The sequence below is a fragment of the Pseudorca crassidens genome, chromosome 2 (assembly GCF_039906515.1).
Source record: "Pseudorca crassidens isolate mPseCra1 chromosome 2, mPseCra1.hap1, whole genome shotgun sequence".
In the NCBI taxonomy this organism is placed as follows: Eukaryota; Metazoa; Chordata; class Mammalia; order Artiodactyla; family Delphinidae; genus Pseudorca; species Pseudorca crassidens.
Window position 1 is genome coordinate 122472269 of NC_090297.1, and position 144179 is coordinate 122616447.

General features: G+C 39.6%; 1 long non-coding RNA gene across 2 annotated transcripts; it reads left to right on the top strand.

Moving 5' to 3' along the window:
* Positions 1–43094: 43094 nt before the first annotated feature.
* LOC137211654 (uncharacterized) lies at positions 43095–115889 on the top strand. Of its 2 annotated transcripts, none has more exons than XR_010937175.1 (3): positions 43095–43472; positions 110585–110929; positions 115574–115889. It is a non-coding gene; the product is annotated as an uncharacterized lncRNA (long non-coding RNA). The 2 variants fall into 2 exon arrangements; XR_010937174.1 differs by lacking the exon at positions 43095–43472 and adding an exon at positions 99530–99754.
* The last annotated feature ends 28290 nt before the right edge of the window (positions 115890–144179 follow it).

Below are 144179 nucleotides of genomic sequence, written 5' to 3' on the forward strand. Positions count from 1 at the left end.
GAACTTATTACAGGAGTTAGTCCTTAACACAACTGTGGGAAAGCCTGGGGAAGTAAAGGTCTGAAAAGGAGATTTAAAAGTTCAGAGAAAGGTTGTTTATCAGCCCTCCTGGAGTGCCGGTGTGGATGGACAAGTCAGAGCTTGCAGGAAAATCTGAATGTTAGGCATGTCCATCTAATGCACTGGGACCGTGAAAGGGGGCTCATGTCTCTGGAAGGCTGTCTCTTTGTAGCATCTGTATCTGGGAGTTCACAGCCTGACCGTAGGCCTGGGTTGCTGTTGGTGGGCAGGAATGGGAGTCAGGAGGAAGAGCAGGATGTGTGGCAGGGGGAAGCGCAAGGCAAACTGGGCTCCACCCATACGACTTCATCCCTCATCCCCTCCATCCACATAACCTTTGGAGCATAATGACTGCTGCTTCACTTATGCCTTCCAAATCTTGTCTAAATTCTCTTTTGGCCACCTGTAACCTGGAAGCATACAGAGATGAACTCTGGGAAAAATCATTCCAGCTTAGCCAACTTCACACCATATTAAACCACCACAGCCTATCAATGTTCTGAGCACTGTGTTAGTCACTGGTGGGGACCTAGAAGGTCCTGGGACATTAAAAAGCGCAAAGTTTCAGAATCTACCAACATGATGGTGCCTTTTGGGGATGTGTAAATAGCTGAGTGTGACTGGGCCATGGTGTGCAAAATGGTGAGAGTGATGAAGGGATGGGAGATGGGATGTTGGTTGGGGACAGATAATTTAGTGAATTAGACATCATATTATAAAGTTTAGGTTTATCTTATGGAAAAGGTACTACTTGGAAGAGTTTTAAGGAAGGGGAGAAAAATGAGCACGTGAGTATTTTAGAAAGATCACTCTAGTTGTAGTGTGAGAATGGGTTGGGGGGAGGACAGATGGCAGGGACTGAGCAGTGGCTCAATAACTGTGAGGGACATGACCTCATGTCTAAAAGATTGAGAGAAGCAGACCAATGGAAGAGATATTAAGAGGGGAGAAATGCTGGGGCCTGGAACTTGATTGGACATGAGGCTGTGAAAGAGAGAGGGGAACCTAAGTTGATGCTAAGGTTTCTTACTGGGACACCTGAGCTGATGACCGTGCTCTTCATAAGGGAAACCAAGAGAGGCTTGGTTAGGAAGAGGGTGAGTTCCATTTTGAGCATGCTGCATTAGAGATGTCTGTTGGATAAATGAGTCTGGAGCTCAGGGAGAAGAATGACCCAAAGATCTAGACTGTGGAACATCTAGAACACATGCCAGGGTTCTTAACTTTGTGTGATTGTAGACCCCTTAGAGAATATGAGGAAAACTATTTTCATCAGAAAAATGTGTATATATATATATATATATATATATATACACACACACACATATACTTATATATACAAATATTTACATAGATTTTCAAGAGATACACAGATTACCTGGAGCCCAGCTACAGATCCTTTAGGGATCAAGAATGTACCTGGAGTCTGGTGGAGTGAGAAAAGGAGATGAGAATAAAACCTTGGGGAGAGTAATGGATGGGGGAGGGAAAGAAACCTGCAAAGGATGCTGAGAAGGCATAGCTCCAAAAGAAAGAGATAAACCATCCATTCTGTAGGGTGTAGACAGGTAAAAATCAAGGGAAACAGTTCAAGAACATGGTAATATAAAACTGTAGAAAATGCAAGTAAGAGAACGACTGAACAATATCCATTTGATTTAGCTAAAAGGGAAACATTTAAATACCAAAGAGAAAGTGCAGCTCAGCCCAGTCTGCATCTCATGCTGGACTCTCCAAAAGGGGGTGCCTAGTTAAAACTCTCCAAAAGGGGGACAGAGCCCCAAACTAGTGTCGTAACACTTGTCTCATGCTGTCATGCCTCTCCAGGGTGTCAGCCTTGCTCTTTACCCATCTTTGCCTCCCCTCTCATCTTCTCAGGAATGACATTGACTTTCCCAAATCATCAGCTCGCTCGAGATAATCTCAGGGAATACTCCCGAGGGTGCAATCCAGCCCTAAGACCTTTCTACCAGGCATCATTGATCCTTTCATGGGTTCCTGTGGAATACAATTACAAACCTCAAGGAATTTGATTGTCTTGGATCAAATGAAAAAGAAACTACAGTTCGCACTTGTATTTAGTGAGAAGACTTCCAAAAAAGTAATCTTGTTGACATAAGTGCTTAAGAATTTTAAGTGCTATGTTGGTTAATATCTTTCTTAGTGATATAGAGAAGGGCAGGTTGAAGAGTATTTATACTTGGGCGCGTGGGGAGCACAGTGAACAAAAAGGCCAAAGGGACTCTTACCAAAAATCAATGGGGCAGAGCTCTCAGTTTTAATCAGGTTATCATGATCATAACACCTCTCTTTAACTTTTAATGATATGCAACAGGAGATTCTCCATGATATTTAACTAAGAAGTTCTGTTTTGAAACACAACTATAACAAGAATAAAGAATATTTCCCACCTGAACTGTTTGAAAGGAAATTGTTAATCTGTTACCTCATCACCTTCTAATACTCTAGTATTTCCTACAAATGAGCATATTCTCTAAAACCTCAATTCCATCATCAAAATAAGGAAATTCACATTAATATAGTACCATCTAACTCTCAGATCCCCAGTTGCTCAATAATGCCATTTACAGCAAAAGAATCCAGTCAGAATCACACATTTGCATTTGATCGTCATGTTTTCCAGTCTTCTGTTTAGAACAGTTCTTTAACCTTTTCTTGACTTTCAATTTCTTAAATTTTTGAAGGAACAGGACAGTTATTTTGTTACATGACCCTCATTTTAGTTTTGGTCATTCTTCATGCTTAGATACAGGTTATGCATCTTTGGCAGGAATAATATCATTGAAGTGATGATGCTGAGATTGCATCTTATTATCAGGTGGCTCATAATTTTTATTTTTTCTATTATAAAGGAGTTCCTTTGATCATTTGATTAAGGTAGTGTTTGCCAGACTTCTCTACTGAGGAGTTATTCTTTCTCCCTTTTTACTTATTACATATTTTATAGGGAGGTACTATGAAACTATGTAAATATCCCATTTCTCATCAAAATATCTTTTTTTAAATAAATGTATTATTTATTTATTTATGTTTGGCTGCGTTGGGTCTTTGTTGCTGCGCATGGGCTTTCTCTAGTTGCGGTAAGCAGGGGTTACTCTTCGTTGCGGTGCGCAGGCTTCTCGTTGCAGTGGCTTCTCTTGTTGCGGAACACGGGCTCTAGGCGCGCGGGCTTCAGTAATTGTGGCACTTGGACTCAGTAGTTGTGGCTCGCGGGCTTTAGGGTGCAGGCTCAGCAGTTGTGGTGCATGGGCTTAGTTGCTCCGCGGCATATGGGATCTTTCCGGACCAGGGCTCAAACCCGTGTCCCCTGCATTGGCAGGTGGATTCCCAACCACTCTGCCACCAGGGAAGTCCCTCATCAAACTTTCAATGTGCCTAATTATTTATTTATACTTGTATGTGCTCGTGGAAGTCTATGGTATTGTCAGTTATGACCCATTGTTATCATTATTTGTTTTTATGCACAAATTGTCCTCAATTTGACCAGTGAGAATTCCTTGAAGCACGCTTCTGTATCCTTCTGTTATGTTTCCTGTGTTTTTGCATGCTTTCTTATTTTCTGGTGCAATAATATGTTTTAGCTTTATCTTTTACTTTTGCTGTCCTAAATCTGGAATCAGCCATTTCTCCAAGGCGACCCTGGTTCCCTTTCGGTTGAGAATAGTATTCAGAAGTCAAGATCTGGGTACCAAGTGTGTTCATTGCAATTGGGTTGTCACTGTTCCCAGGCTCTTTCTGAGGACAGAACTAGGGGATTATATGTATGTTAATATATACATTCATGCATACATTTACTTTTGTATTTATTTCTTTATTTCTATATATTAAAATTTTCAAGTTCAAATGAATAACTCTAATTCCAATCCAAAACCAGTGAATTCATTGTATCTTTTCTCCATCTAGTACTTGTAACTCCCTTCTTCAACAATGAAATCCTGCCTCCCATGATCTTTAATATACCTACTTATTTCATCATCTCCCCTCCTTATATCAGTTTTTCATCTCTGCTGCCATGCCCTTTCCCATACAGATGTCCTCTTCCCCCCACTTGAATTCTGCAACACTGTGCCAGACTTCCCCCCACTTGGACACTCTTCTCACACTTTTTGGGCTATGATACCTTGTGCCAATTTACCACCCTACATGGATGTTGACCTCATCTTGCCTTTGCTGACTCCCAACACCAGGATTCCCCACCATTCTTACCCAGTTTGGTGTCTAACACCTCCTAGCAGCCTGCCTCTCTTTGAGGCTGACTTCCTTACCCACTTGGGTTCTGGACTTCCACCTAGACCATTCCCTTGCCCTCTGTGTTGATGGCCTTTCGCCTTGCTTGGTTGCTGATTCCCCAAGCCATGTGCCCTTATCTGGACACTTTTCTCAATGTTTTTGAACTCTTACTTTTTATACCAGGCTACCTCCTGTCAACCTACACCCAGCCTCCTCCAGACATGGGTGCCCTTGTCAAAATTTTCAGACTCTGTCATTTCATGCCAGGCTGCCCTTCTGCATGGACACTTTCTTCATTCTTCCTGGGCTCTGATACCTCATGCCAGGCTGTCCCCATACAAGAATGCCTTTCTCACATTGCTTGGGCTTCCATACCCCATATTGGTCCAAGTCCACACATGAACACCCTACTTGAGATCTGACACCCCACTCTAGACCACTGAAGCCCATTCCTTATGTCCCTTCAGCATGGACACCTACCTTTCTCTGCTCTACTTAGTGGCATCCAGAGCATTAGTACTGAATTTTGGGGGAAAGAGAAGGAGAGATGAAGAGAAAGAAGAAGAATTAGAGGAAAAGCAATCATGAAGTTTTATCCATGAAGTTTGTTAAAATCTTATAAAACATGTTTGTTATAAGAAATTGTATTTGTTCACTTAATCAATTATAGAATAAGTTGGATTGAATACTGAAATTGCTCCTTATAATTATATATGAACTCACTAGCTCTCTTTTAACTTATAACCCATCACTATTTAGACTATATAAGGTCTCCTGAGAGCCGGAAGCCCCTGACTCTATGTGTCCTTCTGGTATGTCCAGCAGATTCAGATCTAAAGACCATCATTTTTTTAAATTAATTTTTATTGGAGTATAGTTGATTTATCATGTTGTGTTAATTTCAGGTGTACAGCAAAGTGAATCAGTTAAGCATATACATATATCCACTGTTTTTTAGATTCTTTTCCCATGTAGGCCATTACAGAGTATTGAGTAGGTTCTTATTAGTTATCTGTTTTATATATAGTAGTGTGTATATGTCAATCCCAGTCTCCGAATTTATGCCTCCTCCCACTCCTTGGTAACCATAAGTTTGTTTTCTACATCTGTGACTCTATTTCTGTTTTGTAGCTAAAGACCTTCTTAAGCCTCATTCTGCATAGTCCAACCAGAGTTAATGATTCTTCCAGTATTAAATTATAAAATAAATTTCTCACTTTGGATTATACTTTTATGATTCTCCTGATACTGCTCCAGAGTTTGGGGAATGTGCTTTTAGGGACCTGGGGAGGATATCACATCTTCAAGCAGCTTTCTGGCTTTTTATCATTTTTATCCATTGGGATTCTCTATAAGATTCCCTTTGAGGAGAGGGTTTTATGCTGAATACCCCTTCCTAGCATCCTTCCCAAACACGTGTGCACACACACATGAAAAGAAAGTCACTGCTTTTAAGTCTTTGTTCTCAGATTAAACAAGGAGCCCTCCTGTGGGGTTATTTTTTAAGCTTTAACAAACATGTTTTAAACTTTAATTTGAATGCATTTCAGATTTTGTTTTCTGTAGAGCAGAATTTTTCTTAAGTAAAAGGGAGTGTTAGCTATTGCCACAAACGTGGTATGTTACTCATTGCCCTCAGATTTAGCTTGTATCCTCATTGATCTGCACATTCGCTGCCCTAGGCTGCCCTTGGCTGGGTGACCACGTCGATTTTCGTTGGTCTCTCTCCCATTGTGGATCTGCTGGGGCCAACTTTACTCTGTCATGCATCATTTTCCTGGGACCAGCAGACTTGTCTGGGACCAGTCTGAGCAGATTCTTCTCTTGGCTCGGGAGAAGGGAAGTCTTAGCTTGCAAGTGCTTTTCAAGTTGATGCTGACCTTACGTCTGATTGAGAGGGCACTGAAAACTGGCAGTGGATACAGGGAGGGGTAAAGAATGGGGCCACTAATTCAGTTTGCTGCAGAATGCCACATAGGGAACAGGAATGAAAGAGAGTACTGCCAGGGTTTAACAATGTTACCCAGAATGTTGGCTGGTTTTGAGTGTTCTTAATCTACATTTTCTCCTTTGTTTGAGCTGGAAGAGCTCCCTTGGTGGTTAGCCCCTCTTCTTTCTGAAGGGCTTTCACTTTTCAGGGGCAGCTCAGTTTATCAGACTGGCACTGGGAAGTACTCACTTGAACAAATGAATGAATGAATGAGTGAATGAATGAATGATACCATGACTTCAACATTCCTGGGCCCTCCTATCAAGTGTGGGTACAAAGGCTGTTACAGTAATGTACCTCCATAGGCTGAAATCAGGAACTAACCCTGCTCTAAGATCTCCATTTTCAATCCCTAAATTCTAGGTATCCTTGGATACTGCCAAATAATGATTCTTAAGTGTTCTAAGACAGCCATGATTTCTTTTAAATTTTGAGTCTATAAACCTTTGTGGGTGTGTGTAAATGTGTGCATAGGGCAATTATTCTTGTTTTAACCACTTGTTGTTTTTCAAGAAAAGTTTTACTAATTTTTTAAGTTAACTTTGATAGGCAGAGATACGATCATTATGATGTACTGTGTCATTGCCCATTCAAATGATGGGTACCATTTATTAAGTACCTCAATATGCTGGGCACTGTTAGCTATTTGATATATTTTGCTTTACTCTCCAAAACAATCATACAAAGTAGGTATTATTTTATTTTATTTATTTATTTTTTTGGCGGTACGCGGGCCTCTCACTGCTGTGGCCTCTCCCGTTGCGGAGCACAGGCTCCGGACGCGCAGGCTCAGCGGCCGTGGCTCACGGGCCCAGCCGCTCCGCGGCATGTGGGACCCTCCCAGACCGGGGCACGAACCCACGTCCCCTGCATCGGCAGGTGGAACCCCAAACACTGCGCCACCAGGGAAGCCCTAATATTCTTAATTAATAGTGGAGGACACAGAAGTTTAGAAAAGTTAAGTAAGTTACTTGAGGTCAGACAGCTAACAAAAGGGTTCATACAGGTCGTGCCAGATATCCAGGCAGGTTTCTTTCCAATACACTCTATTGCCTTGATTTCTTAATTGGGTTGGTCTCATGGGTACCTCCCACTCTGCATCCCTCCCATCATCTTCTCCCAGAGAAAACTGTCATGCCCATGACATACAACACATGCTTTGGTGAGTGGTGTTTGATAAAGACAAAACAACAACAAGAAACAGGTTTATAATTTGTCTCCAATAAGCAAATCATTACTGTGATGAATTCTCCTTCATCATACCAAGGGCAGGGGAAAGAAAAGGGGCTTATGCTACTGAATAAGATATTTAGGTCAGATACAAGAAAGGACTTTTGCACAGGTTTGTGAAAACGATCATGGGGTCACTGGAAAGCTAGCAAATATTTTCACTCAGAAGAGACATTACAAACCTTCTCCTTCTTTCTTCCTCTTCTTCTTCTTCTCCTTGCTTCTGTGGAATGACAAAGAAAGAAAACTACAGGCCAATATCACTGATGAACATAGATGCAAAAATCCTCAACAAAATACTAGCAAACAGAATCCAACAGCACATTAGAAGGATCATACACCATGATCAAGTGGGGTTTATTCCAGGAATGCAAGGCTTCTTCAATATACGCAAATCTATCAATGTGATACACCATATTAACAAATTGAAGGAGAAAAACCATATGATCATCTCAATAGATACAGAGAAAGCTTTTGACAAAATCCAACACCCATTTATGATAAAAACCCTGCAGAAAGTAGGCATAGAGGGAACTTTCCTCAACATAATAAAGGCCATATATGACAAGCCCACAGCAAACATCATCCTCAATAGTGAAAAACTGAAAGCATTTCCACTAAGATCAGGAACAAGACAAGGTTGCCCACTCTCACCACTCTTATTCAACATAGCTTTGGAAGTTTTAGCCACAGCAATCAGAGAAGAAAAGGAAATAAAAGGAATCCAAATCGGAAAAGAAGAAGTAAAGCTGTCACTGTTTGCAGATGACATGATACTATACATAGAGAATCCTAAAGATGCTACCAGAAAACTACTAGGGCTAATCAATGAATGTGGTAAAGTAGCAGGATACAAAATTAATGCACAGAAATCTCTGGCATTCCTATATACTAATGATGAAAAATCTGAAAGTGAAATCAAGAAAACACTCCCATTTACCACTGCAACAAAAAGAATAAAATATCTAGGAATAAACCTACCTAAGGAGACAAAAGACCTGTATGCAGAAAATTATAAGACACTGATGAAAGAAATTAAAGATGATACAAATAGATGGAGAGATATACCATGTTCTTGGATTGGAAGAATCAACATTGTGAAAATGACTCTACTACCCAAAGCAATTTACAGATTCAATGCAATCCCTATCAAACTACCACTGGCATTTTTCACAGAACTAGAACAAAAAATTTCGCAATTTGTATGGAAACACAAATGACCCCGAATAGCCAAAGCAATCTTGAGAACGAAAAAAGGAGCTGGAGGAATCAGGCTCCTTGACTTCAGACTATACTACAAAGCTACAGTAATCTGGACAGAATTGTACTGGCACAAAAACAGAAATATAGATCAATGGAACAGGATAGAAAGCCCAGAGATAAACCCACGCACATATAGACACCTTATCTTTGATGAAGGTGGCAGGAATGTACAGTGGAGAAAGGACAGCCTCTTCAATAAGTGGTGCTGGGAAAACTGGACAGCTACATGTAAAAGTATGAGATTAGATCACTCCCTAACACCATACACAAAAATAAGCTCAAAATGGATTAAAGACCTAAATGTAAGGCCAGAAACTATCAAACTCTTAGAGGAAAACATAGGCAGAACGCTGTATGACATAAATCACAGCAAGATCCTTTCTGACCCACCTCCTAGAGTAATGGAAATAAAAACAAAAATAAACAAATGGGACCTAATGAAACTTCAAAGCTTTTGCACAGCAAAGGAAACCATCAACAAGACCAAAAGACAACCCTCAGAATGGGAGAAAATATTTGCAAATGAAGCAACTAACAAAGGATTAATCTCCAAAATTTATAAGCAGCTCATGCAGCTCAATATCAAAATAACAAGCAACCCAATCCAAAAATGGGCAGAAGACCTAAATAGACATTTCTCCAAAGAAGATATACAGACTGCCAACTAACACATGAAAGAATGCTCAACATCACTAATCATTAGAGAAATGCAAATCAAAACTACAATGAGATATCATCTCACACCAGTCAGAATGGCCATCATCAAAAAATCTAGAAACAATAAATGCTGGAGAGGGTGTGGAGAAAAGGGAACACTCCTGCACTGCTGGTGGGAATGTGAATTGTTACAGCCACTGTGGAGAACAGTATGGAGGTGCCTTAAAAAACTACAAATAGAAATACCATATGACCCAGCAATCCCACTACTGGGCATATACCCTGAGAAAACCAAAATTCAAAAAGAGTCATGTACCAAAATGTTCATTGCAGCTCTATTTACAATAGCCCGGAGATGGAAACAACCTAAGTGCCCCTCATCGGATGAATGGATAAAGAAGATGTGGCACATATATACAATGGAATATTACTCAGCCATAAAAAGAAGCAAAATTGAATTATTTGTAATGAGGTGGATAGACCTAGAGTCTCATACAGAGTGAAGTAAGTCAGATAGAAAAAGACAAATACCGTATGCTAACACATATATATGGAATTTAAGAAAAAAAATATCATGAAGAACCTAGGGGTAAGACAGGAATAAAGACGCAGACCTACTGGAGAACGGACTTGAGGCTATGGGGAGGGGGAAGGGTGAGCTGTGACAGGGCGAGAGAGAGTCATGGACATATACACACTAACAAACGTAGTAAGGTAGATAGCTAGTGGGAAGCAGCCGCATGGCACAGGGATATTGGCTCCGTGCTTTGTGACAGCCTGGAGGGGTGGGATGGGGAGGGTGGGAGGGAGGGAGACGCAAGAGGGAAGACATATGGGAACATATGTATATGTATAACTGATTCACTTTGTTATAAAGCAGAAACTAACACACCATTGTAAAGCAATTATACCCCAATAAAGATGTTAAAAAAAAAACAAAAAAATAAAAAATAAAATAAAATCTCAGACATAATTCCACCCATCTGTTCACTGATTCAGGAAATATTAAGCACCTACAATGTGCCAGACACTGTGTTAGGTTGAAGACACAGTGGTAAACAAAAGAAACCCCAGTCCTCATGTTTGGTTACAGGCTGCCTCTCTGGTTGAAAGGTAGGCTTCTCAGAGCCTCCCGCACTTGCCCTTCTCTGTGGAGCGCCGGCACTCTGCAAAGCATTGTGAAAATCATTGTCCTATAGGCTCCTACAGCGGGGACAGAGATGCCAGCCCTAATCTCCACTGCCATCTCCAGCATATTTCCCTTGAGGACGTCAAGAGAAGAATGTTTATTTTACATATGCACACAAATGCTTGTGTTTGGAGGATTGTTCAGCACAGAGCTGCCTGGGAGAATGAGGTGGACTGTTTTCTTGTGGTCCTTCTCCCTTGCTTTCATCTCTCCTACCTCCAGTCTCCATCAGTCTGCTTTACCATCCCATCTTCCAGGCAGCTGCTAGAGTTGTCTTCATAAAACTTTCAATGGCTCCCTCTTGAATTCTTACTAAATTTCAATCTTTTAAACAGGCATTCAGGGGCCTCATGATCCACCCTAACCCGCTGCCCGTTTTCCGGCCTCATTGTCCATTATACCCGTTGGCGTATTCGGCAGTCTTTTTCTCTGATCACCAGCTTGATCCCCAAATATGCAGGACGTTCAGTCCTCCTCACCTTTGTTAGACCCAGAGTGCTCATTACTTTCTCCACTAATCAAAAATCCATGCAACCTTCAAAGTACAGCTCATTTGCAGGTTCTCCCAGAGACCTTCCCTTATCGCTTTATCAGAATTAATTGCTTCCTCCTTTGTGCTTCCACAGCCCTTTCTTTTACTTCTGTTTAACACATTTTTCTGTTCTGTTTCATCCAAATATGATATGTTTACATATCTGTTTCCTGCAACCCCCTCAGATACTCAGAATTAAAGTCACAGGTCCATGTCAGTTCATCATTGTATCTTCTGGTGCTTTAGACATAAAAGAGCCTCCACAAAATATCTTACATTACCATATTAAAAAAAAATTCTTATACTAGGGTTCTGGAAGGTCAGGTATGGTCATAGAGGTGCTATGACTTAATTTTAAATTTCATCTTTAAGAGGTATGCTAGAACTTGGTATAAGAGGGACCTGGGCTCGAATACCATATCTATACTCATTCTGTGAGCTACATTTAACTTCTCTGATCCTTGGTTTTCTCATCTGAAAACGGGGATCAGAACTTACCTCAGCGAATTGTTATGAAGATTAAATGACACGATGTGTGTTTAACACAATGCCTGTCACATAGAGTGAATAATAAATAATAGCCACTACTAATGTTTTTCTCCTAGAAGAAATCCTAGCCTACATGATTGAACTCCTACTAAGTGCCAGGGTCTTGTCTACGTCTGTATTTTCTCATTTAACCCTGATAACTACCCTTATGAGGAGGTGCTATTGTTTCCATACCCCTGTTCCAGCTGAAGAGACGGGGAGGTTAATAGCTTCCTTGAGGTCATGAAGTTAGTAAAGAGTACAGCTGGATGAGAACCCAGTCCTTGGACACTAAAGACCATGGTCTTAACTACTGATGCCATTTGGTGGATTGGAGAAGTCAAAAAAAATGTTCTGGTTTTAATGGAACAGGTGACACCACCCCTAACCAGGATCTTGAAGAAAATCTGTCATTATGTTGGCCACCCATAAAACCAGTGGGAACTTGCCAACAGGATGCATTCCTCTGGTTGTTCAGAGATAAGCATCAGAGTGTCATCATTGTGTTATACAATCTATTACAGATTCTCTGCAAAGTCTATACTTTCGAGAAGATTTTCTGTCCTTTAGATTTTCAAATGACTCCCTGCATTTTTTACAGTTGTAATATTTCGAGGCAAAGTTGGCTTATCAGTTTCCTCAAAACCTTTCCCCAAAAGAGGGCAAAGGGAAATCAGCTCTGATTACATGGTAACTTCCACATGTTAGATTGCACTAATCAGCTCTAAAATTTCATTTAGTTCCCTGGGAGTTAGTGTGTGATCTATTTCAAAATGAATAAAAAGGATGCTTCTTGAACCATTAATCTCTTTTATTTGCCAGCATAATCATTCCAATGGTTTTTTATCTGACTTGCACTGGGACTGGTTTAATCTGAATTATGCCTATTCTACTGTGTTGCTATAATTTAGCCAAACATAACTTTGTTTTTATATTGTATTTTAAATAAGTCCATCCCCTGGGGATCCAAACAAGAAAAACTCAAGCCTTTCTCCTCTCTAAAACCTTGGGATTTGTATATTTCACACTTTTTTCTTTCTGTTTAATTCTTTGTTTTCTCTCAAACCAGAGACATTAGATCCATGGTGACTTGCGGTTAGATTCTTGACTTTTCATAGTGTCATATCCAGGAGCTTTTCTCTTCCCTTCTCTCACCCCTACTTCCTTCTTTCCTTCCTTCCTTCCACAGCTTTATTGATATCTAATTTACATACCATAAAATTCATTTGTTTTATATTCACAATTCAATGATTTTTAAATAAATTTTCGGTGTCGTGCAAGTCTTTCAACAATCTAATTTTAAACATTTCCATCACCCTAAAAAGGAATAACATGTCCATGTGCAGTCACTTTCTATTCCCACTCCCAGACTCAGGCAAATATTAATCTATTTTTTGTCTCTGTAGATTTGACTTTTCTGAAAATTTCATATAAATGGAATCATATGTGGTTATTGTGTCTAGATTCTTTCACCTAGCATAGCATTTTTGAGGTTAGTCTATGTTGTAACATTTATCAGTATTTTGTTCCTTTTTATTTTAGAAGAGTATTCCATTGCATGGATATATCACATTTCGTTTATCCATTCACCAACTGATGGACCTTTTGTTTGTTCCCCCTTTTGACTATTACGAGTAATGCTTCTATAAACATTCATATATATGTTTGTGTAGATATATATTTTTATTTCTCTTGGGTAGTTTCCTGTGAGTAGAATTACTAGGTCGTATGGCAAATTTATGTTTAACATTTTAAGAAACTGCCAAAGTATTTCACAAAGTAACTGGAACATTTTACATTTCTATAGCAATGTATGAAGGTTCCAGTCAATTCACATCCTTGTCAATTGTTGCCATCTCTTATAATTGGTGAGATGTTTATAGTCATAAAATGATGAAAAAATGGTATCTAGGTATATTTTAAATTTCAGTGCTCCTTCTGTAAGTAGCATTGAGCATCTTTTCATGCTTAAGGGACAGTTGTAAACTTTATTTTATTTTATATATTTATTTTTTAAACATCTTTATTGGAGTATAATTGCTTTACAGTGGTGTGTTGTTTCTGCTGTATAACAGTGAATCAGCTATATATCTATATATATATCTATATATATATCTATCTATATATATATATATATATCCCCATATTCCCTCCCTCTTGTGTCTTCCTCCCACCCTCCCTATCCCACCCATCTAGGTGGACAAAAAGCAGCGAGCTGATCTCCCTGTGCTTTGTGGCTGCTTCCCACTAGCTATCTATTTTACATTTGGTAGTGTATATATGTCCATGCCACTCTCTCACTTTGTCCCAGCTTACCCTTCCCCCTCCCAATGTCCTCAAGTACATTTTCTAGGTCTGTGTCTTTATTCCTGTCCTGCCCCTAGGTTCCTCAGAACCACTTTTTTTTTAGATTCCATATATGTGTGTTAGCAAACAGTATTTGCTTTTCTCTTTGTGAATTACTTCACTCTGTATGACAGACTCTAGGTCCATCCACCTCACTACAGTAACTCAGCTTCCTTTCTTTTTATGTCTGCGTAATATTCCATTGTATATATGTGCCACATCTTCTTTATCCATTCATCTGTTGATGGACAATTAGGTTGCTTCCATGTCCTGGCTATTGTAAATAGTGCTGCAATGAACATTGTGGAACATGACTCTTTTTGAATTACGGCTTTCTCAGGGTATATGCCCAGTAGAGGAATTGCTGGGTCAATTGGTAGTCCTATTTTTAGTTTTTCAAAGAACTTCCATGCTGTTCTCCATAGTGGCTGTATCACCTTACATGCCCACCAACAGTGTAAGAGGGTTCCCTTTCCTCCACACCCTCTCCAGCACTTACTGTTTGTAGTTTTTTTGATGATGGCCATTCTGACTGGTGTGAGGTGATACTTCATTGTAGTTTTGATTTGCAAAAATCTGTATATCTTCTTTAGAGAAATGTCTATTTACGTCTTCTGCCCGTTTTTAGATTGGGTTGTTTGTTTTTTTGATATTGAGCTGCATGAGCTGCTTGTAAATTTTAGAGATTAATCCTTTGTCAGTTGCTTCATTGGCAAATATTTTCTCCCACTATGAGGGTTGGCCTTCCATCTTGTTTATGGTTTCCTTTGTTGTGCAAAAGCTTTTGAGTTTCATTAGGTCCCATTTGTTTATTTTTACTTTCATTTCTCTAGGAGGTGGGTTAAAAAGGATCTTGCTGTGATTTATGTCATAGAGTGTTCTGCCTATGTTTTCCTCTAAGAGTTTTATAGTGTCTGGCCTTACACTTAGGTCTTTAATCCATTTTGAGTTTATTTTTGTGTATGGTGTTAGGGAGTGTTCTAATTTCATTCTTTTACATGTAGCTGTCCAGTTTTCCCAGCACCACTTATTGAAGAGGCTGTCTTTTCACCATTGTATATTCTTGCCTCCTTTATCAAAAATAAAGTGACCATATGTGCGTGGGTTTATCTCTGGGCTTTCTATCCTGTTCCATTGATCTGTATTTCTGTTTTTGTGCCAGTGCCATACTGTCTTTTTTTTTTAACTTAATTTATTAATTTTTTAACATCTTTATGGGAGTATAATTGCTTTACAATGGTGTGTTAGTTTCTGCTTTATAACAAAGTGATTCAGCTATACATATACATCCTCATATTTCCTCCCTGTTGCGTCTTGCTCCCACCATCCTTATGCCCCGTCTCTAGCTGGTCACAAAGCCCTGAGCTGATCTCCCTGGCTATGGGGCTGCATCCCACTAGCTATCTATTTTACATTTGGTAGTGCATATATGTCCATGCCAATCTCTCACTTCGCCCCAGCTTACCCTTCCCAATCCCCGTGTTCTTAGTCCATTCCCCATGTCTGTGTCTTAATTCCTGTCCTGGCCCTAGGTTTTCAGAAACATTTTTTTTTTTTAGATTCCATATATATGTTTTAGCATAGTGTATTTGTTTTTCTCTTTCTGAATTACTTCACTCTGTATGACAGTCTCTAGGTCCATCTACCTCACTACAAATAACTCAATTTCATTTCTTTTTATGGCTGAGTAATATTCCATTGTATATATGTGCCACATATTCTTTACCCACTCATCTTTCAATGGACGCTTAGGTTGCTTCCATGTCCTGGCTATGGTAAATAGAGCTGCAATGAATATTGTGGAACATCACTCTTTTTGATTTATGCTTTTCTCAGGGTATATGCCCAGTAGTGGGATTGCTGGGTCATATGGTAGCTCTATTTTCAGTTTTTTAAGGAAACTCCATACTGCTCTCCATATTGGCTGTGTCAGTTTACATTCCCACCAACAGTACAAGAAGGTTTTCTTTTCTCCACATCCACTCCAGCATTTATTGTTTGTAGATATTTTGACAATGGCCATTCTGAGAGGTGTGAGGTGATACCTCATTGTAGTTTTGATTTGCATTTCTCTAATGATAAGTGATGTTGAGCATCCTTTCATATGTTTGTTGGAAATCTGTATATCTTTGAAGAAATGTGTATTTAGGTCTTCTGCCCATTTTTGGATTGAGTTGTTTGTTTTTTTGATATTGAGCTGCAAGAGCTGCTTGTAAATTTTGGGGATTAATCCTTTGCCAGTTGCTTCATTTGCAAATATTTTCTCTGATTCTGAGTGTTGTCTTTTTGTCTTGTTTATGGTGTCCTTTGCTGTGCAAAAGCTTTTGAGTTTGATTAGGTCCCATTTGTTTATTTTGTTTTTATTTCCATTTCTCTAGGAGGTGGGTCAAAAAGGATCTTTCTGTGACTTATGTCATAGAGTGTTCTGCCTATGTTTCCCTCTAAGAGTTTTATAGTGTCTGGTCTTACATTTAGGTCTTTAATTCATTTTGAGTTTATTTTTGTGTATGGTGTTAGGGAGTGTTCTAATTTCATCCTTTTACATGTAGCTGTCCAGTTTTCCCAGCACCACTTATTGAAGAGGCTGTCTTTTCTCCATTGTATATTCTTGCCTCCTTTATCAAAAAGGTGGTCACAAAGCACTGAGCTGATCTCCCTGTACTATGGGGCTGCATCCCACTACCTATCTATTTTACATTTGGTAGTGCATATATGTCCATGCCAATCTCTCACTTCGTCCCAGCTTACCCTTCCCACTCCCCGTGTCCTCAGGTCCATTCTCTATGTCTGCGTCTTTATTCCTGTCCTGCCCCTAGGTTTTCAGAACCTTTTTTTTTTTTTTTAGATTCCATATATATGTGTTAGCATATGTTATTTGTTTTTCTCTTTCTGACTTACTTCACTCTGTATGACAGACTCTAGGTCCATCAACCTCACTACACATAATTTCGTTTCTTTTTATGGTTGAGTAATATTCTATTGTATATATGTACCACATCTTCTTTATCCCCTCCTCTGTTGATGGACATTTTGGTTGCTTCCATGTCCTGGCTATTGTAAATAGAGCTGCAGTGAACATTGTGGTACACGACTCTCTTTAAATTATGGTTTTCTCAGGGTATATGCCCAGTAGTGGGATTGCTGGGTCGTATGGTAGTTCTATTTTTAGTTTTTTAAGGAACCTCCATACTGTTATCCATAGTGGCTGTATCAGTTTACATTCCCACCAATAGTGCAAGAGGGTTCCCTTTTCTCCACACCCTCTCTAGCATTTATTGTTTGTAGATTTTTTGATGATGGCCATTCTGACTGGTGTGAGGTGATATCTCATTGTACTTTTGATTTGCATTTCTCTAATGATTAATGATGTTGAGCATCCTTTCATATGTTTGCTGGAAATCTGTATATCTTCTTTGGAGAAATGTCTATTTGGGTCGTCTGCCCATTTTTGGATTGGGTTGTTTGTTTTTTTGATTTTGAGCTGCTTGTAAAGTTTTGAGATTAATCCTTTGTCAGTTGCTTCATTTGCAAATATTTTTTCCCATTCTGAGGGTTGTCTTTTTTTTTTTTAACATCTTTTTTGGATTATAATTGCTGTACATTGGTGTGTTAGTTTCTGCTTTATAACAAAGTGAATCAGTTATACATATAAATATATCCTCATATCTCTTGCCTCTTGCGTCTCCCTCCCTCCCACCCTCCCTATTCCACCCCTCCAGGTGGTCACAAAGCACCGAGTTGATCTCCCTGTGCTATGTGGCTGCTTCTTACTAGCTATTGGTTCTGGAGGGTTTTTATCATAAATGGGTGTTGAATTTTGTTGAAAGCTTTTTCTGCCAATTTTGTTGAAAGCTTTTTCTGCATCTATTGAGATTATCATATGGTTTTTATCCTTTAGTTTGTTAATATGGTGTATCATGTTGTTTGGTTTACCTGTATTGAAGAATCCTTGCATTCCTGGGATAAACCCCACTTGACCGTGGTGTATGATCCTTTTAAAGTGCTTTTGGATTCTGTTTGCTAGTATTTTGTTGAGGATTTTTGCATCTATGTTCATCAGTGATATTGGCCTGTAGTTTTCTTTCTTTGTGACATTTTTGTCTGGTTTTGGGATCAGGGTGATGATGGTCTCGTAGAATGAGTTTGGGAGTGTTCTGCTATATTTTGGAAGAGTTTGAGAAGGGTAGGTGTTAACTCTTCTCTAAATGTTTGATAGAATTCGCCTGTGAATCCATCTGGTCCTGGGCTTTTGTTTGTTGGAAGATTTTTAATCACAGTTTCAATTTCAGTGCTTCTGATTGGTCTGTTTACATTTTCTATTTCTTCCTGGTTTAGTCTCAGAAGGTTGTGCTTTTCTAAGTATTTGTCCATTTCTTCCAGGTTGTACATTTTATTGGTATATATTTGCTTGTAGTAATCTCTCATGATGCTTTGTATTACTGCAGTGTCAGTTGTTACTTCTTTTTCATTTCTAATTCTGTTGATTTGAGTCTTCTCCCCTTTTTTTCTTGATGAGTCTGACTAATGGTGTATGTTTTGTTTATCTTCTCAAAAACCAGCTTTTAGTTTTATTGATCTTTGCTATCATTTCCTTCATTTGTTTTTCATTTATTTCTTTATGATTTCTTTCCTTCTGCTAACTTTGGGATTTTTTTTCTTCTTTTTCCTTCTTAATTTTTTAGTTACCCACTTAAAAATTAAAGTGTGTGTCCTCCATTATAAACACAGAGTATGCTCACTTTAAAAAGTTGAAAACAAAGACAGGCAGTGAGACTTCAAATTAATCAGGTTAATTGACTGCATTTGTTTTTATCCTCTCCAGAAAGTACACCAAAGTGACTGTGAAATGATTTTTGAAAGGAATTAACCTAGTAGGAACAAAAGAACAGAAATCAGCAAGTTTTCAGAAATGGAAAGCAGATGGAGAACAGCTTACTGACCAAGCAGAGTGGAGAAGTTATATTCAAGTGCCTATAGAGAGGGAGTCTGATGAAAAGGAGACCCACTCACCTAACATACCCTAGAGAGATTCACTACAGAAAAAGGCTGAGATTTTGGAGTGCCTAAGAGAGGACGAATGGTTGAAAGGTGTCTTACGAGATTAGACCTCCCACCAGATTCTCTTACGGACCCTGTACAGCCAAGTGACTATATGTCTCCTCCAATCTGCCCCTACTCCCAGGGTGTGGGAGATCCTAAGGAGAGGGGTGGGGGGCTAAAAAGGGGAAGAGTAAGTCTATGTATTGAACAAAGGGCTCCTCAGCACCCTCACCAGAGCATGCAGAGCCTAATTATCCTCCTCTGCTCACTGTCCCTAGGCAGGACATTGAAGAATGTTTTCTCTGGAGAAAAGACCTCTACATACTGACTTTTGGAAGCCCCAAGTGAAAAGCCTCCGTAATTCCTTTTTCAGCCTATTCAGATGTTCAACAGCTGACAATCACCTCTATCCCCAAATTAAATAGGAACATAAAATAAAGAATCATCAGATATTTGAGGAAAGCTTTAAACATAAAAGAAGGAGCAGGAAACAACAACATAAACAAACAAGGAAAAAAACCTTCCTGGAGAAAACAAATAGCTCTCCAGGGAACAGAAAACTTTCAACAAACAAAATCACACAGTATCCTTATATACATAAGAAAAAATATTGTAATCTCAAGTCAAATACAGGATACTATGACAAAAAAACAGAAATGCAGTAAGAGCTTCTAGAAATTAAAAATATAATAATAAAAAATTAAGTCAGTAGAAGGGCCCTTAGAAATATCCCAGAAAGAATTATAAAACATGGAAGAAATGGGAAATAGCAGAAAAAAAAAAAAAAACTTGTATGATTGACTCAAAATGTCTCCTATCAACCTAAGATTTCCAGAGGAGACAGCAGAGAAAAATGGAAGAAAATATCTGAGAAATACAGAAATTTCTCAGAATTTAAGAGCATGCATCTTCAGTTTGAATGGTCCCAGTAAGTGACAACATAATTAATGGGGGGAGGAACATATAATTTTGAAATTTTAGAACATTAGAGATAAAGAGAAGCTTCTAAAGAGAGGAAAAATATGGGTTCTAAAGTCAAGAATGTCACTGGATTTTTCGATAGTAGTACTAGATTCTGGATATCACTGAGGGTAGCCCTTCAACAGCTTTCAATGTAGAATTCTATATCTGGTTAAACTCTTTATCAAGGGAGGAAGGTAGAAAGTATCTTGAGATATATAAATACAAAATTTTTACTCTCAAACATCTTTTAAGAAGCAACTTGAGGATATTTCAGAAGAAGAAGTGAGGAAAGCAAGAAAGAGGGACACTGCTTGGCCAAACAGCAAACTGTGTTTAACATCATCATCATATAATCTCTCTCTACTTAGATAATAATTTTTTTTGATTAAAAAACAACTTCACATTTTATTTTAAGGAATACGATCATTTGTTGAGTTGAAGGCATGAAGTACAACAGCTGCTCTGACACAGACTCTAAGCAGAAGCCCCTCCCATGTGCACTTTTAAAGACTCGCTCATCATTCTGTACACAAGACATTTCACCCATCAGAGCTGAAGATGCTTAATGACATTGGTAATTTTAAAAATTCTGCAGAAACAAAAAAGACATCCATGAGGCAGCCTGCCGCTGTTGACTACAAATCACTGCATGTTAGAAAGTTGCCTCCGAAGGAGAATGCACTTATTGTTAACTTATTGTTAAGTTAGGAGCACGCTTAACATGTAATCAACCTTGAGTTAGAAAAACCACTCTTTGGGGGACTTCCCTGGTGGCGCAGTGGTTAAGAATCCGCCTGCCAGTGCAGGGGGCATGGGTTCGAGCCCTGGTTCGGGAAGATCCCACATGCCGCAGAGCAACTAAGCCCGTGCGCCACAACTACTGAGCCTGTGCTCTAGAGCCTGCGAGCCACAACTACTGAGCCCATGCACCACAACTACTGAAGCCCGTGCACCTAGAGCCCGTGCTCCCCAACAAGAGAAGCCACAGCAAGGAGAAGCCCGCGCACCGCAACGAAGAGTAGCCCGCAGTAGCCGCAACTAGAGAAAGCCGGCACGCAGCAACGAAGACCCAACACAGCCAAAAATAAATAAATAAATTTATAAAAAAGAAAAAGAAAAAGAAAAGCCACTCTTTGGAAGGCATAGTTTGTTTCCAGGTCGACTATAAAAATCTAGATCTGTCTTCCAGACCCCATGTGGCACGAAGGACAACCCCGGCTGGGCATCCCCATGTCTCCTTGACACGTGTGTCCAGAGGACAGAGAGTTTTCCTCTGATTGCAGTCTTAGATAATAATTTTAATATAATCATTTAGGGACAACAGGGAGAAGAAAATGTTCATATATATCGTTAAATGACTTTAAATGGTTAAATCTTCAAATACTAGGAAAGGAAATGAAGAGATACAGTCTAAACTGAATAAACCAAGACATAGAAACATAAGCATATTATTAAATGTGCTATATATAGCATATTAAACTACTACTTAGAAGAGATAGCATGAGAGTCCAAAGGGGCAGATGTGGACAGTGGGACTGACAGGGTAATGGGTGTTGGTGGTGGGGGGTAAGAGACTCCTGCTTTTAGACACTAGGGCACTACCTTGATAAAAATAAAATAAATAATTTAAAAAGAAAAACGTTTTCAGGCCAGATATAAATTACTACCATAAAAGAAACAATAACAAAACAGAGACTATAGGTAGAAGAAAAATCACTAATTGTTACACAACCGAAAGATAAATAGTGTTCACATTTGGTGCAGGTTTTTTTTTTTTCCCTGTCTTTCCTCTATGAAAAGGTTTTTGTTTCTTGCTTTTACATGGCTGTGTTCATACAGTTGACTATTCTGGTTTTCGTAATCTATTATCATGGTGAAAACATTTTCCCATGATCATATTAAAATTTAAATCTACTTTGAAAGGGTTGCATAATAGTCCAATTGAGTAGATGTACTATAATTTGTTTTTTAAAACTGAAGTATAGTTGATTTACAATATTATATTAGCTGCAGGTATACAACATAGTGATTCAATATTTTTGTACATTATACTCCATTTAAAGTTAGTACAAAATAATGGCTATGTTTCCCTGTGCAGTACAATGTATCCTTTTTGCTTATTTATTTAACTTTTGTCATTGTCATTTGTTGTTCTCTCTGCCCAAAGCACCAACATTCTTGGGAACAGCTGGGCAATTGCTCTTCTTCCCCTTCAACCATGTGATTCTAGTGGACCCAGCCCTCTGGACCGTGGCATGAGAATGTGGCCCGAGCCTGGCCAACAAGACTCCTACGAGTTTTCTAACTGGAACCGGACTGAAGCGCTTGATGTGAGGATGTAAGCCTGGAGCAATGATGTGAGCTTGGACTCCTGGGACAACAAGACTGAAAGCATAAAGAACAGGGAAGCAGAGATGAGAAAAGGGGCAGGAAAGGGAGGCAACAACTAGGGCAAGAGAGGAGAAAGGGAGATAGAAGAAATCAATGTGACAGCATTAGAATCTCTAAACCTAGTGATCCCTGAGGCCACTCGTACTCTCACCCTTTCCATAATTGGTTACATTTACTAATAAATACTTCCTTTATACATATTATACTTAAGATCGGTTGAATTTGCTTCTATTATTTTTAAATGAATGAGCCTGCACCAGAGTGACCTCAGGAACAGAGCACAATATTCAAGTTGTTTGGAGCAAATACTTAATAAACACTTATTAAACTGAATTAAATGAACTCCCCCAGAATCATAGTGGAACAGTACAAAGAGCATGGGCTTTAGAAACTGACTGACCTGTGTTTGAATTATGGCTCTGTAAGAACTTTGACAAATTATTTCATATATCAGACCCTCAACTTCTCCTCCTCCTTTTTCATTCTCATCAGCATTATAATCTCTAACATTTGTTGAATTGTGTCCCTATGGCTCACACTATGCTAAATGCTTTGCATATGTTATCTCATGGATAAAATAATAATTATTATTGCACTTCATGATCTGTGAAATGATGATTCAAATAGATGGTCAGTATAAAGCATTAAGCCTGGGCTTCCCTGGTGGCGCAGTGGTTGAGAGTCCGCCTGCCTATGCAGGGGACACGGGTTCGTGCCCTGGTCCGCGAAGATCCCACGTACTGCGGAGCGGCTGCGCCCGTGAGCCATGGCCGCTGAGCTTGCGCGTCCGGAGCCTGTGCTCCGCAACGGGAGAGGCCACAACAGTGAGAGGCCCGCGTACCGCAAAAAAAAAAAAAAAAAAAAAAAGCATTAAGCCCAAATAGTAATGATATTTTTTCTCCCACTTTTTCCTTCCTGACTTAATCCTGCCTCTTACCACTTTGCCTGTATTCAGAGTTATGGCCCCTTCACGTTTGGACAGGTTATTATATTTGCTTTATGTGATCATAACTTGTTAGTCTTGCTCCTTTTGCCTTTTGACTTGTGAATTACTCAGTGTGAAATATGCTCAATAATGACACAAACAACATAAAAGCAGAACTCAACAAATGCAAAAGTAACTAGGTTCTTGCATGGAAAGACTAAGCATTGTAAAGAGGTCAGTTCTTAATTTATGAAATTAATTTAATTCAAATAAAAGCAATAACAAAGACCTCCCCCTCTCCTTCCCTGGAGTTGAGCAAGTTGACTCTAAAGTCCATTTGGAAAAATAAACAAGCAAGGATAATCATAAAAATTCTGAAAACAAAGCGCAATGAAGAGATAGATAATAATGCATATTATACAATCTCAATAATAAAAACAGGATGATAATGATACCTACTGGGAAAACAAAACATGACACAACCTATAAAGTTTAGAAATAGAGCTGATTAACAAAATAATTTAGCAGAGTAAGTGGTGAAGGTGGTATCAACATCCAAAGTTTGACAGCACAGTCTGTTGGCAAGACTGTGGGGACGTAAGCTGACGAGAGGGCCAAACAGTACAAACCCACATTCCATGGCTGGAAATTTGCCAATATTTATCAATATTACAAATGCATTTACCCACTTCTGGGAATTTAGCCTATAGAGTTAAAATGCACACATACAAAATGTATTCATTGTAGCATATTTATAAGAAGAACTCCAAATGTCCATCAATAGGGGACTGGATAAAAAAACTATGCTATGACGCTAAGAGAATAGATCTCATCACAAGAAAAAGAAATTTGTAAATATGTGTGTTAACTAAACTTACTTTGGTGATCAATTTGCTATAAATACAAATATCGAATCGTTCTGTTGTATACCTGAAACTAATGTTATATGTCAATTATGTCTCAATAAAAATAAACTACGGTACAACCACACAGAAGAATCATGTTCAGTTTTAAAAGATAGAGAAAAAGTTATCTAATTAGTTATATGGAAAGAGAAAAACCCAAGTGCAAAAAAGTGTATATCATACATTACATTTCACTTATGAAGGGTGGAATAAAAATGCAGATTTGGGGGCTTCCCCGGTGGGGCAGTGATTAAGAATCTGCCTGCCAATGCAGGGGACACGGGTTTGAGCTCTGTTCCGGGAAGATCCCACATGCTGCGGAGCAACTAAGCCAGTGCACCACAACTACTGAACCTGTGCTCTAGAGATCGTGGGCCGCAACTACTGAAGGCCGCGCCCCTAGAGCCTGTGCTCTGTAACAAGAGGAGCCACTGCAATGAGAAGCCCGTGCACCGCAACGAAGCGTAGCCCCCTCTTGCCGCAACTAGAGAAAGCCCGCGCGCAGCAACAAAAACCCAATGCAGCCAAAAATAAATAAAATAAAATAAAATTTTTTTTAAAAAAGAATGCAGAATTGTATTTGCTTATACCTGCATAAAGAAATACAAATTACTAACAGTAGTTACCTATGGGGAAAGGGAGCATCTGCTGGAAGGGAAGAGACATGAGAGCAAGGCTTGTCAATGTGTACTTTATTATATTGATTTAGTTTTTTAATCATGAGTTTATATTATTCTTTCAAATAAAAAAAACAGTAAGGGTTAAAAAAATCAAGCAGTGAGTACTTACTGTGTGTAAGACATTGTGCTAAGCTTATAAATACATCATCTCATTTAATCCCCATCAGAGCACTGTGAGGTTTTATTTTAATCTTCATTTTACAGATGAGAAAAAGAGTTAGATTGCTTAAGCAATTTGTTCATCTTTTCTATCAATCCACAGCCTTCATTTCTTTCCTGTCCTAGCTCAATACTAACTGTCTGCAAATCTCCCTGGATTATTTCCACCCAACTCCAATTAGCTGTTGGAATCTCTTTAGCAATTAAATAAATAGTTCTCACTATATTCTTTTAACATAACAATATTCTTACCTTCTACCTGTACATGCTCCGTCTCTTGGACTAGACTGTAAAAACCATATTATATACCATAGTTTCCATATTTGTCTTTTCAACTCTGGTGCTGCCAGGCACACTGAATCACCACTCAGTAAATCACAGAATATAAAATAGTATTTTTATTCTTGTAGTTCCATAGAGTTTACACTGTCTCTAACCTGAATCTCCCTGACACCCTGTCAGGAAGGTTTTATTATCCCCATTTTACAGAATAGGAAACTGAGCCTCAGAGAGACTCAGAAAGATTAACTGGGAGTCATAGCTAAGACCTTTGACTCCTAGATAAGTGCCCTTTTCATTACACCACAGTTATCTCTAGTTAGTCTTTCAGAAAATATCTGGTCGAACCATATTTATTGCAGGAGAATGTCGAAGTCAATTATTCTAGGAATGAGGGCACAGAAATAACTCAAGGATAATGAAATATTACACTTTCTGCCTCATACCAGACATCACTAATGGATCATACAACTTTTCTTCTGGGTCCTGAAGCTGCTCCACATACTTCTAAATCTTTCTTAAAACCAGATTCCAGTTCCACAATCAATTGATCTTAATCCAAGATGGACACTCAAGAAGAAACCTATTTATCATTTGAGGGCTAGATGATCTCCAGTACCTGGCTACCCAAAATGTGGTCCTCAGATCAGAAGCATCAACATCATCTGGAAGCTTGATAGAAACACAGAATCTCAGGTCTCATCTACAGAATCAGAATCTGCATTTTAGTATCTCCACGTGATTCCTATGAGCACGAAGTTCGAGAAGTTCTGCTCGAAGTCACTGTTCAGTGACAATTCTAAACAGTGATTTTATGACCTCTTATCTCTCCATCTCAGAGAACCCACTACAGAGTTACTTCATCAGCCTTCCCTCAGATCTGCTGGTTCTGAGGAGCATCCATTAAATTTCTCTAAAACATCTTCCAGGACCTTTTGGTTTGAATGAGATGTTGGTTCTATCTGAAAATATCCTTCTGAGACCAGACACACTCAGCTGCAAATTGAGAGTAATGAGGGAAGTTGAAACTCTCTTGTTTGGCTGTCGATGTATCTCGCCTTGCCTGCAGAGTTATTCTCTTCTTTAGGTTGACAGTATAGAGGTGGAACATTTCTGCCCTGGAATTCCCAGTACCATAGTAAAATGGAATCCTAGACTGCTTTCTTGGGTGTTCCAGTGTTCTAGCTAGCCTGGCTCAAATTCCTTGGGGGAGGAAGAACTTTTGTCTGACACATTATCTCTGTGATTACTAGTGTACTTACTGCCTGTTTCTGTACTGCAAAGGCTACTGCTGTGTTAGTCAACTTTACAAGCTTGTATACTTTGTTGACATTTAAAAGCAATTCTTTATATGTTTGTTTGTAGCTATCATTTATTTTTAATTTTTAAAATTTTAATTTTATGTCTGTTTGTGGTTATAATTTATGGCATGGGAGAAAGATGTTTCTGATCCCAAGAACGGGATTAAATTATGAAGATTATTCACCAGTGGGGAGCACTAGAAAAGGTTATAATTGAACAGAAGTAATCATTGTCTGTATTTTCCTAAAAGTCTCTCGTGGGTAATTTCCTTATGTCTAAATATGTGTATTATTTTTCCATTTTTATTTTAAATGTGTGTAATATTTTGTCTAGTTATGAAAGAAGAGCAGTTTTATTTTGAAAATCTAGAAAATTCAAAGAAATATAAGGGGAAGTAAAAAAACAACTCTATGTCCAATACTTAACATTTTGTTCTATTTGTTGTAACAGGAATCTTTTCTTGCTTATTTTCCTCTGCAACTTATCGTGGGGAAGCTTGTTTCAAGATCTCTTATTTCATTATGACAAGGGCAGTGATTGAGCTCCTTCACAGAGAACAGCAGGAGGAGTCAGCCAAAGGGACATAAATAGAGATGGAATTGGACCATCTCCAGAGCAGCTGGGCCTTGCACCTTCCTCTGACTCTAGGACTTCAGACAGTTATCCAAGCACCAGCTGCTGTGGGTCTGTCTGCACTGGACCCCATGTGCCCACATCTCAACCTCTACAGTTGTGAGGCTGGGCTCTCCATGACCATCCTCCTAGCCAGAAAGATATTACTCCCACAAGGCCCAGGATCCTCTTGCTGTGTTAAGTGCTGTTTCTCTGTCCCACCAGAGATAGGATACACATGTTCTCCATCCTTTGGATGATATATGGGCCTATGGAAAGGACTTGGAATTCAGGGCCAGGCAGCCCTGCATTCTAATTCTAACTCAGTCACTTAGTAGTTTTATGATTGTAAGCAGTGTCATTTAAGTGCTCTGAATCTTAATTTTCTTAGCTATGAGACAGGGCTACTAAAACCTACCGTGCTGGGTCATTGTAAGGATTAGATATGATTGATGTTCAATGCCTATGGCTTAACAGGCACTCAATAAACAACAGCTACTAGAGTCACTCTCTGTCTCTTCAGTCATCTCTTCTGTAGGCTTATGTTAAGGCAACTCTTTTAATTTTGGCTTCATGCTCCATTTTTCTACATCCATGTCTTTTAAACAAATTCCTTCTGGAATTATAGAATCCCAGAATTCCACCAGCGCTCTGCTAAGGTTCTAAATTCTCTTTCTCAACATATATTTTCTTGCTAGTGGGAAAAAGATACAAGGGAAGAATCAAGTCCTTCGGGAGCCTTTAATCTCATTGGGGAGACAAGACTTAGACACAAGATACGATTAGAGAATAATAAAAGAGAGCGAGAGCCCTCAAATGTGCTGAGTTTAATGTTCTATGCCTCTGTCTGCTTCCGAATTCCATTCTTGCTTTATTAAACAATATTGCTGTGCTGCTGACTCATGTTGATTTTCTAGACCCCTAAGGCTATAATATTTCTCTGCTGTATGTGCATATAACGAGTCAGAATATTCTATTGTGTATAATATTTCTGCAGCATATTATATTTGGGCAGTTTTCCCTGAACATTCTCCATGGCACTTGTCCCCATCAGAGTTTACCATTTGCATCTGATAATTTTCTTTTCTTTTTTGTTTTGTTTTTAGTATCTTTATCGGAGTATAACTGCTTTACAGTGTTGTGTTAGTTTCTGTTGTACAACAAAGTGAATCAGCTATAAGTATAAAAATATCCCCATGTTCCCTCCCTCTTGAGCCTCCCTCCCACCCTCCCTATCCCATCCCTATAGGTGGTCACAAAGCATCGAGCTGTCAGCCTTGTAACACAATGCACCAGCTTTCTAGCAGAGATTATCTTGGACTAAAGCTCATCAAACAGCTGTCCTTGCCTGCAGTCTCTGGTATTTCCACATTTTCTCTCTCTGCTTGTAATTCAAACTCCTAGAGTACTGGGAGTGGAAGGGAGGGATGGATAGATCCTAATTGCCATGTCCCTAACAAGATAGATGAACTTAGGGATATCTCTTCTTATCTTAAGGCTTTGGTTTTCTTACAAGGGGAAGGAGGCTACTTGAGAACTTCTGAGACAGACATGTTGTGATTCCACATAGGGGCACTGGTTTTGACGTGAGTGATATCTCCAACGATCAGCTCTGTCAACGAGCAGTGAGCACCTTTTCTGAGACAGGGCTCAGCACAGCCTTTTCTCCTATTTTCTTTCCCACCGAAGGACAGGTCTGTCTGTGGAACTGTAGGTTTTCTCTGAAAATGGTGGCAGGACAATTCTGTCTTTCTCACCTCATGATGGGTCGATAACACAGATCCATTAGACTAGTGGGATTAGCCATAAAGCAAAACAGAGAAGATGCTTGTAGGAGCAAATGTTGGTTTCTTGAGTTTGTTAAAAATGAAAAGAAACAGTTTGCCAGGTGCCAGCTATGTAAAGTGAGTGCTTCCTGAGGATGTCCTGGGGAGGATGTTTCAAAAGCAGCATTGGCTGTACCGTCTACCTTAAAGATGTTTACATCTAGTATAAGTGATGGGAGAAGGAGAGAGTGTAAGCAAGTACACAGAAAAGTGACATAGGAGCAATGCATAGCTACGTTCACCTGGGGCATGTATATGAGCACCAAAGAGAATGTTAGAAATGGAGGAGACTTATAAGGTCATTTCAAAATTCACACATTGCAAAAAATTGAAATGAAGCTTAGAGGGCAAATGGCAGTGGGGAGGTCATGGAGCTGGTTAACAGCAGAACCAAGATGAGAACCCAGGTCTTCTGTTGATTGATTCAAGGTTGTATCCACCACCATATTCTGCCTGTGCTGGGACTGGTAGATTTGGGCTGGTTAGTTAAGCTCACCTGGGATGGCTATATTTGAAAATTCTCAAATGTGAGTGGTCTGGGGGGCACATGTTTGGATCTGTATAGGCAATTTTATGGCAACAGGAGGGTATACAGAAAGTTTTGGCTATATACTATATCTTGAACTTAATAGACATTCAGTAATAGTTATTAATTTTTTTTGGATTTGCTGAACATACACATGAAAATAAAACTCCTATCGTCCTTCTCAATATTTCTTGATTGAGGTGGGAGTGACTGAGTCATATTCATAAGTAGGTTTGCCTAATTATAGACAATACCAGCTGGTGAGTGTACTGGCAGAGCCAGATAAAAAGCTTCACATCCAGTGTGGATGGAAGGGCCAGATGTTAAGGTAAGAATGGCTGCTTCAGCCAACTTCGGGTGCCTCAGCAAATTCCCAGCTGTGCAACAGAGTTTAAAAGGTGGGGAAATAGTCACATAAAAGGTATTTGTGTCCTGGAAAAAATGGGCCATTTTACCTGGGTGGTGGTTTTCTTCATTGATCTATTAATAGTGCTAAAATAAAATAACCTAGCTCTTCATTAAGCGATCATGATCAGACACCCACTTCCGATGGAAAAAGTTTACAGCTAGTAAGGAAACTTGGATTGCATATCTAATAACAAAAGACTTTTTGTAAAGAAACAGTCTGGGCTTTCCAAAAGTATGTTAGTTACATACATCATAATTCACAGCATCATTTAATTATTCATTAAATATATTTCGACCTCTTGATAATTATGTATTATGTGCTCATTTCCAAATGTTTTTACATTATCTTATTAGAGTCAAAACAACTTTCTGAGCAGAGTACGTGTAATTTGTCCCATTTTACAGAAGCAGTAGAGAAGCAGTGGATTTGGGAGTCCAAGGAGGTGAAATACTGCCTAGTTTTGGTCTTGGGTTTTTCCCAGTCACATTCTGGGCTTAGAAGACTGAACTATTTAGGGGTTTCAGTGCTAAGCTAAGAGAGATTTAGTGACTTTTCCAAGGGCACACGCTGTTAAATGGCAAATCCCGAATGCAATCCCAGACTTTGACTCTGGTCAGTTTCTCCCTCCTCCATGCCAGTGGCTCTCCAATATTAGTGAGTGTCAACATCCCCAGAGGGCTTATTCAAACATAGACTGCTTGTCCCATCCCAGAGTGTTTGATACAGAGGTCTGGGGAAGGCAGGTCAAAAATGTGCATTTCAGTAATTTTTCAGGAAACACTGATGCAAAGGAAACCATGCACTGAGAACTACTTGCTGTTCAAGGTGTGGTCTCAGCAGGCATCAGCCAGGAGCTCCTCAGAAACACAGAATCTCACAGAATCTCAGGTCCCATTTTGGCGCTGCAGAATTAGAATCTGCATTTTAACAAGACCTCCAGATCTCCCATTAAAATTTGAGGAATGCTGGTCTACTCCACAGCTGTCCGTTTGCAGGCCCTGGACTAGGTGTTAAAGGGAGATGACAGGATAATAATAATAATGGTTTTTTCAGGCACTTTCGGTATGTCAGACACTCCTCTAAGCCCTTCAGGTATTTTATCTCCTTTTAATTCTAACAATAACACTACGAGGGTGATACCAATATTATTCCCATTTTAAAGTTGAGGGAATGCCAGGGTACAGAGAGGTTGGTATCCCGCCTCAGGCCACTTACTCAATAAAAGGTGGATCCAGGTTTTGAAGCTGGGCAGTTTACTCCCAAAGTAAACGATGCTGCATTTTTGTAAGTCCAGTTGCCACTCATACACATGGGGAGATAAGAAGGAAAGGCATGTAAATAAGTTTAGAGCAGGAAAGAAGTTCCAGTTTGAACAGATTTCCTGGGTCAAGGTAATCTAATTACGTGTCCCTTTTAAAGTCAGGAGACCTGGGTTTGGCTGGGCCTCTGCAGAGCTTCCTGGTGATGTAGACTTTGGTGCATCCTGCTTCTTCGTAACTTCACTTGTAAAACTGAAATAATATTAATAACAATTGATAAAGAGAAAAAGGATCCCACTGGCTAGACTATGGAGGGAGTGTGCTGAGAATTGAAAAAGAAGCCACAATTTTTCAAAATGGACTACACTATATTTGGCCAAAGAGATACACTGTACCAAATCAAAGCCATGATGCTCATCACAAACTAGCTAAGCTCCAGCTCTCTCAACACCAGTCTGTTCCAATCCCTGAGTCCAAGATAAGACCACAGACAAACTGATTTAACAGTGACTCTGAACGGACCCATGTGTTCTGCATACAAGGCCATGGACTGTTCCAGCAACAGTCTAGTTGATTCCAGCCAAGCCTAATAACGTGGCTAACTCAAGATCCCACAGCCCTAAAAGGACGTGTTTCTTGTCTCCTTCCTTTTGGGACACCCCACAGATAGCCATGGTATATAGTTTCCTTGCTGTAGCAAATAATAACCCAACTTTATTCACTACAAGTGTTTTCCCAGAGGTCTTTGTCTGGTGGGCTCCGACACAATAATATTTTCCTACCTACCTTGTATACTTCCTATGAACATCAAATGAAATAGAGCATAGAGAGCTCCACACACATGTGAGCTTCTAAATTTGTTATTGTAATTATTTATGTGTGGCTCAATCTTCTTCCCCCAAACAGTGATGCTCACATTAAAAGAGGAGATATAGTCTTATTTTCTTTGTGTTCACAATGTCTAGAATGGTTCTTAATACTCAATAACTATTGATTGAATGAAAAAACAAACAAATGGGCAAATGAAAAAAATCTTGTTCCAGTGCTTCTTTCCCCAGGTCCAGCCCAGTGAGTCACCAAGACTTCCTCCAATCGGATAAAGGAGTCCTTAAGTGTTTAGAAATGATTGTTACCACCTGGACAGACTGACACTAGCACTTTGTAACAGTTACAGATAACCTTGTTTGCCTCTTAAAAGTTTCTCTTCTTGCAAGCTGCTTGGAATTGCTAGTGGGAATACTACTCCCCTTGCCCACAGCATCGATCCTGGAGCAGTAACTGTGGAGCTAAACAGCAGTACATTTTATAGGCTGTGGAGCTGGTGTGTATCAGCATATTAGCTGAGTGCCCCTTGCAGTTTCACCCCACGTTTAGCAGAATGATATTCTTAGGTGCTTTTGTAATAGACTTGCACCAAGCAGAAATCATGGTGCGTGAAACACGGTGACTCCATTGAACACCCGAAAATCGTTTTGGCACAGTGAGTTCCAGCTGTGGCTAGAATCTTTGGGGATACCTCTGATCAATCAGAAGCTGTCAGAGATTCTTTGTACTCAGAGAGCATAGAGGCTGTCCAGTGCTCTACATCTTCCTTTCCCTCCTCTGGAGCTGGCTCTGTCCCCCTAAGCCCACTTCCGGTTGTCATGACTTCTGAGAGATGCACCCAGAGAAGTAGGCAGGCATTTGCCCTGTTGTGGGAGGCAAGTCAGTGGGCATCCTTTAGGGGACAAGCGAAACAGTGTCTTAGGGGGCACAGGCCCTACAAGTTGGAGTTCAGACCAGTGCTCTCTGAGACCATATTCTCCGTTAAGACTACCCTGTGGGGCATTTCCCAAAGGAAACACCTCCAGTAGTAATGTGTTCCCTTTCCAATGCCCTATTCCTGGGACAGGAGTGAAGACAAAGAAAACACTGTATTTGTTTCCCTTCTCACTTCCAGCCATCAAAGGGATGCTGCACCTGAAACAAAAATGAAATGCATCCTTCAGCAGATCCCAGAGCTCCCCTCTCCAGTCAAAGAGGATGAGGTTTGGCCCAGCCAGGCCTTCCTGAGTCCGGGACTCCAGCCAGGAATTTAGTGGCTCCTATGTAACTCCCAGTTTCTTCTCCTTGCCCAGACCTCCTCTCAGTCTGGAGAAGTGAGAGGGTAGGGTTTCTTTTTAAGCAGTTTTCTTCACCCCTCAACACGGATGTCTGATTGACCTTGAGTTTGGCCAGTTACTCACACCCCCATTTCCATTTCTTTTTCTGTTCATTTTTCCCTTATATTATGTGTGCACATGCCCCATCTTCTCCATTAGAACATAAGAGTCATCTCTTTCCCTTTTCTCTACCTTAGAGCTTACCATAATATTAGCTTCATTTGTAACATGTGCAAGTAAAAATACACGTGTTTAAAGAACCGCACATGTGGCCAAAGACTGTAAGACTGTGGGATTGTGGCAATTCCAATAGATTTAAGATTTTTTTTTCTGAAGGTAACTTTAATAAGACATGGTCTGACTCTTGCTTCTTGGAATTAAAGGTCAAAGAGGAAGGGCATCATACCTGACTGACTCATGCACTGTGGATACTTTCCAGCCAAGGGGAGGCAAGGCGTGGGCCTCCTCTGCAGAGTGGCTGTGTCCTTACGCTGTCAACTTTCAGAGCAGGATCAAGGCCACGCTCCAGCCCCACCCTGCATGCTGACCTTCTCAAAGCTGTCTCAGAAACAGACATGGTGACACGTGGTGTTCTTCCAGCCTTCTGGAGCCGGCCTGAGAGACGGAAATGTTGTTGAAGGAGACTATAGCTCTGTTGCATGTTGAGGCCACAGGTGAACTTAAGTCCAATAGATTAAAGACGGATTTTCACTCAGTATGATAATCTCTAGGCCCATCCACGTTGCTGCAAATGGCATTACTTCATTCTTTTTTATGGCTGAGTAATGTTCCATTGTATATATGTACCACATCTTCTTTATCCATCCCTCTGGTTTTTTTTTTTTTCATTTTAACATCTTTATTGGAGTATAATTGCTTTACAATGGTATGTTAGTTTCAGCTTCACAACAAAATGAATCAGTTATATATATACATATGTTCCCATATCTCTTCCCACTTGCGTCTCCCTCCCTCCCACCCTCCCTATCCCACCCCTCCAGGCGGTCACAAAGCACCGAGCTGATCTCCCTGTGCTATGCGGCTGCTTCCCACTACCTATCTACCTTACGTTTGGTAGTGTATATATGTCCATGCCTCTCTCTCGCTTTGTCACCGTTCACCCTTCCCCCTCCCCATAGCCTCAAGTCCATTCTCTAGTAAGTCTGTGTCTTTATTCCTGTTTCACCCCTAGGTTTTTCATGACATTTTTTCCCCTTAAATTCCATATATATGTGTTAGCATATGGTATTTGTCTCTCTCTTTCTGACTTACTTCACTCTGTATGACAGACTCTAGGTCTATCCACCTCATTACAAATAGCTCAATTTCGTTTCTTTTTATGGCTGAGTAACATTCCATAGTATATATGTGCCACATCTTCTTTATCCATTCATCTGATGATGGACACTTAGGTTGTTTCCATCTCTGGGCTATTGTAAATAGAGCTGCAATGAATATTTTGGTACATGACTCTTTTTGAATTTTGGTTTTCTCAGGGTATATGCCCAGTAGTGGGATTGCTGGGTCATATGATAGTTCTATTTGTAGTTTTTTAAGGAACCTCCATACTGTTCTCCACAGTGGCTGTATCAATTTACATTCCCACCAACAGTGTAAGATGGTTCCCTTTTCTCCACACCCTCTCCACCATTTATTGTTTCTAGATTTTTTGATGATGGCCATTCTGACTGGTGTGAGATGATATCTCATTGTAGTTTTGATTTGCATTTCTCTAATGATTAGTGATGTTGAGCATTCTTTCATGTGTTTGTTGGCACTCTGTATATCTTCTTTGGAGAAATGTCTGTTTAGGTGTTCTGCCCATTCTTGGATTGGGTTGTTTGTTTCTTTGTTATTAAGCTGCATGAGCTGCTTATAAATTTTGGAGATTAATCCTTTGTCAGTTGCTTCATTTGCAAATATTTTCTCCCATTCTGAGGGTTGTCTTTTGGTCTTCTTTATGGTTTCCTTTGCTGCGCAAAAGCTTTTAAGTTTCATTAGGTCCCATTTGTTTACTTTTGTTTTTATTTCCATTTCTCTAGGAGGTGGGTCAAAAAGGATCTTGCTGTGATTTATGTCATAGAGTGTCCTGCCTATGTTTTCCTCTAAGAGTTTGATAGTTTCTGGCCTTACATTTAGGTCTTTAATCCATTTTGAGCTTATTTTTTGTATGGTGTTAGGGAGTGATCTAATCTCATACTTTTACATGTAGCTGTCCAGATTTCCCAGCACCACTTATTGAATAGGCTGTCCTTTCTCCACTGTACATTCCTGCCTCCTTTGTCAAATATAAGGTGACCATATGTGCGTGGGTTTATTTCTGGGCTTTCTATCCTGTTCCATTGATCTATATTTCTGTTTTTGTGCCAGTACCATACTGTCTTGATTACTGTAGCTTTGTAGTATAGTCTGAAGTCAGGAAGCCTGATTCCTCCAGCTCCGTTATTCGTTCTCAAGATTGCTTTGGCTATTCGGGGTCTTTTGTGTTTCCATACAAATTGTGAAATTTTTTGTTCTAGTTCTGTGAAAAATGCCAGTGGTAGTTTGATAGGGATTGCATTGAATCTGTAAATTGCTTTGGGTAGTAGAGTCATTTTCACAATGTTGATTCTTCCAATCCAAGAACATGGTATATCTCTCCATCTATTTGTATCATCTTTAATTTCTTTCATCAGTGTCTTATTATTTTCTGCATACAGGTCTTTTGTCTCCTTAGGTAGGTTTATTCCTAGATACTTTATTCTTTTTGTTTAAATGGTAAATGGGAGTGTTTTCTTGATTTCACTTTCAGATTTTTCATCCTTAGTGTATAGGAATGCAAGAGATTTCTGTGCATTAATTTTGTATCCTGCTACTTTACCAAATTCATTGATTAGCTCTAGTAGTTTTCTGGTAGCATCTTTAGGATTCTCTATGTATAGTATCATGTCATCTGCAAACAGTGACAGATTTACTTCTTCTTTTCCGTTTTGGATTCCTTTTATTTCCTTTTCTTCTCTGATTGCTGTGGCTAAAACTTCCAAAACTATGTTGAATAAGAGTGGTGAGAGTGGGCAACCTTGTCTTGTTCCTGATCTTAGTGGAAATGCTTTCAGTTTTTCACCATTGAGGACGATGTTGGCTGTGGGTTTGTCATATATGGCCTTTATTATGTTGAGGAAAGTTCCCTCTATGCCTACTTTCTGCAGGGTTTTTATCATAAATGGGTGTTGAATTTTGTCAAAAGCTTTCTCTGCATCTATTGAGATGATCATATGGTTTTTCTCCTTCAATTTGTTAATATGGTGTATCACGTTGATTGATTTGCATATATTGAAGAAGCCTTGCATTCCTGGAATAAACCCCACTTGATCATGGTGTATGATCCGTTTAATGTGCTGTTGGATTCTGTTTGCTAGTCTTTTGTTGAGGATTTTTGCATCTATGTTCATCAGTGATATTGGCCTGTAGTTTTCTTTCTTTGTGACATCCTAGTCTGGTTTTGGTATCAGGGTGATGGTGGCCTCGTAGAATGAGTTGGGGAGTGTTCCTCCCTCTGCTATATTTTGGAAGAGTTTGAGAAGGATAGGTGTTAGCTCTTTTCTAAATGTTTGATAGAATTCGCCTGTGAAGCCATCTGGTCCTGGGCTTTTGCTTGTTGGAAGATTTTTAATCACAGTTTCAATTTCAGTGCTTGTGATTGGTCTGTTCATATTTTCTACTTCTTCCTGATTCAGTCTTGGCAGGTTGTGCCTAAGAATTTGTCCATTTCTTCCAGGTTGTCCATTTTATTGGCATAGAGTTGCTTGTAGTAATCTCTCATGATCTTTTGTATTTCTGCAGTGTCAGTTGTTACTTCTCCTTTTTCATTTCTAATTCTATTGATTTGAGTCTTCTCCCTTTTTTCTTGATGAGTCTGGCTAATGGTTTATCAATTTTGTTTATCCTTTCAAAGAACCAGCTTTTAGTTTTATTGATCTTTGCTATCGTTTCCTTCATTTCTTTTTCATTTATTTCTGATCTGATTTTTATGATTTCTTTCCTTCTGCTAACTTTGGGGTTTTTTTGTTCTTCTTTCTCTAATTGCTTTTGGTGCAAGGTTAGGTTGTTTATTCGAGATGTTTCCTGTTTCTTAAGGTAGGATTGTATTGCTATAAACTTCCCTCTTAGAACTGCTTTTGCTGCATCCCATAGATTTTGGGTCGTCGTGTCTCCATTGTCATTTGTTTCTAGGTATTTTTTGATTTCCTCTTTGATTGCTTCAGTGATCACTTCGTTATTAAGTAGTTTATTAGTTAGTTTAGTAGTTATTAGCCTCCATGTGTTTGTATTTTTTACAGATCTTTTCCTGTAATTGATATCTAGTCTCATAGCATTGTGGTCGGAAAAGATACTTGATACAATTTCAATTTTCTTAAATTTACCAAGGCTTGATTTGTGACCCAAGATATGATCTATCCTGCAGAATGTCCCATGAGCACTTGAGAAAAATGTGTATTCTGTTGTTTTTGGATGGAGTGTCCTATAAATATCAATTAAGTCCATCTCGTTTAATGTATCATTTAAAGCTTGTGTTTCCTTATTTATTTTCATTTTGGATGATCTGTCCATTGGTGAAAGTGGGGTGTTAAAGTCCCCTACTATGAATGTGTTACTGTCGATTTCCCCTTTTATGGCTGTCAGTATTTGCCTTATGTATTGAGGTGCTCCTATGTTGGGTGCATAAATATTTACAATTGTTATATCTTCTTCTTGGATCGATCCCTTGATCATTATGTAGTGTCCTTCTTTGTCTCTTCTAATAGTCTTTATTTTAAAGTCTATTTTGTCTGATATGAGAATTGCTACTCCAGCTTTCTTTTGGTTTCCATTTGCATGAAATAACTTTTTCCATCCCCTTACTTTCAGTCTGTATGTGTCTCTAGGTCTGAAATGGGTCTCTTGTAGACAGCAAATATATGCATCTTGTTTTCGTATCCATTCAGCCAATCTGTGTCTTTTGGTGGGAGCATTTAGTCCATTTACATTTAAGGTAATTATCGATATGTGTGTTCCCATTCCCATTTTCTTGATTGTTTTGGGTTCGTTATTGTAGGTCATTTCCTTCTTTTGTGTTTCTTGCCTAGAGAAGTTCCTTTAGCAGTTGTTGTAGAGCTGGTTTGGTGGTGCTGAACTCTCTCAGCTTTTGCTTGTCTGTAAAGGTTTTAATTTATCCATCAAATCTGAATGAGATCCTTGCTGGGTAGAGTAATCTTGGTTGCAGGTTTTTCTCCTTCAACACTTTCAATATGTCCTGCCACTCCCTTCTGGCTTGCAGAGTTTCTGCTGAAAGATCAGCTGTTAACCTTATGGGGATTCCCTTGTGTGTTATTTGTTGTTTTTCCATTGCTGCTTTTAATATGTTTTCTTTGTATTTAATTTTTGACAGTTTGATTAATATGTGTCTTGGCGTATTTCTCCTTGGATTTATCCTGTATGGGACTCTCTGTGCTTCCTGGACTTGATTAACTATTTCCTTTCCCATATTAGGAAAGTTTTCAACTATAATCTCTTCAAATATTTTCTCAGTCCCTTTCTTTTCTCTTCTTCTTCTGGAACCCCTATAATTCAAATGTTGGTGCATTTAATGTTGTCCCAGAGGTCTCTGAGACTGTCCTCAGTTCTTTTCATTCTTTTTTCTTTATTCTGCTCTGCAGTAGTTATTTCCACTATTTTATCTTCCAGGTCACTTATCCATTCTTCTGCCTCAGTTATTCTGCTATTGATCCCATCTAGAGTATTTTTCATTTCATTTATTGTGTTGTTCATCATTGTTTGTTTCATGTTTAGTTCTTCTAGGTCCTTGTTAACTGATTCTTGCATTTTGTCTATTGTATTTCCAAGATTTTGGATCATCTTTACTATCATTATTCTGAATTCTTTTTCAGGTAGACTGCCTATTTCCTCTTCATTTGTTAGGTCTGGTGAGTTTTTATCTTGCTCCTTCATCTGCGGTGTGTTTTTCTGTCTTTTCATTTTGCTTATCTTACTGTGTTTGGGGTCTCCTTTTTGCAGGCTGAAGGTTCGTAGTTCCTGTTGTTTTTGTGTCTGTCCCCAGTGGCTAAGGTTGGTTCAGTGGGTTGTGTAGGCTTCCTGGTGGAGGGTACTAGTGCCTGTGTTCTGGTGGATGAGGCTGGATCTTGTCTTTCTGGTGGGCAGGTCCACGTCTGGTGGTGTGTTTTGGGGTGTCTGTAGACTTATTATGATTTTGGGCAGCCGCTCTGCTAATGGGTGGGGTTGTGTTCCTGTCTTGCTAGTTGTTTGGCATAGGATGTCCAGCACTGTAGCTTGCTGGTCGTTGAGTGAAGCTGGGTGCTGGCGTTGAGATGGAGATCTCTGGGAGATTTTTGCTGTTTGATATTATGTGCAGCTGGGAGGCCTCTTGTGGACCAGTGTCCTGAAGTTGGCTCTCCCACCTCAGAGGCACAGCACTGACTCCTGGCTGCAGCACCGAGAGACTTTCATCCTCAGGGCTCCTTAATTTGGGATGATTCGTTGTCTATTCATGTATTCCACAGATGCAGGGTATATCAAGTTGATTGTGGAGCTTTAATCCGCTGCTTCTGAGGCTGCTGGGAGAGATTTCCCTTTCTCTTCTTTGTTCTCACAGCTCCCAGGGGCTCAGCTTTGGATTTGGCCCTGCCTGTGCGTGTAGGTCGCCGGAGGGCGTGTGTTCTTTGCTCAGACAGGACAGGGTTAAAGGAGCCGCTGATTCGGAGGCTCTGGCTCACTCAGGCCAGGGGGAGGGAGGGGCACGGAGTGTGGGGCGGGCCTGCGGCGGCAGACGCCGGCGTGACGTTGCTAGCCTGAGGCGCGCCGTGCGTTCTCCTGGGGGAGTTGTCCCTGGATCCCGGGACCCTGGCAGTGGCGGGCTGCACAGGCTCCCCGGAAGGGGGTGTGGATAGTGACCTGTGTTCGCACACAGGCTTCTTGGTGGTGGCAGCAGCGGCCTTAGCGTCTCATGTCTGTCTCTGGGCTCCGCACTTTTAGCCGCGGCTCGCGGCCGTCTCTGGAGCTCTCTTAAGCAGCGTTCTTAATCCCCTCTCCTCGCGCACCAGGAAACAAAGAGGGAAGAAAAAGTCTCTTGCCTCTTCGGCAGCTCCAGACTTTTCTCCGGACTCTGTCCCGGCTAGCCGCGGTGCACTAACGCCCTGCAGGCTGTGTTCACGCCGCCAACCTCAGACCTCTCCCGGCGCTCGGACAGAAGCCGGAGCCTCAGCTCCCAGCCCCGCCCACCCCGGCGGGTGAGCAGACAAGCCTCTTGGACTGGTGAGTGCCGGTAGGCCCTGATCCTCTGTGTGGGAATCTCTCCGCTTTGTCCCCCGCACCCCTGTTGCTGTGCTCTCCTCCGCGGCTCTGAAGCTTCCCCCCTCCACCACCCGCAGTCTCCGCCCGTGAAGGGGCTTCCTAGTGTGTGGAAACATTTCCTCCTTCACAGCTCCCTCCCACTGGTGCAGGTCCCGTCCCTATTCTTTTGTCTCTGTTGTTTCTTTTTTCTTTTGCCCTACCCAGGTACGTGGGGGGTTTCTTGCCTTTTGGGAGGTCTGAGGTCTTCTGCCAGCGTTCAGTAGGTGCTCCGTAGGAGTTGTTCCACGCGTAGATGTATTTCTGGTGTATCTGTGGGGAGGAAGGTGATCTCCGCATCTTACTCTTCCGCCATCTTCCTGGAAGTCTATCCATCCCTCTGTTGACGGACATTTAGGTTGCTTCCATGTCCTGGCTATTGTAAATAGTGCTACAAAGAACATTGGGGTGCATGTATCTTTTTGAATTATGGTTAGTCAGGCAGAGAAAGATAAATATCATATGATATCCATTATATGTTGTATCTAAAAAAAAGGGTACAAAACAACTTATCTGCAAAACAGAAATAGAGTCACAGATGTAGAAAACAAACTTATGGTTACCAGGGAGTAAGGTGGGGGAGGGATAAATTGGGAGTTTGGGATTGACATATACACACCACTATATATAAAATAGATAGCTGATAAGGACCTACTGTATAGCACAGGGAACTCTACTCAATACTCTGTAATGGGTAAAAGAATGGGAAAAGAATCTAAAAAAGAGTGGATATATGTATAACTGATTCACTTTGCTATATACCTGAAACTAACACAACATTGTAAATCAACTATACTCCAATAAAAATGTTTTTAAAAAGATAGATTATCAGCCTTACTTGGCATTTCAATGGATTTCCTCTCACACCCTGAGAATAATAATAAACTTTTTTCTCAAATGGAGATGGAGTCCTGTGCTGCTGGGAGAGACAAAGGGAAGGAGAGCAGTTCTGCGCTCAGTACTGGTGAAAGGTCTACAAACACATTCAGAAAGTGACTTCCTTGCTGTCCCTCCCCAAGGGGGAAGCCTCAGGGCTCCTGCAGAACTTTCAGTACCTGCCCACCTATTATCATGCCCCTTGCTTGGTGGACTCCTCAATAGCTTCACAGATTCAGTTTAGAGATTCCTGTGCTCCCGTCAGGGACACACTGCCAGTGGCTCTACCTCTCTCAGGGGATTCCTTTCTGCTACCCCTGGTGCTGGTATTTTGTTAGATTTTATAAATTATTTATCCCTCAAGGACTTACGGCTCACTTGGCTTTTGTCTATCGTTTCCTATGGTTCCTGCGGTGGATTAGGGAGGTGGTGCAACTCCTGGGTTTGATTTGCTGGCCCTACCTTAGCATCTGAATATCCCATGCAATGAAAGCATGGGTGGTAGGGAGGGAGTGAGTGCCTTAAGTAGTGACTGCCCCAGACTTACACACTAAGACTTTGATGCCCTTTCAAACAGATTAAGTTCATTTTTTAAAACTTTTATTGAAGTATAGTTGATTCACAATGTTGTGTTAGTTTCAAGTGTATAGCAAAGTGATTCAGTTATATATATATATGTGTATATATTATCTTTCCAATTCTTTTTCCTTATAGGTTATTACAAGATATTGAGTATACTTCCCTGTGCTATATAGTAGGTCCTTGTTGGTTATCTATTTTATATATGGTAGTGTGTATATGATAGTCCCAAACTCCTAATCAGATTGATCAGATTTAAGAATTTGTTTACCTGTGTTTAGTGGGGGTAGGAGGAAAATGCTACAGACCTTGGGGCCAGAATATCTGAGTTCTTATTTCACTTCTGTCACTTGCTAGTTGTGTAACCATGGACATATTAACCTCCTGCTATAAAATAAAGATAATAAGTACCTCAATTGTTCCTGTGAGAATTAAAGGAGTTAATATATTTAAGATGCTTCAAACAATGGCCCATGGTAAGTTCTTATTATCAGCTACTGCTTTTATTAAAATAAAAACTGCATAAATTTTCTTTGTGTTCAAAGTAGGTTATTTTTAAACTTTCTCTGAATATAACATAGCCTTTAAACTATTTTTATATTATGGCTTTTTGTTGCTTACGACTGAATTCATTAACAAACAGTATGCACTAAGGATAGTGTTAAATTACTGGATTTAAGGAGAAAGTCTTATTTTAAAAGAAGAAAATCTTATTCTAGAAATAAGATTCCTTCACCAGGGAACTTTTGGGTGGCATGTTAAATCATTTTGGTGGAGTTAATGAAGTAAATCAATCTTTCCTGGTAAGCATTAGTTCTCAAAGTTACAGCAGACTGTGGGACCTGGTCCAGGTTATACCAATGGCTGGCCTGGGAATGGGTGGATTGGCTTGTGGCGGTATCAGGTACCAATTTTCACATTTGTATAAGAAAATTCTAAGGGAACAGAAGATGTCAATGCCAAGAAGAATGCTTATTCTTTCTGCTGGAACGCACTGTCTCTTTTGGTGGAAGGAACCTGGCCACGTACCAACTCTTCTGGGAGGGGGCATTGTGTCTGGACTTACAGCTTTATTCTTCTGGTGTTTTAGGGCTTGCTGTGGATGATGCTCCAAGATACTGACTTTGGCCTCGACTGGACTCCGCCCTGAAATCATTTGTGCCCACTGCTGGGAAATTTGAAAGGATGAAAGGTGAAGTCTGGGAGATTGTTTGGAAAAGCTCAAGTTCACATGTGAATGTTGTCATTGTTAAAAGTTCAAATGCAAAGTGATATTATTACTACCAATTACAGTTAGCTTCCTTTTTTTGCAGAGAAGATGGAGGGTGAAAGCTATACATTTTATAAATCGTTCACTAATATTCGAAGTGTTAGAATGTAAGATCACACACCGTGTTCTTACTCTATGGAGCATAATTTAAATTTTCTTTGATTCAGAAAGCACTTCAGCATCTTACAGTCAATCTGCTAACAGGACACTATAAGAAATTTTGATTTTTATAAGTTACTGAGTTTTGGATAAACTCTAGCGTACCATATATTTAGTAGTATTATTAACATATATTTAATTATTGATTAAACAGACAGTTGTTGAGGACTTATCGTGTGCAGGATACTGTGACATATGATAACAACAAATAAAAGTCTAGACGGATAAAACAAAACTATGAGACAGAATGAAGGGCAGCTCAATTGAAGGGAACGTAAAGCAAAAGACCTGGGGATAGAAAGGTGCAAGGGGTGTTTAGGGAATTGTGAAATGATGAGTGTGGTTGAAAGTCTGGGTTCCTACAGATAGTAATAATATAGTAGTAATAGTTACAATGAGGTACACAACGTTTATTGAGCATTTGTCACTTGTCAGGCATTGTGTTAAGTGTTTTACATTAAGAAATCATTGAATCTCAACAGTAACTCTGTGAGGAAGATAATGTTTTGTTTCTCATTTCACAGATGAGGAAAGTGAGGCATGAAGGTTATTAACTGACTTGTTTAAGTGGTGAAGCTAAGATATGTGCCTGTGCTGTCTGACTCCAGAGCCTGTGCTTTTGGGAGGTATGATGGGAAAGGGTCAGGCAGCAGAGGTTCTGTGTGTCAAGTAAGGAAGGAGTGGGGGATACACCTGAGCAGAGAAACATGGGTGAAAATGTACAGAAAGGTCCCCGAGCCCATTATTAAGATTATTAAGGGTCCCTCCACCCAAGCTGTGCTCTTGGGCCCAGAACAACCTACGTTTCCCCCTCTGCCATTTTGCACCCTTCCAGGAATAGCATAATAGGAAGATAGGGATAGGACTGGGTTTAACTCTCTGTTTTGCTGCAAGCCAAACCTAGGATATGCTATTTAGCCTCCTCAAATCTCAGTTTCCTCAAGTCTAAAATAGGAATAGTGGGACTTCCCTGACAGTCCAGTGGTTAATACTCCTTGCTCCCAGTGCAGGGGTTATGGATTCAATCCCTGGTCGGGCAACTAAGATCCCACATGCTGTGTGGTGTAGCCATTAAATAATTAATTAAGTAAATAAAATAAGAATAATAATTCCAGGGTTGTTGTTCACCAGAACCTGAACTCATTAACAATAGCTAGTAAGAGTGGCTCCAAACATTCTCTTTCACGAAGCTTTATCCATCCCAAGTATATACAGTAAGAAGTTGTCCTTAAGTTTTGATTTACTCGTCTTTCTCCCCATCTGAAATGTGAGAGCCTCAAGGCTGGCCACTGTATCTACACTGTATGGCCACCATATTATGGTCCCACCACCAGTACAGCTCCTGCTGAAGACTGAATGACTCCAGAATCCCTTCCCACTAGGATGGGTCTTGGGACCACCAATTTCGTCAGCCTCCTGTGATGTCAGCCTTGTGCATGACCAGACTGAGAAGAAGGAAAAGGCTCACCTGTTAATAGTTGAGTAAAGTTGATAAAGTTGGGAAGAGTTAAGGGGAAATAATGTAAAACTCAGTGCTCTGTGGACCACTGGAAAGTCTATGCATCACAGAAGGAACTGCAGAGCAGATAGATGTTGGTTGGAGGGAGCACCAAAGGGGAATTATCCAAGGCTGCCCCATTTGGTCAAAAGTTGGCTGTACTAGCATCCCCCTCCCCACCTTCCCATTGCCCCCAGCCTCCCCTGCTATAGGGTACTGACGTCATTTATGAATTCTGTTTGATAAGTTTTTATTTACATCTCTCTGTACATGTCATTTCTGCTGCCAGAATATAGTTTTTTTGATAAGAAGGATCATATCTAGGGGTGATTTAGTATAAAATAAGGCATTCATTAGTCCTCTATTCTGAGCCAGGCATTATGCTAGATCCTTTAAGAAATTATCTCTAATTTTCATCAAAACTCCAAAAACAGTATTCTTATTACTGCCATTTACTGCCCAAACGATACAGCTAGTAAGTGATAGAAACAGAATTCTTAACTGATTCCAAATACTAAGGGCCATGATTTTATAGTTAGAAAACTTTGTTATGTTCTGAGCTGTGTAATGTTGAGAGCTTTGCAGCCCCTCGGTGTTTTCTCTATAGATTTGGAATAATTATACCTGTTCCACTTTACCACACCGAGCAGTTATGAGGACAAAGTGAGATAGTGTGATGGCATTTTGTCAACCAATCATAAAACAAATGTTTATTGAGCATCTACCACATGCTGGCCAATAGATATCATTTTTTTAAATCATTTTATTTTATTTCTTCAAGTCTGTTTTTTTTAACATCTTTATTGGAGTATAATTGCTTTACAATGTTGTATTACAATGTTGTATTCTGCTGTATAACAAAGTTAATGTAAACCTAGTGGCACATGACCCCATATGCTATGCCCTCTGTCCTGAGGTCATACTTCTGTTTTGCTTACGCCATAATTCTTGGGAAATTCCACCCCTTCTTGGTGTATTATTATCAGGCAAAACTATAACTTCCCTGCTTATCAATTTTCTCATCTAGTAAATGAGGATGAGGATACCAACTTCTCTGAGAAAGCTCTGGGAGAAAAGTGCTATCTGGATGCAAAGTATTATTCAGGAAAAAATCCGTCCAACACCGATGTGTGTGAAGTGTTTTTAACAAGTGCACTGTCAGGAGAGAAACACAAAGGGGGAAACAATCCACGCAGACATTTTGAATGGCCTGAGCTGTAGATACAGGACAAGATTTTAGCTGACGGTGGGAAAATGTGCTTGCTACAACTGCAGATGCTGAAAATATTAAGTCCAAGTGAAACTAGTACCCTGACCCTCACAGGGCTTTCCTGGGTTCAAGGGCTGTCATTATCCAAAGCCAGGAAGAAACAGATCTGGTGGGATGCCCTGAGGGAGCTATGCGACACTCTGTGTCCTGATGACACATGGGGATTTACAGCAGAACATGGGGCTGCAGATCAGATCAGGCAGGAAGAATGCAGTCTTCTATGCCAGGTGATATTACTAGAAGGAAAGGAACACAGCATTCATCTTCCATGATCCATAATGTGACTCTCTTCAAACACATGAACATGAGAGTATTTACATGACCTGGGTGCACCGAGCACTCTCTGGATTTGAAATCACGTTATTACCGATGGCCCCGGCTGCATGCCATACTGTAGACCTTAGACTTGCTCTTGCAGGTTCACAGTGCAGGGAGAAAGGAAGGGGCCCACAAAGTATAAGAAACATTACTCTTGTTTTGTGGTTCTCTCACTGAGAGGCAAGAAGGCATCAGAAATCCTGGGAAAACTTGTTGGAAATCAAGGAGGTGGGAGAGGGAGTAGAATAGAGACAAAGATGCTGTGGCTATAGAAGGAAGAAGCTATCACTTAAAGAGTAAAGGGTTAAATATTGGGGCTTGAGTTCTGGCTTCTGACATTATTAGCCATGGGACCTTGAACAAGTCAGTTAATTCCTGGGAGTGTCAGTTCCTACATCAGACTTTCCTGCCTCATAAGGTGAATGTACATTGGAGCACTTTGCTGTTTACACATATGGTACTAGATTGTGGGAAAGATGGTGTTAAAATGGCTCAAAGTAGCAGACACCCTGCCATCTTCGTGTTTGCAGCCCAGCACCTAGGTCACTGCCTGGCACAGGGTGGACACTTAATTATGTTTGAGGGACTAATCAGGTAAATCACTGAACTGCAGGGGATGAGAGTGCTAATGAGCTTGACTAACCTGGAAGATAGAATTACCAATGAGTCAAATCTGCCTCACATCTGGACAGATGAGAGGCTGAGGTCACTCTGATACAGGCAGCCCTAAAAGTCCAAATATGCTCTAGCTCAGTATTCAGTATTCTTCAGTATTTTTTCTGAACTTTATGGGTTTTTTATATTTTTTAACACCTTTCTGGAGTATTATTGCTTTACAATGGTGTCTTAGTTTCTGCTTTATAACAAAGTGAATCAGCTATACATATACTTATATCCCCATATCTCCTCCCTCTTGCGTCTCCCTCCCTCCCACCCTCTCTATCCCACCCGTCTAGGTGGTCACAAAGCACTGAAATGATCTCCCTGTGCTATGCAGCTGCTTCCCACTAGCTATCTATTTTACATTTGGTAGTGTATATAGGTCCATGCCACTCTCTCACTTCGTCTCAGCTTACCCTTCCCCCTCCCCATGTCCTCAAGTCCATTCTCTACGTGTGCATCTTTTTTTTTTTTTTTTGCTGTATGCGGGCCTCTCACTGTTGTGGCCTCTCCCGTTGCGGAGCACAGGCTCCGGACGCGCAGGCTCAGCGGCCATGGCTCGCGGGCCCAGCCGCTCTGCGGCATGTGGGATCTTCCCCGACCGGGGCACGAACCCATGTCCCCTGCATCGGCAGGCGGACTCTCAACCACTGCGCCACCAGGGAAGCCCCGAATTAATTTTTATATCTGTTTTCTTTTTCTTCTTCACACTAGCCTTTCATCATACTTCCTTTAAAAAAAAAAAACAGTGCAGGATTTTAAAGAATCTACTTCTGCTTCCATCGTTTTTCTTTTTAAATTTCTTTGCTCCTGCCTCATGTTAAGCCTATAGCTAAAACTCTCACCCCCAGTGGCCCTCCAGACTCAGGAAGCTGGGATAACCCCTCACCTCTGATCTCAAAATGACTCTCTTTCAAGGATCTCTTTCATGTGACCAATTTTCCTCGACTGGGAGCCACTTTCTCCATGAACGTGATGGGCCCATTTTTAATGGATTACCTTAGAACTCAGGATATGGGTCCCCTTGCTAATGAAGAATAGAAGCTTCAGAATGAAAAGGTGGAAGGGTTCTCCACATTCTTACTACCTAGAGGAGTGCTGTGTCTTGGCTGGAGATGTTCTGGGTTGAGCGACAAGAGGCCTGGGTTCTCTGGGTTTGTGTTAACCAATTTCCTTGGGACCTCCATCTCCCAATCCTCTAGTATGAAATTCAGAGCAATACATACCCCTGTGGCATCCCGGGGATTCTTTAAGAAATAATTTAAAAAATCAAAACTTATGAGATTTAGATTCAAATGGTTTGGAACTGAGATTTTCATTTACCTACTTACCAGCTATATATCCTTAGATAAATACCATAATCTCTTTGTGCCTCAGTTTGTTTGCCTATAAAAATGGGTTTTTACAAATAAAAATGGGTATTTACAAATGAACTTCACAGAATGTGGGAAATAACTGGGACAAGTGTGAAAAGCACAATTAAGCATTATACGAATGTTAGCTGTTATTGTTGCCGTTGCTATTATTAATTTTAATATATCGAGCAAACATTAGTAGATTCGTTGTGGCCAGAGATCGAGAAGCAGCTGGAGGAGCACAGAGGAGCAGAGTGCTAGGGCTTCTATTCTGTCATTATGGAAATGCTAACCTAATAGCCTGATTCTTTGAGTCAATACTTTCAATTTCTCTCTCTGCTGATAAATACAGGGATTTACTTTGTTCTCTGAGCTCAAGAAAAGCTCACTCTTCATTACGTCTATTGTTTCCTTCACCCTAAACCGGAACCTGGTTGACTTACCATTAGATAGTGCCTTTCTTTGGAAAACTCCAGTTATTTGTTTATTTACTCAACAGAGATTTGTAGAGGGATCATGGGGCACACAAAACCTAATCAGATTTGGAAACTCTCCTCATGTGGCAAAGACAAATAAAATTAGTCATTAAGGCAAAATGAAGCAAGTACCATAGCAATGGCTCCAATGATATGCCATGGGTGTGAGGGAAACAGTGGTATTTTGGCTGAAGGACTTCAGAAAAGTTTCATTGAGGAAATGATAGGGGCCATTACAGGAAACAGAGGGCAGAGGGATGGCATTTTAGGCTCAGGTGGGTAGGTTGAAATAAGACACTACAAGTCAGAAGTTCAGGGAAACAGAAAGCAGATGATTGCTGCTGCAGTACTCACGCACGCATGTGTGTGTGTGTGTGTGTGTGTGTGTGTGTGTGTGTGTATGAGAGAGAGAGAGAGAGAGGAGACAGGGATAGAGCAAGGAGAGAGGGCTGACTGGCAATGTGCATATTAAATAAATGAACAGCAGAGGCAAAAAATATCTGTCCCTTCCACAGGGTGGTTTCTCCTGATACTGACGATTCATCCACTTTTGCAAACCTCATTCTGGTGCTTCTGGCTATATGCCAAGCACTGTGCTGAATGCTAAGGTTAAAAACAAGATAAGACACTGACGATAACAAGATCATCCAAAATCTTGATTCCAAGCACAAAGTTCTACACTTTCAGCTAATTTACTCAAGTGTTACCTTCTACCCCATGAAGATCACCAACCATTGGGCCTACCAGTTTTTCTACTGTCCTTATCTTTATCATGTCATCATTTCTTCTTTACCTGGATTCCATATTCTAGTACTGCAGCCGCTCCTTTATAAAAAATTTTAACTTCTCTCCCCATCCCTTCTGGTAAACAGCTGGCAAAGTTCCAACTTGGTTAAAATCAAGCATCCATTTACTGTATGCCCACAGCAGAGAAGCTGAGAATTGCAGAGAGAGACAGAGAGACAGAGAGAAGGAAGGAGAGGGTGAAGAAAACACACACAGAACTCCGCTTACTGGACTTCTTCAAATATATGACCAAAAATCTCAAAAGAATACATTAGCCAAACAATCCAACTATATTTTCCTAAACGTAGAAATTCACCTTCGCACTCTCTGAGATGACTGTTTTACACCTTCTTTCCTTTCCCTCCAGTCTCTGCCACTCTCTCCTAGCTGGTGATCTTACTTCAAAGATACAGTTGGAAAAAAACAAGGTCCTTCTCATCCAGCCAGTTCTTCCAAACCACTGCACCTGTAGCCATATATCCTGCCTTCCAGCCTGTTGAAACGGAGGCGATGCCCCTGCTTCCATTTAAGGTCCATCTCTCCTTTTGTGCTTTGTTCCCATCCCATCTCTCACCTTCTCAAGAACTTTGAGAGAAAAGAGGATAGAGAATGATTTAAATTTCCTAGTCTCAGTGTGGATTGATGTGTTATTTTTCTAATAAGGTTTTCCCTCCTTGGGAGAGGCCTATGTGACTAGCCTCTGAGTCTCAGCTTTCTTATCTGACGGAGGGTAAGAAGTGGGGATAACATCCCACCCTGCCTAGGTCACAGAATCCCTGTGGGGCTGAGATGTGTTGGAATTGGAAATATTTTGCAAAATATGAAAACACCATAGAGGGACATGATATGAAAAAGAACAACAAGGGCCCACAATCTCTGACTTGAGACAGCAGGGTGTATAGGTGTTCATCTCAGATGGCTCAAAGTAAGAAATTTGAGTAAAAGTTCCGTTTAAGGAGGTGTGGGCAAGGTTAAAGCCACAGACAAGATAAATTGAGGCACCCAGAGATGACCCACAGTGGGAGGCTGTTACAGCCCCAAGGACTCAGGGGCAAGGGAAAGAGATTGTGTACTGGAGCTCAGTGAGAGCCAGCAGGGAGGAGCAGTGGCCCTAGAAGCAGGCAGTTCCTGCTGGGGAACTGGACGCCGCAGCAAGGTGGGACATGAGAGGACTCGGACTTCCCACCCACTGATCTTGTACTGCTGACTGGTGGCCAAATCCAGCAAAAGTCAGAGGGAAGGAAGCCAGCCTCTGGGTCCCAGAGTAGGGCCGAGGAGAGCGGAGAACGGGCCTGGGGAGGGAGGCAGTTAGCAAATAGGGAATAACCGGCACGGAAGCCATTTTCTGAGGGAAGCGCTCTGTTTCAATAAGCAGACTCCTATAGCAAAAACTCAACGTACAAATGGAAACATTGGTAAGGATGGACTGTTCAACCTTCAACCTTGCCTTTGCATTCAGAGTATATGTTTTCCTGCAGAGTGTGTGGCTGAGGGGTGAGCTAGTAGCCCAGTAGGTCCTGGCCTCAACCTGCAAGGCAGAGTTTATCAGTTTGGTTCATGGACCTCGCCAGAAGCTTAGAAAAGAAAGTACAAACAACTTTTTATTGCTCATCTTAAAGCCATTCCTTTCCCTTTATTCCCTTTCTTTTCTTTTCTCTTGAAAGAGAGCTTAGATATTGACTAATTGTTAACACATAGAATGTATTTGATGCTCTCCCTGGAGATTTTCATCTTTGCTTGGTAACAGTCAATCAGCATGCTTCCCTCTCAACTATATTAACATCCAAGATGGTGAGATAAACAAGCTCATTAAGAAGCAAGTTGTTACATGAAGGAAACACCTTAGATTAATAAAGACTGGCATCCTCTGTGGTACACCCAGGGAAACAATGTTAGCAGCCTTGATAGCAGTCTGCATTTCAGAGAAAACCCCAGAAGGCAGCCAGTTTATCCTGTAGAATTTTTCAGGCAGCCTCACCCATTTATGACACCATGGGGAAATGCTAGGCCTACGTGCTCAGAGGTACGATGTTTAGATGGCACGCTTACAGGAGGAATTTTTCATTCATTTAGGGGACTTATTTCATTCATTCAACAAATACTTATTGGGCACACATGACATGCACTGTGCTGGCTACTGGGCATATAAAGATGAACAAAACACCTTCCCAGCCATGAAGGAGTTCACGTTTTGCTGGGTGAGACTGGCTGATGGGTGAATGGACCTAGGCTCCACAGAGTTAAATGCAATGACTGAGATACCCAGAGCAAGCCAGTGGAAACATAGAAAAGGTGTAATTAGCCCAGTTAGGGTGGGAATAAATTTTGGGGACCTGTGGCTTTCTTATTTATATCAAGGAGCAGTTAATACAATATCACATGTGAGGTTATGTCTAAGAGCTTGATGGCCTAGTCTTTCCTTCTACTTGGAGACTAACTGAACTTGTAGGCAAAATATCAATATTTCACTAAGGACTCTATGGTTTGATGAAACTAGGAGGTGGTACCCATCCTGAGACTGGAGCCATCCAAGAAGTGGGTAGAGAGCCTCAGCATGCGTGTGGCACCCATGCTGGCCCAGGAAATCATATATTGAATGTGTGGCTGGAGATGTTAGGATCCCAGAGAGGACAGGGTGCTGCGGACTAACCTGGGCTGAAGAGGGGGGGTGGGTTGAAATGGTTAAGATGAGATTTGTAGGTTTCTATCTAAACTGGTCTGATTGAGGAGAAATTTTGGACATGCAAGCCTTACCTGGGCCTGCTTCAGGGGAGCCAAGGCCTCTCTAACTTTGGAGAACCCCAGAGTAACTTGTCCATATTGGAAGAGCAGAGGGATGTGAGGGAGAAATTGAATGTTTTCTCAAGTACATATTTACACGCTTTGCAACTCTGACTAATGTTTAGTTCATTTAAATTTTCTATTATCCCCATAAAGAAGATTTTTTTCTTTTATATCTCCATCGTAGAAAGGAATTTGAGGATCCAGTGAGCTTATAGAACTGGACCCAGCCACAGAGGAGATAAGAGATGGGAGGTTTTGAATCAAGATCTAACTGACCCTCCTTGCTCCATATTCCACAGATCCTGAGTTAGGGATGGGTGGTATTTTGGCTCAGAATTTACCTCCACGATGGCTGCATTCAGTGATGTCCTTGGAGTAAGATTTGGTTGGCTGGTCAAGAATGATAATGAGTCAGCATATTATTAAGCTGGCCTGGTGTGAGTACTCAGGGCACAGTTGAGACAGATAGATCAGGCCCTGGAACACCAACAGGAAGGAACAACAAACTCCCAGATCTCTGAATCAATTTAGAAGAAAATGAGTTGTGAAAACAGCCACATTTTTGTGTATTTTCACTAAATGTATTAGCCTCAGAAGAAAACTAAGATTTTGGTTAATTTTTCTAGAAAACACTCTTTTTCATTTGTACCTTCCTAAGCTGAGATTTATTCTATCGATCACTATAGAAGCTATGAGATTAGATCTTTTCCAGTAGGCACTGGATCTTTAAAAAAAATTTTTTTATCTTCTGTGAAAGGCATTGTGTCTGTTTTTCTGTACCCACAGCATTGAGTGCATTATTGGTGGGTGCCCAATAAGTATTTGTTGAATTAATGAGTTCTAGAAACATTAACTAGAAATGGCTACCAGTACCATTTGTGAGCTCACAAATGGTTTAGGTTTGGAAGAATGAGATCAGTGGAACCTAATGTAAATTGTCACAGATGGAAATAAAATCATGGCATAATGAGGTGCCCATGATGTCTCCCCCTGGTGCCCTCTTTACCTCTAATGCACCCCAACTGGCGGTGGACAGGTAAACACAGAAAAAACAAAACAAAACTCTGATAACAGGCAGGAAGCAATACCTGTATCTCTCCATTTATTTAGGTCTTTGATTTTTTTCCATCAGTGTTTTGTAATTTTTAGCACACAAATTGTGTACATGTTTTATTCAATTTAGACCTGAACATTTCATTTTCTTTGGAGTAATTGCAAATAGTATTGTGTTTTTATTTTAGTTTCTACATTTTTTGTTAGTATATAGAAACACAACTGATTTTTCTTTTTTTTTAACATCTTTATTGGAGTATAATTGATTTACAATGGTGTATTAGTTTCTGCTTTATAACAAAGTGAATCAGCTATACATATACATATGTTCCCATATCTCTTCCCTCCTGTGTCTCCCTCCCTCCCACCCTCCGTATCCCACCCCTCTAGGTGGTCACAAAGCACCGAGGTGATCTCCCTGTGCTGTATGGCTGCCTACCACTAGCTATGTATTTTACATTTGGTAGTGTATATATGTCCATGCCACTCTCTCACTTTGTCCAAGCTTACCCTTCCCCCTACTCTTATCCTCAAGTCCATTCTCTAATAGGAATGCATCTTTATTCCTGTCCTGCCCCTAGGTTCTTCATGACCTTTTTTTTTTTTTTTTTTTGATTTCATATATATGTGTTAGCATAGTGTATTTGGTTTTCACTTTCTGACTTACTTCACTCTGTATGACAGACTCTAGGTCCATCCACCTCACTACAAATAACTCAATTTTGTTTCTTTTTATGGCTGAGTAATATTCCATTGCATATATGTGCCACATCTTCTTTATCCATTCATCTGTTGATGGACAATTAGGTTGCTTCCATGTCCTGGCTATTGTAAATAGAGCTGCAATGAACATTGTGGTACATGACTCTTTTTGAATTATGGTTTTCTCAGGGTATATGCCAAGTAGTGGGATTGCTGGGTCGTATGGTAGTTCTATTTTTAGTTTTTTAAGGAACCTCCATACTGTTCTCCATAGTGGCTGTATCAGTTTACATTCCCACCAACAGTGCAGGAGGGTTCCCTTTTCTCCACACCCTCTCTAGCATTTATTGTTTGCAGATTTTTTGATGATGGCTATTCTGACTGGTGTGAGGTGATACCTCATTGTAGTTTTGATTTGCATTTCTCTAATGATTGGTGACGTTGAGCATCCTTCCATATGTTTGTTGGCAATCTGTATATCTTCTTTGGAGAAATGACTATTTGGGTCTTCTGCCCATTTTTGGATTTGGTTATTTTTTTTTTTTTGATATTGAGCTGCTTGTAAATTTTGGAGATTAATCCCTTGTGAGTTGCTTCATTTGCAAATATTTTCTCCATTTCTGAGGGTTGTCTATATTTTTTAAACATCTTTATTGGACTATAATTGCTTTACAATGGTATGTTAGTTTCTGCTTTATAACAAAGTGAATCAGCTATACATATACATATATCCCAATATCTCTTCCCTCTTGCATCTCTCTCCCACACACCCTATCCCACCCCTCTATGTGGTCACAAAGCACCGAGCTGATCTCCCTGTGCTATGCAGCTGCTTCCCACTAGCTATAGATTTTACATTTTGTAGTGTATATATGTCCATGTCATTCTCTCACCTTGCCCCAGCTTACCCTTCCCCCTCCCTGTGTCCTCAACTCCATTCTCTAGTAGGTCTGCATCTTTATTCCCGTCCTGTCCCTAGGTTCTTCATAACCATTTTTTTTGTTTTTTTTTTAGATTCCATATATATATGTTAGCATACTGTATGGACGTAGAGTATGTCATACAGAGTGAAGTAAGTCAGAAAAAGAAAAACAAGTACCGTATGAGGGCTGTCTTTTCGTCTTGTTTATGATTTCCTTTGTGGTGCAAAAGCTTTTAAGTTTAATTAGGTCCCATTTGTTTATTTTTATTTCCATTTCTCTAGGAGGTGGGTCAAAAAGGATCTTGCTGTGATTTATGTAATAGAGTGTTCTGCCTATGTTTTTCTCTAAGAGTTTTATAGGGTCTAGCCTTACGTTTAGGTCTTTAATCCATTTTGAGTTTATTTTTGTGTATGATGTTAGGGAGTGTTCTAATTTCATTCTTTTACATGTAACTCTCCAGTGTTCCAGCACCACTTATTTAAGAGGCTGTCTTTTCTACATTGTATATTCTTGCCTCCTTTATCAAAGATAAGGTGACCACATGTGTGTGGGTCTCTCTCTGGGCTTTCTATCCTGTTCCATTGATCTATATTTCGTTTCTGTGCCATTTCCATACTGTCTTGATTATAGTAGCTTTGTAGTATAGTCTGAAGTCAAGGAGCCTGATTCCTCCAGCTCCATTTTTCTTTCCCAAGATTGCTTTGGCTATTCAGGGACTTTTGTGTCTCATACAAATTGTGAAATTTTTTGTTCTAGTTCTGTGAAAAATGCCATTGGTAGTTTGATAGGGATTGCACTGAATCTGTAGATTGCTTTGGGTAGTATAGTCACTTTCAAAATATTGATTCTTCTAATCCAAGAGCATGGTATATCTCTCCATCTGTTTGTATCATCTTTAATTTCTGTCACAAGTGTGTTATAGTTTTCTGCATACAGGTCTTTTGTCTCCTTAGGTAGGTTTACTCCTAGGTATTTTATTCTTTTTGTTGCAGTGGTAAATGGGAGTGTTTCCTTAATTTCTCTTTTCAGATTTTCCATCATTAGTGTATAGGAATGCAAGAGGTTTCTCTGCTTTAATTTTGTATCCTGCTACTTTACCAAATTCATTGATTAGCTCTTGTAGTTTTCTGGTTGCATCTTTAGGATTCTCTCTATATAGTATCATGTCATCTGCACACAGTGACAGTTTTACTTCTTCTTCTCCTATTTGGATTTCTTTTTCTTCTCTGATATCTGTGGCTAAAACTTCCAAAACTATGTTGAATAATAGTAGTGAAAGTGGGCAACCTTGTCTTGTTCCTGATCTTAGTGGAAATGGCTTCAGGTTTTCAACGCTGAGAACGATGTTGGTTGTGGCTTTGTCATATATGGCCTTTGTTATGTTGAGGTAAGTTCCCTCTATGCCTACTGTCTGGAGAGTTTTTATCATAAAGGGGTATTGAATATTGTTGAAAGTTTCTATGAGATGATCATATGGTTTTTCTCTTTCAATTTGTTAATATGGTGTATCACATTGATTTATTTGCATATATTGAAGAATCCTTGAAATTCCTGGGATAAACCTCACTTGATCATTGTGTATGATCCTTTTAATGTGCTGCTGGATTTTCTTTGCTAGTATTTTGTTGAGGATTTTTGCATCTATGTTTATCAGTGATATTGGCCTATAGTTTTCTTATTTTGTGACATCTTTGTCTGGTTTGGTATCAGGGTGATGGTGGCCTAGTAGAATGAATTTGAGAGTGTTCCTCTGTCTGCTATATTTTGGAAGAGTTTGAGAAGGATAGGTGTTAGCTCTTCTCTAAATGTTTTGGTAGAATTCACCAGCCATCTGGCCCTGGGCTTTTGTTTGTTGGAAGATTTTTAATCACATTCTCAATTTCAATGCATGTGATTAGTCTGTTTATATTTTCTATTTCTTCCTGGTTCAGCCTCAGAAGGTTGTGCTTTTCTAAGTATTTGTGCATTTCTTCCACATTGTCAGTTTTATTGGCATATAGTTGCTTGTAGTAATCTCTCACGATCCTTTGTATTTCTGTAGTGTCAGTTGTTACTTCTCCTTTTTCATTTCTAATTCTATTGATTTGAGTCTCCTCCCTTTTTTTCTTGATGAGTCTGACTAATGGTTTATCAATTTTGTTTATCTTCTCAAAGAACCAGCTTTTATTTTTATTGATCTTTGCTATCGTTTCCTTCATTTCTTTTTCATTTATTTCTGATCTGATCTTTTTGATTTCTTTCCTTCTGCTAACTTTGGGGTTTTTCTGTTCTTCTTTCTCTAATTGCTTTAGGAGTAAGGTTAGGTTGTTTATTTGAGATGTTTCTTGTTTCTTGAGGTAGGATTGAATTGCTATAAACGTCCCTCTTAGAATGGTTTTTGCTGCATCCCATAGTCTTTGCGTCGTTGTGCTTTCAGTGTCATTTGTTTCTAGGTATTTTCTGATTTCCTCTTTGATTTCATCAGTGATCTCTTGACTATTAAGTAGCTTATTGTTTAGCCGCCATGTGCTGGTATTTTTTACAGATTTTTTTCCTGTAATTGATATCTAGTCTCACAGCGTTGTTGTCGGAAAAGATACTTGATACGATTTCAATTTTCTTAAATTTACCAAGGCTTGATTTGTGACCCAGGGTATGATCTATCCTGGAGAATGTTCCATGAGCACTTGGGAATAAAGTGTATTCTGTTGTTTTGGGATGGAATGTCTTATAATTATCAATTAAGTCCATCTTGTTTAATGTATCATTTAAACCTTGTGTTTCCTTATTTATTTTCATGTTGGATGATCTGGCCATTGGTGAAAGTAGGGTGTTAAAGTCCCCTCCTATGACTGTGTTAGTATCAATTTCCCCTTTTACGGCTGTTAGCATTTGCCTTATGTAGTGATGTGCTCCTTTGTTGGGTGCCTAAATATTTACAATTGTTATACCTTCTTCTTGGATTGATCCCTTAATCATTTTGTAGTGTCCTTCTTTGTTTCTTGTAATAGTCTTTATCTTACAGTTTGTCTTCTCTGATATGAGAATTGCTACTCCAGCTTTCTTTTGGTTTCCATTTGCATGGAATATCTTTTTCCATCCCTTCACTTTCAGTCTGTATGTGTCCCTAGGTCTGAAGTGAGTCTCTTATAGACAGCATATATATGTGTCTTGTTTTTGTATCCATTCAGCCAGTCTGTGTCTTTTGGTTGGAGCATTTAATCCATTTATAATTAAGGTAGTTATTGATATGTATATTCCTATTACCATTTTCTTAATTGTTTTGGGTTTGTTTTTGTAGGTCTTTTCCTTCTCTTGTGTTTCCTGCCTAGAGAAGTTCCTTTAGTATTTGTTGTAGAGCTGGTTTGGTTGTGCTGAATTCTGTTAGCTTTTATTTGTCTGTAAAGGTTTTACTTTCTCTATTGAATCTGAGTGAGATCCTTGCTGGGTAGAGTAATCTTGGTTGTAGGTTTTTCTCTTTCATCACTTTAAATATGTCCTGCCATTCTGTTCTGGCTTGCAGAGTTTCTGCTGAAAGATCAGCTGTTAACCTTACGAAGATTCACTTGTATGTTATTTGTTGTTTTTCCCTTGATGCTTTTAATATTTTTTCTTTGTACTTAATTTTTGATAGTTTGAATAATAGGTGACTTGGCATTTTTTCCTTGGATTCATACTGTATGGGACTCTGCACTTCCTGGACTTGATTAACTATTTCCTTTCCCATATTAAGTAAGTTTTAACTATAATCTCTTCAAATATTTTCTCAGTCCCTTTCTCTTTCTCTTCTTCTTCTGGGACCCCTATAATCTCTTCAAATATTTTCTCAGTCCCTTTCTCTTTCTCTTCTTCTTCTGGGACCCCTATAATTCGAATGTTGGTGCATTTAATGTTGTCCCAGATGTCTCTGAGACTGTCCTCAATTCTTTTCATTCCTTTTTCTTTATTCTGCTCTGTGGTAGTTATTTCCACTATTTCTTCTTCCAGGTCACTTCTCTGTTCTTCTGCCTCAGGTATTCTGCTATTGATTCCTTCTAGAGAATGTTTAATTTCACTTGTTTTGTTGTTCATCATTGTTTGTTTGCTCTTTAGTTCTTCTATATTCTTCTTAAAAGTTTCTTGTGTTTTCTCCATTCTATTTCCAAGATTTTGGATCATCTTTACTATCATTACTCTGAATTCTTTTACAGGTAGACTGCCTATTTCCTCTTCTTTTGTTTGGTCTGGTGGGTTTTTACCTTGCTCCTTCATCTGCTGTGTATTTCTCTGTCTTCTTAATTTTGCTTAACTTACTGTGTTTGGTGTCTCCTTTTCGCAGGGTGTAGGTTCGTATTTCTTGTTGTTTTTGGTGTCTGCCCCTTGTGGGTAAGGTTGGTTCAGTGTGTTGTGTAGGCTTCCTCTGGAAGGAACTGGTGCCTGTGTTCTGATGGATAAGGTTGGATCTTGTCTTTCTGGTGGGCAGAACTGCATCCGGTATTATGTTTTGGAATGTCTGTGAACTTAGTATGATTTTAGGCAGCCTCTCTGCTAATGGGTGGAGTTGTGTTCCTGTCTTGCTAATTGTTTGGCATGGGGTATCCAGCACTGTAGCTTGCTGGTCATTGATTGGAGTTGGGTCTTAGCATTGAGACAGAGATCTCTGGGAGAGCTCTCACTGATTCATATTATGTGGGGCCAGGAGGTCTCTGGTGGACCAGTGTCCTGAACTCAGCTCTCCCACCTCAGAGTATCAGGCCTGACACCCGGCCAGAGCACCCAGACCCTGTCAGCTACATGGTAGATCACCAGTGTATTATAAAAGGATATAATTCAGGAATAGTCAGATGGAAGAGATGCATAGGGCAAGGTATGTGGGGAAGCAGTGTGAAGGTTCCATGGCCCCTGGGAGCAAAACTGTCTTCCCACATCTCCATGTGGTCACCAGCCTGGATGCTCTCCCTTTTGTTTTGTTTTGTTTCTTTTTACTGTGCTCAGAGTTTTTCATTGTAATCATCTGGAGAGATGAGCTGTGGTGGGCTAACTCCACTTTGGCCAGCACCTGAAATCCCATCTGGTTTTGAGATTCCATCAGACACCAAGTAAAAAGTGGCATGTTGAAAGATCCTCATCCTTATAGGACTAGACCCATGCTTTAACTGCCTTTCCCTACCACCACCTGAGGAAAGGGAGCAGGAAGTGAGACTTGGAAGATGTCCTCCATCCCCAAAGGAAAGCAACTGCCTCTTATGCTTTCAAAAGGAATAGAAACACATGTACACCAATGATCACTGCAGCACTGTTTACAATAGCCAAGACATGGAAGCAACCTAAATGTCCATTGACAGATGAATGGATAAAGAAGATGTAGTATACATATACAGTGGAATATTTCTCAGTCATAAAAAATAATAAAACAATGCCACTTGCAGCAACATGGATGAACCTAGAAATTATCATACTAAGTGAAGTAAGCCAGACAAAGACAAATATCATATGATGTTGCTTATATGTGGAATCTAAAAAGAAAGGGATACAAATGAACTTATTTACAAAACAGAAAGATACTCACAGACATAGAAACGAACTTATGGTTACCAAAGGGGAAAGGGGGAGGGATAAGTTAGGAGGTTGGGGTTAACATATACATACTACTGTATGTAAAATAGATAATCAATAAGGACCTACTATATAGCACAGGGAACTATACTCAATATTTTATAATAACCTATAAGGGAAAAGAATCTGTAAAAGCCCATATATATATATATATATATATATATATATATGGGCTTATATATATGTATATATACACTACCAAACCTAAGGTAGATAGCTAGTGGGAAGTAGCCGCATAGCACAGGGAGATCAGCTCGGTGCTTTGTGACCGCCTGGAGGGGTGGGATAGGGAGGGTGGGAGGGAGGGAGACGCAAGAGGGAAGAGATATGGGGACATATGTATATGTAAAACTGATTCACTTTGTTATAGGGCAGAAACTAACACACCATTGTAAAGCAAATATACTCCAATAAAAAAAAATTTAAAAATTAAATGAAAAATAAATTTCAAAAAAAGGACTAGAAACACATACGCAGCTGGCTTCTGCCCAGTTGAGATCACAACTGAGAAGCTCTGGCCAGTGAGTGACGATAGAGGAGTAATAGGAAGTACCCCGGAGCAAACACTCTCCATCTGTGGATACCCTAGTCCAACTGAGATCTCTCCTTTTCCTATTTTTTTGCCTTTCTTTCCCTCTCTCTTTCTTTTTCCTTATCCCTCTGGAACACTAATTGTGTAGACAGTGGTGTCAAAATTTTTAATTATATATCTCTATAATTAAAAATAATTTGGAGTGCTCACCACACACACATCATATAAATATAGCAAATCCATCTGTAATGCTTACTATGTGTGCTGGCCACATATAAGTTTCTAAGTGCTTTTACAAAATTAACTATGCTAATCTATTAAATAATGATAAATGAAGCTTAATATTCTTCTTTTTTAGATAAAAAGTACATGTTAATAGAAATTATAATATTTTCTTCTCACACTCCTCTGAGGCATCTTGCACACCTGGGTTGCATGCATCCCCCACCTTTGAGACCACTGATTTGATCCATCCATTTGGAACCATGTAATTATCAGTCTTGTACTGTTTACTGAGTGCCTGTTATGTGCCAGGGACCTCTTTATCACAGACAGGGAACAGATTCAGAAAGGGGTTTAGTGACTTGCTAATAAGGTACTGGTACACACGTGGTCCCACTGATAGAAAGTGATAGAGCTGGACCTTCAGCCTCTAGTCGTCCAATTCCCTTTTACCCAAATTCCCCAGAAATGACATTTTCTACAGCCAATCAAGATCCTATTAACAGAGAAGTAGGGTATGTGTGTTGGATGGGAGGTGGTGGGAAGATGGGGGACACAGGGTTACAGTTATACTAATGGTCTCTCTAGTAAGAGGTAGAAGTGCCAGATCCGCTGAGAGGGTCATGAATCCTAATTGAAAGGAGGAAGTCATTTTATCCCTCCCTGTCCCTGAAGTCGATATCTCCATCTTCCTTCCAGTGTGGCACAGGGCGACAAACAGCTTCTTCCTTCACATACTGCTTCTTCTCCCCTTTTTCTCCCTGCCAACACCTATCAGCTCTCACCAGCCTCTTCAGTTCCAAGCTATTCCTTGCAATTCACTAATGAAATTTCTGTTTCTTTTGTAATTGTATTTTAACATGGTTCATGCTCTGACACCAACCTTAAATCAAACTCTTTGCAGAAAGACTATCACAAGGTGACAAGCTCCTTTCTGCAAGTCTCATTACTGAAACATTTATTCAGGGCTTCTTGGATGATGTGAATGGCTGCCTTTGAGTGCTGCAATGACTTAACACATTACAACTGAAGGGTTTAATTTTCTCTTCTGGTCTCCTTACTTTGGTGCCTGGGTTTCTTCCTTATTTTGGATGCACAGCTGTAGTGAGGTGGTGGGGTTTCACTTGGACCTAGAGACTGGGGAGGGCCTATTCTAGCCTTGGAGCCTGGGGCATAGATTAAAGAAAGAGCCTTCAGTGCTGGGCCTGTATGATTTGTCCAGATTCTGGCCAGTTGTTTTAATCATCATGGCACCTTCTTTCTCCAAAGGCAGCTAAATTTAAAATGGAGAATAAAGCTCTCAGAAAGGGGAGGGCATGATGAGAGCTTCAATCTTCTTGGGGACCCTGGCAAGGGATTCATATCCAGGATACATTATGAATTTTTGTTCAACAGTTGAGAAATATGCTGGACTCATCAGGGACCTCAGACATGGAAACAGGGCCATGAGGGTGAAACCACGATGAAGAGATGAGAATGATCTGGAGATGACACAAGAAATATAGAATTCTGGACCAAGACTTTCCTGTGCATTTTTGTAATGGAGCAAAATATCACTCAGGAGAAGAGCATAGCAAGAGACTGAAGGGGAATTTTTTTTGGTTCCAGAATTAGCAACTGGGACTCAAAGAAGATGATGTGGAAGATCAAGTGTCCATATATTCTAAGAGTCAGAAACAATTACAGCCATACACATCTTAAGGCTTAATAAAAGTCTTAATATTTATCCTTGCTCAAGTATTACATGTTTATAGAACAATTTGAACTCAACAATATATAAACACCAAACAAGTTTTGTTTTCTGATCATTGTCTTCAGTTCTACTCTGTTGACTCTCCCTTTCTTTCCCTTTTTGACCTCTCAAACAAACCCCATAATTTTCCATTCATTTTCAGTTATTAAAAAGTCCATGCCACTCCAATTTAAGATGCTCATCTCCTTTCCTCCCCTCTCTTCAGCTCAGGCTTGACCTGTGGCCTCAGTAAACTAGAGGGGAAGAGAATTATTCTCTCTTCCTATCCTAGTTCCAACTTAATTGGGATTGAGAAATGAAAGGCAGGAATAAGAAGAGGGCAAGGGTCATCCTAGGTTGTACATAGAATGACCTTGGAGTTGGTGAGTTAGGGACAGACCAAGCCGTAGAGATATTCAGAATTCAATTGGAGATCAATTAATTAACCCATTGATTATCTTTTACAGATATAAAAATTTTGTGGCCTAAGAGATAGAAAAAATTAGGCAGGAATGCATATAAATATCCTAAGGGCCAAATAAATACAAATCCAATCAAGTGAAGAAGCAGGTAGGTGGAGGATTCAGAATTCCATGAGTGACCTGGGACCTGAATGGTGTGGGCTTAGAGGACTATGTACCCTTGTCCCTAAACAGATTATCTTTCAATTTCAACTATTGAGAAGGGTATCCTTCAAATTTCTTGGATGACCAAATTATCTTCTTAGTGAGAAACTACATTTTTAGCCCCAAGATTTAGAATTAGTATAAAAATATTAAGAGAATTAAACCTATAGCATAGTATTTTTATAAGGAATCTGTATACATTTATGATTTAGGTACTTGCATTGTTTAAGAGAATTTACCTATTAGAGTAGCAGGTCAATCTTGTGATTCTATTTCAAAATGGGTAATTGAGTAATAAATTTGAACTTCTTCAAACAATAAATGCTGGAGAGGGTGTGGAGAAAAGGAAATCCTCATGCATAGTTGGTGGGAATGTAAATTGATACAGCCACTATGGAGAACGGTATGGAGGTTCCTTGAAAAACTAAAAATAGAACAACCATATGACCGAGCAATCCAACTACTGGGCATATACCCTGAGAAAACCATAATTCAAAAAGACACATGCAAGAGGGCCAATAGCCGAAGCAAGAAGAACTACAGTCCTGCAGCCTGTGGAACAAAAATCACATTCACAGAAAGATAGACAAGATGAAAAGGCAGAGGGCTATGTACCAGATGAAGGAACAAGATAAAACCCCAGAAAACAACTAAATGAAATGGAGATAGGCAATCTTCCAGAAAAAGAATTCAGAATAATGATAGTGAAGATGATCCAGGACCTCAGAAAAAAAAAAATGCAGCCAAAGATCGAGAAGATGCAAGAAATGTTTAACAAAGATCTAGAAGAATTAAAGAACAAACGAAGAGATGAACAATAAAATAACTGAAATGAAAACTACACTAGAAAGAATCAATAGCAGAATAACTGAGGCAGAAGAACGGATAAGTGACCTGGAAGACAAAATGGCAGAATTCACTGCTGCAGAACAGAATAAAGAGAAAAGAATGAAAAGAAATGAAGACAGCCTAAGAGACCTCTGGGACAACATTAAACACAACAACATTCGCATAATAGGGGTGCCAGAAGGAGAAGAGAGAAAGAAAGGACCTGAGAGAATATTTGAAGAGATTATAGTCGAAAACTTCCCTAACGTGGGAAAGAAAATAGCCACCCAAGTCCAGGAAGCGCAGAGAGTCCCATACAGGAAAAACCCAAGGAGAAACAGGCCAAGACACATAGTAATCAAATTGGCAAATATTAAAGACAAAGAAAAATTATTGAAAGCAGCAAGGGAAAAATGACAAATAATATACAAGGGAACTCCTATAAGGTTAAAAGCTGATTTCTCAGCAGAAACTCTACAAGGCAGAAGGGAGTGGCATGATATACTTAAAGTGATGAAAGGGAAGAACCTACAACCAAGATTACTCTACACAGCAAGGATCTCATTCAGATTCGATGGAGAAATCAAAAGCTTTACAGACAAGCAAAAGCTAAGAGAATTCAGCACCACCAAACCAGCTCTACAACAAATGCTAAAGAAACTTCTCTAAGTGGGAAACACAAGAGAAGAAAAGGACCTACAAAGAACAAACCCAAAATAATTAAGAAAATGGTAATAGGAACATACATATTGATAATTACCTTAAACGTGAATGGATTAAATGCTCCAACCAAAAGACACAGGCTTGATGAATGGATACAAAAACAAGACCCATATAGAGGCTGTCTACAAGAGATCCACTTCAGACCTAGGGACACATACAGACTGAAAGTGAGGGGATGGAAAAAGATATTCCATGCAAATGGAAATCAAAAGAAAGCTGGAGTAGCAATACTCATACCAGATAAAATAGAATTTAAAGTAAAGAAAGTTACAAGAGACAAGGAAGGACACTATGTAATGATCAACGGATCAATCCAAGAAGAAGATATAACAATTATAAATATATATGCACCCAACATAGGAGCACCTCAATACCTAAGGCAACTGCTAACAGCTCTAAAACAGGAAATCGACAGTAACACAATAATAGTGGGGAAGTTTAACACCTCACTTGCACCAATGGACAAATCATACAAACAGAAAATTAATAAGGAAACAAAATCTTTAAATGACACGATATACCAGATAGATTTATTTGATTTTTATAGGACATTCCACCCAAAAACAGCACATTACACTTTCTTCTCAAGTGTGCATGGAACATTCTCCAGGATGGATCATACCTTGGGTCACAAATCAAGCCTCAGTAAATTTAAGAAAATTGAAATCATATCAAGCATCTTTTCTGACTACAAAACTATGAGATTAGAAATCAATTACAGGGAAGAAACAAAGAGCACAAACACATGGAGGCTGAACAATACGTTACTAAATAACCAAGAGATCACTGACGAAATCAAAGAGGAAATAAAAAAATACCTAGAGACAAATGACAATGAAAACATGACGATCCAAAACCTATGGGATGCAGCAAAAGCAATTCTAAGAGGGAAGTTTATAGCTCTACAAGCCCACCTCAAGAAAAAAGAAAAATCTCATATAAACAATTTAACCTTACACTTAAAGGAACTAGAGAAAGAAGAACAAACAAAACCCAAAGTTAGTAGAAGGAAAGAAATCATAAAGATCAGAGCAGAAATAAATGAACTAGAAACAAAACAATACCAAAGATCAATAAAACTAAAAGTTGGTTCTTTGAGAAGATAAACGAAATTGATAAACCATTAGCCAGACTTATCAAGAAAAAGAGGGAGAGGAGTCAAATCAATAAAACTAGAAATGAAAAATGAGAAGTTACAACAGACACCACAGAAATACAAAGCATCTAAGAGACTACTACAAGCAACTCTATGCCAATAAAATGGACAACGTGGAAGAAATGGACAAATTCTTAGAGAGGTATAACCTTCCAAGACTGAACCAGGGAGAAATAAAAAATATGAACAGGCTAATCACAAGTAATGAAAATGAAAATGTGATTCAAAATCTTCCAACAAACAAAAGTCCAGGACGAGATGGCTTCACAGACGAATTCTATCAAACATTTAGAGAAGAGCTAACACACATCCTTCTCAAACTCTTCCAAAAAAATTGCAGAGGAAGGAACACTCCCAAACTCATTCTATGAGGCCACCATCACCCTGATACCAAAACCAGACAAAGATACTACAAAAAAAGAAAATTACAGACCAATATCACTGATGAATATAGATGCAAAAATCCTCAACAAAATAGTAGCAAACAGAATCAAACAACACATTAAAAGGATCATACACCATGATCAAGTGGGATTTATCCCAGAGATGCAAGGATTCTTCAATATATGCAAATCAATCAATGTGATACACCATATTAACAAATTGAAGAATAAAAACCATATGATCATCTCAAAAGATGCAGAAAATTTTTTTGATAAAATCAACACCGATTTATGATAAAAACTCTCCAGAAAGTGGGCATAGAGGGAATCTACCTCAACATAATAAAGGCCATATATGACAAACCCACAGCAAACATCATTCTCAATGGTTAAAAACTAAAAGCATTTCTTCTATGATCAGGAACAAGACAAGGCTGTCCACTCCCACCACTATTATTCAACATAGTTTTGGAAGTCCTAGTGACAGCAATCAGAGAAGAAAAAGAAATAAAACGAATACAAATTGGAAAAGAAGTAAACCTGTCACTGTTTGCAGATGACATGATACTATACACAGAGAATCCTAAAGATGCCACCAGAAAACTACTAGAGCTAATCAAAGAATTTGGTAAAGTTGCAGGATACAAAATTAATGCACAGAAATCTCTTGCATTCCTATAGCATAATGATGAAAAATCTGAAAGAGAAATTAAGGAAAATCTCCCATTTACCATTGCAACAAAAAGAATAAAATACATAGGAAAAACCTACCTAAAGAGACAAAAGACCTATATGCAGAAAACTATAAGACACTGATGAAAGAAATTAAAGATGATACCAACAGATGGAGAGATATACCATGTTCTTGGATTGGAAGAATCAACATTATGAAAATGACTCTAATACCCAAAGCAATCTACAGATTCAATGCAAACCCTATCAAACTGCTACCGGCATTTTTCACAGAACTAGAACAAAAAATTTCACAATTTGCATGGAACCACAAAAGACCAAAATAGCCAAAGCAATCTTGAGAAAGAAAAATGGAGCTGGAGGAATCAGGCTCCCTGACTACAGACTATACTTCAAAGCTACAGCAATCAAGACAGAATAGTGCTGACACCGAAACAGAAATATAGATCAATGGAACAGGATAGAAAGCCCAGAGATAAACCCGCACACCTATGGTCAATTAATCTATAACAAAAGAGGCAAGGGTATACAATGGAGAAAAGACAGTGTCTTCAATAAGTGGTGCTGGGAAAACTGGTCAGCTACATGTAAAAGAATGAAATTAGAACAATTCCTAACACCATATACAAAAATAAACTCAAAATGGATTCGAGACCTAAATGTAAGACTGGGCACTATAAAACTCTTAGAGGAAAACATAGGAAGAACACTCTTTGACATAAATCACAGCAATATATTTTTTGATCCCCCCGCCAGAGTAATGGAAATAAAAACAAAAATAAACAAATGGGACCTAATGAAACTTAAAAGCTTTTGCACAGCAAAGGAAACCATGAACAAGTTGAAAAGACAACCCTCAGAATGGGAGAAAATATTTACAAAATGAATCAACAGACAAAGGATTAATCTCCAAAATATATAAACAGCTCATGCAGCTCAATATTAAAAAAAAACAAACAGGGCTTCCCTGGTGGCACAGTGGTTGAGAGTCCGCCTACCGATGCAGGGGATGCGGGTTCGTGCCCCAGTCTGGGAGGATCCCACATACCGTGGAGCAGCTGGGCCCGTGGGCCATGGCTGCTGAGCCTGTGCGTCTGGAGCCTGTGCTCTGCAACGGAAGAGGCCACAACAGTGAGAGGCCCGCGTACCACAAAAAAAAAAAAACAAAAATAAAACCCAATCTAAAAGTGGGCAGAAGACCTAAATAGACATTTCTTCAAAGAAGACATACAGATGGCCAAGAAGCACATGAAAAGCTGCTCAACATCACTAATTATTAGAGAAATGCAAATCAAAACTACAATGAGGTATCACTTCACACCGGTTAGAATGGGCATCTTCAGAAAATCTACAAACAACAAATGCTGGAGAGGGTGTGGAGAAAAGGGAACCCTCTTTCACTGTTGGTGGAAATGTAAATTGATACAGCCACTATGGAGAACAGTATGGAGTTTCCTTAAAGAACTAAAAATAGAATTACCTTATGACCCAGCAATCCCACTACTGGGCATATACCCAGAGAAAACCATAATTCAAAAAGACACATGCACCCCAGTATTCATTGCAGCACTATTTACAATAGCCAGGTCATGGAAGCAACCTAAATGCCCATCGACAGAGGAATGGATAAAGAAGATGTGGTACATATATAAAATGGAATATTACTCAGCCATAAAAAGGAACGAAATTGGGTCATTTGTAGAGACGTCATGGATCTAGAGACTGTCATACAGAGTGAAGTAAGTCAGAAAGAGAAAAACAAATATTGTATATTAACGTATATATGTGGGACCTAGAAAATGGTACAGATGAACCGGTTTGCTGAGCAGCAATTGAGACACAGAAGTAGAGAAAAAAAACGTATGGACACCAAGTGGGGAAAGGAGCAGGGGTGGGGGGGGTGGGGGTGTGATGAACTGGGAGACTGGGATTGACGTGTGTACACTGATGTGTATAAAATGGATGACTAATAAGAAAAAATAAATAAATAACAAATAAACATTAAAAAAAATAAAAATGGGCAAAAAAGAAAAAGACACATGCACCCTAAGTTCATTGCAGCACTATCTGCAATAGCCAGGACCTGGAAGCAACCTAAATGTTCATCAACAGAGGAATGGATAAAGAAGATGTGGTACATATATACAATGGAACATCATTCAGCCATAAGAAGGAATGAAATTGGGTCATTTGTAGAGATGTGGATGGACCTAGAGACAGTCATACAGAGTGAAGTAAGTCAGGAAGAGAAAAACAAATATCATACATTAACACATATATGTGGAATCTAGAAAAATGATACAGATGATCTTATTTGCAAGACAGAAATAGAGACACGGACGTAGAGAACAAACATATGGATATCAAGGGGGAAAGATGGGGATGGGATGAATTGGGAGATTGGGATTGACATATATACACTATTGATACTATGTATATAATAGATAACTTATGAGAACCTACTGCATAGCTCAAGGAACTCTGCTCAGTGCTCTGTGGTGATCTAAATGGGAAGAAGATCCAAAAAAGAAGGGATATATGTATACGTATAGCTGATTCACTTTGCTGTACAGTAGAAATTAACACATTGTAAAGCACCTATACTCCAATAAAAATTAATTTTAAAAAATGAACTTGTAACTTTAAGTAAAAATCTTACTATTTATCTATTTGCATTAGAACATTTAAGAAGTCTTAAGTTTTACCTTTTTATAAGTTTAATTTATTAGATTGATAAGAGTTATTCAAGCACATAGAAAGGTGGATTTTTGTTGTTGTTGCTGTTCAACCAGACACCTGGGACACTTAAAAAGGAAATTAGATATATTTAATAATTTAATGTATAAATTCAACTTAAAATATTTAAAGGAGTTGAACTAAGTTTGTAAATCACACTAAATGTTAACTACAGCTTCTTAAAAAGCAATTGTTAATTATGGCTGGAACTATAAATAGAATAATAAGATCTGTAGGCTGAACTTAAAAGCTTCAGAAAGAACTGGGTTTTTAATAAATGGAGTATTAATTTAAAATCAAAGTAACCTCTGAATAATCTTCTCTCTGCACCCAATCTGTCCTTGTCAGCCACCTGTCAGGATCCTCTTTAGGCTGCTACTTCTCCTCTGGCAAACACTGCCCCCAAAAGCCCTGTGTGTGGCAGGCCTGAATGCATCCTTTGGGGGCCCTGCATGGGAGTGAGGATGGGTGAGGGGCTCCCCACTCCTTAGCTCTCCAACATGGGACAGTTACATCTGACTTGATCTCTTCCAAGAACCTCCTGCAATTTCTAGCTGCAGGAGCTGAGTTACCTGCAGCTCAGCCTTCTCAGTTGGGGTAACAGCAACATGCCCCAAACCTTGCTCAAACCTTCTTCAGTGTCTGTGTGGCTCACGGGAAATTCATGCACCCATTGCTGTGACCAACAGTGGGAGCACAGGCTATTCTACCATCACCTGCCCTAACTTCATATTCATCGCTCTCTTCCTCTGCTCAGATAGGCTCAGCTGCAAATCAGCAAATCAGTCCTTTACACAGATGTCCAATTTGGGGATAATATATCACTTTGCCCTTCCCACACTTACCCACAATTTCAACAAGTGATTTTCTTGGGACTCTCTTGCATAGTCTGGGTTAGAGAAAACAACCCACAAACTTATGACTCATGACTTCAATGACTCCGTCAATCTCTTTCTGCAATGCTCCAGGTTTGGTTTTAAACTAGACTAAAAAGAGTGGGTGGGTTCTGTATTGTTGGTTTATGTTAGAAGACAGGTTTTGTTCCCTCTTAATCAGCCTGAGAGAGGTGTCTGGCCATCGTTGGAGGCCGTCTTTACAATACACTTTCTTTGCCTACAGTCTTGAAATCTGGTAGCCAATTTCTTGAACAGCATGAAACACCCAGTCAGCATCCTATAACTTGGTTTATAGCCCCAGCTCTTAGTTCAAGCCAGCATTATAAACAGGCAATGAGATGACACGTAAGGTTCCAATTCTGACTTTTTCAAGGACGGATGACCATCATTCCTTGGAAACCTGGAATGTTCCCGTTAAGCATGACTGGAGATATCATTGCCCACCTAATTAGACCACCCAGTTTTGGGGGCTCACGTACAGGCACAACTGGCAATTGGACCCAGGATGGAGACCTGGCTGCCGGATCATGTTCAGGTTCACCCCAGCAGGACTTCTTTTTCAAGCATCCCTGGAGTTGCCTTACCACGCAGAAGCAACAGTTGAGACCTGCTGTTGTTACTGAATAACGTTCTCTTGCTTTGCTGTACCAGCCCTCACTTGAGTTCAGAGTCACAGTTGGATAGCTGGCTGTGATCATGTTATGCCCAGGGATTCTGAGAAAGCTACTTTCCTTTCATTCCAGTTTGTACCTTCTGAGGGCAACAGCTTTAGTATAGTCCATCCCTACCCACCCACCCAGAGCAGTTAGGTACTGTTGGGCATGACAACAGTGACTGTCACTATAAAAGCAAGTTGACTAATAGTACATATATTTATTGAGCACAGATTCAATGCCAGTGTTGTTATAAGTGCTTTACACATGCTAACTCCCTTGGTTCTTATAACCACTCCACTTCCACGAGGTAGGTACTATTATTACCCCAATTTTGTAGGTGAGGAAACTGAGGCACAGTGAGGTTGAGTAACTTGTGCAAAATCTCACAGCCAGAATGGGAGTCAGAATGGAATCCAAGCATTCTTACTCCACCACATTCCCTAGAAATAGCAATCCTCATACTGTGTCAATATACCCCGGTCTCAAAATAATTGGGCTTTCTCTAGAGCTAAAGTGTTGACAGAGAATCTACTTGGCCCAAACACCTTCAGACAATCCCATATGTTTAAATTGGAACTTACCAATAAGAATAAAACAAGCCTTCCTCATTTTATAACCATGAGGTTATAAAATGCACTGAGAATGTAATTTAATTCACCAAAATCTAAATTTCCCACAATTTTCCTGAAAAGATCTCTTAGGTAGATGCTCTCTCTCCACAGAAAGAGGAAATTCTGTGGTGAGGTCCCACAGTGAGTTGCTGGTGAAGTCAGAAGGGAAATCAAATTTAGATTCAACCTAAGTTCAGTTGTGGGTGCATTTAATAAATTTCTGCCAACAATATAAGACAGGAAGACCTTTAAATATGTTATTTTTTAGTAAAGAAAAAAAATCCCAGGGCATTATGTTGTTTAGTTCATTTAAAACTTAATTCTTTCTGTAATATTCTATGGAGGTAAACTGAGAGTTTTGTAAAGTTAATTAGTTCAAGAGCAATGTCAAGTCATTGAAGCTAATTTGTCACTTTCCCTCAGGTCCTTTCACCACTGTTGGGAACAGGAGTTAAAGCAGTGTTAGCCAATAGCTTGTTGAAATCCAAGAGAGATTTTATCAGTTGTGTTTAGAACTATGGCGGTCAGGAACCATGGCTGAGGCTGGCACTGTCAGTAAAAACTTCACAGTAATGGTCAGAAAGTCTAGGGTGGACATATAGGATGGGAACTAGATTCAAAGGAGTGCTAAGAAAGAACTTTTAGACAGTAAGCAGTGTTGAGCATGGTGGTTGCTTAACCAGGGGAGTTGGGAGAAATTTATTGTTACTCCCGGCAAGAAACGTGGCAACTGAATGCATGATGCTTGTGTTGACATGTGAGCAAGGTAGAATGGTGCAGATTTTGAACCTGGACTCTTAGATTTGTTGTTTTCTTCTTTTTTGAAAAAAATTGAGATAAAACTGATACATAACATTGTGTAGGGTTAAGATGTACAAAGTGTTGATTTGATACATTTATATATTTGCAGTATGATCACTACCACAGCATTAGCTAACACTTCTATCGTATCACATAATTATTATGTCATATTTTGTGGTAAGTAGAATTAAGATCTACTCTCTTAGCAACTGAAGTTTATAGTACAGTATTGCTGACTATAATTACTATGCTGTGCGTTAGATCTCCAGGATGGACTCCTAGATTTGAATCCCGGCCCTTCCTCTTAGTAGCTGTGTGATCTTGGGCAAATCTCTTAAACTCTCTGCCTCAGTTTCCTCATTTGTAAATTGTAAATAGCCTTTTAGTCTTGTTGGGAGGATTTAATATGCATATAAAGTACTTGCAACAGTGCCTGGCTCAAAGTAAATGCTATGCAAATTGGTAGTTATTATTATTGTTGAGGATAGTTTTTTTAAAATATCACTGTGGTATTGCCTTTGAAAATCTCAGGCAGTGGCATAAATCCTGATCTGTTGAAAATTTTGGAATAGTCCGTCTGATAGTGTAGGCATCCACTCTAACCGATGTCTTAGTGGCCAGTCCAGCTCTGCCACTTTAAACTTTAGGAGCTCCCCTTCCTTGAGGCTTCAGGCTGAGGCTCAGAGACAAATACTTCCTAGATGGACTCAGTTACTCAAGGCTATGGCACCCTCTAGTGTGTGATGAATGTTGATGTTTTCAGGTTCTCCCCAGCACCTCAGAATAGCTGAGAAACCTGGAACAGAAATCACCCCACTGTTCATGGCTGCTGGGAAAACCAGGCTGCTGGAAATGACCTGGGAAATAGAAAGTTGAGAGGCAAGACTTTGGATATCAGTGAACTCAGAGCTTTGTTCTAATTTCTCAGGCCCACCTGGGTTTCTCTAGGCCCTGGAGCACTAGGCCAAGGGCTTATTCTGGCAGCTGTCGTTGACATGTGCAAACAGGCTAAGAGCTTTCCCAAATGTGTTAACAAAGCTGACTTACAAGCAGCAATTTATTTTGAATCAACTTTTTAATGCTTGATAGTGTGGATGATGGTGATGAGCCAAGTTACATACTGGGCTTGGGTGTGAGCTGGAGAAGGAAGAGGTACCTAGAGAAAGCAGCCCATAGAGCATCCTACTGTGGTAAATTCCCCCTCCTCTCTTTTTCACGGTCTTCAGCCTCCTCTCAGAAGACTATATCAGATATCCCAAGCTGTTGTCCCATGAAGGGCTGGTTACTGTTCTTCCTCCCCATCTCCAAGATTCCTGTTTCTCCAACTCGTATTTCTACATTTAAATAGTGACATATATATGACAGCAATTATCAGTGGCCAAAAACTGATGTGTCAACCTTTTTTTTTTTTTTTTTTTTTTTTTGCGGTACGCAGGCCTCTCACTGTTGTGGCCTCTCCCATTGCGGAGCACAGGCTCCAGACGCGCAGGCTCAGCAGCCATGGCTCACGGGCCCAGCCACTCCGCGACATGTGGGATCCTCCCGGACCGGGGCACGAACCCGTGTCCCCTGCATCGGCAGGCAGACTCTCAACCACTGCGCCACCAGGGAAGCCCTGATGTGTCAACCTTTTGAAAACAAGATGTTCAGTCCCCTCTGCAGGAGCTCTGCATCAACCCACAGATTCTGCAATGTACCCCATGCATCCAGAGTTGATCTGGGCATCACCTGTACTTTCATTTATATTATCTTCATGTATATGACCAATGACATTGACTATCTCAAAAATTTATTTCTAAAAAGCATATCTCTAAAGAAAAGATTCTTTCAACACATTTTTTTTTTTTAGGATCCAAGTGTAAGGCCAGTAGAGGATAGGTTATTTCCCTGTTTTTGAGCCCAGGTCCTAGAGGCAGCTACTTCTATGTGAAAGTCAGAACAAAGTATGTCACTGGTGGCTCTATGATTCCCCACTGGATATCACAAGAGCAGCCATCAGAATCCTTAGAAGATCACTTTGAAGATGGATAATTCACTAGAGCATATTTCTAATGAAAAGCTTATGATTATATATATATATATATATATATATATATATATATATTTTTTTTTTTTTTTGCGGTACGTGGGCCTCTCACTGTCGTGGCCTCTCCCGCTGCGGAGCACAGGCTCCGGACGCGCAGGCCCAGCGGCCATGGCCCATGGGCCCAGCCGCTCCGCGGCATGCAGGATCCTCCCGGACCAGGGCACGAACCCGCGTCCCCTGCATTGGCAGGCGGACTCTCAACCACTGCGCCACCAGGGAAGCCCATGATTATGTTTTTTAAAGAAAGAAGAAAAAGAAAATGATAGAAAGTTCCATTTCTAGATGAAGTCATTGTCTCAAATGCATCTGACTTGGGAAAATATCACACAGATGCTATCATACCTGCAATATTCCTTCCAAAGCATTCATCACTCAACCTAAACTTAATCTCCCAATCTCACTACTGAATTCTTATGATATCCATCGTATCTTCTGTGTTTCTCTTCCGTACATGGTCAGGAGAGCTGGGAATTTTAAAGAAACAAAGTTGGTGTTTTGAATTTAATTCCATGAGTGGAAATTTTCTTGGTCTCTCACCCAGATATTTTTAAACCACTGTTTTAAACAGAATTATTTACTAGAATCTAGACAAGATATAAGAGTGGTGATATACTGACAAGAGCACTTCTTAGGCATCAGGAAGCCTGAGTCTTGTTCTGGCTCCTCTTCTCATGAGTGATGTGATCTTTGATCAGTCCCTTCACTCCATTAGACCCTAGATTCCCCTTGAAAAACAAGAACTCTGTCCACCCTACCTCATGAGATTTTTTAGAGAATCTCATGAGATTGTGAAAGTGATTTATAAACTGGAAAGCTCTAATGAAACAAAGAGAGACTGTTAATATTTTGCACGCCTGTCCCACCAGGCCCTAGCTTCTTCACTATCATTTCTGCCTCCATCACTTCCTGGGGAGAAAAATTGATTGTAGCTAAGAGGAAAAGAGAACACCAGGAAATTCTAATCTGAATCTTTTCACTCTTTTTCCACTCAAGGTTATTCATCAATATTAAAGTTTGAACTTTAATTCTACACAGCATAGTCCCAGGGGAAAGGAAATGTCTCTTTTGTCTTAATCCTGCTTGTTAGAGAGCAGAGAACTGGCCACCCCATAGCAATGGGAATTTAGGAATCCACATTCTTAGAGTCATATTTTTCCCTAAACAGCCCAAACACCCACAGGCCTCCTGGTCTCTATGACTGGGGAGACTTGAAATGAGGCTTATGTGATGTAATTGTTAAGTGATATTCTCTGAAATTTTCAAGGCCATGGATTCCCTGTGTTTCAGGATACAGCATGCTGTTGTGATGTAACATTTATTTTAATGGCCCCAGAGATGCACTGAGCAACAGTGCAGCAAATTAACACCATCTTCCTGCTTGCCTGAAACTGTAAGAGGCAGTTTGAATCACATTTGGTGTTTATAATTATTTTGTGATCTGATTTGCCGAACTGAAGCAATTATTACATATGTAGCTAACATAGAAATCTTAAAAAGAGATTTTGTTTATTTTTAAAAGACATACATACCCACTAGTAGAAGAAAGAAGAAGGAATACTTATCTGACTGTCTCTGCTTTGATTCTCTTTTGACCGTAGGGGGAAAGTGGCAGAGAAATTCAGGAGAGTAAATGAGAAAGAAGACAAGATATTCTGTATAGACTCCTCTCAGAAGCAAAAACCCATTGTAGAGACAGAAGCTCACGTTGGTTATTGGGACCATCATAGACTACACTTGGCTTTCCAGAGACTTAGATCAACTGAAATCTATTCCAGAACAGCCTGTGTTAGGGAGCTGTCTTCAGAAATGATTAAACCTTTCAGTAGCTTCTCATGCTGAGATAGTGGAACAACGGGATAAAAGTACCCTAGATCTCTGAGTCCTCACATTAAAAAAAAATTGTTTTATTGGAGTATAGTTGATTTACAATGGTATACAGCAAAGTGAATCAGTTATACATATATCCACTCTTTTAGATTCTTTTCCCATATAGGCCATTACAGAGTACTGAGTAGAGTTCCCTGTGCTATACAGTAGGTCCTTATTATCAATAGTTACCTATTTTATATATAGTAGTGTGTATATGTCAATCCCAGTCTCCCAATTTGTCCCTCCCCTCCTTACCCCTGGTAATCTTAAATTTGTTTTCTACATCTGTAACTCTATTTCTATTTTGAGTGTTCACACTGAGAGCAGTTGTTTTGTAGAATTGCCTGGTAACACAGCTACCTTTGAGTAAGCAGGAAGTATATCTTTGTTGCCTTAATCCTTTGAGATTTGGCGGAGGGGAGGTATTGTTTGTTATAGCAGTATAGCAGTATTAGTCTGCTCAGACTGCCACAATAAAATATCATAGACTGAGTATCTTAAACAAGGGAAATTTATTCTCTCACAGTTCTGGAGGCCGGGAAGTCCCAGATCAAAGTGCTGACCAGTTCAGTCTTTGGCGAGAGCTCTCTTCTGGGAGTAAATGTGGCAGCCTTTTCTCTAGGCCCTCAGAGAGAAGGAGGGGCAGGACTTTCTTGTCTCCTCTTACAAGGGCACTAATCCATCATAAAAACTCCATCCTCATGAATTCATCTAAACCAAATGATCTTCCAAAATCACATTAGGGCTTCAAAGCATGAATCTTGGGGGAACCAGTTCAGTCCATAGCAATTATCTAGCCTGTACTGACTAATTCAGTAATGATTTTAGGATTTCTTAACATCTTTGTACCTCCTTACTAAGGTACATAAAAATGTCAGCATCAGCTTTATCTCTGCAAATATTACCCTGTCTTCCTTGGCTATGTTGGAAATGACCTCAGCAGAACTTTTCCTACTGTTATGCTTAAGAAAGTATGTCATTAACTGTCTCCTAAGGTTTCTAAAGTTTTTTTTTTTTTTTTTGCTGCAAACCTGTATTTTATTTCAGAAAGCATGACATAAATGTAAAAGTGTGTTCCATTAAAATCAGATTCCAAATGTGTTTCATTAAAACAAGATTTTGCAAGCTATCCAGACAAGGTGTAGCGCCTCATAGACAGAAAATTGAAGCATGCGAAGTTTCTCAGTGAACAGATAAAAGTTGTCTGTGTATTCTTTGAATTGGTCATTTGTCATTTACAGTTCCTCTTTTTAAAGGGTAATAATAGTGGGTAAAGACCTCAACAATAAAATTATAGCAACTGTTACTGTTTAAGTAACCTAGTACTATCAGCCAAAAGAAAGACTTAAAGAGAAGTAGTGGATTTAGCAGCTTTCAACTACGCAGTCCCCATTTGTGTTTTGTCAAAAACAAAACCACTAATGTGAGCTAGAGCAGGACAGCGTAATAGTTAATGTAATGGTATTCTTTTTTTTTTTACATCTTTATTGGAGTATAATTTCTTTACAATGGTGTGTTAGTTTCTGCTTTATAACAAAGTGAATCAGTTATATATATGTTCCCATATCTCTTCCCTCTTGCGTCTCCCTCCCTCCCACCCTCCCTATCCTACCCTTCCAGGTGGTCACAAAGCACCGAGCTGATCTCCCTGTGCTATGCGGCTGCTTCCCACCAGCTATCCATTTTACGTTTGGTAGTGTATATATGTCCATGCCACTCTCTCACTTTGTCACAGCTTACCCTTACCCCTCCCAATATCCTCAAGTCCATTCTCTGTGTCTTTATTCCTGTCTTACTCCTAGGTTCTTCATGACATTTTTTTTGTCTTAAATTACATATATATGTGTTAGCATATGGTATTTGTCTTTCTCTTTTTGACTTACTTCACTCTGTATGACAGACTCTATGTCCATCCACCTCATTACAAATAGCTCGATTTAGTTTCTTTTTATGGCTGAGTAATATTCCACTGTATATATGTGCCACATCTTCTTTATCCATTCATCCAATGATGGACACTTAGGTTGTTTCCATCTCCAGGCTATTGTAAATAGAGCTGCAATGAACATTTTGGCATATGACTCTTTTTGAATTATGGTTTTCTCAGGGTATATGCCCAGTAGTGGGATTGCTGGGTCATATGGTAGTTCTATTTGTAGTTTTTTAAGGAACCTCCATACTGTTCTCTGTAGTGGCTGTACCAATTCACATTCCCACCAGCAGTGCAAGAGTGTTCCCTTTTCTCCACACCCTCTCCAGCATTTATTGTCTCTAGATTTTTTGATGATGGTCATTCTGACTGGTGTGAGATGATATCTCATTGTAGTTTCGATTTGCATTTCTCTAATGATTAATGATGTTGAGCGTTCTTTCATGTGTTTGTTGGCAGTCTGTAATATCTTCTTTGGAGAAATGTCTGTTTAGGTCTTCTGCCCATTTTTGGATTGGGTTTTTTGTTTTTTTGTTATTGAGCTACATGAGCTGCTTATAAATTTTGGAGATTAATGTCAGGCTCTTGGAATGTTACTATCACACTTCCTCCTCTCGGATTCTGCTCTGAGTGGGGAAAACTAGGACATGCATGCCTAACCAGTTCACACTCTCTTTGTCTCCTTCTTCTCTCAATAATAAACTGGGATGAATAAAATGGGATTTCCACTTTCTTTTCCCGTCTATCAGGATTTCCCCTGTCACATTCTTCTTCTTTCCGAGGAGGTGTTTGTTTTGTTCTCTTTCCCTGGGCCATAAGGGCAGGTGCAGGGAGGGAAACTAACATTGATAAGGGAAAATAGAAATAAGGTATCCATGTTTCCACTTTGTGTTTATTAGTGGAATTATTTTATTAATATTATATTCACTACTAAGTGACGAGGTACGTAAAAAGAGGGATTGGGTCTATTTTTCTCACATTGTATCCCTAGACTAGCACATTGTCTAACACAGAAAAGGAGAGCTATACTCATCCTTCAGAATGGAGATGATTCTATACCAAGCAGACGTTCTTGAACTCATGCTTCCCTCTCTCTCCACTCTAATGCCTCCTTCACACTTCTCTAAAGCTTGGCTCCAATGCTACTTCCTCCATGAGCCCATTAGTTAGAATGAATAACACGTAAGAGTTAGTCTGACAACACTACCTTGACTGAATTGTTTCTGTGACTATTTTCTTGACTAGTTGTGGAGGGCAGACCACTGTATCATTAAGCTTGTGTATCCCTCCCTCTCCTTACTATTCTCAACGGTGCCTTGTTCATTGACTTTAGTAGCTATTTGATGAACCTTTGTTGAATTAAAATGAATTCCCACTCTCATTTTCTCTCTCTCTTTTTATAACTTCTTAGGAATAGATCCTGTAGAACTCCTCGTTATTTCTACATCAATTTGCATGTGTGTCTGTGTCTATCAGCAGCATCTTTGATCTGTTTGCCCACCTGACATCTGAGAATGTCTAGCATAGTTCTAGTATAGGAATGGCTCAGCAAATACTTTGTGTTGATAAATGGATAACGAGACACACAGGGGCAAGAAACTGGCCTGGGGTCCCACAGTGACAAATGCAAGCTGAACTTCTCATGTAGAGTTTAAACCCTGGATCCATGCCTGGTCCTCATTTATCATCCTTTAGCTCAGCGAGCATTTATTTAGCCTAGCTGGACAGAGAATAATGCTAATAAGGACAAAGTCATAAAATTGGTTCTGTAAGAATGCTTGGCCTGGCTCTGTTCTATAGCCATAGAGTGGAGTACCAGCCATAGCCACAGCTATCTTGTAAATGCAACATCCAGGTACAAGGGGTTCAGGCAAGAAAGGGACACCTCCAAATGCATATACCATGCATGTGCCCACAGCATTACTTTTGTAAAAGAAGCAGTCTTCTTCCTACTAAATATATTGAACTCCCGAGAAGAGCATTGGCTGAAAATCCATCCCACTACATACCGATTAAGCTTAGGGTGGTTGAATCCCTATTGTGCTGTGGAAGGTTGGTCTTCATACTCATGTCTGTGCTATCAAAAGAGCCTCTCACTTGCCTCCATGAAAATGGTGACACCATTCTCCAAACTATCCTTCACACTAACTCCAGAATTTTCTTTGAAAAACAAACAAGCAAGCAAAAGACTTCATATATCTGATTATGAAAGTAACTCTATTCATGGAAGGAAATGCAGGACCCCAGAGTTGGGAGAAATTGCCAAGGGTGCCTAAATTGGTCTGTCACTCCATGCTTTGGAACCTACTCTCTGATTTTTCTTTCCAATGGGGACTTTCCATTGAGAGGAAACTCTCCACTCCCTGAGATAGCCAGTACTTTCCACCTTTGGGAAAGTGTGCATGATACAATTAAGCGGAAAATGTAAGTATGTGGGTCAGTTAATGCAAAGGTTCTAAAATAGGAAGGAGGTGGCCTTCCAGAGAAAGAGAAGTAAGGCCAGTGGGATTGCAGGGCTGGAATTAAGGCAAGGCAAGAGAGGCAGGCTGGGGACACAAGATATAATTATAAGCCAGGGTTAGGAGTTAGAAGGTTATTCTAGTTGCAGAGAAAGTCACTGGAGGATTTTAGGTAGGAGAGTGATAGGATCTGAGTTATGCGTTAGAAAGATTATTCTGGCAGCCCTGTGGAGCATGGACATGGGAGGGGGACATGGCCTGAGTGGAAATAGGGAGACCAGTTAGGAGGCTGCTGCAGTAACCAGGTGAGAGATGATAGTGGTTTGGATCAGGGGTACAGTAGTGGGGATGAAGATAGATGTGGGTTCCAGATATATTTTGGAGAGAGAGGCAGTAGGGTTTTCTGATATATCTAATGTGAAAACTTTGGGCCTGAGCAGCTGGGTGTAAGATGGTATCCTTAGGTGAGTTTGCAAAGACAGGGTGAAGAGCAGGGTTGGGTTGGGTTAGGATGCTGCATAATGACCTCCTTGCCTTTAGCTTCCCAGCCTCTACGCCTTCTCCAGGGGGAAACCCCTGTTCCACCTTCTCTACCCATGGAAGCATCTCTTCTCAGTTTTTCAGTTACTGAGCCTGACCCTTTATTGAACCAAGGAGCCACAACTCTTTCTTTCTGGAGCCTCTGAAGTGGGCTTTATGCAGAGCAGGTGCGCCCCCTTTTGGAACACAGGGTGAGCACTGCTTCTGGGAATCGCGCAGACACCCTCCCACCTACTACTACAGGCAAGCACACCATGGGATAACTAAAAATAACAAGGGATCCCCTGGAAACACTTCTGCTCCTCCCAGGATGTACTTTCATTCAATGACACCGTAAGATAAGACAGATGAGGCAACAGGTGCCCACAGTTGTTGTTCAGGTTACTGTTTACACTAATCCCAATCAGAGTTCTGGAGCTTGTAGGCTCAGTTTAACCCTTTTATATAGAATCCCACCCCCTCCGCCAATATTTCATGAAGATCTCATCCTGTGTATGTTACTCTAATCCCTTCCAAACTTTGGCTCAGTAATTCCCCTTATGAAAGATAATCATAGTAGCTAATATTTGCTGAGTGTTTATTCTGTTGCTAAGTGTGTTACATGGATTATCAATTCAATCCCCATGAAAAGCCCCATGAGTAAGTACTATTATTTTCACCATTTTACAAAGAATGTGACTGAGGCTCAGAAAAGTTAAATTACTTGCTCAAGGTCACACAGCTAGTGGGTCACAGAGCCAGGACTTGAACCCCCTTCTGTCCTCAAAGCCACACAAAAGTGGTTACACAAAAAGATATTCATTGCTGCATTGTTTACAGTGATGAAGAATGGAAATAAAGCAACTGATAATCTGGGAAGGGTGAACTAAATTATGTAAAACATATGACAGTTTTCAGCCATTAAAATCATGAGTTGGAAGTAAATATTGTGGAGAAAATCTCAGTATTTCATACATGAGAAAACAAGTTATATAACTATATTTAGTGTTGGGCAACATTTCTAAGATATCTGTACTCAAATGTACACTTTGATAAAGGAAGGGCATACACCAAAATCTCAGTTGTGCTTTATCCCTTAGGTGACCGGATTTATGTGTGATTTTATTTTCTCTTTCCTATATTCTCTGCACTTTATACCATCATCATCAACATGAGTGCCTACTATGTGTCAAGTGCAATAAGTGCGTTATCTCATTTAATTCCTGTATCAACACTATAATCTGAAGTTAACAGGTCACTTGCCACAGTACACAGGTAGGAAGTGACAGAATTTTAAATTAGACTGAACTCAAAGCACAAAAAATGAACTGTTCTTACACGCTGTCTCTAAATTACTTTTATGGTCAGAAAAATAAAACCACAAATGAGAAATGACATCAATGAGGGCTAACTAATCACACTAAATGAATGGTTGGAACAATACATGGGTCCACTGAGACTTGCGATTACAAACAAAAGTCGCCTTGAGCTGGCCTTGAAACAGTGGATTAACCTTCAATATTCCTTGTGGAATTTAGAACATGATAAATACTTCTTAGCTATAATTTTAGTCAAGCTTTTGGCTATTGGGGTGGAGTGAGGTGCTCCAGAAGAAATCTGAGGACCTTCCTGTTAGGGTGAAGGGCTTGGTCTTCCTGGAGCCCAGCCTTTGACTGAAATTGACCATGGCGACGTGTTCATGGCAGTTTGGACCTGAACCAAAATCATATTCCACGGAGTCATTGACAGAACACCACGAGAGTGTGGAGGGCTTCATCCAGCACAAATAGCTCTCTGTAAAGAGAGGCTTTGTTTAAATTAAATAGTGAATGTAAACATGGCTTCAGAATCAGGCTAAAAGGCCTCAACATTGTGACTCCAGTGGATAAAAATGTCTTAGATGTGGCTGGAAAAGTATTGCCTATATGTACAGTCTTTGGGAAAGTTATAAAGAATATTTTATCTGTATTTCTGGAGTTGTAAGTATTTCTTTAATGATTATGAAATGATTCATAACTGTTGCTGTCTTTTCCCATTTTATAGCCATATACACCTACTTTGGTCATTTACCTAGAATTCTACGGTTGCTGCTTCCAGGTGACATCTCCATGTTTGCCCATGGAACGCAGTATTGTGCTCGCTCTGCTTAGCTGTGCTGTGTAATTCCTCAACCAGGGATCATCAGCATAAGAATCTAACATGTGCAACGCATCGTAGATACTTAAAAATGTGGGTTGAGGAGTTGAATGAATGATGCCTAATTATAAAATGTTTCATATACTCCTGTACTATTTCACACAGGCATGGCCAGTGTTGCTGGCAGCTCAGTGGACAGTGTTCCTGTGTCTTATGGTGCAAAATGTGCTTCTTCCTTTCTAGTTGTCTTTTATTATTTATATTGTTTACAGGTGGCTTGTTTGGTTAAGACAAAGTCCATGCAAAAATACCCAGTCTAGGAAGACACCATTTTTTTTAAAGTAAATTTATTTATTTATTTATTTTTGCTTGTGTTGGGTCTTCTTTGCTGTGTGCGGGCTTTCTCTAGTTGCGGCGAGCGGGGGCTACTCTTCGTTGCGGTGCGCGAGTTTCTCATTGTCATGGTTTCTCTTGCTGCGGAGCACGGGCTCTAGGCGAGCAGGCTTCAGTAGTTGTGGCATGTGGGCTCTAGAGCTCAGGCTCAGTAGTTGTGGCACGAGAGCTTAATTGCTCCACGGCATGTGGGATCTTCCCAGACCAGGGCTTGAACGTGTGTCCCTTTGCATTGGCAGGCAGATTCTTAACCACTGCGCCACCAGGGAAGCCCTGGAAGACACCATTTTGTTTTTTAATTTAGTGTTTATAGATAGTGAACAAACTGGGATTGGCACTCGTTCCTCTAAGGCTGCTGCTCAGTTATTCTTTCATCGATGTCCATGGTGTTGCCCCTGCAGACAGTGTGAAGCAAGGGGCTTGGGGTCTATTCTTTAACCATGCTCTTGCCCTTCTTATCATATATGACAGTAGGTGTCATCCACAGAACTCCAGGGAGGGTGGCAAGGCCATCTGGGATTTTCCAGAGGTCAATTACTATCTTATCTCCCCTCTCCAAGTCTTGCTTTTCCTCTTTTTTGCTCAACAGCTGTCTCCAGAGACAGAAGAGTCAGCTACATTTTTGAAGCTCTGGTTAAAATTTGGTGCAGTAGCAAGGGATTGTACTAAAATAAAGTTTGAGGATCATCAATACACATGCTTCTTGATCCTGCCTCAACATTGGATTCCATTCACTGAGTGCGTTATGTATGTTAATTTTTATTTGCCACAACAAATCATATTATATATATGTAGTATTATTATCACATCTGTTTTACAGATGAGGAAACCAAGGCACAGAAAGATTAAACAACACCAGAGGTCACATAGCTAGTAAGTGGTGGAGCTGGGATTTGAACCCAAGTAGGCTAGTTGTAGAACATTCACTTTTAACCTCCATGCTATGCTGCCTCTTTTATTTTATTTTATTTATTTTTAACATCTTTATTGGATTATAGTTGCTTTACAATGTTGTGTTAGTTTCTGCTGTACAACAAAGTGAATCAGCTATTCGTATACATATATCCTCATATCCCCTCCCTTTTGCATCTCCCTCCCACCCTCTCTCTCCCACCCCTCTAGGTGGACACAAAGCACGGAGCTGATCTCCCTGTTACGCTGCCTCTTTTAGAGGTGATGGAGAGTTTGTCTGTGTCTCATATTTATACCTCTCCCTAAAATCAGAACTATTTATGAATTTTGTTGTTTTCTTTATAATGATCTTCTGAGTTATGCATACTGCAATTAGAGTTTTATCATAACATTTATGGGGATTATCCAAGTAAACCTACTTTCAGGTATGATACCTTTCTGTCAGTTACCTGATCTGGAAGAGTGGTTGACTGGACCTAGCATAACTCCAAAGCAGCAGCCTAACTGGGCAGCCACAGACAGGAAGACACATGAACAGGCATCTTAATTCTCTAGTTCTGAATTTGTTTTCAGGAGGATAAAAAAAAGTAGACTTAGATGTTCAACCTTGCTGTCTGTTTTCCTTCCCCAGTGAAGACTTGCCAGTCATCCCCTTCTCTTCTCATCTGTCTCTCCCTTTATTAGAAGCAGGTCAGCCTTTCCAAGTGAGAAGTATCCTGCCCCTCCTGGCCTGGATGTCTCTCATCCTGCTTGAAATACTTTCCTCTGATGATTCGTAGTTGCTATATCCTCACTACAACCCTGCTCAGAGGAGCTTGCTCACCAGGCTGCCCTGGCCTCTCCATCCTGACGGTCTCAGGATGCAGAGCTGGACACACTGGCATTAAAAAGTTCTGACACTGAGAATAAACAAGTGAGAAGGGGATAAAATGGTGGGCCAAATACATTCTAAGTAAGATTCTAACTTGCCCACTTAAATGGGGCAGTAGTGAGAATCCCTTACTTGGAAAGCTTGTCACGTGGCCACTATCTCAGAACACAACAAAACTATACAATGCCCAAGCATAGACTTGGATGGATTGGCTCACGCACTCCAGTGCAAGTGCATTGAAAGGAAAACAAACAAAAAAGCAGAAAACCAGTATTACTGCACTTCTTTGTTCCAGGTATTTCTACCTGCATTGTCTCCTCTAATTGTCATAATCAAATGAGGTAGGTATTATTGTCAACATATTACAGATGAAGAAAGTAACAATTATTGAGTTTAAGCAGCTGTTCAGGATTACTAACTTAGTTGGTGACAGGCAAGATTTGAACTTGGGTTTTTGACCTCCATTATAGCAATCTCTTGCACTCACAAGTGTTCAAGCAATGTTCAAGCAAGAAGCAAATTTTGCAAGTGGGTTTACTTAAAATGCTCTCCAATCAGGTAACATGTTTAGATGCAATTGTTTTCCATGAAGAGTAGATTAAGCAAATATAATCACTGGATAATATACCTGATTAGCCTTATTCTTCCCAACTTCAGATAAGCTTTTGTGGGACGCTTCTTGCCCATTAAACTGACTTCCATGATTAAATGCCATGCCACTGGACTTCTCTGGTTCAGAGAATCTATACTTGCTGAGCTCCTGATTTGGAGGATCGTCTATATTGCCTAGTTTTTCCTACTCTGTATATTGGGATTCATGCCAGAAGGTCTTTGAGGGTAATTCTAATTAGCTTTCTTTGGAGGTTACTATCTTGCCAATGTCTCTTTCTTTCATCAATATTCTCAGTCCAGTCTCATGCATTTTTCTTTGTCCAGGGCCTAATTTCCACTTGCCTGGTCTATTGTAATAACTTCCTAAGTGGTCTCTCTAAACTTTCATGCTATTACTTTTGTTCAAAAACTCCCCTCCCCGACCCCAAATCATAGGCTATATCTATGGAAAAGTTTAAATTCCTTGTTTTGTGTTTAAAACTCTCAAATTACTTGCTTTAAGATAATTTTCTAGATGTATTGCTTTCTACTCCCCCTCAGGATACTTGTTCTAACCAAACTGTTCCTTTGGTGTTCCCAGCACATGTTTTATAATTTCCTTCTCTCTGCCTCTTGCTACATGCTGGAACTAAAGTGACCTTACCCCCTTATTTGCTTGATGACATCTTACACCTTCCTAGCCCAGTTCAGATTCTACCTCCTTTGTGAGACCCTTCTCATGCTTTGCAAGTCCACCTACTCTCTCCTTCATTTCAGCTTCCCTTGCATTTTGAGTTTCTTACTATTATACATTTGATAGTTTCAGCCTTGACTTACAGTTGCTTGTATACATATGTATGTCTCACAACTCTATAACTTCCCTAAGGGAAGGACCATTTCTTCTTCATAGCTGTATCCTCTGCAAAGCTTAGCACAGCACCTTGCTAATAATAGGTATTCAGTAAATGCTTGGTGACTTAAATACATTCTAATAAAGTTAGTGTCTGAGTGTGTGACAAAGGTTATGAAACCATTAAAACTGGACGCTTAAGAAGTAAGAGCTAAAATTATTTTTAGATTCTGCTGTCTTACTGACAGTATGGTATGTTTGGTCAGATGCTTTCTTTAATGTTATCCTTCTGAAACACCCAATATCTTCATGCAAAGGAACTCACTGTAATCTGTTTCTTTTTCTAGATGTCACACTTTGCCTGTTTACTTGATGAGTATTTTGGCTGCCTTTGGATAAAAGCAGAATAATTTAATCTAACCTGGTCCATTATAGTGCTTTGTTATGATCTTATTGGCTTGTAAAAACTATGAATTGTCCTCTCACGATAATAGAATTCTCTAAAGTGTCAGTGAGACACAATTCATGTCACAAGATTGATTACTGGGGGCCCTCAATTCGCACCCTTTGCTTCTTTCCAAATTTTCTTCTTTCTTTCTATTTTCCGTTTCTAATAATAGAAGGCTTGTATGGATGATAATATATATGTATATATCATTTATACATATTTATTATATATCTGGTATATTATACATATACCAGCAGTGGAAAAACTCCAAAGGACGACAAACTTTGAAAGATGGTAATAACATTTTTGGGGCACAATGATCTTAAAATGAATGCGCAGTGCTATGTAAATCCTTTGTAAAATTAATTTAAGGTCTTTTTGGCCAAACTGTGCCAGACTAAGGCCAAGAAGAAAGTGTCCTTCGGTACCATGCTTTTGTTATGTAACTCACCAGTTTGGTCCTAGACTAATGAATGAAGAGGCACACGGAGAAGTTGAAATGTGTTCTGAGAATAATCATGAAAATGACAAAGCTTTTGAAATATGATGAAAGTTACCAAAGTGGATTAAGTAGCAATGAGAGGGCCTTCCTTGAGGCAGCGTTTTCAAAGTTGTACCTCTGTCAGCAACCGGCCTCCTTCTCCAGCCCAGTGGTCAGGTAGGTCTTTTCAATATCAGACACCTACCAGCTGGTGGTGGACCATCATTTCCCCTGCACAGTCTCTCCTGGACTAGACACTGACCTATTCTCTCTTGAGACTACACACAGTAAACCCTACCCCCCTTCCTTTGTCTGTGATCATGAATGTGACGCTTGCTTGTGACTATACCTATATCTCAGTGAGTTTTCATCTTTTGTGCAATGGCCCCTGATTAGAATCAGCTAAAAGTATTCACCCTGCACTCTGAAAAATGCACATGCTTTCCAAAGCTTTGTATGTAATTTTGGGTGTTCACAAACTCCCTGAGCCCAGTCCATGGACTCTAAGCTTCTAATTCCTTCGCTAGACTGTAAACTCTAGTTGAGCAGCGGTTGTACTTTAATCACATTTGTATTCCCAATGAACCTGGCATGTCATAAATACCTGGTGAATGCTTGATGAACTAACAAAAGTAAAAAATTCGAACAATTATTTTGGAAAAGAAAGAGGGGAGATCTGCTCAGTTAGTTATAAGAATGTCTATTACATTAGCTCTTATAGCTATTAGTTTCAAGCACCATTGAGTATATAAAAAGGAGAAATAAGATTACTCCCAGTAATTTAATTTGACATTTAAGCCGGCAATAAAGGAGGCCTTCCAGTAGAAAGGCTGGTGTCTTCATGCTGAAGTGAGTTTAAAAGACAAGTGAACTTCTCTGGGCTCCTTTTAGAGCAGGTTTGTTCTCCGTGATGGAACAGAGCAGCATGAAGGCAGAGGAGCCAGGCTACTGAAGGACCAGTCTGGAGATTCCACCATAGATATTGCCTTCACACACGGGGACTCTGCAAGCACCAAACTTCAAAATGAACTCTCTGTCCCTGAGGGCTTAGAACCCTAATCTGAGACCAAACACCAGAATGAACAGGACCCCAAATCAAATGCACACTAGGTGAGCAGAGCGACACTGGAGGCATGAGGAGAAATCCACTTCAAGGGGTGAGGTAGGGGCTAGATTTAGAGGAGTGTGATGGCATAGACTTGGAAGTTTGGTCCTGGCAATGAGGAAAAGAAGATAACAGGGAATAACAGGAAAAAAGAGGCATCTGCTGCAGGCACTACTTGGTAAATGTCCACTCGCCATTAACTTCTCCATCCTGGAGTCTATCCCCAAGGTTAGGAAGGAACGGACGTCATTCCAAAGACCCAAAGGGTTTTGCCAATGTTATTCCAGGGCTTAAGGTTTCCCAGAAGCATCATAGTTCAAAATCAAGTGTGGAATGCATCCAAAGAATGACTGGGGTCTCAAAAAAAGAATGTTGTTGTCAACTCTCTCCTTGTTTTTCCTACCCTTTGCCTTTCTATGACCTTCTCTAGTTCTTTCTGCCCCTCTTCACCATCTTCCTATTTCTTCCCCTTCCAACTAATTTTTGTTACTCTTCCAAGTGTGTGCTTTACTGGAAATAGAAACATCCTAGTTGGCTTCTGCAACTGTATGATTTGGAGCAGGTCGCTTCCCCTCTTTTAGCCATGTTTTGTCATCTGCTCAGTAAGGGCACTGGACAAAAATTTCTAAGTTGTGATGGTCCATGGATGGCTAGGGCTTACCCTCCCATTCTCCCTATTCATTTCTCTTATCCCAATTTCTGGAGAGGGCATCCCTCAGGGCTAAAATCTTTTTTATGAGTATTAGGCCATAACATTAATAATGATAGCTGTGGTAGATTGTATTTTCCGAAGATGGCCACCACCATATACTCCACCCCACATGCTCTTATTACACCATGAAATTGACATCCTCCCATTAGGTTGTGATGTCTGTGTCCCTTGCTTTTGAATTTGGGAAGAACTTGTGACTGCTTTGACCAGGAGAAGACAGAGGAAGTGATGCTGTGCTAATTTCTGGGCCAAGATCTTTGGAAACTCTCAACTTCCAATTCCTGCCTTTTGGCATACTGAGTCATGAAAGCCAGCCACCATGCGAGAGAAACCAAGTACCCACACGGAGAGGCCCTGTATGGGTGTTTGGACCAACAGCCTCTGCTGAGTTCCCAGCCAACAGCCAACATCAACTGCCAAGCCTGTGAGTGTAGAAGCCTTCAGATGATTCCAGCCTCCAGCTATAGAGTCACCCCCTCACTTCCCAGCTGAGGTTTCAGACTTTGTAGAGCAGAGGTAAGCTGTCCACACAATGCATTTTCCAAGTCCCTGATCCACAGAGTTCAGAAGCATAATAAAATGGTCGTTGCTTTATGTCATTAAGTGTGGGTGGTTTGCTAACACAGCAGTGAATAACCAGGACAGTAGCTAACCTTCACTGAATGCTTGATGTGTGCTTAACACTCTTCTAAATGCTTCACTTGTAATAGCTCATTTAATGCTCATAGCAATCTTGTGAGGTGGGTACTGCTATTCTCATCCTTTACTGAAGGGAAATTGCGGCCTAGAGAAATTGAATAACTTGTCCCTATTTACCTATCTGGTAATCCAACAGAGGTGGTCCAGCCCTGGGGCCGTACACTTTTAACTGTTATGCCATTATGCCACCCCAAAACAGGATTTTTGAGAAGATATAGATGTATTTCAACCATGGTTTATATCTGGAGGAAATCACGGGATCAGATGCCTGGTATCTTGATGATCAGCTAAATAAAAAGTTAGGGAAAGGGCTTCACAGGTGTTAACTCATTTAAACATCAAAGGAACCCTGCCAGAGAGGTATTGTCATCTTCCTTTTCTTATAGATGAAGAAGGGAGACCCAAATATAGGTTATATATAACCTGTTGCTTATATACATACAACTGGTTGGGGGAAGATTGGATTTGAACCCAGGCCTGTCAAAGTCTAAAAGCTGCTTTATCCTGTTAAACTATCTACCCTCCCACTAGGTCATGTGGGCAATAAGGACTGGAGAGATGAAGAAATAAGAGAATAACATGAAGAATACATTTTTTCTTATTATAAAAAAGTCCTAATTACTATAATAAAAATATAATATCAGGCAGCTAAGCTCCCTGTGGGGTGACATTGTGCCTCACTTTTGATTCCATGGCAGGCACTTAATCAATGTTGGTTGAATGTATGAATATGACTATGTTGTAGTTGTTCTATGCTAATGTAGATTCCTATTATTCAGATTCATTATTTATTATTCAAATTTATTAATATTCAATTATTCAATATATGTTTATCTGCTTCTTCTCAAGTAATAGTTTAACCGTGTTAGGATACAGTTTTCAACAAGAAAAATAAGGTTTCTGCTCTCATGAAACTTAAATTTTAGCTGGCAAGCAAACAGAAACATTGTATGTGTATATACACAAATTATATATATAAAATATGACAGTGACATTTAAGTTGAAGGCTGAATGACTAGGAGATACCTCTGTAAAATCTAGAAGGCAAAGCATTCTAGGCACTGGAAATAGTTCATGTAAAAGTGTGTTTAAGGGAAGTAGGAAACCTAGGGCTCTTAGAATTGGGCCCAAACCCAACATGTTTGACAAACAGTGAGAAAGCAAGTGGGCTGGAAAGAAAGGTGGGAAGAGTGGTATCAAGGGTCAGAAATGGGAGCAAGGACTTGATCATGTAGGGGCTGGATTTTATTCTGAGGATGGTGGGGAACCATGATGGTTTCAAGCCAGGAGTAGTGTGATTAGACTTACATTTTAAAAAGGTCACTAGATGCTGTGTGAAGAATGGATTGAAGGGGCCAAAGTGGAAACGGGAAGACCTGTTTGGAGGTCATTTTAGAAACCCAGACAAGAGAAATTGTGCTTTGGACTAGGGTGATGGCAGCATAAAAGAGAGAGAGCAGATGTTAGATACTTTTGAGAGGCAGCGTCAATATAATCTGCTATTGTATTGGTCATGGGGGAATGAAAGAATGAAAGGAATCATGGAAGGCTTCTAGTTTTTTGTGAAGCACTTGGCGGGGGTGATGGTGCTATTTGACGAGGTAGAGAAGATGGTGTTGGTGGGGAGCAAGTTGGAGGAGAAAATAAGAGACATACGGTAGTAAAAACATGTCACAAGAGACTGAGTATGTAATGATAATGGCTGTAATTTCTCTAAACTGTGATCATGTGTACGATAATTCATAGCTCTTAGAATGCCCCCACAGGGCATTATTCAGCATCCACATTTTATAAATGACCTTACTGAGGCTAAGAGATTAAAGGAAGCATGCGAGACCACTCAGCTAAGAAGAGGACGAGCCGGGATCGGAGCCCATAGAGTCCAACTGAAAGATCTTCATTAAACCACACTGCCTTCCAACACCAGCAGGTTTATCCTCTAGGTCTTCATCTTGTGCCTCAGATTTTTTTTTCTTTTTTTGGTGGTGGGGGGGGGGGGGGGGGCTGGATTTGCTGCCCCCTGCTGTTCGTTCAATGTAACCGTATGCAGTCAGGAAGGGTTATTCCGGAAGTGGCCATGTTCAATTAAGCTCAACAAAATCTACTGGGCACAAACTAATCACAAGCTTTCGTGGAAGGCTTTTGGGGAATATACACGAAGAGGAGACAGGCTCTGCCCTCAAGGCATTGTAGAAGTGACAGACGTTTCTTGAGCAAAGGAGGGAAATGCCTTAAGATGCACTAAGAGGAGAGGAGGGAGGGAAATCCTAAAGGGAGGTGAGGGAAGTAGGGATTAAGGAAGACTTCTGGGACACAGTAGCATTTGAACTGGATCCTGAAGGACGGGCAGAGGTTTTGGGAGAAATGGCACTCCAAACCAAAGAGGTCGCTTGCGCAAGGGCAGACTGGCGTCAGCAAGTCCCTGGAACACAGTGGGCAGTCGTGCTTACAGCCTGAGCAGCGCAGTGAGAAGGCCTCCACCAGGCTCTATCACCGACCTCATAGGTGACCCCAAAATTTATTTAACCTTTTTGAGCCTCAGTTTACTTTTCTGTAAAATGTTGATAATAACAGAATCTACTTCATAGGGTTCTCATGAGATATAAATGTTGTAATGAATTTGAAGGGCTTACCACAGTCCCTGATTCATAGGAAGTGCTATAATTCACCTGTGAGTAATTGTGGGGAAAGGGAAGCCAGAAAGTCGGAATCAAATCTTGGAGAGTCTTGAGTGCCATATTGAACATTTTCAGCTTTATCTGTAGCCCACAGTAATTCATCAAAGGCTTATGAGCCGGGGGCTGACGTGAGTAGTTGGCCTTTTGTATTTGCGGGTTCCACGTCTGCAGATTCAACCGAGGGTGATGGAAAATATTTGGGGGAAAAAATTCTGTAAAGTTCCCAAAATCAAAACTTGAATTTGCCACAACTGTTTACATAGCATTTACAGTCTATTTACAACTTTTTACATGGCATTTACATTGTGTTAGGTATTATAGGTAATCTAGAGATTATTTAAAGTATATGGGAGGATGTGCCTAAGTTATATGCAAATATTACATCATTTTATTAAGGGCATTGAGCATCTATGGATTTTGGTATCCGTGGGGGATCCCGGAACCAACCCACCACCTCTCCCTCCCCCCAGACACTGAGGGAGGACTGTAATCTTCCAGAGATAATCCTGGCCTCTATATGCAGAGAGATAGGAAGCAGGTGACCAGTTAGAAGGCTATCAAATTGCCTCACTAAGGTGTATGTAAGATGTGAATATGTGTGTGCCTTGTATTTTCTTTCCTTCACAAATGTTATAACTATGAATAAACATGAATCAAAGACTGATTTAACATGTTGCAAAGGGACTGTGACTAGATGTGTTTACTAAGGGAAATATTTTAATTTTTCTAGAAATGATTCATCAGTGGAAATCTATGTAGTATAGAAGCTTCACAGTAAGACTGGGGCTCACTGGATAAGACAAATTTCTGTGCAAATATCTTTCCAAAGTAGAGATAAAGAAAGTGATCACTCTCTTTTTTCAGAAATGCAGACAGAAATGATATCAACAAGGGCAAATAGAAAATATCTTTCTTGGTTTCATTGAACAAGCAGATTCAGAAGTGATCCCCCAACCCACGCAAAAAATTTTCCCCCAGGCCTCCCCTAAAAGGAGTTGAAAACAGAGAAGAACAAGGTGATAAACACACTTGCTTTTGAACTTAAGAAAATTTGTCTCTTTTGCCACAGTTTTTCTCTTAACAAATTAATTTTTTAACCCAAATTAGTGAGGTTATTTGTGAATGTTTTGTGAGCAACTTCAACAATAACTCACAGGAAAATTGCTTGAGCAAAAATTGAGCAAACTGATTCACGAAAACAATACTTGCTATATGCAAAGAAATACATAAAACTGTTTGCTTTTTTTGAGCGTCATAGAGCAGAAGTGAGTGTCCTGATTTCCAAAATCCATAAAAGCACCAAAGCTGAGAAAATTGTGAGCAGAGGAAAGAATTACTGCCAAGATATGTTCCTGTTTGACCTAATGACTATGATTAGACTTAATATAGCACCTGAATGAATATTTATTTTCATTATTGTAACTTGTGTTTTGTTTCAAAGCAAGCATTTACTGTCTTCTATTACAGGCATCCTCACAATATTGTCTCCTAGGCAGGAAAAAAAAAAATCTGTGGCTTGATACATTCATTGGACTGTGACCTAACCTTGGGTGAAAAATGATTTTTACTACCTCATAAATCTCTAGAAATAATTTCTTGGTTTAATTTGAATTCAAAACATGCAAACTGTTCCAAGAGACCTGAATTTTAGCAATTGTACTGGGATGTGTGGTATCTGGTTTGAAAGGCTGCACCTTTGTCTACCGCTGGTTGAAATCACTGACCCTTTTATTGCCTTGATGAATATAAAGTACCAAGGTTGGTGACTTCTCTACAATCTGCTTACCTAAGCACATACCTACACTTTTTCTTTTAATGTTTTCCTGTTTATTTGTCCTGCTGTTATCACAGTCAGATAATAGCCTCTGCTTTACCCTCCATTTCTGTGTCTGTGATCATAAAAAGCCTGATGGATCAATACGAGGCTTTTAATGTACTTTTTCTGCCTTTTTCATTACGGGTTTGAAGCCAGAATACTAAAATACAGTTGAGACGTAATCTCTTTCTAGTGTTTGGTTCCCAAGAAGTGCTTCCCGGGGAGAATGAGAGTCTACACATGGTGGTTTTCAAGAAATAAAGCCGTGGAGCTCCAGTTCCAACAATTTTATGGGACTTTCTCTTTCTCAGGCGTTAGAGATTGTTGAGCAGATGTTTATGGCATCCTCCGTGTGCATTCTAAGACACTGTCTTCGTTTGAATGTTTCATTCTCTTTGTGAGCCAAGTAAATCAATAAGTGTTTATTACAGTGCACATCAGTGGTGTGCTGGCAATGAATAACAACACGTTCTGGGGGCAGGGCGGGGGACAGCCCTGATTTGTAGCATTCACTCATTTCTAAAGTGTAAATACTACCACGAAGGCCAATTTCAAGCTACCAAATGGTATCATTGAATGTGGAGTTGGGAAAGAGATGCATAGTAGTACATCATTATGTAGTATGGTACAAATACAATGGATATAAAAAAAAAAACCTCACTAGTATGGATAATAGTAAAATGTAGCAAAACAGGAAGTGATGGGGGTTGAATTTTTACTGCCTTTTTTTTAACAATATCCATTTAGTTGTAAGTTTACATAACTTTTACTAATAACTGTTGTGGTCTGAACATGGGTTGGAAAAGAACTTCCAGACACCAAGCAGAACGTAAAGAAGATAGAATTTATTAAAGGGAAGGGTTGCTGCCAGAGCAGCAGGCCGACTTCCTGATAATCAGGGAGCGTCAACCCGGAGCAAGGGTTACTGGTCTGTTTTTATAGCCAGGGAACAAAGGCACCTGCAAATCATCTGCTGATTGGGCAGAGTACGTATACTTTCAGTGTGCAGAGCGTGAGAAGAACGGGACAAATACCTTTCCTTATTTGGGATGGGAAAGGGACAGGGCATGCTGCTTGGGAAGGCTCTGGGACATTGTAATGGTCTCAAGGTGACAGAGTGATAGGAGTCCTGTAACTCTTTGTTCTGGCAATGTTGGCTCTTTGAGTTTATGTTGTTCTTTGTCCCTGGAGCATCACAATAACTGTGTTTAACAGTAGGTTTGCAAAATTCCTTAAAACTTAACAGTTGGGTCTGACAGGCTAATTCCAACAGCCTGGTGCACATGATATTCTGATCAAAAAATTACGATTTCCTATAGGTAAGTGATCACTTCCACAACTCCTCTGGCCCTTAGGGGAGAAACCCCCGCAGCCATTTTCTGGAAAGCTGGTTACATTTACAGAAAGCAATCAGAAAGCAAAATCAGTTGTGGTAGCAGGCTAATGCTCGTGATTCAGAGGGCAGACCATCTGAGGCCAGTGCTGGGAAAGCTTCAGGCGGCATGGCTATAACCCAGTCAGCAGTGGTGTTCTATGAAAAAACATGGACATTTTACAATAGGGTTCAAAAATTCTGCCTTGGAATTCAACTCAAAGAAGACAGGCTGTATACTGTTAACATATTCTTTTAATGGAGGTGGGGGGATGGAATCGGACTTTAGGTCAATAATAAGTTTTTCACATTATTTGCTCTTGCTTTAAGAGTACACGTTGGCCTCATTTACTGAGGTAAAGCTAGCTGTCTTTGGTACTGTGCTCATTCATTCTTTGCATACTTATTGGCTCCCTGTGGCAAGCAAGGTGAGGCATGAAGCACAGTATGTTTAAAGACAAGTAAACTAGTCTCTTCTGTCCTGGAAGTCACAGTCTAGGGTGGAGACAGATATGTATATAAATCACAATTTAACATATTAATATTTTATTGCAGAAATAAATAAAGTGAGCCATGGGGATGAACAACTGATTGGAACTTTTCATAAACTTCTTGCTAAAAACTTGGGGAACTAAGTAATAATTTAAAGAAATATCCCAAGAGGTACATGATGAAGAAAGGACCCACTGTTTCAGGCTAGTTTTATTTCCTGCTTCTGTTTTGGTAAAGCTGCCATATGTAGTGGCATCTGAGTTGTCTAGTCAGCACCGTTTGTAGGAAGGGCTCAGTACTCTGACCTCATTGGGACTCAGATTGGCCATAAATCATGGCACAGAGTCTAGCTAGCTAGAGATATTGGGATTATTTCAAGATACAGAGAACCACAGGTGTTTGGAGAAGCCAAGGACCTATCTCCTCCTTTAAGAGCTGGGCCATTACTCTTCTGCTTCTCTCGTCTTCTCCTCTTTCCCTGCTGAGTGATGTCCTCAGTTTACCTTACCCATGGCCCAGAAAGGCTGCCCTAGCCTCCTCTGCAGCATTGTAGCTCTCCATATGTTATATCTCTGTGACCACTCTCCCTCAATGCCAAACCTTGAAGGATTAGGAGCTCACTCCCCGTCTAGAAGGCTGATACCAGGGCTGGGAAAAAACACACTGTCCAGAGCACAACTGTTTAGGACAGTTGGTGGTCCGGGCAGGGATTCCCCAGAAGGAAGTGTAGATGGATGGGCGTTGCAAACTCTGGTGGGCAGGTCCCAGGAAGTGCTGGGGAAAAGCATCTGGCCAGAAGTCAGTCAGCCTGTGTCCTTGGTCTTGCTTTACTGTTTGCTACTTGCAGACTTTAAACAAACGACTTCCCTTCAACGAGTCACAGTTTTTCTCTTCAGGAAAATGGGCTTGTAGTAATACTTGCCTTACATACTTTCAAATTGGAAAAAAAATAAGTTTATTAAGTGCTAGGAAGATGACAACTAAGCATTGAACAAGTATAAGATTGTTGTGAGAATTTATCTAGATACATATTCAGAAATAGCCACAACATGGGCAGTTTCTGCAGACCAAGGTCCCACCAGATAATATCAGCCAGGTCCAAGGGTTGGAGGATCTAGGACTGTGCTGAGCTACACCATTGGCCCTAGGGGTGAGGGAGTAATGCGCTGAGTCCCGGGGGAGTGATAACACTCATCTGTCATCAGCTGATAGAGATGTGTTGGAGGAGGATGAATGAGATTCAAGTTGAGAAAGCATGCAACAAATGTCATTGTCTTATAGAACATCTCCGTGGAGTCCTGTGGATGCTCTCTGCCTTGCAGGTACTGGAGAAGACTAGCAGAAGTGCAGACTCGCACATGCCTCTTAAAACACAATCTTTCTCTTCTGCGTTATTCAGCAGGAACTCGTTAGGAATGTTTTCCTTTGCTTTCTAAAAAAGAAGGAGAAGTCAGAAGAAGGAAAGCCCAGCATTATAGATCTGTGAACATCAACATTTCCAAGGAAGTGACCTGCTTCAGTGTCTTCCCCATGCCTGGTCATTTTCCAAATTACATTCACAACTCACAGCTCCTGGAGTATTTGAGGCTGTATGCCAAACACCTTGAACTTGTGAAATATATCTGTTTCCAGGTAAACTTTAGAATTTTTTTGTCATCTTGACACTTGAGAATCTGAGGAAAGTAATTGTCCCCTTTCTCCAGAATTGGACACATAAATGCATTTTTCATGCAATTTCAGGGGATTAAGTCCACTGGTTTAGAAACACTGACTACTGGGGAATTCCCTGGCGGTCCAGTGGTTAGGATGCCATGCTTCCATTGCCAGGGCCCGGGTCCAATCCCTGGTCATGGAACTAAGGTCCCACAAGCCACATGTGACCAAAAAATAAAAATAAAAAATAGAAACACTGACTACTGAATTAGAGGCAATATTGTGTTTATTTGCAAAAGCTTGTTGCCCATATAGTTGTCTTTTTCACATATGCATACATCAACCATATAATTTTCTCATGTGTCATTTTCCTTGCACAAAATCAGACTATTGATACAGTCCTCTTGCAGAGGGGTCTCTTTCCAGATTAAATGAATTCATGCATAGAAAATACTTAGGTCAGTGCTTATTGTAAGATAAACACCCAGTAAGCATTAGCTACTATCATCATCATCATCATCATTTTTCTAGACTCATAGAACCTTATATTTGGAAAAGCTTTGCCAGAGTTATCTCTCTTGCAATTCATTTTCTTGATGGATGGACATCTAGTTCCTGCTTGATTACTGCCCACAGCAGTTTGCTTACCGCTTCACAGAAGAGTTTGATTTAGTATTAGGTAGCATTTAATGTGGCATAAATCTCTAAAAAGACAACTTTTAAACATGTGTCCATACATTTACCATCTCATCTGTCTGTTAATCCAGGTTTTAGATCAGTGGGTCTCAAACTTTGATATAGTAGAAATCACCTGGAGACTTTTTGTTCAATCACATTGCCGGTTCTAACTCCCTGAGATTCTGATTCAATGTGTCTGGAGGGGGCCCATGGATCCGCCCTTGACAAAGATCCCAAGTGATGCTGCTGCTGGTCTGCAAATCACATTTTGCATAACAAGGCTGTGTTAATATATCATGCAAGCTTGGACCAGATGACTCTAATTTTCAAATTATGGGCATCCATAATAATAATCATAGAAAAAAACATAGTACACTGTATGAATTTGGGTATCATCAAAATGAATTTGTAAAAGTATATATAAAATAACTTCATGTGTATACTATGGTAAATCAAATTTCTGTTAGTAACAATTGATGTTTGTGTATCATAGAAGGACCAATGGAAAAGAAGTTGAATGGGATAATATATAGATTTTAGTTTTAAAGTGGGATAACTATGCAACTGTGCAAATACAATGTGAGAGCTCATGTCAACTTTTTGTTTCTAAATCTAAACTGATATTTTCCATTTTTTTTGGTTTACAAAAAGATTGAGAAGTTCGAAGGTCTGTATTTCCACAGCAAGGCATATGCAAGTCAGGAGGGATTTATGGGGAAGAAAAATCCTTGTGATTGGCAGTGACTTGGCCGTGGAGTTCAACCACACAGCAAAGCTGGTTTGTTTTCGTATAGTTGTGTGTTGTTGACAGGGGATTCTTCACCTGCCTATGCAGATGCACAAACCTAGGAGAGCTAAGATTCAAGGCTTTTAAAAATGGTTTTCCACTAAAAACACACATCTATACATGAGAGGCAGGAGAGGTTTGAGTATGTTGGCTGGGCCAGATGGTGTTCAATAATCATGAACAGGGCTTCCCTGGTGGCGCAGTGGTTGAGAGTCCGCCTGCCGATGCAGGGGACGCGGGTTCGTGCCCCGGTATGGGAAGATCCCACATGCCGCAGAGCGGCTGGGCCCGTGAGCCATGGCCGCTGAGCCTGCGCGTCTGGAGCCTTTGCTCCGTAGCGGGAGAGGCCACAGCAGTGAGAGGCCTGCGTACCGCAAAAAAAAAAAAAATAATAATAATCATGAACAGAAATAGTCAGCCCTTTTGCTCTTTGTCAAGATCCCTACTACTTAACACATTTATATTAGGGGAGACTACATGCTCATTAGAAAGAATGAAGCACAATTACATGTGCAGATATCAGAAGATACTCATTAAAAACTCAAATTAGGATCATGTGCATTTGTGATAGCGTTTTTAGGAAAAAAACCTTAATACCCATGGTTGCACATGTATATACAACTCCAGGAAGATGCAAAAAACTGTTAACAGTGACTTCCTCTGGGGATAAGGAATGTGTGTGTGTGTGTGTGTGTGTGTAAAATAATAGTGAAGCAAAATAGACAGCAACATGGATAATAAATTCAGCCCATCACTTTGCTATCCTGACTGGCATGGTTTAGAAATACCCCTACCACCTGCAAAGAAGAGTTGAGTGGGGATGAAGGAGGATTTAGAATGATCTAGATAGATGACTTAAATATTTCAAGTTTTCCAAATAGGTATTTAACATGCCACTCACTTTGAGGTCTGTGAACAATTTTTACACATGTGTAGTTGTGCCCATTTAGTATGGTTAACATGGTGCAAATAGATCAGTTGTTGGAAATGTGTTAAGTAATGGCACAATTATTGAGTTGTACACTGAGGGGAGCTAACACACCGAGGTAACTCATCTGAAGCAAGGGTCAGTTTTGTCGAGGTACAAGCTCGCCCTCTGCTGCCCATTCTTGAAAAATAACAGCTATTCTAAAGCGACTGTGTCTTCTCTATGGTCCAGATTATTCATTCATTCTGAGTATTGATCACCTACCATGTGCCATGAATCATCATACATGATACTTGAATGTCTGTTGTATGATTCTATTTACTTTTTTATATGTTTAAATGTTCTTATTAAAAAACTATCCAATGTTAAGAGGAAAAAGGGTCAGAAAAATATATGATAAACAAAATTTCATACCTTAAGTTGAGATGGTAGTTCTTTGGACCAATTAAATGAGGTAAAGTCATGCAATATATAAAATACCATAATATTTTAGAACTGTGTATGGCTTAAGAAATTATTTAGTTCAACTCTTTTTATTTTAGAGACAAGAAAACTGAGGTTCATGGGCATTAACAGCTAGTGTAGAGACAGGCAGAAAATTAGAAAGAAAAAAAAAAGCCAGTACTAAAATTTAGATCGCCTTGTTAGTGGATCTGCCACATTTTCAACCTAAGAATAAAAGAAATAATCAAGTTGTGTGTGTGTTTGTATTTTTTGTGTGTTTAAACAAAACCACTGGTTTGACAAAAAAAAAAAAAAACGAATAAAGACTAGTTCAAACTGTTTGCATAGAGATGTATATTAAAGATTAATCCACACAGAAGTAAATAGCTGACATCAGAGAATGGATGAGGACACCAGGGGGTGAATTGAGAAGAAAAAAAGAGGAAAGCTAATCCCAGACCTTTGCAAGATGTAAGATTTAGGAGATCCAGCTGAGAAAGTGCTCATATTAATCCAGGGCTAGAGACTGGCAGAGTTCAGGACACCCAGGGGGTGAAAGGACCCAGGCGCTGCTTGGGAATTTGATATGTAAAAGATGAAAGCACTTGATCTTGAGAAGTCTATAGATCAGGAGGAAACATATAGTTACAGCATCCAAATATTGAAAAGTCTTGGTTTCCTAAGTCTTTTTTAAAAACAGGAACAAATGTCTGGTTTTGGTATCAGGGTGATGGTGGCCTCATAGAATGAGTTTGGGAGTATTCCTTCCTCTGCAATTATTTGGAATAGTTTCAAAAGGATAGGTGTTAACTCTTTTCTAAATGTCTGATAGAATTAGCCTCTGATACCATCTGGTCCTGGACTTCTGTTTGTTGTGAGTTTTTAAATCACAGTTTCAATTTCAGTACTTATGATTGGTCTGTTCATATTTTCTATTTCTTCCTGGTTCAGTCTTGGGAGATTGTATCTTTCTAAGAATTTGTCCATTTCTTCTAGGTTGTCCATTTTATTGGCATATAGGGCTAGTAGTAGTCTCCTATGATCCTTTGTATTTCTGTGGTGTCCATTGTAACTTCTCCTTTTCATTTCTAATTTTATTGCTTTGAGCCCTCTCCCTTTTTGTCTTGATGTATCTGCTAAAGGTTTATCAATTTTGTTTATCTTTTCAAAGAATCAGCTTTTAGTTTCATTGATCTTTTCTATTATTTTCTTCATCTCTATTTCATTTATTTCTACTCTGATCTTTATGATTTCTTTCCTCCAACAAACTATGGGTTTTGTTTGTTCTTCTTTCTCTAATTGCTTTAGGTGCAAGGTTAAGTTGTTTATTTGAGATTTTTCTTCTTTCCTGAGGTAAAAGTGTATTGCTATAAACTTCCCTCTTAGAACTGCTTTTGCTGTGTCCCATAGGTTTTAGATCATTTCCATTGGTCTCTAGGTATTTGTTTGATTTCTTCAGTGATCCATTTGTTGTTTAGTAGCATATTGTTTAGCCTCCATGTGTTTGTGTTTTTCACAGTTTTTTTTTCTTGTAGTTGATTTCTAATCTCATGGCATTGTGGTTAGCAAAGATGCTTGATATGATTTCAATTTTCTTAAATTTACTGAGGTTTGTTTTGTGGCTCAGCATGTGATCAATCCTGGAGAATGTTCCATGTGCACTTGAGAAGAATGTATTCTGTTGTTTTGGATGGAATGCTCTATAAACATCAATTAAGTCCATCTGATCTAATGTGTCATTTAAGGCCTGTGTTTCCTTGTTGATTTTCTCTCTGGATGATCTGTCAGCTGGTGAAAGTGGTGTGTTAAAATCCCCCACTATTATTGTATTACTGTTGATTTCTCCTTTTATGGCTGTTAATATTTCCCTTATGTATTGAGATGCTCCTATGTTTGGTGTATATATATTCACAATTGTTTCATCTTCTTCTTGGGTTGATCCTTGGTCATTATGTAATGTCCTTCTTTGTCTCTTGTAGCGGTCTTTATTTTAAAGTCTATTTTGTCTGATCTGGGTATTGTTACTCCAGCTTCCCTTTGATTCCCATTTCCATGGAATACCTTTTTCTATCCCTGTACTTTCAGTCTGTATGTGTTCCTAGATTTGAAGTGGGTCTCTGGTAGACAGCCTATATACAGGTCTTCTTTTTGTAACCATTCAGCCAGTCTGTGTCTTTTGGTTGGGTCATTTAATCCATTTATGTTTAAGGTAATTATCAATATGTATGTTCTTATTGCCATTTTGTTAATTGTTTTGGATTTGTTTGTTTGTTTTTATATTTTATTTTATTTCTTTATTTTTTAACATGCTTATTGGAGTATAATTGCTTTACAATGGTGTGCTAGTTTCTGCTTTATAACAAAATGAATCGGCTATACATATACATATATCCCCATATCTCTTCCCTCTTGCGTTTCCCTCTCCACCTCCCTATCCCACCCCTCTAGGTGGTCAAAAAGCACCGAACTGATCTCCCTGTTCTATGCGGCTGCTTCCCACTAGATATCTATTTTACATTTGGTAGTATATATAAGTCCATGCCACTCTCTCACTTCATCCCAGCTTACCCTTCCCCCTCCCCGTGTCCTCAAGTCCATTCTCTATGTCTGCGTCTTTATTCCTGTCCTGCCCCTAGGTTCTTCAGAAGCTTTTTTTTTAGATTCCATATATGTGTTAGCATACGGTATTTGTTTTTCTCTTTCTGACTTACTTCACTGTGTATGACAGAGTCTATGAGCAAATTGATCAGTGTGATACACCATATTAACAAATTGAAGAAGAAAAACCATATGATCATCTCAATAGATGCAGAAAAACTTTTGACAATATTCAACACCCATTTATTATAAAAACTCTCCAGAAAGTAGGCATAGAAGGAACTTACCTCAACATAATAAAGGCCATATATGACAAAGCCACAACCAACATAATCCTCAATGGTGAAAAACTGAAACTATTTCCTCTAAGATCAGGAACAAGACAGGGTTTTCCACTCTCACCACTACTATTCAACCTAGTTTTGGAAGTTTTAGCCACAGCAATCAGAGAAGACAAAGAAATAAAAGGAATCCAAATCAGAAAAGAAGAAGTAAAACTGTCACTGTTTGCAGATCACATGATACTATATATAGAGAATCCTAAAGATGCTACCAGAAAACTACTAGAACTAATCAATGAATTTGGTAAAGTAGCAGGATACAAAATTAATGCACAGAAATCTCTTGCATTCCTATACACTAATGATGAAAAATCTGAAGGAGAAATTAAGGAAACTCTCCTATTTACCACTGCAACAAAAAGAATAAAATATCTAGGAATAAACCTACCTAAGGAGACAAAAGACCTGTATGCAGAAAACAATAAGACACTGATGAAAGAAATTAAAGATGATACCAACAGATGGAAAGATATACCATGTTCTTGGATTGGAAGAATCAACATTTTGAAAATGACTCTACTACCCAAAGCAACCTACAGATTCAGTGCAATCCCTATCAAGCTACCAACGGCATTTTTCACAGAACTAGAACAAAAAATTTCACAATTTGTATGGAGACACAAAAGACTCCGAATAGCCAAAGAAATCTTGAGAAAGAAAAACAGAGCTGGAGGAATCAGGCTCCCTGACTTCAGACTATACTGCAAAGCTACAGTAATCAAGACAGTATGGTACTGGCACAAAAACAGAAATTTAGATCAATAGAACAGGATAGAAAGCCCAGAGATAAACCCATGCACATATGGTCACCTTATTTTTGGATTTGTTTCTGTAGGTATTTTTTCTTCCTTTCCTCTCTTGTTCTCTTCTATTGTGATTTGATGACTAACTTTAGTGTTGTGTTTAGATTCCTTTTTCTTTTTTGTGTGTATCTATTGTAGATATTTTGGTTTGTCTTTACCATGAAGTTTTGATATACTAGTCTATAGATAAAGAAGATCATTTTAAGTTGCTTGTCTTTTGGTTTCAAATGCATTTCCAATATCCTGAATTTGTGCTCTCCTCCTCTCACAATTGCTGGTTTTGATATCATATTTGTGTGTAGATTATTTCCTACCTTTACTGTATGTTTGCCTTTACCAGTGAGCTTTTCCATTCATAACTTTCTTGTTTCTGGTTGTGGCCTTTTCTTTTCCACCTAAAGAAGTTCCTTTAAAATTTGTTGCAAAGTTGGTCTGGTGGTTCTGAATTCTCTTAGCTTCTGCTTGTCTGTAAAGATTTTGATTTCTTCATCAAATCTGAAAGAGACCCTTGCTACCCTCTACCCTTGTAGAGTATTCTTGGTTGTAGCTTCTTCCCTTTCATCACTTTAACTATATCATACCACTCTGTTCTGGCCTGCAGAGTATCTGCTGATAACCTTATGAGAGTTCCTTTTTATGTTAGTTGTCATTTTTCCCTTGTTGCTTTTAATGTTTTTCCTTTGTCTTTAATTTTTGTCAATTTGATTACTATGTGTCTCAGCACATTTCTCCTTGGGTTTATCCTGCCTAGGACTCTCTGTGCTTCCTGGACTTGGATGACTGTTTCCTTTCCTATGTTAGGGAAGTTTTCAGCTATTATCTCTTCAGATATTTTCTCAGGTACTTTTTCTCTCTCTTCTCCTTCTGGGACACTTATAATGTGAATGTTGGTGCATTTAGTGTTGTCCCGGAGATCTCTTAGACTGTCCTCATTTCTTTTCATTCTTTTTTCTTTATTCTGTTCTGCAGCAGTGATTTCCACCATTCTGTCTTCCAGCTCACTTATCCATTCTTCTGCCTCAGTTATTCTGTTATTGATTCATTCTAGTGTATTTTCCATTTCATTTATTGTATTGTTCATCTGTTTGTTGGTTCTTTAGTTCTTCAACATCTTTGTTAAACATTTCTTGTATCTTCTCATTTGTGCCTTCATTCTTTTTCCAAGATCTTGGATTATCTTTACAGTATGTTTCCTACATATGAACGAGTTTCATTCTAAGAGCACATTTGTAAGTCCAATTTGTTCGTAAGTCCAACAATGTTAGCCTAGGTACCCAACTAACACAATTGGCTATATAGTACTGTACTGTAATAGGTTTATAATACTTTTCACACAAATAATCCATAAAAAAACAAACACAAAAAATAAAGAAAACATTTTTAATCTTACAGTACAGTACCTTGAAAAGTACAGTAGTACAGTACAACAGCTGGCGTACAGAGGCTGGCATCGAGTGAACTGGCAAGAAAAGTTACTGACTGGAGGAGGGAGAGGAGGTAGGAAGTGGTAGAGCTGAAGGATCATCAGCAATTGGAGATGGAGGGCAAGCTGAAATTTCAATCATGCCTGACATTGATTGCACAGGTTCTGGTTCCTTCCTGGATTCAATTCTATCTAACTTCTTGTAAAAACCAGCCAGTGATGTCTGGGTAGTAGCTCTTTTTTTCTCATCATAGATGACACGGTAGCACTGGATTGCATTCTAAACAGCTGCTGCAACCTTCATGTACCATTCTATATTTGGGTCCTGTGCCTCAAAAACTAACAGTGCCTCCTCAAATAAATTCCCTTGCCATTTCCTGTGCTGTGAATCTCTTCAGTTCTTCAGTTACTTCTTCTTCCTTCTGTCTCTCTTCATCCTTTCTCTGGGCCTCTAAATCCATCAGGTCTTCATTAGTAAGCTACACAAAGTAAGGACACAAAAGCACAACCACTTGTAGAGGAGGCACACATGTGACAATGTACACCAGACACATGAGCTAACATATGTGATTAGACATGAGAAAGCACGTTCTCATTTTTGAAAGTTCGCAACTTGAAGTTTCATATGTAGGGGACTTACTGTACTATCATGACTCTGAATTCATTTTCGGGTAGATTGCCTATCTCCACTTTACTTAGTTGTTCTTCTGGGGTTTTATCTTGTTCTTTCACCTGGACATATTTCTCTGCCATCTCATTATGTCTAACTTTCTGTGATTGCAGTCTCCACTCCACAGGCTGCAGGGTTGCAGTTCTTCTTGCTTCTGCTGTCCGCCCCCTGGTGGATGAGGCCATCTAAGAGGCTTGTGCAGGCTTCCTGGAGGGAGGAACTGGTTCCTGCTCACTGGTGTGTGGAGCTGGGTCTTGTCCCTCTGGTGGGAAGGTCTGTGTCAGAGGATGTGTTTATTGGGCAGCTGTGTGTTCAGGAAGACTTTAGGCAGCCTGTCTGCTGATGGGTGGAGCTGTGTCCCCACCCTGTTGGCTGTTTGGCCTGAGGCATCTCAGCATTGGAGCCTACAGGCTGTTGGATGGGACCAGGTCTTGGTGAGAAAAGGGCGGCCTCCAAGAGGGCTCACACTAATGAGTACTCTCCAGAACTACCTCTGCCAGTGTCCTTGTCCCCATGGTGAGTCACAGCTGCCCCCCACCTCTGCAGGTGACCCTCCAATACTAGCAGGTAAGTCTGGCCCAGTCTCTTATGAGGTCATCACTTTTCTCCCTGGGTCTTGGTGCACACGAGACCCTGTGTGTGTCCTCCAGGATTGGAGTTTCTGTTTCCACCAATCCTGTGGAATTCCTGTGGTCAAACCCTGCTGGACTTCAAAGCCAGATTCTCTGGGGCTCCTCCTCCTGTTGCCAGAGCCCCAGGCTCAGAACCCTGATGTGGGGCTCAGGACTTTCACTCCTGTGGGAGAACTTCTGTGGTATAATTATTTTCCAGTTTGTGGGTTGTCTACTGGAATGTATGGAATTTGATTTTATCATGATTGCATCCCTCCTATCATCTCATGGCTTCCTCTTTGTCTTTGGATGTAGGGTATCTTTCTTGGTAGGTTCCAGCATTTTTTTGGCAATGGTTGTTCAGCAGTTAGTTGTGATTTTGGTGTTTCTGTAAGAAGAGGTAAGCTCACATCCTTCTACTCTGCCATCTTGTGTCCCAGGCAAAGAATAAATTAAATTCAAGATACAACCATGTAAAGTACTGTTTAAATCCTTAGAAAAGATATTAATGTTACCCATTAGGGTGCAATTATTTTGTCTCAGCTGATGTGATTATAAGAACTGGAAAGGCCAAACAGACTTCTATGCATTATGACCTGTACACTTCACTAGTGAGATGGAATTCAAGATAATCCCTCAGAAGATATTGATTCTTATTTTACAGATAATTCTAACCATGAGTTGTCTTGTTTGTCAGGTCAAAGCTACAAGAGAGAAGGGAAATACTGCTGGCTACAGATGCAGTGACAAGAGGCATAATAATGAATAACATAGGGAGGAGACATTAAAAATGTATTACAGCACTTGAGCAGTAACTAAGTTGCTTATAATGAGAATGAGCAATAAGAGAAGGTTATGTCATTATGCATTGTTTAAGAAATAAGATGAATATAATAAATTTTAGAAATATTTTCATCAAAACACAAAGTAAAAAGTAAAAGAAGGATTTCTTCACCTGTGTAAATTTCAGTTCCTCAAAATTCTGATTATATGAAAGTGCCTGGTAAATGAAGCTTTGCTGTGTATACACAATCACCACCACCGTGTGAAATTCCACCAAAGCTCTCAGCACCTGGCAAGAGCTGTGTACCAGAGCTGAGGCATCACAGCACAGAGAGAATGAAGAGTAGGTCATTGTGATAAAGGCTTGATCAGAGTTGAGAGTCAGAATCAAGTTAAGAATGGGACCCTCACACTGCAGTGTTTATCTACACCTCTGTCTTGCACTAGTGTAGGGGTGGAAAGCCAGACAAAGCCCTTTGCACTGGAGGACCAGAATTTTGTTTTCCTGGCTTTTTACTGGCTTCTTAGTATGAGAATGACCTTATAAAGGAAGAATAAAAGAAGAGGAAAAGGATAACCCTGGAGTCTTAACCTTTTCTAAAGAATATTTTCATCTCATTTATAGAAACAGAGGGGAGAAAAAGAGTAGCCAATAAAATTTTCTGGAATGAATAAGCGGTTAAGTGAATGAATAAATGAAGTGAGACAAAGGTTAATATGAATCATCTTCCCTGTTTTTACAGATTTCTAAACTCTCAAGTGAGCATTCATGGCAAGCTTTCCAATCACATCGTTTCTGGAAGAATACTGGTCAAATCCAGTGTGAAAGACTTCATGGAAATAGCCAACACTTTGAAGATGGTAGCACTGTGTAGAACATTGACGTGGTCATTTTTGCCACAGGATATACCTTCTCATTTCTTTTCTTCAATGATATGTGAATATCACTGATGACCAAGTATCTTTATATCTTTGTGTATTTCCACTTCATTTGGAAAAGTTAACTTTGGCTTTCATTGGTTTAATCCAGCCAGTGGTAACACCAACAATGGAACCCCACAGTCACTGGGCCGGATGTGTGTTTAAAGGTAAGAGAATGTTGCTGAATGGGTTCCCATTGTTTCTCTGCTACTGCTAGGTACACTGAACCAGAGGAGTATTAAAATGAAGCCAGTTTAAATTAAGGGACTGGACAATTACAACCAACATTACTATTCACTCATTTCTTTCTTTTAAAATAAATCCATCTTCCAGTCAGATTTTATTTAGCTTAAAGGTCATAACAAGGCCAGATTTTTTGTTGTGTTAGCTTCTGCTGTATAACAAAGTGAATCAGTTATACATATATCCCCATATCTCTTCCCTCTTGCATCTCCCTCCCTTCCACCCTCCCTATCCCACCCCTCCAGGTGGTCACAAAGCACCAAGCTGATCTCCCTGTGCTATGCAGCTGCTTCCCACTAGATATCTATTTTACATTTGGTAGTGTATATATGTCCATGCTACTCTCACTTCGTTTTGGAGAATTTAGAAATGTCTGAAAAAGAAAAGTAGGAGAAATCCATTTATAACAGTTTTATAAATGTGGAAGACTTTCCCATCTTTTTCTTTTTTAAGTGATTCTGCTTCGCAATACAGGAATAAAAACTCCTATCTCTGTTGCTAACAGGTAAAAGTCAGGTATGTATTTTCTTTATAGGGGTTCTCTCTGAGATCCTTTTAATCAGCTTTGGAGAAGCTCAGCACCAGAATCCCACTTTTTAAATTTCCTGGAACCATACTCTGTCTTTCCCTGGACCCTTCTTTATACTATATTTCCTTTCATAGGACTGAACAGGTTGCCCTTCTCTGAGGACATGATGGTTGATATTGTCTGGAGAAGACAATACCTTCTTTGTGGGAAAAGGTGGGGCCCTCCACCAGCAGACAATTACAGGGTCTATGGGCTTAAGGGAGTGGGGTCTAAAAAGGCAAAATCGATGAGTCAGATTTTAGACATAACTTCTAAAACCAGGGAGGCAGCTTCCAGGAATATTCAGAGAAAAGATTGAAAGCTCCTTAAGTAGGCACTTATTCTGTCCTTGGCTTTAATATTCAGGTACAATTTGATTATCCTACAGGCTAAGAGAAAATATTTCATAATGTAGAAATGATAGAAACAAAGCAGAAATTCACTGATGAAAAATGTCAGAGTGCTTACGATGTGCCAGAAACTTTGCTAGTCAGATGCTTGTCAAGGTATCAATAACATCATACCCAACAACAAAGAGCTCCCACCTGATGGTAATTAAATGCTTCCCAACTAAGAGAATGAATCTTCACATAAGCTAAGACCACATATGTGTCCTAAGAGACAGTCTGAAGGTGGGAGGAATAATGTTAATGCTCTGATCAGGAAAAGACCTAAGGCAACTAGAATAGTTTCTAGACTCCTCTTTGCCATCTTTTAGGAGACTTTCACATAGGTCCATTTTTAGGTTTAGTAACGAAGTATAATGACCTTAATACTTAGAACAGGAGAAGAATAAAGCCAAATTCAACCTTTTGTAGCCAGATTCTCCAAACGTATCCTTAGATAATTGCAGTGAATTGTTAAGTAAATGTCTACTCCATACCTAAATATTTGCTGAGACCTCTGTAGACTGTAAAAAAGACTATAAGATCTGATCACTGCCCACAGGCAGCTTACAGCACAAGACTCCATGTGCACAGACCACACCCAGACAGTATACAAAGTAGAGACAAGCAATGGTAAGAGCAATTAGGTAGGGCAAGGGTGGCTGGCTGGGGAGAATTCAAGTGGTCAGAAGGGGAGGACTTGAGCTTTGCTTTGAAAATAACAGTTGTTTATGCAAAAGGGAAGGAACGAGGCTGAGCCTCCCAAGATGAAGTGTGATCCCAGAAACTGCAAAGTCAGTAATGGTTTCTCTTCCCTCTGCACAGCCAATGAGAGTCATGTGGTTTGTTTATAGGTATACTCAGAATCTTTAGCAGAGGCTTCAGGACGATTATAACAACTCCATGGACAGAGTTGCTCCTCTGGCAGGAATGAAACCCAGTTTGCTATCTCTCTTAGCCACTGATCCCAAACTAGCAGTGGACGGTGTCTTTGGACTATGTACCCCATACCAGTACCACCAGCAGGGACTGGGGAAATGGGATGGAGTGCAAAGAACCATTCTGATACAGAGTGAGTGGATTCTCAAACCCATAAGGACCCTCGGAGGTACGTGAAGACATCTGCCAATCTCATAAACCAACCTGGTTCCAGTTGCTCTGTGCCAGCCTGGCCATCTCAGTGTTCATGATCACCTATTAACATGACAGAATAAAGCAAAGGCTACAGGGGCCCAAGTCCATCCACTTCCTAAGGCAATCCCTGCTGCCTTTGGATGGCTTAGTTCCCCTGGCCTGGCTTGCTCCCAGAAAGGCATTTATTATTATTAATAATGTAAATAAATAAATATAATAATATATTATATTTAAATATAATAAAATAAATAAATAATAATATTAATATTATTAATAAAGATTATTCTTTATTTTGTCATCCTTTGAAATTATGACACCAATTGGTTCAAAGGATAATGTCCATAGATCACTGAGACAGAAGGTTTGCCTGGCTGTCATTGTCTTTCTCTATCATTGTCTATTAAGTGCTCACGTGTGCACATGGCACTGTAACCAGCAACGGTAAGATCCCACACTGGTTGAGCATCAGTTAAACGACAAGCCCATTGTGGAATGTTATTTGAATTGTATCTCCATTCAGTAAGAACATTTAGATAATGGTGCCTTGATCGTATGATCTCTATGTATTTATTCGTAACAGAGTGGAATTTAAAAGATGCCCACTGCCCTTAGTGTATGGCAGGAGTCTTGTGTAATTTCAGTTGCCCAAGATTCAATGATATAAATATAAATAAATGAACATTTATTTTTCTACCATGTGCTAGCCACAGTTCTAGGTGCTTTACATGTGTTATCTGATAAACTTCATAACAGTATATACAAGGGAAGAATTTTAAATTCCTCTTGTGGAAGGTGTTAGCTAAGATTGCCCAAGATGATATATTATAATAAATGGTGGTTCAGCGTTTGAACCTGATACCAAAGACAGTGTTCTTTACTGTATATCACACTCCCTCTCATTCATTTTAAACTGCTACATAGTTTACATACTAGAATATTTAAAACCCTGCTAGTGTGATATGTATTCTCTTTATTGCCGATTGCCTGCTGAAGTAAGCAAATTGTTACATTGTACATAGGCAAAAGATGTATTTTTCTAACAACACATAAATATTTATAACAGAATGCCTTGCTGAAGTTTCTTTCTTCCATATAATTTACAAATTGCATATTACCATGATGTGAAGCCAAAAATATTTTCAAACTATATTTCCTAACATGAAAATGTTTATCATCTCAGTCCATTTTAAATGTTTGACTAAAAGAATGTACATTTTTTTTACATCTTTACTAGAGTATAATTGCTTTACAATGTTGTGCTAGTTTCTGCTGTATAACAAAGTGAATCAGCTATACGTATACATATATCCTCATATCCCCTCCCTCTTGTATCTCCCTCCCACTCTCCCTATCCCACCCCTCCAGGCGGTCACAAAGCGCCGAGCTGATCTCCCTGTGCTATTCAGCTGCTTCCCACTAGCTATCTGTTTTACATTTGGTAGTGTACATATATCCATGCCACTCTCTCACTTCATCCCAGTTTACCCTTCCCCCTCCCCGTGTCCTCAAGTCCATTCTCTACGTCTGTGCCTTTATTCCTGTCCTGCCCCTAGGTTCATCAGAACTTTTTTTAAAATTCCATATATATGTGTTAGCATACGGTATTTGATTTTCTGTTTCTGACTTACTTCACTCTGTATGACAGACTCCAGGTCCATCCACCTCACTACAAATAACTCAATCTCATTTCTTTTTATGGCTGAGTAATATTCCGTTGTAAATATGTGCCACATCTTCTTTATCCAAGGAATGTGCATCTTAAAGAATCTCCAGTTAAAAAGCCTTTCTTTGAATGATTAATATGGTATATATCATCAGCTCCCAATTTCTGGCTCACAAGTGAAATCTGAGGTAATGATAGTGTAAAATGTATATTAACGTTTATTTTCACATTATAAAATATTTGAAAAGGCATCTATAAATCCACCAATCTCATTGTGAGATTCGTTAGTGTTGTTCATCAAATATTTCTCATTCTCTCTCTCTGATCACATGGTAGGAATTAGCTTTCTTGCCCCCTTTGAAGTTTGGTACGATGATGTGATGTGCTTTGGCCAAATAAATGTAAGTAGATGTGAAATATTTCACTCCTGTGTAGAATCTTTAAGATATAGTGGCAACCACATCTTTCCTCTGCTGAGGTTGAAATAATTGAGGAAGCAGGTATACAGATGGAACCTTCCTCGGTCTGGGTCCCTGAGTGGTTACAGGGAGCAAAGTCTGATTTCATAGAATGAGGTTTGTTGAGTGACTGATAGGGAATGCATAATCTGTCTTATCCTGACTGATACATTGTTACATCAAGGGTTTCTAGTTCTTCATGTTCCCATCACACTTTATCTACATAAATATACAGTTTTTACATGGACATAATCCATGATTATGGACATAATCATATCTTCTTTGTCACTTTTCAAAATATTATATTGTAAACATTTTTCTCAGTTTTTTCATGAACATTGTATTTATCATTTTAATAGTTGACTAGGGACTTCCCTGATGGTGCAGTGGATAAGAATCTGCCCACCAACGCAGGAGACACAGGTTCCATCCCTGGTTCGGGAAGATCCACATGCTGCGGAGCAACTAAGCCTGTGCGCCACTACTACTGAGGCCGCATGCTTCGTGCCTAGAACCAGTGCTCCACAACAAGAGAAGCCACCACAAGGAGAAGCCCTCACACCGCAATGAAGAGTAGCTCCGCTCGCCGCTACAAGAGAAAGCCTGCACACAGAAGACCTAACACAGCCAAAAATAAATAAAATTAAATCTTAAAAAAAGAAATGGTTACATAATAGCCTACCATAGCAACATGCAATTATTTATTAACTATTTGTCTATTATTTAAGTTGTCTCTGTTATTTTATCTCTATCATGAATAATGCAACTAAAATTATCTTTGGACATGTAGCTTTTTTTTCTTCAAAATTATTTTCTTGGGATAAAGGAAAGAAATAATTGTTTTTCTTTCAAGTTTATGGTACGGTATTTTATAGTCAAGCTTACAGTACCATTATCTTAAAATTGGCATAAGAATTTTGGTAATAGTAACATTGAGAAAAGATTATTCTTTATTTTGTCATCCTTTGAAATTATGACACCAATTGGTTCAAAGGATAATGTCCAGAATATTAAAAAGCTGTCTGAAAAGATATTCTGCTGAGATAAGATCAGGGCACCCTCTAAATCTGACATCCTGATAAAGTAAACAACTTGATCATAGAATTTTTTACTTACTGTAAATGACTTAAACTTATATGAGCATGTGTCCTAAAGACAGCTAAATTGTTTCTGTTGAGACTAAATTAGCAATCTTTCACCCTCATGCTGAACAAAAGCAATATTTCTATAGACTTTTTTTTATTGCTGGTAAACATCTTTACACTACATTAATCCTTAGGAAAACCAGACTGGTTACCCTGCTGAGAAGCAAAAAACTCTGCTTTCTTCACTTTATACTGGTCATTTTGATGAATAAAGCAATTTTATTTCTTCTAATTCAGAGAATATATCTCTGAGATTGTCTTCCACTTTTATATGCCCACTATTTTACATTTGTCTAATACTATTTTCCAAGGCACTCAAAATGCTTCTTAGATATTATCCCATAAATGCTTAGTAAAATGATGAAGTCAGCACTTTACAGAAATATTTTCACCATCTAGAGCCACCATTTGTGAAATTTTTAACTACTGCTAAGGTTATCTCTTCTTTCCTTCTCCTCTTCCCTCGTTCTCACCTTATGCATTATTTTGGTTTTCTCTTAATTTTCAGTGACTAAGAGATTAAAATCACCGCATCTAACACCCTGACAGTAAAGATGAGTGCTGCACAGAGAGATGTCGGGGGGCCCTTATTTCCCTAGTGCCCACTGATTTATGAGTACCAGTTATAAGCCAGGCATCTACTGACACTACCTAATCAGCGCTTGCATACTGACTCCCCATGTGGGCACTCTCTCCAGACTGAGTGTCTAAGAGGTGCTCCTGGGCAATTCTGTGAGACCGTGGTTGGTCACATGGTCTTTTTAGCATTCGATTCTTACCTCTCAAATGGAACTAGTCACCCCTATTTTGCCATTCGAAAAGAGTGGCTGAGAAAATCAGATGAATAAAACATGCAAGAGTGCTTTGAAATTGTCTAGGTACATACATAACCACATTAATCTAATAAAATATAACTGATGCTATTATAAAACACTCTATCACTAAGGGAGAAACAAAAAGATTAAAAAAAAGTTTTTTAAAGCTGATTTCTCCAGAGGAAAAATCTTATGATATGTTATACCCTATTGTGGGAAAAGAGAATGTGGCAGAAAAAAAACATTGTTTTGAGAAATAGACATTTTACACTGATAGGCATTTTGCATTTATAAACACTGAGTTCTTTAGAGACCCAGTTCTAAATTAGTTTTCTGCCACCACCCCAGTTATTCTCACCAGCTGCCAGCAAACTGAATTAAAATCTTGGGTTACTCCTTTCGTGACTTTGAGAATAATCGCCCCATCTCTCACAGACAATGGAGTCGGCTTCATTGTTAATGGGAGAATACTGAAAACACATTCCCAAAGATCAAAGGTGAAAGTTTACATTGAAAACATTTTTATAAATTAAAAAGAAACCAACACCTGACAGCATCTATCTCCATAAACTAAAAACGACATTTTAAAAGGATACCATTAGCGAATCCAGGTACCATTTCTAAATCAAAAAGAACTTGATCATCATCAAATGTTAGTAGAAAAAAAGAAAAAGATGAGGTCATCATCACTGGTAGAAATGTAGAGATCAAGTCCTCTTTCACTGTACAGATGAGGATTCTGGGAAGGAGGGGGGGGCTTGCCCTGTGCTCCTGTGTATCCTGACCAGGCTCTGGCTTAACAGCGCCCTGATCAGGGTTTCTCCTCTTCTCTGCCCAGCCTTGCTCTGAGCCAACTTCCCACATTATCCTTCCCACTTCCTGCCCACCAAGCCACACACACCTGAGCCTACCCCTCTTCTCCCTGAACCTCAGCTCTAAAATCACCAGTGAACTTCCAATTGCCACAGTGGATAGACATTTCAATCCTTCCTGTCTTTAGTCTCTCTTTGGCATTTGTCATATAATTGTTCCCTCATTCTTTAAACTCTCTTTCCCTTAGATTTTGGTGTTCTCACAGCTGCCTGCTTTCCTCTTACTTTCTTATCATACCTAGTTTACTTATTTTTTTAGAGCTATTTTCCTCTTTCCACCATCAAATATTAGTGTTTATATATTAATTTTCACACTTGCATAGACTTCTTGCCACGCACTGCCCTAAGGGCTTGACAAATATTCATTCATTTAAATGTCATGACATACAGAGTGAAGTAAGTCAGAAGGAGAAGAACAAATACTGTATGCTAACACATATATATGGAATCTAAAAAAAAAAAATGGTTTTGAAGAACCTAGGGGCAGGACAGTAATAAAGACACAGACATAGAGAATGGACTTGAGGACATGGGGAGGGGGAAGGGTAAGCTGGGACGAAGGGAGAGAGTAGCACTGACATGTATATACTACCAAATGTAAAATAGATAGCTAGTGGGAAGCAGCCGCATAGCACAAGGAGATCAGCTCAGTGCTGTGTGACCACCTAGAGGGGTGCGAGGGAGATGCAAGAGGGAGGAGATGTGAGGATATATGTATACGTATAGCGGATTCACTTTGTTATAAAGCAGAAACTAACACACCATTGTAAAGCAATTATACTCCAATAAAGATGATAAATAAATAAATGTCATGACAACCCTATAATGTAGGTACACATATAGTTGGGGGAGAGTGAGGTGTAGGAAGAATAAGTAACTTGCTGTGCTGCTTCCTACTATTCTATGCTAGCTCTGAGGTTATCAGAGCTCTCCCCTTGGTCCTCCTGGCTCCTGACTTCATCTACTCTCATGAGGTAGTAGTAACATTTCCTGCCCTGGTCTTCATAAGATCTGCATCCCAAACCTATATGTTTAGACTCGACCCCTCTCCTGAGCTCTATGTTCCAACAGCACATTGGATATCAGAAACTGGATTTACCATGGGCAAAACAAATGTAATACAATCCAAACTGAATGCATTGTCTCTCCTCCCCAAACTTTCCCACCACCCACTCTTCCTGTCTTTTTACCTCTCTGGGCCTTGGTTTCCTCATCTGTATAATTAATGTGTTGAAGGAAATAACCTCCACAAACATCCTTACCTTAACATTGTTTAATTCTCTAAACCTCTGTCCCTGCACTGCCTCCAGGTTTTATTTTCTCTCTTCCCTTTAAGTTTTCTTTATTCATTTACCAATTCTATAAGCAGTAATTGAGCATATTCTGTGAACCAAATACCAGGCAAGCACTGGTTGAATAAGAGAAGAAACATGCACTGGAGAGAGGGATGTAAGTGAAGAAAGGCAGCTCATTGACTTCAACAGGGTGGACCGTTGTCCCATGTGTCCAAACAGAAGCCAAGAGGTGGGAGCATCACCACAGAGCCAGTTGCCGAACCAGAGTCCCACCAGTCAGCTTGATGCCTCTTTCTCCCTCACCAATCACTCCATCGGTCACTGAGTTCCGTATCTTGACCTCCTAAATGTCTGTCTTATCTGTAACCTCTGCCTATGCAGGTCCTTGTTTCACGATGGCTCACCTCCTTCAGTTCTGGCTAATCAGTTTTCCTTCCTTAATATTTTCTCCACTATTTACAGAGTAATCCTTCCAAAACCCAAGTCTGACCGTGGCACTGTCTTGTTTGAAATCCTTCAGTGATGTAGGGAAAGTCTTGTGAGTAGCAGACTCCTTCCCCATCAGGCCATGGAATCTGCCCCATCTTCTTTCAACCCCTTTGCTCTGCCCTCCAGGAAAGCCTTCAACACTTGTAGTTGCCTGCCTGCCTGGACTGCTGCTCCCTTCTGTGTCTGTGTACACACAGATTCTTCAGTCATTCTGCCTCTTATCTGGGTGATCAATTTCTATTTCTTCTTAGAAACTCAGCTCAGATAATACCCCTTTTGAGAAAACTTCTCTGTCCCCACCTCCCTTGGAGTCATAAATTTCTTCTTCTTGTGCCACTTCTCTTCTATAAGTGTCCTTCTGTTACTGCCTGCAACATTGTACACATTGTAACATACACATTGTAGCTATTGCTTATTTGTTTCCCAGCGACAGCAGGGCATTCTCCAGGATGTGTACTGGGCTAGGTTAATCTCTGAGCAGCCAGAGATGCCTGGATAGCAACACATCATCAGCCTGAGATAAAGGTTTGCTGACTGGATGACGGAGAGGCACCATTTGGAAAAGTTGCAAAGGCAAGGACTGGAGTACGCTAGGACATCCGGACAAGAGTCCAAAATCTAAAGTCACAAAATGCAGTCAGTTTGGGCTACATCATGGGCATCAGGAGAAGGGAAAGCAGAAACCAGCTCCAGGATGTGAATGAGATGACAGCCACTCTCACATTCCAGAGCCCTTCTGCACTTCATGTCTCAACTCATCTCTGGGACAGAGGTGTGGGTTTGCCTCAAGAGACAGATCGGAGTCCAGACGGACTCTGCACTCTTTAGACACATGTGCAGAGCAATGTGAACCGCCTTACCCCCATATTCCACTGCCATTTAGGGCCAGGGTTGGGAAATGAAATTCTGTTTATGCAGTGAGATAGTTCTGTGGAGGCAGAAGTTTGACTGACTCAGGTCCTTAAATATATAATTAGAGAAATAAACTTTCTGCAAATTGAGGGTGGTACAAAGGCTTTGTATGTGTCAGAAGGGATAAGCAAAGTCTTAATTTGTTGTTCTGCAATTCTCATGCCCTCCCCAGGCCTCAGCCTAGAAAGGCGCGCACAGGCTCATGTAGGCTCCTGGCAAACGCCCCAAATGCCTTGCACGCTATGGGCAATCAGAAGATGACCCTTGGGTGAACAAGGTAGAGAGTACTTTAGCCCACAATTATTTTGTTTGTTCACTTGTATGGGCATCAAGCCAGGAAGACAGGCTGACTCCACATGGAATGAAAGCCTTTTTTGAGAATGCAGCCTTATCTCCTCTGTATTTTTGTGGCAGAGATAGGATGAGCCTTTGCCATGACACCAGTGGTGCAGCTGCTAAACCAGTGCTCAGATATTAGAAAACTGCTAAGCTCAACAGCCTTCTCAGAGGGTCAGCTTCTAGATTTCCTGTGCATTATGCAGCCACTCAAGTGATGAGTAAAACCCCAGCTCTATCCTCTGCCACCCTCCTTCCCATCTCCCACCTGTACCCAACACACACTCAAGGCTCTGGCCTCTATAGTGGTCACCCTGTTGAAGTGTATGAGCTGCTTTTCTTCACTTACGTTTCTCTCCCCTGTGCATGTTCTGAGGGCAGGGAACTTACCTTATTTAACCACATATTCCCAGTGCTCAGCCCAGGGTCTGACCCACAGAATATGCTTAATCATTGCTTGTAGAATTAATGAATGAATGAAAAAAGTTTAAGAAGGAGAGAGATCAAGAGTAAAACCTGGAGTCAGCGCAGGGACAGAGGTTTAGAGAATTAAAGAATGTTAAAGTAAGAATGTTTATGGAAATTATTTAGTTCAACTTAATTGTACACATGAGGGCCATGGTAAGGAGCCTCACTTATTTTGGTGAAATGAAATGAAAATACACCTGTTATAACAGGAATACTATCAGGCTACTAGGTAGGTGGTTTTCGAACAGGGGATTTTTACCCTCCAGGGAACATCTAATAATGTCTCTTTTTGGTTTTCATGACTGGTGGTGGGTGGTGCTACTGGCATCAAGTGGGTAGAGGACAGAAATGCTGCTAACATCCTGCAGTGCACAGGACAGCTCCCTCCCCACCCCATCAACAAAGAATCATTCAGTGCAACACGCCAATAGTGCCGAGGTTGGGAAACCCATACTGGGTCAACAAGATGAGCCTACTGGTGTTGGCTTCAGTCAAGTGTGATTGTCTTACCTTGTGCCTTTCTCTCCTCGCAACTCTTTCACAATCATCTACGATCTAGGATCTGCAGTACACAGCCTAGAGTGAACTCAGAGGCTGCTGCTCCCATGGTGATATAATAAATAGTGATTTTTGGACTCCATTATTAACTTAATTCATTTGGATTAATTTTATAGTCTATACAGAACTGGAGGGCTTTCATATAACATGATTGTTGGTTCCTAGTTTAGTGGTTAGTCCAATTACATGATACAGTTGCTTCTTCCTCTGCTGTCAAACAAGAAGCAAATGATGAAATTCTGGGACTTGTAGCTTCCATTTTCAAGGTTAGAGGAAATTATCAACAGACATGGGAAATATGTCCTCAGGACCATCTCACTGGGTGCAAAGATTGGGTTGTCATGAGATTCAAGAAATGTAGAATGGCAGATGCCAAGCTTTTACAAGTATTTTTGTGTATGCCAAGTTTTTGTAATAGGCTTGTATATTTCAGTGCTTTTTGCCACTGTCCTATTTGCTTTGCTACTTTTAGCCCTATATGTGATAATTAGCTGTTTATGTGTTTGCCTCTTCCCCAGACCTCGGGTTCCTTGATGGCATGAGTTCCACATCTTATTCCCCCCGCTTGGCATGATGCCTGTGAAATACAGCTCCTTGTGCTAAATAGTTATGATAAGAATAATCTGGATTCAGGCCCAGATTTAGAGTCCAAATTAAACTACTAATTAAAGGAAGAATAAGGATACAGCGTTTCAATTGTCAAGCTGAGGTCAGTTGGGATACAAGGAATGATGTCAAGAGTTAGTTTTGCTAAACCAAGGTCAAGCACACTCAAAGTCAGAGTTGGAAGCTGTCGAATAAGCACTCCAACTTAGGGTCACAGAGAAGTTGAGAGCAGTACCTTTATCAGAAAGGGGTTAGGAGCTTTAAACACCTGGCCACAAATGATAACATCTTCTATTCTTATTCACCCAGTTGCAAAGATTGACACCTGGTGCTCAATTTGCTTGCTTCTCCAGAGGGTTCTGACACTTTCAGTAAATCATCAAATACTATTGTATACCTGCTATGTCAGGCACCAATGATATAGTAATGAACAAAAGAGAGACCCTGCTCTCAAAAGAAGTTTACTCATACCGGACTTATATACCATATTTACAAATGTTATACTTGCTGAGGAAGCCCAGTTTGCAGGTGGAGATTAAGAAATGGGTAAAGTCTACGAAGTCCTTTGCCCCTTTGTCACTGACTTTGCTTTCTAACTTGAAGGCTGATCTGAAAGTGGAACTTTGATTCTTCAATATTGTCTTTTCTATTCTCTGGAACTTTTAAAAAATAAGCACTATTATTAAATCTAATTGAAACTTTTGTTGCAAATATAGAATTATTGCTTGGAACATGTTAAAAATATTTATTGGTACTTTGTTTAGTTAAGTTTTGTTTTGTTTTAGTGGATGCTATAGGGATGTAAAATATATTTTTAACTTACTGCACTCTCAACTAATGTTTATGGTACAGCCCAGTATACTTATTTTCTCTCTCTGTCCTTTGTGCTATTCTTATATTTTATTTCTACATATATACTTTAATCTTTACAATATGCTGCTATTAATTGTACCCTCAGACATCTGTTATCTTTTTTTTTGGATGTCCATGGTCATATGATTATTTTTAATTGGAGTATAGTTGCTTTACACTGCTGTGCCAGTTTCTGCTGTACAGCAAAGTGAATGAGCCATACGTATACACCCAGGAATCTGCCGTCAATCTTATCTTTTTACCTTGAACACAATATGTCATTTTTCTCTGGTTACTTTTAAGATTTTTAATTTATTCCTTATTTTTCAGCAGTTTGATTATGATGTATCTAAGTGTGGTCTGATTTAAGTTTCTTCCAACTCGGGGTTTTTTGAGCTACTTGGATCTATTGGCTTACAATTGTTATGAAATTTGGAAAATTTCTGATCATTAATTCTTTACCTACTTTTTCTGTCGCTCTCTCTCTCTTCTCATTCTGGGACTCCAATTACATATTTAGATTGCTTGATGTTTCCTCACAAGTCACTAATGCTCTGCTCATTTTTCCCTGCACTTTTTCCCCTCCCTGCCTCATTTAGGTAGTAGCTACTACTGTGTCTTCAAGAAATTCACAGATCTCTTTTTCTGCAGTATTTATTCTGTTATTAACTTCAAGCATGTATTTTTCATTTCACACATTGTATTTTGCACCTCTAGAAATACCATTTGTGTCTTTTTTAGGTCTTCTATTTCTCATATCTATGTTTTCCTCTACAGTTTTTGAGCATACATAACTTTGCTATGATAGCTGTTTTAATTTTTCTTTATATCATCTCTTTCATTTTTGGTAAAAAAAATAATTTTTATTTTTCTCCTGGTGTCGGTCTTATTTTCCTGCTTCTTAGTTTTTCTGATAATTTTTTTTGCATACTGGACATTTTAGGCTTTAGGATATTGGATTTTAATGCTTTTCTTTAACTAATTTTTAACTTTTGCTCTGATATGCAGTTAAGATACTTTGAATCAATTTAATTCTTTTGAAGTTTGCTTTTAAGTTTGGTTATCATTAATCTAGATCTGGTTTTAGCTTAGTACTAATTTAACCCCACTGCTAAGGTAACACCATGGGGGGAATAGAGAAAGATATATCTAAGCAGTTATACAGGTTGTTCAATGGTTCCAGTTATTATCACCATGTAGCAAGTTACCCCCAAACTTAGAAGCTTCAAATAACCATTTTTTATAATGCTCACAGGTTCTGTGCATCCAGAACTCAGAAAAATGGTGTAGTAAAAATGACAGTCTCCACTATGTCTGGTCCTCAGATGGGAAGACTTGGCGATTGGGGGCTAGCAATCTGGAAGCATCTTCATTCTCAAGTCTGGTGGTGGACACAGTTGTCAGTTGGGATCTTTCCAAGTGTCCTGAGCCTCTTCATAATATATGGTGGCTTTAAGATAGCTGGACTTCTCACATGGAAGCTCAGGCCTCCAAAATGGGTGTCCCAGTGAATAAGACAAGCTGAATCACTTTCTATGATCTGGCTTGAGAAATCATGTGTTCACTTTCATTGCACTCTATGTGTTATAAGTGAGTTAAAAACACACGCAGATTCAAGGGTAGGAAGCACAGGCTCCACCTCTCAATAGGAGAAATATCAAAGAATTTGAGGCCATTTATTTGAAACCACCACAACAATCATTAAAGGAGCTGATAAATCAGAGTGATGAAGAAAGAACTTGAATTTGGATAATCAAGGGTTTCCATTCTATTTCTACCATTTACTAGACAATTAATCTCCCTTGAGTCTCTTTCCTTGTCTATGAAAGGAAATAATAAATTTTGTAATTGAGTCGTTGTGGGGATTAAATGAGACTATACTTACAAAGTGCTTATTAACTTAGAACGTAGTTAATGCTCAATAAATAATAGCTCTCTCCAAACTAAATTAAATCAAAACACTTAACTACAGTAATAACCTATGCTACAGAAATATTCCAGGGTATAATTTTGAAGTCAGATTTTAAGAAAAATAAGAATTTTTGGAAATATCTTGAAAAAAATAGCAAAAATTACTAAGAGGTATAAAATATGCTTTATATATTGAAGACAGGAGAAAAACAAAGACTAAAGAAGATGTTAACACCACTGTCAAAGAAACACTTCCCATCCAGAGTCCTGGGCAAAAGAACAGCAAGAAAAGAGCTCCCTCTCTGGCCTAGTGTACACCTCAGGGACATTAGGGGAAAGGGTCCCCAGTGTCTCTTTCGCCAGACTTTCAGACACCACTATGTGAAATGTCACCCTAAGTTAAGAGCAGACCAGGGTCTCATCCCACATTGGCAGAACATTCCAACTTCTGACAGAAATGCTTTTTAAAGTATTAAATGTGGTATACATGGGGAAAAAAAATCTAAGCTCAAATGAGGCTAAAGACCCAGTGGAAGAAGAATAAGCTGTGAACCATTTATTGTGCTCTCAAATTTTGGTCGATGTGCAAAAATAAGTGTTGTCAAACTAAGTGCCTATACTGTTAGGACAGTGAATATTAGATGGACATCGAGAATATTAATGTATCTAAGAAATGATAAGACAAAGGGAACCAGCCCAGGAGCAGTATCAGACTAAGGGTGTTGTCTTCCCACCCAAGCCTGTTGTTTCAGGTGATTTCAAGATAGGCACCACTGAACTCAGTGAAAGAGAGATGGGTAAGGCACAAAGACCAATGAATAAGAGGAGGGTCAACAGGCTTAAGAATGTTGTCTATGGAAGCACTTTGATTATTGTTATTTATATTTTTCTGGACATAAAACAAGCCAGGAGCTAATAACCTAAAATCCTATAAAGTCTTTGAAGAGATTATAATACTGAAGGAAACACAAACATTGTTTTCAAAGGCTTGTGACTATTCAACTCTAAAGCATCACTTGGGCTCCCAAACCTGTACCATCAGAAAGTGAGTTGTGAAATCTGAGAAGCCCCTACAGAAGGCATATTCTTCCATGTCTACCCCAGATGTAGCTGTGGATAGTAAAGAAGAGAGCTCCACAGATTGTAGAAGCATGGTCTAAGCAAGACCCCTTTTCCAAAGCTCCATCTAACTCATTGTAGCAAAGAAGGTCTACTCCAGGTGTAAAAAACCAAGGACCCTGGAGCTCTGATTGTTCCTATTCCCAGCTCCTGCTTGTAGGGCAGAGATTTCATGCCACAAGGGGAAATACTGAAAAATAGGGCTGCCACCCTCTTACATCTCCAGTTGGTAGGGTGTGGTATTACTCTACAAAAGGTAGGCCACCCTGTTACCCTTGTCTCCACCTCCAGTGGAATATCACAGCATGTGCCCAAGAGCTGGCATGCTGCAACTAAAAGATCCCGCACGTGGCAATGAAGATCCTGAGTGCCACAAATAAGACTTGGTGCAGCCAAATAAATAAATAAATATTTTAAAATATATACATAAAAGAAGGGAAAAAAATCTGAGCAGTGACATCAGAGGTTACACACCACAGGGAAAATATACTTCACAGAATTTGTCCACGCAAGCCACCAAGCAAATAAACTAACAACCCCCCCCCCAGCAATATTAATAAGCCCCGGAATGGGAGAGGGGAACTAATCAGAATCCAGACTCACTACAATAACTTAAATGTCAAGTTTTCAACAAGAAATCATAAGACATTTGGAGAAACAAGATAGTGTGATCTTTGTATGGGAAAAAAAAAAATAGGCAGGGCTTCCCTCGTGGCGCAGTGGTTGAGAGTCCGCCTGCCGATGCAGGGGACACGGGTTCGTGCCCCGGTCCGGGAGGATCCCACGTGCCGCGGAGCGGCTGGGCCCGTGAACCATGGCTGCTGAGCCTGCGCGTCCGGAGCCTGTGCTCCGCAACGGGAGAGGCCACAAGAGTGAGAGGCCCGCGTACCGCAAAACAAACAAACAAACAGAAAAAGCAAAACAATCTCCTTCGTATTTAAAAATAAGAAAGCCCACGTGAGCTAGGATTTTCTGTCACTCGATGTGCCTTTGAAAGGCATAACAGCTTTGAGTAGGATATTCCTTAAATGCACTAACTAGCAATTTTAGAAAAAAACCTAATCTTGCATGATAGAAAAAAATTACATGGCAATAAAAATCTGATTTCATACTAATATGTTTCCAGATACAAGACACAATGCCAGGAGAAAGAATTGCGGTGATTGGTGCTGGGGTCAGTGGATTAAGTGCCATTTAGGTCTGTCTGGAGGAAGGACTGGAGCCCATCTGTTTTGAAGGAAGCAGTGACATTGGAGGGCTGTGGAGATATAAGTTTAAATAGACTTATGCTTCTATATGTGTAATGACAATTTTTCTTATCTGGGAAATAGGAATGCAAGGATTACAGCACTGATTTATCCTTCAACTACCAGCATAACAGTTGCTATCTTTATCAGTACCTGACACATGTGCTTTGAATCCCACTCCTTCCTTCCTCCCAAGGATGATGTTCAATCAATCTTTCTTCGTTTCAGGGTCTAGCTCCTTGAAGGAGAACTGTGTGCTCCCTCTTCCTTCATCTCCACTATCACTACATGACGGTTATCCCAGCACTTCCCCAAAACTGCTGTCACTGCCATTACCAATAAAAGTTGACAAGTTGAATGGACTTTCTGCCAAGAATTTTATTGCCTTCTCAAGGGAATCCAATGATGTTAAAAACCAGCTCCTTTTCAAAACACTTGTCACTAGCTTCTGTGATTTCACTCTGTTCTCTTTCTGATTTTCCTTCTCAATATTTTTCTACTTGGCCTCTAAATGTTGCTGATTATAGCTCTATTCTCAGTCTTCCGGTCTTCTAACTTTTTGCAGGTTCCTTAGGATACTTTCTTATCCCTCCTTGGCTTCAGTTATCAAGGTGTCCTTTATTTTCTTGGTAGGAGAAGACTGAAGGTGGCAAGCCCAGTGTCTATAGATCTGCCACCAGCCACACTTTGAAGTGATTATCCTTTCTCTGATCATTTTCCCAACTACTTGCACAATTCCAAAATCATGGAGTATCTCCGGATGTATGTCAAACCCTTTCACCGTTTGAAGCACATCCGGTTTCTGGTAAGTGGGGCAGAGACCACTCAGCATACATGGAACCCTCTTGTTAGAGCCAAGAGCCAGGCCAGAGCAAAATGCACTAAAGCTTTCATTCAGTCTTGGAGGTGAGCTTTACATAAATCTCCAGAGAAGTCGGCGAGAGCTTCTCTCCTCACTTTCCTCAGGAAAAAAAGTATGGTGGATTGGCTGAAATGCCAGACTGTGCGCCCGGTGCTGGCTCACCCCTAACTACATTCGGGACTGCAGTTGGGACAAACTGAGATACATCTCTACTTAAAAATGCCTTGGTAGGGAGACCAGTTATAAATGAACTCTTTAATGAAAACCCAGAGGAGAGTAGCTGTAACCAACCTTATTCATTGAGGCAGAGTTCTTGGGCAGAAGGGCAGCTGGGAAGAGCGGTCACAAGTCTGAGTTCGTCTCATTCCCAGTCGAAGCTGTGCAACGTGAGGAAGCGCTCTGACTTCTCTTGCACAGGACAGTGAGATGTTGTCGTCCAGACCGAAGGGAAGCAGGAATCCTATGTCTTTGATGGGATTGTGGTGTGTAGTGGCCTTGAAACCGATCCCTTCATGCCACTCAGGTACGTCCTACAGAACGCTAAGACACTGGTGTTATGGGGTTTTATCATAGTGGCTATTGTTATTTTGGGAGAAAGTTTATCATTCTGAAAGTCATCTTAGTTTGAAAATAAACATATTTTCTGATTATAAAGAAATGCATGTTCTTTCAAGTTCCATGCAAGTAATACATATTATAAAATTGAAAATAAAAATTACTAATACAACCACCAGTTCTGGGTTATAAGAGGAAAGTGCTACATTTTACCAAAGTTGGAAGGCAAAATGTGGGAATTGTTTTGTGTTGGTAATAGTTTGGAGTAAATAGTGAGATCAGAGATACAGAAAATATATTAATATTTAGCTTTATTCCTGAATGTGTATCTATATGTATGGCATGGTGGATATAAATAGCTATGTGCTAGTGTCACTACACATCTTAGAAAAGACTGCAGTGCTATTGTTTACTATTTGGAAGCTTAAGCACCCTGAATATAAGGAATGGTACAGGAATGATTTACCTGCACAAGATCTCCTTCTTTATCTCTAGGAGCAGGATATATACTTGGTCTTTTCAAAGAGGGCTGAACCTGAGACTCCCTTGGGGTCTAAGGAGATGCTAGACTCCCTCCACTTCCATTGCTTTGAGTGTCTGTTTCCCAGTGCGTGAGATGATAAAGTTAAGGTTGGTCAAAAGAGGTCTATTAGTTAATTAGTTATTAGCTTATTAGATGTGTAAATATTCCTGTATTCATTCATTCAGCATTCATTCAAGAAATATCTACAGAGCACCAACTGTGTACCAGAGACTTAGCAGAGAATAAAGCAGACAAAATCTCTGTCCCCAAGGAGCGTACATAGCAGTAGATGGAGAGAGACACAAAAAGAAATAAATATGTGGAAGGTGATGACTGTGAAGAGAAACAATTGCCAGGGGAGGGCGAAGGGATGGGTGGTTGGGGAGAAGGGCTTGTGATGCAAGATTAGATAAGATGGCCAGATAAGACTTCAGTGAGAAAAGGGCATTTGAACAAATACCCCCAAGGAGTTGAGGAAGTGATGCAGATATATGAGGGAAACAGATCGTACAGAAGGAAGAAAAAAGTGCAAAGGACTTGAGGTGGGTATGTACCTGACAGGTCCAGTGTGGTGGAAGTAGAAGAAAGAATAGAAGGAGATGATGTTAGAGAGTGAATGTTACACCAGATGAAGAAGGACCTTAGGGCTTCCCTGGTGGCGCAGTTGTTGAGAGTCCGCCTGCCGATGCAGGGGACACAGGAGACAGAGGAAGAATAGATGAAAACATAGTAACTTTTAGGTGTTGAGGAACGCACCTCAGATTTTTATTGTTTCATAACAAAGGAGAAGAAAAGGTTATCTTCAGAGAGTGAGAGGAATTTCAGTAGGGCCAAGGGGAGGGGAAATAATTGAAAGAGCTGCAGTCAGAAATTGAATGGAAGGGCTTCCCTGGTGGCGCAGTGGTTGAGAATCTGCCTGCTAATGCAGGGAACACGGGTTCGAGCCCTGGTCTGGGAGGATCCCACATGCCGCGGAGCAACTAGGCCCGTGAGCCACAACTACTGAGCCTGCGCGTCTGGAGCCTGTGCTCCGCAACAAGAGAGGCCGCGATAGTGAGAGGCCCGCGCACCACGATGAAGAGTGGCCCCCGCTTGCCACAACTAGAGAAAGCCCTCGTACAGAAACGAAGACGCAACATAGCAAAAATAAATAAATGAATTAATAAACTCCTACCCCCAACATCTTCTAAAAAAAAAAGAAATTGAATGGAAAATTGAACTTAGCAATGATTGAGTTCAGAAACATTTAGATTTGTGCCAGGAGTTCACTAGGTGATCAAAGAACTGCTTCCAGGGGAAAGCTGAAGTTTGGGAGCATATTCTCTAGGGAAAAAGGAACAGGGCAAGGAATGAACCACAATTAGGATGGAGTAGGGCTGTTCAGTGTCACAGGAGGAGAATGAAGGCCACATGTGCATATGCCCCAATATTGTTTAAAAGATGAAAGGCTACAAAATCAACCAGCTATTGTGGCTTTACCATATGAGCATATTTTTAAACAAAAATAATACGTTCTTATGTCCTCTCAGCTTCAGGGTCAAGTGAGCACTTGTCCCTAGTAGGAGAGCAGAGTGAATACTGCTAGTGTTAGCAGGAAGGGTGTACTGGGCCTAGAAAGAGATGGAAACAAGCTAGACAGGGATGAAGCATAGGCTGGGAAAGCAAGACAGGGAATTGGTTCAGAGCCATATTTGTAAATAACAAAGATGATGGATAAAGAAGATATATTACTTAAGGAGGAGCCAAGCTCTTTGAAGGCTTGGCAGGGTATAGACAAGTAAAAAGGAGGCAGACATAAAATATCTGAGTTTCTAGTAAACCTGAGATCATAAAATTTTGGTCCAGACCAAAACTGTAGGAGACTTAATTCTGTCTGATAATGTTCGGCAAGCACAGTTCACAGACCAGGAACAGTAGACCAGAAAATGAGAGGTTTAAATAGCATAGCATTTGAATTTAGCAATAAGCTTTAGAATAGGCCAGCAGTTAAAAAATAAAATAAAATAATGGTCAATACTTGAGCAGTTCTATTCTTGCCCACAGGAGTCACAAGTTTCAAAGGTCAGTGTGTCCACAGTTGGGAATACAAGAGTCCAGAGAAATTTCACGGCAAGAAAATCATTGTGATCGGCATTGGAAATGCTGGAGGTGATTTGGCGACTGAGCTCAGTCATGTAGCTGCACAGGTTTGGTGCCTAAATTCTCTTTCCTGAGATGCCACCTGCCTACTACCTGCTGAGATGTGATCATTGCATGAAATATGTGTAGTGTGTATTCATACACTGCTTCAATACTGATTAATTACCTTCTCTCACCAGTTTCCTCAATAGACATCTTGTTAATCCATTCCAAAAAAATAGAGAATGGAATACAAATAAATATTTCAAACTTTAGTGACTTCCATAATGTTTATTTTTAACAGAGTGTGGAGGTTTTACCAACTCAGCTAAGAGTTACAAAAATGAACTTACCAGAAAACCATTTTTAAAATCCCTTAATATTTTTCATTGACATGACACTTGACACCGTCTTCCAACTCCAATTCCTTCAATAGGGATACAGATTAACTAAGTGTTCTAGATACTACAATACAGTAATTAACAGATGGATGGGATCTTTTGTGTCAATTTGTGGATCTCTAGTCTTTTTGCATCATTGTGTTTTTCCAGAATTTGGAATTTAAGAGATTGCAGGCATCAAAGACTGCCTTGGAGAAGGTTCAAAAGGGGTAGTGGGTGAGGTCCAGAGGAAAGCTTGAGGAGATCTCCGGAGCTATAAGCAACAAGTCAGATGTTTCTGTATGTGGGAATGTGTGTGGCTATCTATTGGCCTTCCTGTCTTGAGAAAGAAGAACTCTTCAAACTAAAAAGACAAGAGAGTTCTTATCCATTTCTTCTCATGAGCCAAATGAGAGATATCTGAAGAAGTGAGAAAATGATCCTATGAAAGTAAACTGTTATATTGGGAAACATCTATTGTGCATTTATTTGCATTCTCTCCTAGGTATTTCTCAGCACAAGGCGTGGTGCATGGATTTGGAACTGGGTCTGGGATTATGGGATGCCCATGGACATTGTTCTCTTTACTCATTTTAACTCTGTTGTCAACCAAGTTTACCCTACATTCTTAATCAACAAATGGGCAGAGAATAAATTAAATGCTCGCTTTAACCATGACATTTATGGTTTGCTGCCTCAACACAGGTATGTTCTAGGATTTCTTAAAAATAATTTTGCTCCTGCTTTTTGGAGTCAGCAGGTCAGACTTGGAACATAAGGAAGATTTAGAGTTCAGTTTTGCCACCTTGAAAATAGACTTCACCTATCTTAGGAGAATGTTAATCATCATTTCTTTTCTCATGTTTCTTTGGACCTTTCTATTTACTAACCTTAGAAGAAAGAAATTGAATTTCAGGACATAAGAGCAGCTTCATCTGTCCCCACCCTTCATGTTTTCAGGCTAACATGCAGGTATTTAGGCTCTGAGACCTTAGATGGTGGACAAGCAAATGGTATATTATGTCATAAAACTTAACTCCATTTTTCCAAGTCAAGAGAAAGAATCAGGAATCTAGTAAGATTCCAGCAATAAGATGGGAGATTTTGGGGAGAGTCCTTTGAAATTCAACACATTCTTTCTTTGTCTTGAATAGAACTCTGAATCCAGACAGCTGTGGTTTGGATCCTGGCTTCACCACTTTCCAGCGGTGTGATATCAGATTTACTTAACTATTTGTGCCTCACCTTCCTTATATATAAAATGGCAATAACATTAGCACCAATTCAGAGGGTTGTTCTGCACATTAAAGAGGAAAATACATGTATAATTTATAATAGTCCCCAACGCATAGTAAATGCTCAACAATTTTCTGTTGTTTTATTATGTTATTAACTTTCTAACTAGATTAAAATTATACTCATGGGATTTTAGTTTTTGGAGGTGATTGAGCGACAACACAGAGAGGTCAATGCCATTGAAAGAGGAATGTATTACTTACATTTCCTAAGAGAAAGAGACATGCCAGGCCACACAGGGCCACATGGGAGCACTGGGTTTGTTCAGACAGAAACAGGAACAAGAGAAAAGCTGAGGCCAGAGTCTTTACTGGGGTTTCTGTGGGACAAGCAAAGCAGGGCATTGCAAACAGTTTAGGATTGGCTAATTTGAATAATTCCCATGGGCTTTAATCTATAGAGATCTGCCTGGTTCCTAGCCCTGGGATGATTTAAGGCAGGAGAAATATTGTGTTGGGGTATGAGCGTTAGATAAGTAGTTGGTTGGGGCTACAGACTTGGGAGAATTGTTTGCGGCTATAGACTTGGGCTTGGCTGGTTCGCATATGAAAGACATGCTCCTGGCAGAGCTCTTTGCTATCTTTAAAACAGGCTGGCCTTCTCCCTGGCCAACAAGCTTTTTAAGATATCAAAACATCATAAAATATAGAAAATAAAAGCACAATTATAGGCTGACATCCAGTTTCTAGCTTGAATGATTGAGTAGAGAGTGTACCATCTTACAAAGGTAAATAATTCAGGAGGAAAGCAACTTTGGAAGATCTTAGGAGGCTTGCTGAGGACTTAAGGTTTAGAAAACTGTTTGGGATACTTGTGAGGTATCCCAACAGAGATACATGGCAAGCATTAGGATAGATGATTCTGAAAATCAAAGTAGAGATTAGGCTTGGAGTCATCAGCCCTGAAGATGTATATCAGAGTCTCAGTGATAGAGTATGTGATTGTCAGGGTTAGGAAGAAGGAGACTGGCAAAGTTTGAACAGGTACTTCTGTTATTTTCCTTTGCGTGCACGTGCACACACACCCTTCTTCTCATGCTGCCTTAAGAAACAATAATCTGGGTTGGGTGTGGTTCTGGGGGAGAGGTTCTAGGTCAGAAGCTAAGGAATCCCAAACGTTAAAGAGGAATCTGAAGAAGAGTAGCCATTAAAAGCACTGAGAAAGAAATTACAAGTGAAGAAGTAGGAGAATCAGTACTAAGGACAGGTAATAAGAAGGGGAAAATTTCAAGAAGAGAATGGTCAGCAGTGTCAAGAGTAATGAGTCAACAAATATTTTCTGAGCTGGTCTGTGTGTTCATTATTGTATAGGTAGAAAGTATGTGAATTAAAAGAATGGACCTATCACCTCCCAGGAATAAGTCATGCTCATTCCTGCCTTGGGACTTGGTGTTTCTTCTGCCTGGAATGTTATTCTCTCAAGTTCAAAATATAAAAAGGACAAGCAGAGTCACAGAATTATGAACTGTGAATTATGAAACTTACGGCAGAGTCATAAAGTAACTGGAATAGCACTACAGCACAGTTAAAAGAGCAAGAACTTTGTAATCAAATGAACTCGGGATTAAAACCCTGTTCCTCCATGTACTGAATGCATGACCTTGACATATTAATCGACCCCACAATTCCCTCACTTATAAAAATGGGAATACTTACGTGTACTTTGCAGAGTGGTAAGAATTAACAATTAAGCACCTGACTTTCGTAGGCATTCAATAAATATTGATTGAATGAATGAAGATTAGCCATTGTGGTTGAAATTCTTTATTATTCTTCTTTATTATATCATTAATTCTAAGGCTAAGAATAAAGTGATGAAGACAAATTCAAACCTACCTTAATGAAATGATGTCAATCACGTTATAATAATTCTGCTCATTTGTTTGCTTCTCCTTTAAAACGTTTTGCATATATTCCTAGAATATTCTGTTTCTCAAAATGTAGGATGTCATCCATCAAAGAAATGAAGATATAGGAAAGTGTCTTTCATGAGTTAAGATGGAAAATTAAAGAGAAATCTCTATTGAATGAAAACAATCAGGAGATACTGAGTCACCATTAGTAGCTATAATACAATAAATATTAGAAAACTAAGGGATAACATAACTGAACAAGTGTAACTCACTATTTAAAGGAGAGCCAGAGTGAATACTCTGGTAATGGGACTACACGCACACTACCTTGTGTCTTGTCAGGGGATGCAACTCCCTTCAGTCCATCCTTCTTTGTGAGCTTTGAGGTCTGCTAGTGAACTCATTAAACACACGTCTTTGCATCTGTAAGTCACGTGCACCTGATAAAACAATGAATGGAAGGCAGATAAAACAATGAATGGAAGGCAGATAAAACAATGAATGGAGGGCATTGCAAAGCGACTCCTGAATCCATCTCCCCCACTCCTGTGTTACCTCACTCATGATGTTCTCTACCAAACTGACTCTCACAGTACCCATTTCTTCCTGAAACCACGTCTTTTCAATAAGAAAACCATGTTCACATTTGAAATTTCTTTCCTAGGACTGAACAAATTACCCTCAGTGAGTGGCATGATGGCTGACATAAGAAAGAAGAGAAAAAAATTTGAAAAAGAGTAAGAAGCTTGCTTCTTGGTGAAAATCAATTGGAAGTGTTTAGGTGGAGCTGTTTGTCTTTCAAGTATTCGTTATATTTTTCTTATGATAGACTCTGAGTCTATTTGCCTGGATGGTATCTCAAATAATCAACTTTTTAATTTCCTCTTAACCAAGCATAAATATCCCTTATGGAATATTTATGGAATGGAATGGATAGAGACTGGTCTAACCTGGAAAATTCAGAATTTTGTTTAAAGTTCATGGAACACTAAATACAACATACAATTATAAATTTATGTCTTACCATAGCCTTAGAGATGTAAAGCATGTGAATATATATGTGATGAAATGGAAGGATTGTTTCACCCTTTTTTTTTTTTGCAGTACGGGGGCCTCTTACTGTTGTGGCCTCTCCCGTTGCGGAGCACAGGCTCCGGACGCGCAGGCTCATCAGCCATGGCTCACGGGCCTACCCGCTCCGCGGCATGTGGGATCTTCCCGGACCAGGGCACGAACCCATGTCCCCTGCATCGGCAGGAGGACTCTCAACCACTGCGCCACCAGGGAAGCCCTGTTTCACCCTTTTAAGGTGTTGAGAAGATAAACCAATGTGAGAAATGAGATAGCAAATCATTACAGAATCCAATTAAAATTCTGATGTGAGGTCAGAAGCTTGTGGGTTGCACCAAATCTTCTTAATGGAAAATTCTTCTCAACCACTGGGGCTGGGAATGTAATTTATTTCTATTCAGCATATATCTATTGAGAATCTACAATGTGAAGGTCACAGCGTGTTCTCTATGAGCCACAGCCTTTATCCTAAGAACAGTCAGTTATCCAGTAATTTTGGTTTCAGAAACTGAGCCAAGAATTGCATTTCATTAATATTTAAAATAAATTAATGTCACACGTATCTAAATAACTTGCCTGTACAATTCACATAGCATATTCCTCACCACCGATTTACCAAAATGAGACTAGATCCTAATTGAGAATTAATTTCATGGCCAAAGTACAGGATTTAGGAAAAGACAAAAATATTCCGAAACCCACCTATTCCTATCCAAGATCCCTGGAAGGATTTAATGGGGAAAAATACACTGCATGAATATTTTGTTAGAAACCACTGAGACCATAGTCAGTGAAAACAAGAAAACTCATTTTATCTCTCAGTTTTTGGAGAAATCTTCAACCAATGTTTAGAGGAAATTGTGCATGGAGAGATGGAGGTTCTGGCATTTTCCCCTTCTGGTTTCAGATTCCTGAATAATCCCTGTGATATATGCAGAGTGCGGTGTAAGGATTACGTGGATGAAATTGCCTCTGAAATAGGAGTGAAACCCAACCTGTTCTCACTTTTCCTGTGGGATCCAAAGCTGGCTCTGGAAATTTTCTTTGGGCCATGCACACCTTACCGGTACCACCTACAAGGGCCACGGAAGTGGGCTGGGGCCCAAGGAGCCATCCTGACTCAGAGAGAGCAGATCATCAAGCCCCGGAGGACTCGCACCCTCACCTGTAATCAGGCTCCACATTCTGTGCCATTTTGGCTTAAAAGTGTCTGTGTAGCCCTTCTCTTCTTTGTTCTCAGTTTAGTCATTATTAAAGGATAATCCTCCTACAATCATTACGATACTATAGATTAACAGTGACACACAGTAATTAAGAAACTGGGCATGTGCAAGAGTTTATCCCTCAGTTCAGACTAGATCAGTGCAGTGAATTGTCTAATAATTCCAAAATTACTCATGTATGAGTATTTGGCAAAATTGAAAATTTCAGAAGTCCAAAGGGACAGAGTAACAACTTGAGCTAAAGCTGACCTGAAAATTGGAGATTTCTAACGAAATGGTTTATATGAAATCTTGCTCTGGAAAAGTATATATAATTTCTATAATATGACAAATGTTCTAAGTTACCAAGTTCTCCTAGCCTCCTTTTATATGAATTGGCAAATTCTTTGTTTCATATGTAAAACACAGGCTAGGAAAAAGTATCTCTTCAATGATTTAGAAAAGTTAGCAATGAACAAACGTCTTCACCAGAAACTCTTTCCACTAGGATCACATTCATAGAATCATGGATATTGAGGTAGCAGGTTATTTCAGGTATTATCGAGGGTATTTTCAGGATATGGGGTGTGCCAAGGAGAGAAAAAGAGGGACTAATGGAAGTCAGGAAAAGAAGAAACAGGGAGAAAGAGCAAATATTTACAACACTTACAAAAACTTTTACAATTAATCAAAGAGATGAAATATTTTAGTCTCTGGGTCAGTCACTTATATTACAGGCTCTGTCTGAGCTTAGTCCTGATATTCTGTAAAACAGATTTCTCCCCCAGATTTCTTAAGATATGATTGATAATAAAAAATTGTATATTTTTAAAGTGTACAATGTGGTGTTTTGATATACATACACAAAGAGAAATTATTACCACAATCAAACTAATTAACATATTAATTACCTCATAGTTACCTTTGTGTGTGTGTGTGGTGAGAATACTTAAGATCTGTCCTCCTAGCAAATATCGAGTATACAATACAGTATTATTAATTATAGTCATCACACTGTACACTAGGTTTCCAGAAATTATTCATCTATAACTGAATGTCTGTTCCCTTTGACAAACATCTCTCTATTTCCCCACCAGACCCCAGTAACAACTCTTTTGCTCTCAGTTAATAAGAGTTAAACTTTGGAAAATTCCACATATAAGTGAAACCATGCAGTATTTGCCTTTTCATGTTTGGCTTATTTCACTTGGCATGATGTCCTCCAGTTTCATCCATTATACTCAAATGGCAGAATATCCTTCTAAGACTGAATAAAATTCCATTGTGTATATCTATCACATTTTCTTTATCTCTTCATCCTCTGATGGACACTTAAGTTGCTTCCATAACTTGTGATTAACACTGCATTGAACATAAGAGTGTAGATATCTCTTCCAGATCCTGTTCTCATTTCCTCTGAATATATACCCAGAAGTGGGATTGCTGGACTATATGGTAGTTCTATTTTTCATTTTTTGAGGAACCACCGTACTATTTCCCTAAGTGGCTGTACCAGTTTACATTTCCACCAACAGTGTACGAGTACTCCATTTTCTCCACATCTTCACCAATACTTATCTTTTGACTTTTTTTATAATAGGCATCTTAACATGTGTGAGGTGATACCTCATTTTACATTTGCATTTCCCTAATGATTAGTGTTGTTGAGCATCTTTTCACGTAACTGTTGGTCATTTATGTCTTCTTTGGAAAAAGTCTAATCAAGCCCTTTGCCCATTTTTAAATTGTTTTTTTTTTCCATTGAGTTGTATGACTTCCTGATATATTTTGGACATTAATCACTAATTGAATATATGGTTTGCATATATTTTCTCCCATTCCATAGATTGCCTCTTAATTTTGTTGATTGTGTCATTTGCTGCATAGAAAATTTTTAGTTTGATATAGTCCCACCTGTTTATTTTTGCTTTTATTGCCTGTGTTTTTTGTGTCATATGCAAAAAACAATTGCCAATACCAATGTCAAGGAGCTTTTCCCCTATGTTTTCTTCTAGGACTATTATGGTTTCAGGTCTCACATTTAAGTGTCTAAGTCTTTAACTCACTTGAGTTGATTTTTGGCATAGGATAGGCATATGGCATAGGATAACAGTCCAATTTCATCCTTTCACATGGGGATATCCAGTTTTCTCAGTATCATTTATTAAAAAGGTTATCTTTTCCCTGTTGTGTATTCTTGGTATCTTTGTCAAACGAGATTAGTTGACTGTATATGGTTGAGTTTATTTCTAGGCTATATATTCTGTTCCATTGGTATATGTGTTTGTTTTTATGCCAGTACCATACCATTTTGATTATGATAGCTTTGTAGTATATTTTGAAATCAGGGAGTACAATGTCTCCAGTTCTGTTCTTCTAGCTTTATCTACTTGCTTTATCTACTCAAGCTCTTTTGTGGTTCCATACAAATTTTAGGGTTGTTTTTCTATTTCTCTAAAAATTACCATTGGAATTTTGATAAGAATTGCATTGAATATGTAGATTGCTTTAGGTATTATGGATATTTTGGCAATATTAATTATTCCAATCCATGAACACAGGATATCTTTCCATTTATGTGTGTCTTCAATTTCTTTCATCAAAGTTTTGTGAGTTTTAGTGTACAGATATTTTACTTCCTTGGCTAAATTTATTCCTCAGTCTTTTATTCTTTTTGATGTTATTGTAAATGAGATTTGTTTTCTTAATTTCTTTTCAGATGGTTTGTTGATAGTATATAGAAATGAAACTGATTTTGTGTGTTGCTTTTGAAGCTACAACTTTACTGAATTCATTTATTAGCTCTAACAATTTTTGGTGGAGTCTTTAGGGTTTTCTGTATATAAGATCATATCATCTGCAAACAGAGACTTCTACTTTTTCCTTTCTGATTTGGATGATTTTTATTTCTTTTTCTTATCTAATTGTTCTAGCTAGGACTTTTAGTACTATGTTGAATAGAAGTGGTAAGAGTGGGTATCCTTATATTGTTCCTGAACATATGTGAACTTAATTATGTTGAGTTATATTCCCTCTACATCCAGTTTGTTGGGAATTTTTATAATGAAAAGTTACTGAATTATGTCAGATGTTTTTCTGTGTGTATTGAGATGATCATATGATTTTTATCTGTCATTCTGTTAATACAGTGTATCACTTTGATTCATTTGTGTATATTGAACCATTCTTGTACCCAAAGGATAAATATAACTTTATCATGGTGTATGATCCTTTTAATGTGCTGTTTAATTCAGTTTTGCTAGACTCTTGTTGAAGAATTTTACATCTGTGTTCATCAAGGTTATAGGCCTGTAATTTTCTTTCCTTAGAGTGTCCTTGTCTGGCTTTGGTATCAGGTTAATGCTGGTCTTGTAAAATGAGTTTGAAAGTGTCCCATCCTCTTCAATTTTTTGGAAGAGTTTGAGAAAGATTAGTATTAATTCTTCTTTAAATGTTTGGTAGAATTCACCAGTGAAGTCATCTGGTCTGGATTTTCTTTGTTGGCATGTAATTGTTAGTAGTCTCTTGTGATCCTTTGCATTTCTGTGGTATCAGTTGTAATGAATCCTCTTTCATTTCTGATTTATTTTTTGAGTATTCTCCCTTTTTTCTTAGTCTAGAAAGGTTTGTCAATTTTGTATATCTTTTTAAAAAACTCAGTTTTGCTGATCTTTTTTATTGTCTTTATTGTTTCTATTTCATTTATTTTTGCTCTGATCTTTGTTAATTCCTTCCTTCTGCTAACTTTGGGCTTTGATTGTTCTTCTCTTTGCTTTCTCTTCCCTTTATACCTTGAGATATAAAGTTAGGTTGTTTATTTGAGATTTTTTTCCCCTAATGTAGGCATTTATCACTTTATTATTTTTTTAACATCTTTATTGGAGTATAATTGCTTTATAATGTTGTATTAGTTTCTGCTGTATAACAAAGTGAATCAGCTATATGTATACATATATCCCCATATCCCCTCCCCACTTGCATCTCCCTCTCACCCTCCCTATCCCACCCCTCTGGATGGTCACAAGGCACTGAGCTGATCTCCCTGTGCTATGCAGCTGCTTCCCACTAGCTATCTATTTTACATTTGGTAGTGTATATATGTCAACACTATTCTCTCACTTCGTCCCAGCTTACCCTTCCTCCTCCCCGTGTCCTCAAGTTCATTCTCTACATCTGTGCCTTTATTCCTGTCCTGTCCCTAGGTTCATCAGAACCATTTTTTCTTTTTTTTTTTTAGATTTTAAACTTCCCCCTTTGTACTGTTTGGGCCCATGGGTAGCAACAGATGCCCCAACTCTATCAGCATCTATACACAAAACACCTCCCACAGAGCTCACATCAGTGGAACTCACAATAAATACTTATACCTGAATTATCAAGTTCCATTGAACCCAAATATGCTGGCAGGATTCAGGGCAAGTGGAAAGTAGTTTTGAAATTCGTTTCTGGCTATATACTTATCCTGGATCTTTGGTGGTGTCTTTTTCAAAGAAACAATAATTGCACGTATATTATAATTTTTGACATCAGATAATATTTTGCTGTGTAAATAAGATGGTCTATACCAATTTTTTCAGATTCCACATATATGCATGCATATGCATGATATTTGTTTTTCTCTTTCTGACTTAACTTCACTCTGTACAACAGTCTCTAGGTCCATCCATGTCTCTACAAATGATCCAATTTCATTCCTGTTATGGCTAATATTTCATTGTGTATACGTACCACATCTTCTTTATCCATTCCTCTGTTGATGAACATTTAGGTTGCTTCCATGTCCTGACTATTGTAAATAGTGCTGCAATGAACAATGGGGTACATGTGTCTTTTTGAATTATGGTTTTCTCTGAGTATATGCCGTTAGTGGGATTTCTGGGTCATATGGTAATTCTATTTTTAGTCTTTTAAGGAACCTCCATACTGTTCTCCATAGTGGCTGTATCAATTTACATTCCCACCAACAATGCCTGAGTGTTCCCTTTTCTCCACACCCTCTCTAGCATTTATTGTTTGTAGATTTTTTTTAATGATGGCCATTCTGACAGGTGTGAGGTGATACCTCATTGTAGTTTTGATTTGCATTTCACTAATAATTAGTGATGTTGAGCATCTTTTCATGTGCCTCTTGGCCATCTGTAAGACAGTATGAGTTTTGTTTTATTCTAAGATTAATGACTTATGAACTCCCTTTTGAAATAAGGAGAGAATTTTTACATTAAAAAGGAAAATTTCCTTTAAGGCAATTAATATATAACTGTTATGAATTTGGAGGTGCTAGCAATAGACATATATATTTCTCCTTATTGGTTCTAAGTGAGTGAGAAAAAGCCATAGAAGAAAAATGTGGATTAAAATATAGCATTGCCTTCCTCACCCAAAATACAAGGTCTTCCTGTTCAACCTGGATTAGAAAATTTCACTTAACCCACAATCAGAATCAGAATCCTATTTCTTCTCCCTCAGATCTAGACTTTGGAAAATGCCTAGGACAGTGGGTTCTTCAAAGAGCTCATCTCTAGCCAGATGCATGGAGGACCACAGTCTGCTTCCCACCCTAAAGAGCAGAAGAAACAACCTAAGTAAGACAGGCAGGGCTCCAGGTCTTCTTCAGGTCAACCAAATGACACTCTGCCATTTCACCCATCAGAAAAGCCATTTCCCCTCCCACCAAGAGAAGTGAGTGAGGATGCAGAGGGAGGAAAAATCAGAAGTAACACTCTGAAAATGCTCCCCTCCTGGGAGATAAATCAGGGATTCCCCCATCAAGACAAGGTTGAGATACAAATGGCTTGACCTTAAGAGTATTGAGCCCATTCCTTCCTTCATGGGTCCCTATGCTGTCCTTCAGTTCTATGATGGGGACTCAAAGAGAATGGTCATGTACTATCCTCGCAACCTCACTCTCTAATTGAAGGAAGAATAAAAAGCAGATGAAATAATGGGCAGTAACAGAAAACTAGAAAATTACATGGTTATCTCTTAAACTGTGTATTACCAATTATAGGTATGGAAAAAAGGTCAAAGAGAATTAAAGTAGTCAAGAAAGACTTGAACGGGGAGACAAAATCTGAGTTTTAATTACATTTTTCTCAATGAACAGAACTGAGTCTTAATAAATAGATATAACTGGGTACATATAGAAAAGAGAAGACTTTTTGGACAAAAGGAATAACAGTAATATTATATATTAAAATCAGAAGCTCACAATGTGCTGTGTAATGTAATGGTGACATGTAAGAACAAGAGCTGGTGTCAAAGCTGTAGCTTTTCTGTAGTCTTTGTTAAATAACTCAGGTAGGGGCTTCCCTGGTGGCGCAGTGGTTGAGAGTCCACCTGCCGATGCAGGGGACACGAGTTCGTGCCCCGGTCCGGGAAGATCCCACATGCCGCGGAGCGGCTGGGCCCGTGAGCCATGGCCGCTGAGCCTGCGCGTCCGGAGCCTGTGCTCCGCAACGGGAGAGGCCACAGCAGTGAGAGG